The sequence below is a fragment of the Prionailurus bengalensis genome, chromosome D1 (assembly GCF_016509475.1).
Source record: "Prionailurus bengalensis isolate Pbe53 chromosome D1, Fcat_Pben_1.1_paternal_pri, whole genome shotgun sequence".
Taxonomy (NCBI): domain Eukaryota; kingdom Metazoa; phylum Chordata; class Mammalia; order Carnivora; family Felidae; genus Prionailurus; species Prionailurus bengalensis.
The window spans coordinates 26,837,994-26,982,172 of record NC_057346.1 but is presented as its reverse complement, the minus strand read 5'-3'; the positions used below and the strand labels follow the sequence as shown (position 1 = coordinate 26,982,172).

Below are 144,179 nucleotides of genomic sequence, written 5' to 3'. Positions count from 1 at the left end.
CTGTAGTACTGTTATAACTGATTTTTCTCAATATAACAATTACCAACTCAGGGCCTTCGGATGGAGGCAGAAGGACAGAGGAGGCCAGGCTCCTGCAACAGGACCTGACACGGGCACAGCTAGCTTGCCTCTACAGCACACAGGACTCCCCCCACAGTGCTCTTACATTCACTGAGCACCATCTTGGAAGGTGTTTTATCTTCATTTTACAGGTGAAGAAACAGGCTCAGTTTAAGCAACTGCCAAGGTCACTCAGATAGTTTAGAGGCACCTCCAGGCCTCTGAGCCAGAGCCGAGTCTCCACTTCACCTTGGGATAACCTCCCACTGCCAGACAGAGGCAGGTGGGCAGCCCACCCGTGGCCAGCCCAGCCAGCTCACCTCCCTCCTGGGTGTGGCCCCAGCCGGTGACCCAGATGGCCTTGCCGGTGGGGAAGGTGTGTGAGGCTTCCGGCAGGCAGATGGGCCGCACGGTGCTGCTGTACTCGGCCGGCTGTTCCAGCTCCAACAGTGCGATGTCATAGTCGAAGGTGAAGTCGTTGAAGTAAGGGTGGCTGATGATGCGCTTGAGCCCGAGCTCCTGCACCCCACTGGCGCTGCGCTTGCTCTGGTCATGCAGGCCCAGGAAGGCAGTCCACAGGGTATGGTCGGAGTACCTGGGAGAGGAGCGGGGACAGCGACCCTGAGCAGAGCACTGACCTAGGGAAAGCCACTGCCACCACCCAGATGTTGAGGGGACTGTGGCTTCTGCATGGCTGCAGCCCTCAGCCGAAACCGCTGGTGTCTCCTGCCATGGCACTCAGCCCCCATAACCCCCTTGTTTCCCTCTTTTAAGACATTTTTAATCTGATTACCAACAATGCATTTCTCATCAATCTGATCTTTCACAGAAGGAATAACACAGAACTCAACAGAAATACTTTTTTTAACACAGTGGTTCAGTAGACTGTTCAGTAGGCTGAACTTCATTTACTAGGTCTACTGTTGGTCGTGGGACAGGTGTAGCAATTCTGAACTCTATCATGCATACTGGCCATCTGAACAATTCAGGAGGACACACTGATGTTGCTGGGAGCCTCAACTTCCAGTGTGGGAAAAGGGAGATACAAAAGGAGTTGGGGAGGAGGGAGCGCAATCAGAAGTAGCAATAAGAGCTCAGAATTTTTCCTAAAAAAGACTCCAAAGCAATGACATTCCCAGCACACCCAGGACTTGGTTTCTAAATATCCTTCTCCATTAAAAGGAACCAAGTCTCCTTGGAGAAATGGTCGATTTCAAGTCTGAAGCAAGCAAGGCATCAAGTGACCTTGGAACATTTTGTTTCACCAGAAGTAAGTGTTTACACAATCATGGAGCCAGTATTAGGATCATCCAAACATCAAAGTAAACCACAGGATTCAAGTACTGTATGTGCTGAATAATATAAAAGGGGGAGGGGAATCCAGGAGTCAATCCTGAATCTAAAAAATAATTTTGAAATTTTATAAGGACAGAGGAAAGCTACTCTTTACACAAAGACACCAGCTAACGAATACAGAAGAAGCAATACAATAAGACATCACATTTTGCATCTACCATAGCAACAACCAACACCAGCAAGAATCATCGACGGATGATAAAGGCAGAGAGTAGGAGATTGCTGGGGAACAAGACATTCACACGGATTCAAAGTGTCGTCCAAGATTACTCACTCATAACCAAGTGGGGGAGGCACATTTATAACGGAGAAAGCCATGACCACCACCTTAACCAGCTGATCAGTGTTCTCCCAGCCATTCCCGCCAATGGGCTAGGACACAACATCACTTGTGTAATGCTTTCGGCGGGGGGGGGGGGGGTAAGCTTAACCTAATTCTCACCATGAAGAAACAATCAAAATATCCAAATTAAGAGACATTCTACAGAAAAACTGGCCTGGACTTTTCAAACATAAAATGCCATAAAAAAATAATAAAAAATAAAGGCTTGGGGAAACTGTTCTAGAATTGAGAGACTAAAGAAAACTAAGGACTAATACAAAGCATGACCTTAGACTAGATTTTAAATTAAAAAAAAAACCACAAAAGACAATATTGGGGGACACTGGGGGACACCTAGAACATGGAGGACGTGCTCACCACTTGTACCATGTCAACACTGTCATTTCTGGAGGTGATCCCTGTATTGTGGGTATATGGGAGCCTCTCCCTGTTCTTGGGAGACACGAGCTGAGGCACTTAGGGGAGAGGTGTCATCATGGTTAGGCTGCACGTAACTCAGAGAGAGTTCAGAAAAGCATGTGCACATGTAAAGAGAGAGAAATAAAACAATTGCAGATGAAGGGTATGAGAGTGTTCACTGTCATTTTTTTCTTTCATTGTAGTTGCAACTTTTTTGTAGGTCTGAGAAATTTTCAAAATAAAAAATTGGGGAAATATCTCTTTTTTTAAAGTTTATTTATTTTGAGAAAGACAGAGGACACGCAAGAGAACAAGGAGGAGGGGCAGAGAGAGAGGGAGAGAGAGAGAGAGAGAGAGAGAGAGAAGCCCAAGCAGGCTCCACACCATCGGCACAGAGCCCGACACAGGGCTTGAACTCACGAACCGTGAGATCATGACCTGAGCTGAAATCAAGAGTCCGATGCTTCACCAACTGAGCCACCCAGGCACCCCAGAAAAATATATCTTTAAAATAGAAAATCTGCATGAGGGGGGAAAGCATGAAGACCTGCCTCATCTTCTCTAACCTCTCAGGAAAGTCAAGAGGCTACTGAAGCAGTCAGTCCTAAAACGTCCAGGCAAGGCACCTTCTCTCCGGCCGGCACGGAACGTTACAGTCCTCCTTGACCGTCTCTCTCCCCCATCCCTGCCTGAAGCCCAGCTCCCCTGCTCTCTGCTGACCTGGGCATCCTTCCCTTCTCTCCATTCCTGCCACCACTTCCCTACAGAACCTCACACCCGGACGGAAGCACTGGCCTCCAAACCGGTCTTTTTGCTCCTGGTCTCTCTTTAATTTGCCAGATGAGAACTTCCTGAGAACTGCTTTTGTGAGATCCTTTCCAACAGCCAAAGATGATTCCAAGACCTGCTGAATCAGCCCTCACCTCCCCAACCAGGAATTAATTCTGCCTTTCTAACTTTTTCTCCCAACCATCTGTGGTGTTCCAGATTGCATGAGATCCAGTCTTCAAGAGGATCTCTTGAATCCACTGTGTACTTGGGGAGGGAGCCATGAAAACCACGCATGACAGCACAGCATGGGTGACCTCCAGAGGAACAGGTAGCAGGCTGTGGAAGAGCATGGGGTGGGAAGAGGTGAGTCAGGAGAGGAAGCAGGTCATGAAGAAGGCCTTGGAGATCATATAGGACTTGGCTAGTGAAGGCCTCCGGGTGGGGGAGAAAGCAGCACGATCACCGAGAGCCAATGTTTGCAGTGCTCAGGAGCCCCCCAAATCGAATATATGGAAGGTGTAAGGGCAGGACAGAGACTGAGGTTGGAGAGATGGCAGGGGTCAGAGAATGCAGCCATGGTGATCATGCTACGCCGTTTCCACTTTATCCCGCGAGTTATCGCAAGCATGTAAGCAAGGGGGTGATGTGATCAGATCAGCTCTTTGGAAAGACCACCTTCACATTGCAGAGACAGACAGGCGTGCCAAGAAGGAAGAAGGTGATGAGGTAGAGGGGGCTGTAGTCACCGAGGCTGGGGAGCCAAGGGAGCAGCCATGTGAGGGGGAAAGAGTAGAGAAGGCCTGGGATGTCTAGCAGGCAAGGGCCAGGGGTTGAATGGACAGGACAGGTAAGGGGAGGGGACAGAGTGGGAGGGTCATCCTCCTCCCCTCTGGTGCCATCTCACCTGATAGACATCCCTTGTCACCCCTGTGTGCATGCTAAGCCCCAACTAAAGCCACACTGGTCTTTTCTCTCCAGTCCACATTCCTCCATCTAGGACAGCCTTCAATTATACGAGCAGACTCAGTCTCCAGCTGTTGAAGGTCCACACACGTACCAGCCATCAAGAGACAAGGTGTGAAGGGCAGCCACTGAGCTGCCCCAGTGACGGCTGTGTGGTTGGGAGGGCACTGGTGGGGGCCAAGCCAAGTACTCTTCTCGGTGCCAACGCATCAAGTCATTTCGTTCCCCCAGTCAGCCCTTCAATGTAGGGCTGCCTATTTTAAGCTTAGGACTCGGGCACAGAGAGACTAAGTTACTTGCCCAAGATCACACAGCTAAGAAGTCATGGAACGGACTGAACCAGGTAGCCTCCTCTCAACCATGGTACGGCTCAGCGAGCACTTGCCAACTCAGAAATGCGTCCAGAGTGACTGCACTCCACACTGCAGATCCTTGCACACTTCACACTCACCTGCCTCTGCTCACGCCTGTCCTTTGTCTGGAAGGTCTGCGTCACCTTGTCCAGTTGCAAACACCCTCACGTTTCAACACTCACATCAGATGCTCCTGCTCATAAAGGCACTCCTAAGTCTCCCTCCCCAGCCCTGGGGCAGAATTCTCAACTCCCACCCGCACGGCCTACGTAACCTGTGCCTGGTTGCTGCATAGCACTTACCATGTACACGTGCATGTACATGCATGTGTGCACAAGCACACGTACCATATGTCATCTCCCTCGCCTGGGAAGTGCAGGGAGAAAACCTTATTCATTGTTGTCTCCCAGTGCTAATAACAATGGGTGTTGAATGCATTAAGTGCACTATTAACTGGCAGACTGATAATCAAGAGAAGATGAAGGACAAGGAAATGAGAAATTCGGTGAGGAAGCAAGAGAAAGAGGGAGAAGTAACAGAGGGCACAGGGTGAGCTCTTCAACGAAGACCGTACATGAGTATCTTAGCTCGCCCTGCTGAGGGTCTAGAAACAGTGGGACTGTGGTATCACTAAGGACACCAAGCACCCTGGTCTCACTTTTTAAATACTATTCCCTGCTAACATTTCTTGAGGGAATGGCTAATTCCGGGGCTGGACCCGGACAAGCACCTGGTAGGACCAGAAAGCAAGGAAGTGTCTCAAAAGAACAAAAGAACAAGGGCAGATCAAAAGGACACAGGAGCCAACCTCAAAGAAAGCGCAATGGTCACATTTGGAACAATTTGAGCAACAAAGTAGTATCATTGGATTACAACCCAAAATGTAAATATACATGCATCCATACGAATATAAGTAGATGAAGAAATAAATGAAAAAGAAGGGACAAATCTTCCTTACAGAAGACTTCCAAATTGGCTCACTTCCTAATAATAAAGGGGGAAATACTTTATGGTGAGGAACCCCGGCAAGTGCTATCTCAATCAAATGAGAAAGATCAACATTACCATCGGTAAGTCATGTTGATATCATGTGCCTGCTGACAAAATGCGATATCCTTTCCAAACACTCAGAAGCCCAGTGTAATCATGACAACAGCAGACAAACCCAGATGGGGGCATTCCATAGGATGCCTGGCCTCCAGATCATCAAGATCACAAAAACAAAGACAGACTGAGCCACTGTCCTAGATCGGAGATTGGGGGCATGGGACAACAGAATGCAAAGTGGGAGCCTGGACTACCTCCTGCCCCAGAAAGGATATAAAACCCCTGGGATACCAGGAAAGCCCACACTGGTGTTAGCGGAAGGGACCAGTGTGGGACAGACGCACCACATTAACAACAAGGGCAACTGCGTTAGGGTGTGCGGGAACTCCATTCTGTCTTTGCAACCTGTCTGTATCCCACGACAAAAAGCTTATTTTACAATATTTGTAAGTAAGCTTCCATCACTCCAAAAAGAAACAAAATCTCTTCTGCCCAGGGTGGAGGAAAGTGTGGTAAAATAAGAGAGGACAGGTGGGACGAGGCTGCCCTCTGACAGCTCAGCAAGGCCCTGGGGACAGCCACACTGACCCTGCCCCCTGCGGACCATGTCATCACCCATGCCTACGTGCACCTGCCTGACGTTGCTCAACGTCTGTGCCTTGGGCCTACTTGGTGCCCTAGCGCTGTCTCTCCAGAAAGTGCACAGTGGTTCTTCTCTCCGCCCCGCAGAAGGGTGACTAGGGCAGTCCGGTCACCCTCTCACACAGCTGCCTCTGTCCAAAGGGCATGCACCCAGCAGGAAGGCCCTGAGGGTGGGGATTCCCTGCAAGGTCTGCTTCCCTGTGCCTGCTTCTCCAGGAGGAAGCCATCCCACTAGACTCCCTACGGCCAGTGGCCAGAGGCCCGGGGCAGACCACCTGTTCCTGCCGACCCTCTGGTCTGCAAACTGTGGCTCTGCTTACCCCGTTCTGAGATGCCAGCCTGACCCTTCCCTTAGAGGCTTTCCTGGGTCAGGCTGGAGTCTGCCCAGGGACCTGAGGCTCCAATGTGTGGAGCACAGTGTGTACCAGGTTTCAGGAATACGAGCATGTTATTCTCAGAACTCCAAGGATAAGAACTCATGCTGTCACCAAAGCTGCCAAAGCACCTGAGGCCCAGCAGGCGTGGATAACTTGCCCAAGGTCACTGGGCAAACAAAGCTGGAATGTGAATGTGAGGCTTGTCCTAGCCGGTCCCAAGGAGTCCCTGTGTGCGGACTAACCGCACAAGCCTTGGAATCCACACTCGGGCTCTCGTCTGACTGTGCCACTTCATAACGGCACAACCTCAAGCAAATGTTCTTACCTCTCTGAACCTCTGTTTCTGTAAAATGGGGACATAACCAGACCTGCCCAACTGGGTTGGTAGGAGAAGCACTTAGATACTGCTTGATGGAAAGGGAGTACCCAACAAGTGTTAGTTTTATTATTACCACTATGACATCCCGGGGTGTCTCCCACCCCCCCCAGTCCTGGCCCTGCCCCCGTGCCATCCACTCTGCCATGACTTACACACACAGGGGGCTTCCAAGCCCAGAAAACAGAGGAGAACCTCTTAGGGTCTAAGAGGAAGCCTCCCTGCTCCTGCTCAGTGGCTCCCGCCCAGGGCTTACTTGAATCCTTTGTCGTCGATGAAGCAGTGAGCTGCTGACACCATCCATTTGGGAGAGATGATCGAAGCCCCGCACACGTGGCCCTGGCCCAGGGCGTGGAGGCTCACCTGCCAGGGCCACTCACCTTCATCTGCATTCTTGCCCCCGACGACCCTAGACTGCCTGGTGAACGACCGCAGCCCACAGTCTGGGAGGGGCAGAAAACCCAAAGGTCAGAAAGTCACGGCGGGGCACCAGCCCCTGGGGCCACACGCCAGCCTCAACGGGAGGTCATGTGGGGTGGTGGCCTTTTGGTGGGACCCTCTACAAATATCTTCCAGCCTCAGAGACCCACTGACTTCCTCCTGGCCCCCCTCCCCACTCCCAAACTCAAAACCCTCACGCTCCTACCTCCTTAGTCCTGCCCAAATGCATTTAGAGGCCTTCAGAGAGACCTGCTGGTTTGCTTAGATTTAATTTGAGTGTCATTTGCCTAGATGTCCTCATTGAATGCTGAAGGACACAGCTCTCAGAGGGAAGAGTGGAGGGGGGGCGGCGATGCAAAGTCACAGAACAGCTATAGCTGTGCTCAGATTTAACCTATGGCCAGTGACTCTGAAATACACATGAGGCTATAAATTGAAGCATGGTTGGGGTGGGGACTAAACCCTGCCGACTGCTCTGGTAAGCTGTGCCCCCCTCCTCCAGGCAGGATGGGGAAGCCAGGACTTGCCACTGCACTGTGGGCCAGGTCTACAGAGCAGGGGCCAGCCCAACACTTCAGCCAGGATGCGAGCTCTGCCACAGAGGCACTGATGTGCTGGCTGCCCTGGGCCCTGCCTCCAGGATCAGAGCTGGCCCATGGGACAGTGCCTCTGTGCCAGTCAGCAAAGTTATCCTTTCCCCCAGGTAGACAGAGGCAGACATGGGTGACTGAGGCACTGGCATGATTTCTACCTCTGTATGTGCCTTGCACAGTGAACAACCTGCACAACTGTATGCAGCGGCCCTGCTCACCACAATCCTTCTCATCTGAGCCATCACTACAGTCCTTCTTCCCATCACACTCGGGGTTGCTCTTGCTCACACAGAGACCGTTGCGGCAGCGATAGGTGTGTTTCGTGCAGGCAACAGTTGTTACTGCTCAAGGAGGAGTACAAGGGGAAGGGAATCAGTTCCATGGCAGCACCCAACCAGAAGCCTGATGATCCATCCACCTTATGCTCCTTATCAAGCCTGCTGTACCCATCCACACCCATGCCCACATCCTTCCAGGCCCACCAAAGGTTCTCCACCTTCTGGAAGATTCTCTCCCCACTGACATACTTTCTCGTCACACTTCACAGAGAGGGTGGTTTGTGTTTATTAAACTTTGGAAACTTGGAATGTGAGTGTGCTCATGGCAGCTCCCACCAGGAGGAAAGCCCCTAAAGCAAGGTGGGCTGGGCCAGGTCTCACCTCTGTCACACGTGGCCTCATCGGACCCATCTCCACAGTTGTCTGTCCCGTCACACTGCTGGTTCTGTGGGACGCACTTCCCATTGTCACACTGGAAGGTCTGAGCCGGGCAGCCTGGGGACAGGGCCTCACGCTCAGCACCAGTTCGCCGCCCCCCTGCTGAGGTTGCAGGGAGGCCCAACAGGCACTGACACCCCCCCTCCCCCACCCTTCCAAGCACCAAGCACTCACTGCACTGCAGCTCATCACTGTTGTCCCCGCAGTCGTTCACACTGTCACACACCCAGAAGAGGGGCTTGCAGAACTTGTTCTTGCACGTGAACTGGTAGGTGGCATTGCATTCTGAAGGGGGCACAGGGCAGCGGTCAGCTGGGCTCTGAGCCCTCGTTCTGACATCGGTCATTGCTCACAGCTCCCCCGGGCAGGAAGGGTGACCAGACAGCCACCCGGGGACCACCTGCCCTGCTGGAGGGGGCAGCTCCAGAGTGCCTCCACGTTCTTGGCTATGGAAGCGAACCCCACTAGCGCAGAAACACTCCAGTGCCTGCTTGGACAGAAGGCAGGGCTTCCAAACAGCACAGGGAGGGAAGGGGCTTGATGTCTACACGGGGAGCAAAAGATGGGGACGGCTCCCCAGCAGCCGGGCGCGCGAGGGCAGAGGACTCACGGCAGTTGAGCTCATCGCTGTAGTCCGTGCAGTCAGCCCAGCCGTCACAGCGCAGCTCGTTCCGGATACACCTGCCCGTGTTACACATGAACATCCCCGGGCACGCTGCAGGGGAGAGGGCAGGCCTCAAGTCCACGGCCACCAGCCTCGCCTCCCACGCCGGCTGCCCTCCCTCAGGGCCAGCCTCACAGCCACACCGAGGACCAAAGAGAAAACTCTTCCCCGTCTGGCCCTCCACGGAGAGAGGAGCAGGCTGCAGCCGGCACCCCAGGGCCGTGGTCCCCCAGCCCCACCACGCTGCGGCAAGCGCATTTCCTACAGCCGGCACGGGAGGCTAGCCACAGACCACTAGCGGGGCGGCGGGAGGTGGGAGTGGGGCCTTGACTGCCGATGATCAAGCCCCAGGAAGCTGCAGACAAAGCGGAGAGAGACTGGCTGGGTGTGCTCTCAGTTCTACTGCCCCATGTCCTTGGCCACCCACTCCTGCCCAGGTGCCAGGCTCCCCATGCCCAACACGCAGCAACAGTAGCCTGGCAGATGGATGATGTGTACCCCCATCCAAGTGTCCAGTTGCATCTCTGGACTTCCTTAATTCTAAGACATGTCCCATATTCCAGTGTTTCTGAGACCGGAATGTCCAACAACTGATGGCATCGGGAAGCAGACAGAGCTGAGAGGAGACCGTTCTCTGTGCTACACAGGCAGCCCAATCACTTATCAGAGGGGTTTGTTCATCCAATCGCATTTTGGGTGGTGAGCCGTGCAGTTGCATTTTAACTGAAATTTGGGTTCTTGCATATAATTAAAATGTCTGCCGGAAGGTTACTGTGTGATGTAGGGGCTGAAACGAAAAATCACTGTGACTAAGTTAGAACTGCTATGCGCACAGCAGACAGTGAGACTCGAGGCAGCAGAAACTGCCAGATCTCTTAGGTGTAGAACACGGAACTGTCCGAGCTAGGAGCAGGGGGCGTGATGAGTCGTGCCCCAGTATTCTCTCCCGGGTCTTCCTCTCTCTCTATTCCCGAAGGTGTTATAAGGCCACAAAGGCAAGCACAGATGCGCCAAGTCATGGTAATGCTGAACCGGAGGGACAGACGGCTCAAAGGAACTCAGGAGGCCTCGGGCACAGTGTGTGCCAGGGTTCACTGCCCACCTTTTTCAACACGTGCGTTTCCGGCAGCCTTGTAATTTTGTCTCAAAAAGCTACCGGACATGCCCCTTGCATTCTCTGGTACCTCAGAATTAGGAGAGCACAATGCTGGGAAGATACAGAGCAGAGAGCTCATCGTGGGCCAGTCCCTCTAGCCAGGCTCCCCCTTCTGGAGACGTGTACTCACGGTCACTGGAATCATAGGAGAGGTACTCGGCCAAGAAACCCGTGTCAGTGTAGGACTGGTCGGAATGGAAGCGAACAGTGATCTTGCTGCTTCTGCTGGTCACCACAAACTGGCTCCTCTCCCCGCAGTACCTGGAGGGGGCGGTCACCGGTAGGAAGAGGATCCAGAAGTGTTCGGGGCGCCCCCTTTCCCTCCAGCACTGGGTGCCCCGGGGTACTCACTTCTCCCCGTTGACCTCCACGTAGTCCTTGAGGCAGCTGCCCGGGGGCACGTTGGGCTCCAACAGGTAGAAGAGCTTGAAGAGCACTTTCACGTTTTGGTTGTTGGGCACCTAAGGAGAGCGATGCTGCTGGGCCTCTGCCGCTTCCTTCCCCCCTCCTAAACCCAAGGATGCCACGTGCTGCTGGCCACAGGGGCTGGGGGACAGTGGCTGCTGTGTTTTTATCTCCCTGACGGAGGTATGGATGGTATGGACCTCCTTGACGGAGGTATGGACGGAGGTATGATGGGCGGTATGGAACACACAGCAAGAGGGACTCAGGTTGGATGGCTGGAAGAACCTCTAGACTCAGAGGCAAGAGACACTCTTATTCCTAAAGAAAGTTGGTGGTCCTCCTGGCACCATCGAAGAAAGAAAGGAGAGATGGGTCCCTGACTCGGACGGCCTGCGGGCAGCCCTGGAGGCAAGACTTGTCATTTAGCAAGTGCTTTCTCCAAGCTGCACACACAATCGGCAACATTACCTCTGAGAGGCAGACACCACTCCTTCTCCTCTTTCCTAGGAGCAAAGCTGAGGCTCTGGTGTAGAGTGACTGGCCCAAGGTCCCTCAGGGGGCCATTGATCGAGAGCTAAAATGTGAGGGACGCCCTGGTGTCTCAGTCGAATGAGCGTCCGACTCTGGGTTTTGGCTCAGGTCACGGTCTCATGGTTCGTGAGTTTGAGTCCCGCATTGGGCTCTGTGCTGATGGTGTGGAGCCTGCTTGGGATTCTCTCTCTCTCCCTCTCTCTCTGCCCCTCCCCTACACGTGTGTGTGCGTGTGTGAACATGCACATGCACGCACGCCCTCTCTCAAAAATAAATAAATAAACATTGTTAAAAAAGAGCTAGAATTTGAGACCATTTGAATATGGGTCTGCTGGAGGTTACAAGGTTAGGGCTACTCCACCCTGCTCTACTCTGCAAGGCTTTAGATATTCGGCAACTTGGGGCTGCTAAGGGAACCCATCTCCCTCTCCTTGACCTTCCTCACTTGCCATTCTGGAGCATCCCTCTTCTTCCTCCCTCCCTTCTCCTCCCTCTCCCGCTCCCCTGTTCCCTCTCCCTCTTCTTCTCCCTCTCTCCCCCTTTCTGCCCTCACAGGCACCCTACAGCTCCTACCTCAATGTCCCACGTGCAGTTCATGTTGGGCGGGTAGTGGCCAGGATAGTAGGGGCTGCTAAATGTCCCTTGGGTTCCACGTAAGTAGCCTCCACAACCTGAGAGGAAAGGCAGGAGGAAGAGCCTGAGGACCAAGGACCTGCCTGGCCAGGCAGGCAGGCAGGCAGGTAGGTAGGCCGAGGGGCCCTGGCAGAGCCAGCCGGTGACTCTCTCAAGCTGCCTGCCAGGGCCCCCGCACACTCCACAGCCAGTGGCCAGAAAGTCTGAGCACTAGGAGACTGACCACGTTAGGGAGGGCTCCTGACCCACACAAGAGACAAAAGGCCCTGTGGCTTAAGCTTCAAACCTCTGACACCGACCTGAGCCAGTTCACCAGCCCAAGGGATTGGCCTGTGCCTCGTGGGCTCAGGCCAGCCCCTCAGACCTGTCCCTCCTCTGCCCCACCAGGCCCTTCCTTACTGCTCAGCTTAGGCAGCTGGAAGAATGTGGCCTCAAAGCCAGGGTGTCGCCGCTCAGTGTTGGTTATCAGCGTGACGAGCAAGACATTCTGGGAGGAGAGGAAGGTCAGGTTGTAGGAGGGAGGGTAGGTGCCACACAGCCTGTAGGGGTCAGAAGTTGCATGTGTTACAGAGAGCAGACAGAAACCAGGCGTCCCTAACCCCGGTCCCATCCATAAAAGGCCAAGGGTCATTTAAAAGCTCCTCCCCGCACAAATGACCTGAGATAGGATTTATCTTTGTTTAAAACAGCAGAAAACAGGGATGCCTGGGTGGCTCAGTTAGTTAAGCATCTGACTTTGGCTCGGGTCATGATCTCAAGGTTTGTGAGTTCGAGCCCCGCATCAAGCTTACTGCTGACAGCACTGAACCTGTTTTGGATCCTCTGTCCCCCCATCTCTCTTCCCCTCCCTGGCTCATTCTCTCTCTCCCTCCCTCTCTCTTTCTCTCAAAAATAAACATTAAAAAAAAAAAAAACAGCAGAAACTCAGAAGCCTCAAATGCTTGACCACAGAAGATTCATTAAACTATGGGCTAAATAATAACAATACTAGTAACAGTAACAGCACCGACAACACTTAAGAACATGTTAAGAACTCAGGAGTCTTCATAACAACTCCACTAAGTAAATACTATTATCCCCATTTCACAGATATGGATACTGAGGCACTGAAATAACTTGCCCAAGGTTCCACAGTTAATAAGTGGCTGGGCATCCAGGCTCCGGAGCCCACACAGCTAATGACTGTGTCACGTTGCCTCTTTGTGCTCATTGTACATTACACAATGCCATGTTATGCAACCATTAAAATCACAGAAGCAAGCTTACTGATTTGGAAGGATCATCATGATATACTTCAGTTTTCAAACCAGACAGCAAAACCAAACGTGCCGTAAAATTCTATTTTTAAATCTATACACAAACATACACACACATAGCAGAAAGCGTGGAAGAACACCTCACAAATTTAACAGTGATTACTTCCAGATCATGATGGAGGTCTGTGCTCTCTGTGCATGTCTATTTCCCACTTTCTCCTTTCGGAGCCATGTGTTTATTTCGTTGTACAATTCATGAATTACAGAGAAGGGAAGAAACCTTGCACAAAAAGGGTGTTCAGGCTGGAGTCCTAGCTGCTGAGCTACGGCAGCAGATGGTTCTATCTTGTTTTGGAGCCTGAATTCTAGCCCATTATTTATCACAAAACGTCTGCCTGGCTCATTTCCACAGACAGCAAGAGAAGGCTCTGGCCCACTGAGTCAGGGAGAGCTCGGGAGAGGGCAGCTCATGCCCACCCATGGTGCTCTGAGAAGCACGCTCGAGCCCCACAGCGCGGGGCGGGGGGCAATCATCTCAGCACCCCCCAGTTCCTCAGCAGGTGTATGATGCCTTTTTATTTCCTGTAAGCCTGATGCTTTGGGCAGTTGGGGGCTCGCCGCCTCTGGAGAGACTGCCCTTCCCAGGACTCGCCAATTCCTAGAGATAGTCAACTCACCCTCATGGAAGCCTTTCACATACAGACCAATCAATCCAGAGCCCACACCCCAACCACCTCCTCCATGGGGCTCTTCTCTCCAGGCCACCATCCACCCGTCCTAATCACCCCACGACCAAATACCTGACAACTAGACATAGATTTGTGCCCCAGAACCCACTGGAATTATTCAAACCAGTCACTCCTAAACCTGCATACACTGCCCTGCCTGGCCCTTCTGGCAGAAATCACAACAAAGGCTCCTGCCTGTGTTCTCCTCCGGCCCCCTCTGCCTCCTGACTGACCCTGGGGCTTCCCCATGTGGCCTTGCATGCCCCCTTCTCTGGGAACTATAAGTAACAAACTATCTTTTCAATGGCAGCCACCTCCTGGTCCACTGGCCTCAACATAAGCGAGTCATGATAAAGTGGGCATTTTACAACAGCAGTCTGCACCTCCGCTCTGGCAAGGAAAGGAAGTGCGCCGTGCTCACTGGCATCTAGGGACCAGTGAGCCTTCCTCACCCTTGCCAGGGCTGAAATCACCCCTGAGACGCTCTGGGAGCTCACACTGAGGATCACACACACCTGCTCTCGACTGCCTGAAAGTCATAGGCTGTATCTCCAACCCACGCTACACTTCCCTCTGGAGGCAGCTGCCGAGCTCCCGCAGCCCGCCTCTGCTTCCCCGGGACACTCACTGCACCACGGCACGGGGTTCCACGGGGCTCAGGGTGTCATACACCATGACCAGGTCACTGCCACGGTCGTCACAGGGCGCGACATCAAAGCTTCGGAAGGTGAGGCTCAGCACGGAGTCGGCGTCCCCCCGCAGGGTCCACTGGCAGCGGGCCCGAGCCGGGTATGGGCTGTCAGGGAAGCCAGGCGTGGTGAAGCGGGTCACCTCCCCGCTGCGGGCGTGCAGGGCAAAGCTGCAGCTGTCTGTGTGGGAGACGGAGAGGGCAGAGCCGGTAGGGGCGAAAGCAACCCAGAGCCTCCCTGGGGGGTGCACCCAGGGAGATGTGCCAGGCTGCCCTGGACCCAGAAGAGACAGAAGAGGGGGCTTCTCACAGCCTGGGACAGGTGGGGGATGTGTATGACTTCGGGGGACCCCCTTGACTGAAAGGGCGTCTGGCCACATCCATCTTCTCTGGGAGGAGGGCATACTTACTGTCCTGGGTGGTCTGCACTGTTCTGGGGTCAGTGGCTGAAGAACAAGAGGGAAAACACAGTATTTACCACTGTGGTCAATTTCCTTCATCCTGCTTCCTTATTCCCCTAAAGGGAGGTACCCGGCCAGCAGACCGTCTTCCCTTCTATGCACTGGCTCGGGAGTGCTGCCCTCCTGCAACGGTCCAGGGCCTGGCCCTGCTGCAGGGAAGCCTGGCCCAGCAAATGCCCATGCCCAGCGTCCCTGTACTCACGGAAGGCCACCACCGAGGTCAGCACGAAGGAGTTGAGGGCGCGGGCACGGGGTGGCATTGTGACCACACGCTCCTTTGCCATGGCGCTCTCGGCCTCCTCCACCAGGTACTTGGGGATGCTGAACTCGGACCAGAAGTAGGCAATGACACTGCCCTCGCTGTGGGGAGAGGGGTGAGCCTGAGGCACAGGCGGGCGCCAGGCACCCCACCTGTCCCCACACTCTCCCAGATGCTGGATATAGATGCGATGGCTCAGGCTCCCCAAGAGACCTTCCTCCAGGCAGGGCCCACCTCAGATTCTTTTATGCTTGCCCACCTTTCGATCCTTTAAGCAAGAGATCTTGCCTCTGTACCCTCTACTCTCACAGTCTCTCGCCAACCAGACGTGTTCTGGGGCCAGCTCAGGTTTGGGAGTGGGAAAGCAGCCTGGATTGTGAGCTGTCAATGCTACCACTAGCTTGGGCACGTTGAATATCAAACTCTCGAGTCTGTGTCCTCATCTCTGAAAGAGGACGAGAATGCCACCTGCCAGCCAGCACTCATAAAGATTAAACTGGGGCACCTGGGTGGCTCAGTTGGTTAAAGTTCAAGTCTTCATTTCGGCTCAGGTCGTGATCTTATAGTTCGTGGAATCAAGCTCTGAATCGGCATTGGACTCTGTGCTAATGGCACACAGCCTGCTTGGGATTCTCTTCCTCAACTGTCTTTCTGCCCCTCCCCACTCCCGCTGGCCCACTCACTCTCTCTATCTCAAAAAAATAAACATTAAAAAAAAATTTTTTTTTAAGCGCACATGACTCTTGATCTCGGGGTTGTGTGTTTGAGCCCCACATTGGGCATAAAGATTACCTAAATAAATAAGCTTTTAAATAAATACGTAAAGATTAAACTAACTAAATCAAAAGTACTTTTGAGATAAAGTCTATTTTTAAAAAAGTATGTTGAAGGCTGCCTAAGCAAGGAAAATATGAAGACTCACCGAAGCCTTCCAAACCCAAATTTAGAAACATAACAAACGATCATCACCATTACTGAGTGGTTTACATGGAGGACACACCACACCTGTCTTTACCCGTGGCACCTGGGGACACTCCTACGGATGGCTACCCCTGCCCTGGAGACAGCAGAACTTGTGGGCTAAAGTACACACACCTAGGGAAGAACAAGGATGGCACCTTGCTCCCCATGCCAGACCTTGAAGCTGCATCACCCTGCAGGCTGCGAGCTCTCTGCCCACCTACCACACAGCACTGATCCCACCCAGCCTTCTCCCCGGCACCCACCTGAAGGCAGTCACAGACGACTTCTTGTAGTAGGGGCCCAGGGTCGGCACCCCACTGTACAACAGCTTCAGCTGAGGGCGAGAGGGAATGCTCACGGCATGCCAGAGAACAGCAATAGCCCACTGCCCAAGCCCATGCCTCTCCCTCCCTCCTGGGACCCACCGGCCAGCCTAGGGATCCGGGAGTGAAGGGAGCAGTGTTCTTTCAGCCTGGGTGAGGCTGGGAGTGCCAGGGCAGACCCCAGGGACAGGGCTCCCTGCCCAGGGACTGGACTCACCGCTTCCTTCACCTTGCTGGCCAGGTTTGCGAACTCCGTGGAGTTGGAGTTCTCATAGGCATCCAGAAAGTTCTCATTTGTGATCCTCAGGTAGCCATTGAAGACCTTCTGAACCCGCGCATTCTGGTCTATGGGAGACCAGAGAAGGAGGGTGGTCAGAGGAAGTGACACCGTCATGCTACCCTGGTCGCCCCACTGTCCTCAAGCTGCCCTCAGCAACCCTGGAGGAGTGAATGCCAGGAGAAGCCAGTGGATGCATGAGCCTATGGGCCAACACTCCTCCCTTATGGCTTGGAAGAGCCAGGGGAGCCAGGGCCCTGGATCCTTCCTTACCTACCCCCAGCTGCACCCTCCGGTCTCTCCCTCATGCCCACAACCGGTGGCCTCTATGTCTGTCCACTGAGAGAGGACATACAGCCACCATCCTCCCCCTCCCCATCACTCTCCCCAGAGCCAACCCCTGGCTCTACTCACACTGGAAGTGCCACACCATGAAACAAGTCATGAGAGAAAGCAAGAAGATGCCAACCAGCACGGCCACCAGCACCACCCAGCGCTTCGGGCCCCGCTTCTCAACCTTCTTGGTGTTGTTGACTGGCAAGAACTCCACGCCTTCCTCAATGCCCTTCATGCTCTGAACAGAGAAATGAAACACAGCTCAGAAACTTTCTCTCACCTTAACAGCCTCCCAGCCCTGCTCCAGGAAGAATGTTTACACTTTGTAAGGTCCAGCTTGGAGCAAAAAGCGAGGAGAAATGAGAAGTGGCCTTCCCATCCACGCATCCCAGTGTCAAGGCAGCGCCACACATGTACTGCTTAAGAATTGATAGTTTTTTTTTTTATTAAATTTTTTTTTTAACGTTTATTTTTTTGAGACAGACAGAGACAGAGCATGAACAGGGGAGAAGCAGAGAGAGAGGGAGACACAGAATCTGAAGCAGGCTCCAGGCTCTGAGCTGTCAGCACAGAGCCCGACACGGGGCTCGAACTCACGGACCGCGAGATCATGACCTGAGCCGAAGTCAGACGACTTAACCGACCAAGCCACCCAGGCGCCCCAAGAATTGATAGTTTAAATAAAAATGAAACAAACAGGCTGTCTAAACCCAGTCATGGAGACTCTCCACTTAAATGAATCATCTCTGACGCAAGTACATGCCCGCATGTGGGGAGAGCAGGCCCAGCCCAGGGCCGTGATTGGCCGCCATGGGGTCTCTGTGTGAGCTTCTAGAGGCAGCCCCTCCTCCGGCTAAGGCAGCCCTGGGGCCTTGGTGCAGGGAGACCCTGCCAGATCTCGGGGAGGCAGGAGGGGGTGGGCAGGAGCCTATGGGCAGCACGGAAACCGTACAGCCAACCTACCCGGTGCCCTTGCTCTGCCAATGTTTAACCAGCCCCAAGTAAAAAGGCAGTAAACCGGGGCAGCCCTGCCGTGCCACCGTGGAACAAGCCACTGTTTCTCGCCTTGGTGTCCCACGCCAGAATCTCAAGGTGACATGAGGCCAAGGTTCTACGGGAATCCACACCCAAGCTCATCCCAGAGCCGGAAAAGCAAACAAAACACCCAACAAACAGGATGGCAGCTTACCCAGGTTCCTCCCAGTCGGGGCTATCCAGGAAGAGAGGGGACATGAATAAGACGACAGGCGGGGTGTCCGTCGATGACAGGTGGGGTGTCTATGGGCGCCTGCTGACAGAGAGGCAAACTCTTCTGCCCTATAACATACACTCTGTCTGCCCTAAATCCCGGAGAGGAGCTCTGCCCTTTCAGGTTTAACTACCTCAGACCCACTCCAAAAAGGGTTTGTAATAAACGCAATAGCCCCCAAATTCCACAGATGTGGCCATTTCAACAGTTTCCAGATGTGGTTCTGCTGGTGTTTACCTCACACTCTTGATGTGCTTGAACTAACATTTCTTGATTTGTTACATTTGAACATCACCTGTTAATTTCACCATTATAAAAGAGTCTCCCGACTCCTGACATGTTTGGATACTGAAATTTCTATTTTAGATCCTTAACTGGTTACTTCTGTGACGTTAATACTGCATACAGAAACACACCTCATAGCTAGCCCTGCCTTGGTAATTATATTGCAATATATAAATGAATCAAATCAACATGTTCTATACCTTAAACTTACACAATGTTCTTATATCTCAATAAAATAAATTTCTAAGAAGGAAAGAAACACACTTCAGAGACAACTGCTTAAAATGCTTTCACAAGCTGCTTATTCTGGGATTTATCTACATATTTCTAAACAATATGCAAATACCACTATCTCTTGATTCATCTATTTAAAATATAATCATCTGACTTCCTATTTTGATAATGTGAATTTTAATATACTTCCTTCTCTTTTTCTCACCCATCCTCCCAATAGCTATAGGGCTAAAGTTGTTTGTTTTTTTTTTAATTATATCCACATTCTATATCTAAATTACTATATTTTCATGACACTTGAACAACATGGGAGATGAGGGGTACCCACCCCACACATAGTCAAAAGTCCACATGTAATTTTTGACTCCCCAAAACTACACTACTCACAGCCTACTGCTGACCAGAAGGCTTACTGTTCAGCACATATTCTGCATGTTATATGCATTATATACTGTATTCTTACAAAAAGTAAGCTAGAAGAAAATGTTAAGAAAATCACAAGATAAAATACATTTACAGTACTATACTGTACTTATTTTTTAAAAAAACACACATATAAGTGGAACCACACAATTCAAACCCGAGGTGTTCAGAGGTCAACTGTATTAGTCTTTGAAAACATTGTTCATTATTGTTTCCCTCCCAGTACAATAATTTGTTTCTCCTGCTGCCAAATTTCATTTACCTGGGTGTCTTTTTAACATATACTGAAGTCTTTCTATACAATCTAAAGCTACATAATACTCTTCCAACCTTCTACATATAAAGTCTGTCAAATACCCTCTCACTTCATTTTTTTTCCTGGAAGCTTCCTTTCTAGAGCCCTCTGTCCTTTCCCATAGCTAATGTCTGGAACTTCCTTCAACATCACCCTGGGAATTTCCTTCCTCTCCTTCTTGTGTTAAAACCCCTATTTCCTGGATTCCATATCTTCATCTTTCTTGGCTTACTTCATTTTAGTAGAACACATAGTTCAGTAGCTTCCCAAGAGGGAAATTTTTTAAGACTGCATTTTTCTGGAAGTATCTTCACTCTGTACGTGCATCTGTTGATAGTTTAGCTGGGTATAGAACTATATGTTTCAAATCATTTTCACTTAAAATTTTGAAAGCTCATTGTTTTTTACCTTTTAATTTTGCCTTTGAGAAATAAGATAACAGTACAAATTCATTATTTCTTATTCATAATTTGTCACCTTTCTCTGAAAGCTTTGAGGATTGCTTTGAATTGGGTCTTTAGATTTCATTATGCTAAGCTTTCCACCTGCTCTTTGAATTTGGAAGTTCCTCTCTTTCAGTCTGGGAAACTTCCTTGTACAGGCATACCTTGTTGTCCTTTGCTTTATTGCACTTCACAGACAAAGCATTTTTTACAAACTGAAGGTTTGTGGCAACCCTGTGTTGAGCAAGTCTTATCTGCACCATTTTTCCAAAAGCATTTGCTAACTTCATGTCTCTGTATCACATTTTGCTAATTCTCAAAATATTTCAAACTTTTTCATTATTATTGTATCTGTTATGGTGATCTGTGATCAGTGATTACGACTGAAATCTCAGATGAAATTTGACAATTGTTAGTAATAAAGTTTTTTTTTTTAAGCTTATTTATTTATTTTGAGAGAGAGAGAAAAACACTGAATGCACGAGCAGAGGAGGGGCAGAGAGGAGGAGAGAGAGAATTCCAATCAGGCTCCGCACTGTCAGCACAGAGCTTCACATGAGGCTCGAACCCACGAATTGTGGGACCATGAACTGAGCTGAAATCAAGAGTCAAATGCTTAACTGAGTCAGATGCTTAATCGCCCCACTAATAAAGTAGTTTTAAATTAAGGTATTTACATTGGTTTTTTTTTAATTTTTAATGTTTATTTATTTTTTGAGAGAGAGAAAGGCACAGCATGAGTTGGGGAAGAACAGAGAGAGAGGAGAGAGAGAATGTCAGATAGGCTCCACACTTGTCAACACAGAGCCCTATGTAGGGCTCAAACCCACGAAACCATGAGATCATGATCTGAGCCAAGATCAAGAGTTGGATGCTTAACTGACTGAACCACCCAGGTGACCTTTTACATTGTTATTTAGACATAATGCTATTGCACACTTAGTAGTGTGCCTCCTTCATTTTCTCTGGTCTATCTTTCTCCAATTCCTATTACATTGATTCTCTACTTATTGTTTTCCTGCTATTATCCAGCTGTTTGTTTGTTTGAAGTAATCTCTATGCCCAACATCGGCTCAAACTCATAACCCTGAGATCGAGAGTCACATGCTCTACCAACTGAGCCACCCAGATACCCCCATCTCATTGTTTTTCAACTTCTCTAACTGAAATTTTCATTTCTGCTGTTAGCTAATTTCCAAGAGTTCTTTCTTGATCTCTGAATTTTGGATGCAAAATCTTCCCATCTTTATACTGCTATTGAGTACCTTTTCTCTGTTTTTTGGCTTTCTCAACATGAATGTTGAAGGCTTTTCTCAAATGCTTCAAGATGATTGGTTATTCGTTTATATTTAAGATTGAGGTCCTAAAGGTGGTTTGGAAGCATCATTTACCACAAATGGGTTCACTGTAGGCTATAATTAAGTGGCTATCCAGATTTTTTTTACTGGGCACTCCCAACTGTCAGGCTATGTTTATCTTTTCTATGGGATGGTTTAGTTGCTCCAGAGAATCATTTTCTAATTTCCCGGATACACTGATTTAAACCCAGACACTAGCATTCTGGAACATGTGAAAGAATAGATCTTTGGCTATTTTTCATTCCTCACTACAGCCTTCCTCTGCACGTAGTGTCCTCAAGTCTAGAGAAATCAATTTCCCATCCCTTATGGAGGACTGGTGGGGTAGGGGTATCTTTGTTTGGGACTGAGGTGGGGTTCTAGGGATTTCTAACAATGCCCCTCCCTAGTTCTCCTCTATCTCATAGCCTGAACCAAATTCTTACACCTGGTAGAGGACATTATCAAAGACTGTAAGAATATTTCCAAGAGCTAAAGAGAGGCACATATCTTTAAATGCAAAGGGTTTACTGAATGGTAAGAGAAATAAAAAAACACAACTAAATATATCACGATAAAATTCAAGATAAAGTAGATCCTTTACATCTTTACCTGGCATTTTTTCCCCTCTCTCATATTTTACATTTCTTTGTCATTTGGTTCTATTCTGGGATTTTTTTAAACTTATTCTTGTGAACCTTTAATGGAATTTTTAAAATAATTTCACTGACATAAAATTGACATAAAATAAACTACATATTTAAAGTACACAATTTTTGGCATATATATACACCCATGAAACCATCACCACAATCAAGATAATGAATATATCTGTCACCTTCCAAAGTTTCCTCGGGCTCTTGCCTCCCTCCCATTCCTCCCTGATTGCCTTTCTAGTCCCAAAGCAACGACTACCTGCTTCCTATCAGTAAAGACTAGTATGCTTTTTCTAGAACTTTTTATAAATAGAATTATACAACATGTACTCTTTATTGTCTGGCTTCTTTTACTCAGCACAATATTTTGAGACTCATCCATGATATTAAGTTTTTAATGTATTTTTTTTAATTTTTAAAATGTTTTATTTATTTTTGAGAGAGAAAGAGAGACAGAGTGAACAGGGGAGGGGCAGAGAGAGAGAGGGAGACACAGAATCCGAAGCAGGATCCAGGCTCTGAGCTGTAATCACAGAGCCCGACATGGGGCTCAAACTCACAAACGGTGAGATTATGACCTGAGCAAAAGTCGGACACATAACCAACTGAGCCACCCAGGCACACCAAGTTTTTAATGTTAATAGTGCATTCCTTTCTATTTTTGAGTAGTATTCCATTATATGGATACACAACAATTTGCTTACTTACTCACCTGTTGATGAACATTTGGGTTATTTCCAATTTGAGACTGTTACAAATAAAGCTGCTATAAACATTCCTGTACAAATCCTTATATTGGCATATGCTTTCACTTCCCTTGGATAGATACCTATGAGTGGAACAGCAAGTTTGTATGACAGGTGTATTTTTAACTTTTTGAGAAGCTGCCAAACTGTTTTCCAAAGGGACTGTATCATTTTACATTCCCATCAACAGTGTATGAGGACTTCCATTGTCCACATCTTATCCAACATTTGGTATGGTCAATCTTTTTTATTTTAGCCATTCTAACAGATGTATAGTGGGGTCTCATATGGTCTTAAGTTGCTTTTCCCTAATGACTAATGATGTCTAACATCTTTTCATGTGCTTAACTGCCATTTGTTTATCTTCTTTGGTGAAGTGTCTTTTCAAATTTTTTCCCTAGTTTTTTAAATTGGTTTGCTTATCTTCATATTACTGAGTTTTGAGAGTTCTTTCTATATATTCTAGATACAAGTCTTTTAACAAATACAGAATTTGCAAAGATTTTCTCCTAATTTGTGGCTTGTATTTTCACTCTCTTAACAGGGTCTTTTGAAGAACAGAAGTTTTTCATTTTGGTGAAGTTCAATTTGTCAAGCTTTTCTTTTATGGACTGTGATTTTGGTGTTGGATTGAAGAAATCTTTGCCTGATCCAAAACAACAAAGATTTTCTCCTATGTTTCTTCCAATAGTTTTACAGTTTTAGGTTTTATTTGGGCCTATGATCCATTTTGAGTTAATTTTTTTTTTTTTTTTAATTTATATGGTGGCACCTGGGTGGCTCAGTCAGTTAAGCATCCAACTCTTTTTTTTTTTTTTTAATTTTTTTCAACGTTTTTTATTTATTTTTGGGACAGAGAGAGACAGAGCATGAACGGGGAAGGGGCAGAGAGAGAGGGAGACACAGAATCGGGAACAGGCTCCAGGCTCCGAGCCATCAGCCCAGAGCCTGACTCGGGGCTCGAACTCCCGGACCGCGAGATCGTGACCTGGCTGAAGTCGGACGATTAACCGACTGCACCACCCAGGCGCCCCAAGCATCCAACTCTTGATTTCATCTCATGTCATAACCTCATGGTTTGTGAGTTCAAGCCCTGTTCAGGTTGACACTGCAGAGACTGTTTAGGATTCTGTCTCCCTGTTTCTCTGCTCCTTTCTCTCTCTCTCTCTGTCTCTCTCAAAAATAAATAAACACTGGGGCACCTGGGTGGCTCAGTGGTTGGGCAACTGACTTCAGCTCAGGTCATGATCTCACAATTTGTGAGTTCGAGGCCCACATCGGGCTCTGTGCTGACAGCTCGGAGCCTGGAGCCTGCTTCAGATTCTGTGTCTCCCTCTCTGTCTCTGCCTCTCCCCCACTCGCACTCTGTCTGTCTCTCAAAAATGAATAAATGGTAAAAAAAAATTTTTAAATAAATAAATAAACACTTTTAAAAATTCTTTTATATGATGCAAGGTATAGATGAAAGTTCTCTTTTTCTTTTCCTTTCTTTGTTTCTTTTTTTTATATGGATATCCAATTGTTCCGCTATTGGGACCGTATTTGTTGCACAGACCATCCTTTTTCTACTGAATTGCCTTTTCACCTTTATCAAAATCAGTTGTCCAAGAGGTGCCTGGCTGGCTCATTTGGTGGAACATATAACTCTTAATCTCAGCGTCGTGAGTTCAGGCCCCATGCTGGGGATGGAGTTTACTTAAAAAATATTTTTTTTCGGGGCGCCTGGGTGGCGCAGTCGGTTAAGCGTCCGACTTCAGCCAGGTCACGATCTCGCGGTCTGTGAGTTCGAGCCCCGCATTGGGCTCTGGGCTGATGGCTCAGAGCCTGGAGCCTGTTTCCGATTCTGTGTCTCCCTCTCTCTCTGCCCCTCCCCTGTTCATGCTCTGTCTCTCTCTGTCCCAAAAATTAAAAAAAAAATAAAAATAAAAATAAATATTTTTTTTCAATCATTTATCCATATATCTGTGGGTCTTTTTCCAGACTCCACTCTGTTTCATTGGTCTCTTTGTCCATCTTTATGCAAATATCATACTGTCTTCATTACTGTAGCTTTGTAAGTCAAAAAAGCTATTGAAATACTGAGTTTAGCCAGGTTGCAGGATACAAGGTTAATACACAAAAATCAATTATATTTCTATGTATTATCAATGACCAATTGGAAATTTAAAAAAATTTTTAAATAGCATTTACAATAACATCAACAATATGAAATACTTAGGGGGCAAATCTGACAAGAGATATACAAGACCTGTACGGTAAAAAATACAAAACACTGCTGAGAAAAATTTTAAAAGACTTAAATAAATCAAGTAATATCCCATGTTCATGGATTGGAAGACTCAATATACCTGTCTATTCTCCTCAGATTTGTCTAGAGATTCAGCATGATCTTGATCAAAATCTCAGCAGGCTTTTTGGAGAAACTGATGAATTGTTTCTGAAATTCATGTTGAAATGCAAAAGATTCTGAATAAAAAGAACAAAACCGGAGGGCCAATGTCACTGGATCTCAAGCCTTATTACAAAGGCAGTGAATCTTTTATTTCAAAAATCATATACAGTATTTCATTTCCAAGAGTGATGTTTTATTCTTTGATGGTTACTTTTTTTTTTTTTTTTTAGAGAGAGCGTGCAAGCAGGGGAGAGGGGCAGAGAGAGAAAGAGAAAGAGAGAGAAAGAATCCCCAGCAGGCACCACACCCAGCAAAGAACCCCATGCAGTGCTCAATCCCACAGTCCTGGGATCATGACCAGAGCCAAAATCAAGAGTCAGACATTCAGCCAACTGAGCCACTCAGGAGCCTCCTGATGGTTGCTTTTTACAGCCACCTTTTCTTATTTTATGAATTCACTACCTTCTTGCTTTTTCTTAGGAAACTAGATTTTTTTACATTCAGAACTTTGTCTTTGCCTTTCTCTTTCAAGATGTAGATTAAATGTCCAATGGTCCTTGGCTGTTTAATAATCATGTTTAAAAAAAAACAGTAAAGTTTTGGCTATATTCTCAGAATAGAGTGTGTGTACGTTTACATGTGTTAGATGAAATGTAACAAGATAATAGCTTATTTCGTTTATTTTCAGGGCACAGAGTGGCTCAGTTGGTTGAGCGCCCAACTCTCAATTTTGGCTCAGGTCATGATCCCAGGGTTATAGGCCTGAGCCCCAAGTCAGGCTCCTTGCTAAGCATGGAACCTGCTTGGGATGTTCTGTCTCTCTATCTCTCTGTCTTTCTCCCTTCACTCTTCTCCCCTGCTTGCTCTCTCTCTCTTTCAAAAAAAAAAAAAAAAAAAGTTTATTTTTAAATTCCAGAGTAATTTCACAACTATTTTGGAATCATTCATGGCTTGTGCCATCACTCCCGCTCTATAGATAAGGCAAGGAGAGATGATGACTGCAAGGTCACATAGCTACTTGGTGGCAGACCCAGATTAGATCCTGGTTTTCTGCGTCCCAATGTGATCAGCTCCAGGAACTCAGGAAGCAGGTATTAAGGGAAATAGAAAGCAAGTTCCTTGGGAAGGGGAAAGTAGCTGACAGCATGGACAGCGGACTCCAGGGGCCACCCCCAGGCTTACTATGGAGCAAGGCTGTCAGCATGAGGACTGGCTCAATGGCAGGGTTTGGGTTATCCCTGCACGTGAATTCTGGGGCTCCCTTCAGCCCAGAAATGTTGTCTAATCAGTAACTAGACTGCTTCCTTTAATAACCCTACCCTCAACTCCATTTTTAGGCATATTAGAGATCATACTTGCCTAACCCAGTCACTTTACTGATAAGGAAACTGAGGCTGACAGAGAGGGAGTGACCTGTCCAAAGTCACAAAGGCAGTGAAGTCAATAAAGCAGCAAAGCTGAGACGAGAGCCACACCCTTCCAAGCCTACCTGGGGTTTCAGGCAAGCATATGGTCCATCAGCCTCCACAGGAGAAGGTGGCAGGGAGCTCCCTCCACCCCCACCCAGGTCCTAACTGCTTACATAACCATCTCTCTACACATAACCATCTCTCTGCAGGACCATAAAGCCAATGGAAGACAAAATATGCCAGGGCCTGCTTCTGCCTCTCCTTTCTCTCTTTCATAAAAGTAAACACATGAGCAGGTGCACATAAAAACTCAGGGCTGTGAAGCCAGGTGCTTGATTATCACGAACAGAGATAGAGGCCACATAACTCTTGAAGCCAATTCCCACCAGCCAGCTCAAGTTAGACCACGACCAGAGTCCCCAGAAACACAGCATGGCTCAAGGCCAGCTCAGACAAGGGAGCAAGGAATGGTTTCCCCAAGGACAGATGCACATAAAGGGCTTGGAGCACACAGACACACACAATGAAAACCCTGGAGGGCTGAAGGGGGAGAACCCAGGTGATAGGCTACAGGGACAAGATCAGATTATCACCATTCCCATCCACTTCCTGGAGGGAGATAGAGAGTACAGTCCAGAAATCCATGAGGGGAGATGTATAAGCCCTGGAGAATATCTACTTTCTGTTGTTTTAAGCACACAAATCCAAATGATACATATCCTCCCCAAGGCCACTGACTGTCCAAAAACAATGACTTCTAGAAGGTATCTGATGATATAGGAAAGATTTTTGCAGTCACCTGACTACCATCAAGTAAAAAATTCACCAGAACTGGAAGTGAAATGCTAAGCAGACAAAACTTGGTGTCCAAGTCAACCAAAAAAATCCTTCCATTTGGAAGGCAACTTCTCCTGGGTCTCCTGTCACCAGCTCCAACTCTCCAGGGCCACCCTTCCATGGGCTCCAAGGACCAGCAAATCCAAAGCCAGAATTTGTCATTGGTAGCTCAGAACGTGGTCTTCGCTAGAGAAAAGCAACTGGTAAATGTTTACATTTATAAACAGCAAAACTAATACTGACTATCCAAACATCTACACAAGATTTCAATCAGAGCAGATAAGGAAAAAGTTAATCTTCATGCCAGACATTTTTTTTTTAATTGTTCCTCATTTGGCCACGGTGGGGTGTGACCTGATGAGAAGGCAGGGGATGAAACTGAACACTGAAGAAGTCACTCAGAGTCCTGGGATGACATCACACAACAACTGGTAATCTGCTTCTGCTGTTGAAGATCAAGATCAAGGGGCAGAGGTGACATCAGTGGCTGGAGACACAGGTGTTTTGCTTAAACCTGAGATAAGGACAATGGTGGTTGGCTTCATGTGCCACTGTCAGCTTTGTCGTTGACTTGTGGCAGGGTGCCCTTCACTTATAGCTTTGGTGGCTCAGTATACCCACCATCAGCTGAGACGGACCCCAATTCCGTGATGTCATCACTGCCACCACAGTCATGAGAACCAAAACACACCCCTTAGATGATTCAAGCAAGAAAGGACACTCTGGCCATCTGCAATGGTTTTCCAAGGTGAGGAGGGATGCTATAGCCCTCATACATGCCCTCTTTTGCAAGGACAAAGACAAAGCCAGCATAACTCTCAAGGCCACCCCCTGATACCAGTTGGAGTTAGATCCTGGCCAGGGTCCCCAGGAATACAGCATGGCTCAAAGCCACTTCAGACGACAGAGCAAGGAATGACTTCCAAACACTAGAACTGTACTTGTCATCCTGGGTGATGCTGAGCACAGATGTGCACAGAATTGAGATGCCAGAGGTGACACAGGAGAAGGGTCTCTACTTAGATGGGCTCTCTCCAAACTCAGCAGCTGTGGACAGAGAGCAGCCAGCCCATGTACAGGCTCCGGGGGCAAGGACTTCACAGTGGCCAGCACAGAGAGGACACCTGATTTGTTCATCACAAGATGACTAAAGGGACAACGAGAAGGGAAAGAAAGCCCACATTGGAATCCTCCACCCACTCACCAACCTGGGGCAATTGATCTTGCAGAAGCGGGAGTCTCAAGAAACCCACAAGGAGTTACAGTTCCCATGATCATACCACCCCAATATTTCCCAGACTTGTCAGGTCACGAAAAATTATAAAAGAATAAAATAAAACAAACACAGGGCTTGCTCAGCATCTAGATTCCCAAGCCTCTCCCCTTGGAGATTCTGATAGTGTACATCAGGGGCAGGGCCCTGAGATCTGGAAGTTTAACAAGACCCCCAGGTTATTCTTAGGAACCTGACGGTTGGAGAACCACCACCTACCATTTCCCAGAGGCCACCTGCCTGGCTCACCCACTTCCCATTGCTGTGAGAGGAACCAGCTAGGTTCGAGTTCCACCCGCCCTATTTTAAGCAACCACATGGATGCAAGGAACCTGCCATATGGGGCTGCACTTTGCTTCTTGCCCTGGGACCCTCCCACGATTAGGGTACAAGCATCGCCCCAAAGTCCCCGAGACTGCCACCAGAGCTCCTCGGGGACACACACTCCCAGCCGAGGCCTAGTCAGCTGGCGGTGGACTCCCTAAACCCTTCTTCCTTTTTGGTGCCCAACCCTCTCACCCTTGCCCTTTGACTCTGTCCCTGTCTTCAGCTGCCCCACCAGAAGCAGCTGCTGGGAAATGGGTGAGGCTTCGGAGCCCTAAAGTGGGTCCGGAGCTACCTGTGGATCTGTGACCCCCAAGCCATCTAGGGGAGCAGAAAGCTGACCCACAGCCAACAATTTGTACTGGAGGAAGTAAATCGCAACTTGGCACACCTGGTCAGAGCAGAAAGGAAAGTCCCCAGGGGGCTGACTCAGCCACCGTGGGCGCTCTGTCAGCACAGAAACTCAGTAGGTCTGTAACAGCCAGTATCTGGCTACTGCAGGTTTCATGCTGTGTCCCCTTCCCGACTCCCTGCAATGCCTGGGCCCTGCCCCAACGGCTGTGGGCCTGGGAGCACACACATCTGCTACAAGATCCCGTGAGGGCCCAGAAAACAGACTGGGGGCAGGACCACCAGATAAAAATCCCTTCTTTCCTTTCTCAGGGCATGGGGTGGGTATCACCTAGGTTGGTGATCAGGCCTGAGAACCCTGAACCACTGGAGCAAATGTTTCTCACTGTGCCTCAGTTTTCCCCTCTAGAAAGTGGGTTAATAACCCCTTACAGCCTTCTAAGTAGAGGTGTCGTAAAACATAATTAGCTGATTCCTGCTAATGACAGAGGCCTACCTACGATTTTCATTTCTCCACCCACCATCCATTCACCTGCCTAAAGCGACCAAGGCCCATTCCTCCCTCTGGGATGGTGGAACAGCTGAGTTCAAGTTCAAACATTAAAATGAATCAAAAAACCCTGGACAGTACAAGTCTACCGTGCAGCCTCAAAGGTAACCCAGGTGCTCTGCCCTCTTGGCACTCTCCTCTAACAGCACTAGGAAGGCCTACTGCTCTTGACCAGGGGGACAGAAGAAACCCCTCCCAGGGACCTCTGCACCTGCTCACAGCCCAGAGGCAACTCACCTACCAAAGCCATGGAGTCTGCCATCTACTTACATTCTAGGCCTCATCTGTATTCCATGTTTCTGGTCGTTTCCAAAACATTTTTTTAAATGTTAAAATCCATTTCAAATGCAATTTTTTGCAGAGCCTCAAAATAATAAAACAATAAATGGACTGGCTGAAGTAGCCTCAGGACCCAGGGGGTGTCCAGAATACTCCTTGAAACACTGTCCTCAAGGACTGTGACAGGTTTCCAAACCACAGGGTCTCCCTGGGCGGCTGTCAGAAAGGGGCCAAAGCCTGCAGAGGCTCTGGGGATGACCTGACAGTTCCCAGGGCTCTCACCCCCATCGCCTCCATGCCTCACAGCTCAGGGAGGGACAAGGGAGGCCACCACAAACATATTCATGATTTTTGTGCATCTTTGTGCATTTTTAATATAGGTTATCTCTAATGCCTACAACTAAGTTTAATTTCCAGATGAGGAAATGCATAAAGGAGGGTCACCCAAAAACCTAGACAGCTATAAAGTGGCAGGCACAATTCCAGACTCCAAAGCCAGTGTTCTCAGGACCCTCTGCTGCTTCTCAGGGGGTCAGCGATCACCCCTTCTCCCACAGAGGTACAGATGTGCACACCGAAGTTCAGAGAGTAACTGCCTTAAAGAACACTCTACAAAACTCTACCTGTGACACAACGTGTGTCTAGGGCCTGAGAGGCAAGAAGACTTGACCAACATTGCATATGGATTCCTACCCCTACAATGCTGGTCTAGGGGTGCTGACTCCCCCCACTTTGACCTTGCCCCCAGCCAGGAAGCCTCCAAATCTGTAAGGAGCCAGGAAGCTGCTCGTATCCTGCCCACTCAGAATGGCTCAGCTCTCCTTTACCACCTACCAAACTCACCTGCCCTTGAAAATGCAGCTCAAGGCTATGCCCCTCCAGGAAACTTTCATAAACCACCTTAATCCACAGCACCTCCTTATGACCTGCACCACCCACTTGGCATCAATGATACCCCACTGCCACGCTAAGCAGAACAGGCAGTCTTAGGGAGTCAGGGTAGCCCAGTTTCTTCTTCATACTGCTTCTCTCCCCAGCCCCCTCTATGACGCTGCCCAGAGGTAGCACTTGATTGGTGGGTTGGCTGACTGAGGGACTTCTCTTTCCATAGCCACACTTGGGTAGCCTACCCAGGGCAAGCTGGGCTAATCTCCCAGGTGCCAGGGCTCAGGAAAGTTTCCAGATTTGTATCCCAAGGTACCTCCATCCACCCCTGGAAGGGGAGAGAATGCGCTCAGTCCACATCCCAGGATTTTGCTGACAGCACCCCCGCACCTCCTCACCCCTCCCTCACCAAGCACTCTGGTGTCAGCCCTGGCCTGGCCACCTGCTACAGGCAGCCCCACCTAAGTTTGGACTCTCCCAGGCTCTTCCTCTCCTAGTTTTCAAGTACATGTTCCCCCCCAGGACTCAACACTTTTGTGATTCCAACCTGAGAATTCCATCTCTGCTTCCAGATCACACCGTGGGAGAGAACACCAACAGCAGCCCCCACTCCTCCCCTGGCTCTTTGATCCTCCCGAATCTGCCTGGGCCCCATCCTTATTCTCCTGAGATCCTTTTCTGGCCCCCACCACTGTCACGGGATTCAGGGAGCAGACACATCTGCCAGCAGCAGCACAAGCAGAGATTACACCCGGAACTAAACAAGAGGAAAAAGCCGATTTCACAGGCTGATTTCACAGGCTGGTGCTTTTTCATTGACCGCATTTTTTTATGGAAATAACTATGTTCACGTGCAGTTGTAAGAAGTAACGTGGAGAGATCCCTTGTACGTACGCTTTGCTCGGTGTCCCCCAACGGTAACATCTTGTGAAACTCCGGTATAATACTACAACTGACCTAGGTTTCTCATTTCACTTGTACTCGTTCATGTGCGTATTACGTTCCACATAACTGATCACCAGCGTAGGGACCTATATCCACCTGCACAGTCAACATAATGGCCGGTTCTGTTTCCCACACAAAGATCCCTCCCTCTGCCCTTTTGTAACCGTGCCCACCTCCTCCCTGCCCCCTCCCCAACTGATCTATCCCCATTCTAAAATTGTCCTTTCAAAAATGTTATATAAATGAATCATCCAGGACATAATCTTTTAAGACTGCTGGCTTCTTTCACTCATTAAGATTCCCTGGAGAATCATTTGAGTCACTGCATGCACCGAGAGCATGTGCTTATTACTGCTGAGTAGTATTCCACGGCACGCAGGCACAACAGTCTGTTTGACTGCTTCTCCATTCACCTTGCGAGGACCCGCAGGAGTGAGTGGAAAAGCCCAAGTCCACCTGCTTCCTGGAGCTGACTAGATCCCAAAGCCTCTGCTCAGGCATGGTAACAGAGCCATAAACCTAAGGGTCAGTGTGGATGAAAGGCCTGGATAAGCAAATGGGAAAGCACAGCCTGATGGTAAGGCACTTGGAGACCCAAGTCCACATTCAGGAACCAGAATCCCAGTGGCATAAGCAGAAGAACAGGAAAGAGGTGAAAACTTGGGAGACAGTGTCCTTGGAATCACATTCCTAGAGCTGGGCCAAATTGTAGATGTCATCCTGCCTCCCATCTTCGCAGGGCCATCATTTCAGGGGCAGAATAGCACTTTCCTTTAGTGCCAACCTCAGCATCACAATAACCCCTACACGTTAGCATTGCAATAGAGCCGGCCTAATTTCTCCAGCTGGGGGCAGCTCCCCAAATACTCGAAAATACTAGAAATAATCCAAATCGGCAATCAGCAATGGTGCTCTTGGAATCTGCTCCTAATCTGGGGAAACGTGTTCCACTCAATTATTCAAACAATGTGTTTTCTAAACCTCTGGCTATCTCATTCAACCTCACAGCAATATCCCCATTAAGACACGGTGCCCAGAATTCAACACCATACTCCAAATGCAGACCAGTGTGGTCTCCACAGGGGCTATTCGTCAATGACATACCTTATCCTGACAGCTCTATTTCCGTTAATGCATTCAATTTGCACATACAAATAATAATAAACACATGATGATACATCCACTTGATGAAAGCTTATGCAGCAATCAAAAACGGGTTTTCAAAGAGTAGGAAGTATCATGAAAAAACTCTAATATGCAATGTTAAATGAAAAAAAAAAAAAGTAAAAAAGTTCATATGTACTTTCCATCCCTCTAAACTCAACTCAGGTGTCTCCCTGAGAGATTCCCAAGGAGGGGTTCTCCCCGTGGGTTTTAGTCAGGTGACTAAACTCAGTCCCAAGGGTTCGCCAGCACCCTGTGCACCCCCCAGTCCCAGCCTTGTCTCAAGGTCAACCAACTGCTCCTTAAGGATGGAGAAATGGGGCTGTCTTGTTCCACAATCCCAGCATGGGTTAATAAATTTTGATGCATTAACTGATTACAACCATGGCTTTAGCTACAGAATTGGAATTACATTATGATTCTATTCTGGGGAAAATACATGTCACATATATTAACATCCACATAAATATTAGTCTATGCATCAAAGACTGTGAGAGAATATAAGCCAAACTATTCAGAGGAGTTATAAAACCCAGAGGAAAGAATTTCAGAGGAATTTCACTTTCTACTTTGCATATTTTGCTATTGCTTGATTTAAAACAAAACAAAACAAAAAAAACACCTTCCTTGTATTTAGAAGAGCAACTTAGAAAAAAAAGCAACTTTTGTATTTAGAAAAAAAGCAACTTTTTTTTTTTTTAGAAAGATGCATAGGCAATACCAAATTATTAAAATGCCTCTCTAGGGTACTTTCCCTCATTTTTTAATTCTTGAAATATGCATATATTAGCTTTTTAAATAATAATTTTAAAAGGTATAACCAAACAAAAATATGAAGGAGGAATTTACTGTACATTTTAGGGAACCACAGAACATGCCTGGGTTTTACTGAGCTTGCCACTGACTCAAAATATTGGATTTATTTTGGTGCCCTGCTTCTTCCTTCTCACTCTCCTCACGTCTCAACTGCGGGAGGGAGGTGGTTTTTGTTTCCACTGTTAGGGTGGTCACTAAGCACAGCACTTAACTCCTAACACAGATCAACATAATTCTGTTCCTGCCACCCCATCACGTTGGCTGTCCAGCTCCTTCTGACTCAGAATTAAGTCATTCAAGGTATCGGCCTTCCCCTCCCAGAAGAGTGTCATTTACAAAACTGATAAGCAAATGCTCCAAGACCTCAACAGAGTTGTTAGTAAACAAGAAATGGCACAGAACCGAGGAGGGAGTTAGGAAGAGACCCCAGGCCCCTGCACAGTGACATGGATCCATGCATGGACCCTCTTAGGCACAGTCAACCAACCTACTGGGACCCCACTGCCCACCAGCCCCCAGGCCTCCGCCACGCCAAGCAGATAAAAGGCTGATACAGCAATTCCCCAGGACACAAACTGTGTGTGCACAAGGAACTAGATAAAACATATGCGTAAGGTAAGGCGTAGAAAAAAGCGTGAAGAATGTAAACAACCCTATTTGTGGGCTTAGGTAGGTGAATCTTTCCTTTTTTCATTTTAAAATTGCCTTTATGATTTTTAATCATGTGTATAATAAATAAAGCTACATTTTGTTCAAAGCCTTGTTGAAATCACATCTCCAGCCAGTCTCCTGGTCTACCAGATGAGTAACCTCATCAAAAGGGGAAACCAGACGAGTTTGGTGTGAGAGGTTTCCGTGGATCTGTGTCGGCGCCTGGTGCTCACCACTCTGGTTAATGATGTGTTCCAGTACTTTGCTGGGGATATGCATCAATGACCGTCATCTTTGGAATACAACTGTATAATGGCTTGGCGGTTAAGATGTAGGCTTTGAAGTCACATAGATCTAGGTTTGAACCCTTGTTCTATCTCTAATTGGCTTTGGGTCATTATGCATACCTTTTGAGCCTCAGTATTCTCAGCTTTAAACTGGGCGGTTTTATTCACAGAGTTGCTGTGTGGATAGAGAAAGATACTGAATTGAAATACACATATTTAGTGAGGGTATAAACAGTTGTGATCATATTCTTTACCTTTTCACGATCCTCACTATCTCAGAGACACCAGGGATGCAAGATTTTGACCAGTTTGCCACCTATCACAAGAATTCTAAAGATTTTGTTGCCAAGCCTGGACAGAATAAGCAAACTCAGAAAATATGAGATTCCAAGTCAGCAATTTTAGTAGACACCTGTGTCTAGAAAACTTCTTACAAAGAAAAAGAGGCAATTACTATCCATGAACTCTGAACAAACCCCAAATACGTTTCTGAACAAACCCCAAGTACCTTCTCACCACTGCCAGCCAGAGTGAAAGTTCTTGGAGAAGCCCAGAAGTTCCCATTCCTGTCTACTAATCAGCCATTATAATTTTGGTAAGTCCCCAGCACCTCAGAAACATCCTAACAAGCAAAACCCAGTTTCTTTTTTTTTTTTTTTTTTTTTTAATTTTTTTTTTTCAACGTTTATTTATTTTTGGGACAGAGAGAGACAGAGCATGAACGGGGGAGGGACAGAGAGAGAGGGAGACACAGAATCAGAAACAGGCTCCGGGCTCTGAGCCATCAGCCCAGAGCCTGACGCGGGGCTCGAACTCACGGACCGCGAGATCGTGACCTGGCTGAAGTCGGACGCTTAACCGACTGCGCCACCCAGGCGCCCCGCAAAACCCAGTTTCTTATCCAAACCAAACTCCTTCTCACCCTTAGTAATCCATCCCACCTTGAGCACACTGGACTGACAGCCATCCTACACTCTGGAGGCCCAAAGAGAATAGAGCAGAGCCAGACTACCTGGCTTCAAATTCCAGTCCCACTACTGTTTCACTCTGTGACCTTGGGCAAGTTGCTTAGCCTCTCTGTGCTTCATTTTCCTCACCTATAAAAGGGTAATAATAACACTGAGAGGTATAATACACGGTATATGATCAACAAATGCTAGCAATGATCTCAACACTCCAGTAGCATATGCACAATGTCAGAAGCAACATCTTTGGGCCCTGGGCCCAGTGGCTCTGTCACACTGTCTTCTTCTAAGAACAGACTCTCTCTCTTAGGAGAGACATGAGCCAACCATCTGGTCAGAACCAGAAGCCCAAGAAGGAAGTGACACCAGGGGAACTCCAGCATCACAGTGGCCACCAGCCACCAGCCACAGGGCAGGCAGCCACACCCCCCAGGGTACAGCGTGACAGGCCCAGGTCAGGGAGGCCCAGGTACAGCGTGACAGGCCCATGAATAGACACTTCTCCAAAGAAGACATCCAGATGGCCAACCAACACATGAGAAAATGCTCCACATCACTCATCATCAGGGAAATACAAATGAAAATCACAATGAGATACCACCTCACACCTGTCAGAATGGCTAACATTAACAACTCAGGCAACAACAGATGTTGGTGAGGATGCAGAGAAAGAGATCTCTTTTGCATTGTTGGTGGGAATGCAAGCTGGTGCAGCCACTCTAGAAAACAGTATGGAGGGTCCTCAAAAAACTAAAAATAGAACTACCCTACGACCCAGCAATTGCACTACTAGGCATTTATCCAAGGGATACAGGTGTGCTGTTTTGAAGGGACACATGCACCCCCATGTTTATAGCAGTACTACCAACAATAGCCCAAGTATGGAAAGAGCCCAAATGTCCATTGATGGATGAATGGATAAAGAAGATTTAGGGGCGCCTGGGTGGTGCAGTCGGCTAAGCGTCTGACTTCAGCCAGGTCACGATCTCGAGGTCCATGAGTTCGAGCCCCGCGTCAGGCTCTGGGCTGATGGCTCAGAGCCTGGAGCCTGTTTCCGATTCTGTGTCTCCCTCTCTCTCTGCCCCTCCCCCGTTCATGCTCTGTCTCTCTCTGTTCCAAAAATAAAAATTAAAAAAAGTTGAAAAAAAAATAAAAAAAAGAAGATTTGGTATATATATATATATATATATATATATATATATACATACACACACACACACACACACACACACACAATGGAGTATTACTCGGCAATCAAAAAGAATGAAATCTTGCCATTTGCAACTACGTGGATGGAACTGGAGGGTATTATGCTAAGTGAAATTAGTCAGAGAAAGACAAATATCATATGACTTCACTCATATGAGCACTTTAGACAGAGAACAGATGAACACAAGGGAAGGGAAGCAAAAATAATATAAAAATAGGGAGGGGGAACAAAACATAAGAGACTCATAAATATGGAGAACAAACTGAGGGTGGCTGGAGGGGTTGTGGGAGGGGGATGGGCTAAATGGGTAAGGGGCATTAAGGAATCTACTCCTTAAATCATTGTTGCACTATGTGCTAACTAACGTGGATGTAAATTTAAAAAATAAAATAAAATAAAATACTAAATAAAAAAAAGAAAGAAATCAAAACTGTGTGATCTGTACACCAGGCTGCAACTTACAAAGGGCTTTCATGTAAAGTATCCCTGTTAATTCTTGCAACAAACCTGTAACACATATGTCATCCCCATTTTATAGCCACAGAAACTGAGGCTCAGATTAGGTAACATCTGAGATCACCCACCAGAAAAGCAGAGACACCAGGTCTTAGCTCCATGGTGGACACTCCAGAACTCACAGATGGCCTCAGGTCCCAATTCCCCTACCCTGACACTTCAAGCCCGGATTAGCTGTTTCCTAGGTGCCCACCCTGGGTTTCTCTGGAATCTAGTACTTATCATACACACAGAACTTAACCCCCCCCCCCGCCATATTCCACACTATACTGGGTATTCCTTGAAGGCAGGGGCTATAGGACTAGGATCTCTCTCAAGTGTCATTGTCCAGTACCTGGCACATGCTCAGTAGGTAAGTATGTAATAAATATTTGTTACATGGATGAGTGAATGTTTGACCAGTTACCAAAGAGATGACTCTGAATAGCCCCCACACCTGATTTCCCAATCCTGGTCTCCATATGCCTGGGGGATACTGACTCCTACCCAGGGCAATCTTGACTTGAGAAGGAACCAATGGAGCTCAAAGCACTTTTATAGCTCCATCAAATAGGGCCCAGACACTCAAGGGCCCAGACACTCACAACAAGGGCCCAGACACTCAGTGAGGTGGGCTTCCCAGTTCTCACTGGTGGCCATAATAATTGGCATCTGTACACCTGCTCTCATGGAGGGAGGGCTCACACAATCCCCAAACACCATGTGCACATCAGGACCCTGGAGACAGTAGGGAACACTGAGGTGGCCACTTCCTACTGGGAACAGGGTTGGGTAGGGCAGGGGCCAGAGTCATCAGTCTTGGGAAGGATGCAGTCACATACAAGAATTTTAAGACCAACCCTTCTCCATCCGTGCAGGAATGGGAATGCCAGAATATGGAACTCGGAAACAATAGTCCCCAGGTGGGGCTCAGCATGACCCAGCCAGGCAAATCCTGGGGCAGAAGCTGCACCTCCTGGTCAGGGAACAGGTCAAGGCAGAGTCTGCAGACCCTGACTGCAAACACTGCAGGGTGATCCAGAGAGTGAGCTTTCTGCTAAGGCATGGAATGGGAAGGAATATTCAATGACTTCCTGGAGAAACAGAAATGAGCTTTGGGCACAGCAAGCTACTTTCTTCAGGGCACACTGCACCACATCTGACTTTTGCACAACTCTCTTAGCATGGCTTTCAAGACTGTAATTTCCTTAGGGAAACAATCATATCTTATTTTGTCTTTGAGAACCTTCCATCCCTCCTAGTGCCCAGCCCGGGACTAGGTACAGAGGTGGTTCAATGGAGCTCAGCGGGAGAAAAGACAGAGAGGGTGACCCGCAGGAAGAAAAGTCACAGAATCAGAGGTGGAAGGAAGAACCCAATGGAATAGAGAATGTGTGAGCTTCACAGAAGATGAGAAAATGAGGAAGGGCTTGCATGGGACAAGAGAAAGCCGGCTGACAGGAATGTGGGGATGGGCCCCAGGCCCAGCCCCCGGTAGGGGAGGGGGTGTGGGCAGAGAGGCAGCACAGAGGAAGACTGCGGAATCCCACAAAGGGAAGTTGAGGGGGGGAAAAAAAAACAAGCCAGCCCTGAAATAACAAATACCAAACAGCAGGCCCTCTGCTGAGGAGGCAGGAGTCTAGAGCCCCAACGGGCAATTATCAACAATTCGTAATTATCAAGGATTCGTAAACATGGCAGTTACAGAAAGGAAAACAGAAGGCTTACATCTGGGGAACCCGCCTCGAGCAGGGAGCCTCCGCAGGAACACAGGCCCGGGGCTCCAGGCTGGCTGCCCTATCCATGCTTCCTTCCACGTAGGAAGTGAAAAATGGAGAAAACAAGAGTGTCCAAGCCCAGCTGCTTTCTGTGGTCCAGCTAGCCACAGCAGCCCCAGAATCTGGTCTTAAGTCAAGATGCTGCTTAGAGAAAAGGAACTGATTTTCAGAGAGCTACAAAATCTGGCCTATGTGAAGCAATGGTGCAACCTGGGGCAGCAGATGTTACAGGACCAGGAGAGTAGAAAGAGTGCGGGCCATGCAGAGCCACCCCTCACCTGCAGAGAAAGCTCCCTCACAAAACGCACCCCCCCCCCCAGCACCCACCCAGCGCCAGCCATGACCTGGGCTTCTCTGGCATTTCAGGGAAACCCAGGGTCCCAGCTGGACAAAGGCAGAGGTCTGGTTGCTAGTCCTGCCTGGGCGCTGCCACTAGGTGTGTCCATCAATAAAGCACCAACCCATCCCCAACTCTTACATCAAGGTTTAAGGTCTCTGGCGATTTTGTCTGCCAAACAAGAGCTTCCTGCTTGGGCATCTTCCAAAAGGCTCAAGACACATGTTCTTACATCCCTTCTCACAAAATCACCTTCCCAAAGGGCTTCATACCCTCTTAGAGAAGGCCAGACAAGTCCAACCCTGGGGTCCTGAACACCAGGCTCTACGGCACTCAGAGCTCTGGTCTCCCAGTAGCCCTCTGCAAAGGTCGCAAAATGCCCTCTGACCAGGAAGGAAAACAACGAACTCCCGCAGCGACCAAGGATGGCTATGACCCCAAGGCGCCCTGGAAACCATCCTTACTCAGCCCAAATCACCACACTCCGGGCCTCTGCCCATGGTCCTTTCCAGATGTGCACTAAGAGTGCAGAGTTAATGGAGGGACCGAGATGTAGCCCTTTTCTCGGGTCAGGGAAAGGACCGAGTGGGCAGGAAGGCTGGAGGAGAGACTCGGAGTCTCCAAGGACCCGAGGGTTGCCGCCTCCACCTGGGCCGGCTGGCGCGCGGCAGGGCTGGTACCAAAGGTCCGCCAGGCACCCGCCAAACAGGAAATTCCACCTGTCGGGCCGGCCAGCGCCCGGGCCACAAATGGGCAATGGAGCGGTTCCCTTTGCCAAGACAAAGCGCCCGGGCCCTCGGCGCCCGCTCCCGTCGCCCCGCTCCCGGCCACACTGGTGGCTTCCCGGGCCCCGACGATGCCCGCAATGCCCGCCGCGCCCCTCGCCAACCTGAGGCCGCGAGCTGTACTTGAGTCCTGCGCCGAGGTCCTTGGAACCCCCTCCGCCCTTGCGTGCCCGATTGCTCTTCATGGTACCAGCGGTCGGTCGCGGGTCTCAGAGGCGTGGTCCCCGCGGGCGGCTGGCTCCCATAGCCGTCGGGGCGCTAGGGGCGCGAAGGGCGCGGGGCGCACAGGGGCGCACCGGGGCGCTAGGAGCGCGGGGGACACGGGGGGCGCGGGGAGTGCCGAGTTCCGGTAGCAACCCCGCGTGCTGGCCGCCGGCGGTCGCTCTCGCCCTCACTCTTCCTGTCCCAGGCAGGTAGTTTCAGGGTGTGGCCTCCCCGGGGCCCGCCCCGCCGTCCGTCCGCCTCGCCGGCGCACCTTTCCCAGGCCCCGCCGCCCCCTCGCCGGTTCCCGCCCCGCGCAGAGCCCCGCTCTGCCTCCTCCCCTCCGGGCCTGCCTCCTCCCCTCGGGGCGAAGGGAAACACAAGGCCACGGGCGGGGAGGTGAGGGACAAGTAAGACCCGGAGACCTGCGCGGTGGTGGCCATGAGCATTAACTGTGCCCCGCGCTTACTGGGCCCTCGGTGAGTACCTAACAGCAATAAAAGTGAGTCCACCCCGCTCTCTCCCTCTCCTAGAGGTGGCCCTTTGCGCTGGGGGATGACCCTTCCATCCGCCTCCTGGATGCCACCCATGGTTTCTTTCCCTCCCTCTTGCGTCTTCAATCCCTCTCCACCTTGCTAAATGACCAGGTCTCAATTATAACCCTTCCAAACCAGACAAACACCGGAACCGCCCCTTGACCCAGCCTCCCCTCCAGCCACTGCCCTCCTGCCCCGTGGCTTGTTGCTACCTGTCCCCCACTGCTAGGTGGCCCTTGCTGTCGTTCGTGTCCACCTTTCCCTGGGTGGGTGACCAAAGAGTCTAGCTGCTCCACCAAACGCCATCTTACCTGTCCCCAGCATCCTGCACCTGTTTGCAGCAGCCAGTACTGATTGATTCCATCCTCAAATGTTCACCTTCCCTGGACTCTGGTCCTACTTTCTGGCCTCTAAATGTCAAGGTTCCCAAAGTAATCTCTTCAGCCTCCCCCCTTTTTTCTCTACACTTTCTTGACGACTCATCTCATCTTATGGCTTCAAATAGGTAAATCTGCCTTCCTCTTACTGACATCACGAAGGAGTCCCAATTCTGCATTAATAATTGCTGGGCGGGGGGTGGGGGAGTGGGCGCCTGGGCACCTCAGTCCGTTAAGCATCTGACTTCAGCTCAGGTCATGATCTCACAGAGAGTTCAGAGCCCTACATCCGCCTCTGTGCTGATAGCCCAGAGCCTGCAGCCTGCTTTGCATTCTGTGTCTCCCCCGCCCCCTCTCTTTGCCCCTCCCCTGCTTGTTCTCTCTCTCTCTCTCTCTCTCTCTCTCTCTCTCTGGAATAATAAATGAATAAACTTTTAAAAAAAGACTTTAAACAGTAATAATTGCTTGGGAACTTCTCCATTTGTGCTCTACTGGTATTACATAATCAACAAATATTATTGAGCACATATTATATGCTAAGTACTGTTATAGGTGCTGGGAAACAAAAGTAAAATAAAAATTCCCACTTTGCAAACAACAAGCCCCAAACTTCCTTTCCAGACTTGACCATCTTCCATTCTTTCTCTAGCTGTAACAGTGGTCTCCTAGGCTCAAAATCTTGGACTTATCTTTCACTGTCCACCCTCTTATACCTTGTATCTAATTAGTTCCAAATCCGGTCAAGTCTTTCTCTCAAGTTGCTTATATGTATAGCTCTTTTCTTTCCTCCCCCTTTAGAAGACCCCTTGAAAGCAAACCTTTATCACCCTTTTCCTGGATTTACATAAGAGCAAATGGATCTCCTGTCTCCAGTTTGCCATCCTCTGATCCCTCCTGTAAGTTACTCTTCCTTTTTTAAGTGTAATTTATTTATTTTAAGAGAGAGAGAGAGAGAGCTGGGGAGAGGCAGAGAGAGAGAGAGAAAGAGAGAGTCCCAAGCAGGCTCCACATTGCCAGCACAGAGCCCAGTGCAGCACTTGAACCCATGAACCGTGAGATCATGACCTGAGCCAAAATCTAGAGTTGGACGCTTAACTGACTGAGCCACCCAGGAGCCCCTCAAGTTACTCTTCCGAAGCCACAGCTTCTGTAGAACGCTCAGTGTCTCCTGGATCAACTCCAGCCTCCTTAGCATGGCTGTCACAGTGTGACCTGTCTTCCTTTGCAAGCTTGCTTCCCAGCATTCCTGTTTGGACCCTGTCCCTGAAACCAGACTTTCCGACATGTGCACCTTTCCTAAAGGCCCGTGTGCACTGACAAGCCCTCCTCCTTCACACTCGTCTCTGCACATTGGGACTGTCTCCCACGGTAGTCATGAGTGTGTTGTCGTTATTCACTGAGGGCTTTTAGCGTTCTGCCTTCTGGGCACAGGCGAGGATTGCACTGCTTCCACTCCGAAGTTAGGTGTGGTCATGTGGCTAGCTGTGGACAAGGAAATGGTAAACAATAAACACCACTTCCAGGTAGGGGCCTAAGGAAGGAATACGCACTCCCCAGCCCTCTTCCCCAGTGAGGTACTTGTACAGACAAAACCTCCATCACCCTGCGATCCTAAGGGGCTGCAGTGGGCGGAGACTCTTGCAGATGCGATGAGCACTGGCTATGGAGCGTGAGTGAGAAGTCAGCTTCCGGGACGTGAAGCCACTGAGAGTTCACGGTCATTCAACATTGCGGCAAACCTAGCCCATCCTGATATACTACCTCCTCCATGAGATCTTCTTTCCCTCTAAACCAGAACTAGATCTGCTTGTACCTTTATCATGGGATTTGTCACCTATTTTTTTTTTTTTTTTTTTTTTTTTGCATTTCTGCCAGTGCCTCACTCAACTTTGAGTCCTCAGAGCATAGAACACTAGCAAAATAATTCGTGTCAATTTAATAAAGGAAAATAAGTCTGCCATTGCCTATAGAAAGCATTCCAAAGCTAAAGAGAAGCTATCAAAAATAATTTTCTGCACAGCAGGACAAAGTCACTGACAGTACATTGTAGGCACTACCATTACCAATGACATGATACCCTTCAGTTAGTGTGGGTGATTGAAAGTAAGCCAGATCCAAGGTAACAACAACGAGATAGGGCTCGTGGCACTAAAACATGCTGTTCTGCTGAAAAAGGAGTGTCTCCTATCGTCTTCTAGGTTCCTAGAGCATCATCTCTTATCCCACAGAGCTAATAAATGCCTTGCACACAGAAGGCACTTAGTGCTATTGGACGCAATACGTATGCAGGGCATTTACTGTGATTCCAGATTAAGAGGAAAGGATTCAGACGGAGACCCTTCTCTACGATCACTGTGTCAGGCCCATTTACATTAAACCGATTTGGTTTAATCCTCATAAAAATTGTATTATGTGAGATAAGTACTTTTATTCCTAAATTGTAACTGAAGAAAGCCATGGGCATGTAGCCTAAAGGATGTAGCCAGGTTCTCACACTCTTAAGGGGTAAACCCAGACTCAAACCCACACTTCAGTGTGAGGCCCGTGTCATTTCTTTGTGGCAAAGACCGACTCATGCAGCCTCCATCGTCCCCTGCTTGCTCCAAACACCCCCACTCCAAAGCTGTCAGCCATCTGAGGATAAGCCTTTCTCACCCTGACCCCAGGACTCTGTCTGCTGGGGAAGCCAGGGCTGTGTCACTGGGACCCCCTCCAAAGGCCTCCCCAATTAGCCCAATGCCCTTGGGGCCAGAGCCATGCAGAGCTTGTACAAGTATGGACCTGACTACAGGCCATAAAACAGGCTTCAGCTGATGATAACATGGGAGAGAGGGGGGTCACTTTGGGTAGACCCAGCCCCGGTTTAAAATCCCAGAGCTCTGTCACTGTCCAAGATGGCGAGAACAGGGGGATGGGTGGCAAACCCAGCTGAAGCAGATTGTGCCAGGCCAGCAGGCTCGTCTCACTTCTGCCAGGAGAAGTCTGACAAGAGGTGTGGGGTGTGGGGGAGGATTGGAATGAAGGGGTGGAGCAGAGTGAACGACTTACGGATACAGATGGATACATCTGTGAATGTATCCACACCTTCTCGAACAAAGGGGTTTATGGTGCTGGCACGTAGCCCCACTTTTGCTTTTGTGCTGCTGCTGCTCTACCACTTCCCTGTCAAGGTAAAAATGCAAGGTATAAATATGAGTTGTTTGGTAGCCCCAAGGTGATTCAGCCTTCTCCATGCCTGATTACTTCACCCTGCCCCACCTTTTCCCCTTGTCCTGCAGAAATCCAAATTAAGCTAAAATATCACTCAGTGGAACTTTCTCCAGGCATATTAATCTCTCTTCCTCAGTGCTCCCAGAAATTGGTACGCTCCTCAATCAGAGCTTACGTTACAGGGCATTTGATTGTACTGATCCACATAAGAGCTGTTTAATGTTGTTGCAAGAGGGGCGCCTGGGTGGCTCAGCTGGTTAAGCATCTGACTCTTGATCTCATGGTTCATGAGACTGAGCCCCATGTCAGGCTCTGCACAGACAGCATGAAGTCTGCTTGGGATTCTCTCTTTCCCTCTCTCTGTCTCTCCCCTCCCCTGCTCACTCACTCTCTCCCTCTCAAAACAAATAAATAAACTTTTAAAAAAGAAAAAAATGTTGCAAGAAACAAGTGAGGACAGCCCATGAAGCTGATGAGAATATCAGTATATCATCCCCTGCTCAGGCTTCTGCTCTTGTGTTTCTCCATTTATAGTGTAGAAATAAAAGTAGCTTATATATCCTAATTTTATGAGAAGGAAACCAAATGGGTTTAATGTAATGATGTATAGTTAATTTGCTCCTCTGTCACATTCAGCACTCAGGAAGTTGACCTGACACAGTGATTGATCGTAGAGAAGGGTCTTGGCCCACGTTACTTCCTCTTGATCTGGAATTACATTAAATGCACTTCAGGTGTATTGCATTCAGAGAATAGCACTGAGTGCCTCTGTGTGCAAGGCATTTCTTAGCTCCATAAGACCAGCAGTGATGCTCTAGGAACCCTTCTTTCCTAGCGGGACAGCAGGTTTTATTTTATTTTTGTAGGTGAGCTCTAGGCCCAGCATGGGGCTTGAACTCATGACCCTGAGATCAGGAGTCACATGCTCTACTGACTGAGCCAGGCACCTCCACCAGGCTTGAATACCATGAGTCCCATCTCAGGTTACTATGGATCCAGCCATCTTAGCAAGTGGCTTCATCATCCACTTGGTCAAAACAGTTCAAAAGACTTCACTGACTTCTTTTCCCTTATCCTACTCACAAACAACAAGGAACAAACAAATCCCGTCTGGTACAGTCCACTCCAGCTGGGTTTGCCCCCTGTTCTCAAGGTCTTGGACAGTTCTACCTCCAAAGTATATTTGAAATCTATCTATTCCTCTTTTCCAGTGCTGTGTCCTTCTTCCAAGCCACCATCATCTCTCATCTCCTCCCTGGACCGCACCCCAACCACCTCCTGAAGCCCTGCCTTCTTCCGCTTCGCTCCTCTCTGATCCGATCTGCTGTGATTACAGTGCAGGATCCCGGGCGCTACATCACTGCCCTCTCAGAACACAAACTCCTGAAGGCAAGGAGCAGTGTCTGTTGATTTCTTCACGTCACAAAAAGTGTTTGTTAAAATATTTAAAACCTAAATGAATAAGTGAAAATGTAAGTAAATGTTTCTGGTTTTCTGTTAGCACTCAAACAGCATAAAACAAGTACACAGTTTACTGGATTATTCTACAGCAACACCCTAGTCATCGCCACCCGTGAGAGGAACCGGAACCTGTCAACACCAGCCCGCCCCCGGGCCCTCTGTGTGCCTGTCCCAGAAATAACCCCTGTGCCCCAACCCCCCACTAGGAGCGGCCACAATGTTAACATCTGAGGTGACTATTTTCTGATTTTTCTTTCTATGGCTTTATCATCCAGGCCTGAATCACTACACACTTCAGTTTAGCGTTGGCCTGTTCCTTGTCTCTTTTATTTATTTTTTTAAGTTTATTTATTTATTTTGAGTGAGAGAGGGAGAGAGAGTGCGCATGTGTAGGAGTGGTGGGCGGGGGGGGGGGGGGGAGGGCGGGGACAGAGGGAGAGGGAGACAGAGAATCCCAAGCAGGCTCCGCACTGTCAGCATAGAGCTCAACTCAGGGCTCAATCCCATGAACCTCGAGATCATGACCTGAGCCGAAATCAAGAGTCACGTAACCTACTAAGCCACCAGGCACCCCGTCTCTTTTGTTTTAAATGTCTTTTAGGTCCCTTAATCTAGAGCTTCCCACTTGTTGTTTTCTCCCTTTACAATTTGTTTACTGAAGAAATCATATCATTTGTTCTGCAGACTTCCCACACCCGGGATTTTGCTGATTGTCGTCTCAAAGTGTTGTCTAGTTAGTGAGTTCCCTTGCCCTTTGTATATTCTGGGAATTGTAGTAGCTAGAGGCTTAATCAGATAAGAGTTTGATTTTTTTTTTTTTCTTTCGTTAGGTAGGCTCCACACCCAACTTAGGGCTTGAACTCACGACCTCAAAATCAAGAGTCAAGAGTCGAATGCTCTATTGAATGAGCCAGTCAGGCAACCCTAAACATTGTCTTCTTTTTCTTTAAGTGTGATTTTTTGTGGAGGGGAGGGAAGGTAACTTCACATGTGGTGGTGTCTTCTTCAATATGAGGCACTGTCTGGCCATCTCTTCTATTTCCAGCTTCATGCTTAGGTTCTAAATTCAGGAAATGTGAACAGTAACTTTTCAGTTTATCATTCCTTGTTTATTTACTGGCTGAAATATCTCTATAAAGCAAAATTTCCCATCTATATCGTCAACCACTGGTAATGTTTGTATTGGAAAAGAAGGGTAAAGGCCTGAGTCTTTCCCTTTTTTACCAGTTTCAAAATAGTTAAATCTCTAACATCTTCCAAAAGAACCAATTGGAGCGTGTTTGCTTGTTTTTGTATTATTATGAATTCTTGGATTTTTAAACATATTTGCTATGTTTTGGTTCCTTGTCATTTTTATGCTTAGTGATGCTGAAATTGTCCCCTCTTTGACAGGTGGGAGCCTCTTCTAATTGGCTCTTACTTTTGGTCCAGTTCTAATCATCTTTGATCATTGATTTGCTTTCTGGTAAGATGTTCCAGGTTCTTCTTATACATTTATTCCCTGCCCAGACATGCAACCAGCCATTTCTTGAGGACATCCTGTGTCTTTTTTAGTGAGAGATGGCATTTCAAGACAATCTCCTGGGTACCAGGGATGTTTATTACTACTTAGTTGATCATTGCTTCTGGGACGTTTGGTGGACAAAGCTAGGAATTTTTTAAAGAAATAAAATACCCAAAAAATTTATATTGATGTTTCCGATTCAAATTAAGGACCACAGGGAATTGACAGAACTTTATCTTGTATCTGTTTTTTTTTCCCCACACTGAGAGTCCTTGCTCTCATGTCACTTTTTTTTTCCTAGCTCCTTTGTTAAATGAAGGTCACAGGTACAGTTTTCTCATTAGAGTTCAGTGACTTTGATTTTAATGGAGTTTTTATTAACATGCCAGTTTACAAATAACAGAATTCTCTAGTTAATTTGAGGGGGGAAGAAGTTAAAAAGAAATTATTAAAAGATTCTTAGGAAGTTCATAGAATCTTTAGGAGGGCCAGAGAGGCAAGAGGGGAGGAAACACAGCCAGGAACACGGCCAGCCACAGTACAGGGCTGCTCAAGAAGTCCCTGCTGCTCCTGTCCAGCGCATCCCTGTGAGACTGACCCTGTTCCTCAAAGCTGCCTGCCTCTACTGTTACTCTAGCCAGAGACTGACCTGTGTCCTTTCTTTGTTCCCTCCTGAATGAGTCTCCTGTGAGTTCATCTCATTGGCAATCCTGAGTTAGGTCTGTGCCCTACCTACAAGCCAGTTGAGAAGTCGAGTTCTGTTTCCTGCCTTGGGTAGGCAGGACCCTTAATATGGAAATCTTCCAGATATAGGAGCGCTGCTCAAAAGGTACCCTCGTGTCTGTGAACTAGGCAACTGCAGGTGCTGAGCTGGTAGTCCGGAGGTGCTCTCAGAGCCTTTCTAGGAAGAATTTAATTTTCTTAACGTTTATTTTTTAGAGAGAGAGAGAGAGCATGAGCAGGGGAGGGGCAGAGAGGGAGACAGAGACACAGAATCTGAAGCAGGCTCCAGGCTCTGAGCTGTCAGCCCAGAGCTCAACGCAGGGCTCAAACTCTTGAACCACGAGATCGTGACCTGAGCTGACTGAGCCACCAGGCATCCCCAAAAGGCATTTTATTTACCCCAAGCTACTACTTATTTGATGCTCTGTCTAGACAGCAGCACTGAGCACTTCCTTTTGTGAGACTTCCCCTCCCCTAACCCTATCACCCACACATCCAATGTCACCCCTTTTTCCATCTGATATGTGTATGCCTCAGCCTACTCCCAGTCCCACAGTGCTACATGGGGCCTACGTAGGCTTTCTAAATAATCAGAGTACCCTGGAGCGCCTGGTTGCCTCAGTCAGTTAAGCATCTGACTTCAGATCAGGCCATGATCTCGTGGTTTGTGAGCCTGAGTCCCACATGGGGCTCTGCACTATTAGTGGGATTTTCTGTCTCCCTCTCTGCCCCTCTTCCTCTCTCAATCTCTCTCTCTTTCCAAATAAGTAAATAAACTTAAAAAAAAAAAAAAAGTCCAAGTACCCTGACTCATTTGCTTACATTCTAAGTTCAGTGCTCATGTGCCTAGTTAAAAGAACTTAAGTTTTAATCAAATAACGTAATATACGTCTGTGTGGTTTTACAAGATTGTTGCAAAATATTATCTTCACTGCAATTAAGTAGATAATACCAGTACTTCAAGCACAGAACAAGAAAATGTCCACAATGACATTTATTTATTTATTTATTTGAGTATAGAGTTGGAATTCAAACTCAGGTTTGCTTCAAAGCTTTGTTTTTTTTTAATTTTTTAATGTTTATTCATTTTTTGAGAAAGAGACATAGCACAAGCAGGAGAGGGGCAGAGAGAAAGGGAGACCAGAACCCAAAGCAGGCTCTAGGCTCTGAGCTGTCAGCACAGAGCCTGATGAGGAACTCAAACCCATGAACCACAAGATCATAACCTCAAAGTTGGCTGCTCAACCAGCTGAGCCACCCAGGAACCCTCCCCCCTTTTTTAAATGTTTATTTTTGAGAGAGAGAGAGAGAGAGAGTGTGTGTGTGTGTGTGTGTAAGCAGGGGAGGGGCAGGGAGAGAGGGAGACAGAGGATCCAAAGCAGGCTCTGTGCTGACAGCCCCAATGAGGGGCTCAAACTCCTGATCCGTGAGATCATGACTTGAGCCAAAGTGGATGTTTAACTACTGAGCCATCCAGGTGCCCCCATAATGACATTTCTACTCCTAGTACAAGCCTTCAATGGCCACAATATCAGGTTACAATAATTATCATCTGATCAAGAAGTTGGTTAAAAAATTCTAAATCATTGGGGTGCCTGGGTGGCTCAGTTGATTAAGTGTCCAACTCTTGATCTCAGGGTCAGGAGTTTGAGCCCTGCATTGGGCCCCACATTGGGCATACAGCCTATTTTAAAAAACAAAAAAAACAAAAAAAACAAAAACCTTATAAATCATCAAGACCAAGTACTGTACCTTTAGCAAGCCCTGTGTACTGGAAAAGATATGTTTTCAATAGTTTAAAATAATAAACTATTTTATTTTAAAATAAAATATATAAAATAAAATAAAATATATAAATAAATAAATTAATTAATTAATAAAATAAATAAATAAATAAAATAAAAATAAAATATATAAAATAAAATAAAATAAAAGATATGTTTTCAATAGTTTAAAATAATAAACTATTTATGGGGCACCTGGCTGGCTCAGTCAAAAGAGCATGTGACTCTTGATCTTGGGGTCATGAGTTTGAGCCCCTACCTAGTAGGTAGCCAAATTAGGAAGAGCCAGCCAAGTTGGCTTCAAATTCCCACTTGTAACATTATAGCTGGCTCTTACATTTTATCTTATTTTATGGAAAAGAACGTATTGTGAAAAATTTCAGAAAACGTAATGTCATCAGATTGGCTGCTTTGGTAGAATAAGGAAATATTTCCAGATAAAGTTCTGGTGCTAGCCCACGTGGAAAACTTAAATGTACAATATGTTATGAAATGTCTTCAGTGTGGTTATTTTGATAAAAATCAGGAACACTTAAAATATGGTAGAATCTTTGCAATATTTTAAAATAAGATTGGAAGTGACCAAGAAAACATTTTGTTTCATGCAGATTCATATTGCGACAAAGTATTTAAAAAGTTGTTGAACTTAAAAGATGTTGCACTGTTTGTTAAGTTTTTTTTTAAGCTAAAAACACCTGTTATAATTTGCTTTTTCTTTTTTTTAAGTAAGCCCTTGGCCCAACGTGGAGCTTGAACCCACGACCCCGAGACCAAGCCCGTACAAGCTCTTCCGACTGAGCCAGTCAGGAGCCCCTGATTTGCTTCTTCTTCCTCCTTTCCTCCCTCCCTCCCTCTCTCTCTCTTTCAATTTTTTAAATGTTTATTTTTGAGACAGAGAGACAAAGCGCGAGCACAGGATAGGCAGAGAGTGGGAGACACAAGATCTTAAGCAGGCTCCAGGCTCCAAGCTCTCAGCACAGAGCCTGATGTGGGGCTTGAACCCACAAACTATGAGATCATGACCTGGGCCAAAGCTGGACGCCCAACTGAGACACCCAGGCACCCCCTGATTTGTTTTTTCCGAAGAAGCTTATGCAATGGAGAAATTGGAAAACAAATGTGTGGAATGGTGTCCATTACTAGGTTATTTTGCTGTTGAAAGTGATGTCTCCCCTAAAAGCCCTGTTTGTGTACTTAAACTCAGAAACAGAATTGACTGATAGGATTGTGCTGGAACAGGCAGAGCCAATAACCCACTTCTCTCATCCAACCTGTTTGTGCAAGGTGTCCCTCCCAGCTCTTTTTTTAATTTCTATTTTTTTTACATTTATTTATTTTTGAGAGACAGAGAGAAACAGAGCATGAATGGGGGAGGGGCAGAGAGAGAGGGCGACACAGAATCGGAAGCAGGCTCCAGGCTCTGAGCTGTCAGCACAGAGCCTGACGCGGGGCTCGAACCCACAGACCGAGAGATCATGACCTGAGCCGAAGTCGGACGCTTAACGGACTGAGCCACCCAGGCGCCCCCCTCCCAGCCTTTTGTTTGTTTAACAACTTTGCGGTGTAATTGATACACAGTCAACCACACATACTAACAGTGTACAAGTTTAAATATACCCATCAAACCATCACTACAATCAAAACCTCGGCTTTGCTAAGCCATTAAGTAATGAAACAAATAGATCTTGGGCCAGACTTTTAATTGCTCTAAGCCTTCAAACACAATTTAAAAATAATAAAATATGGAAGAGCATAGCATAACACTCCACTCCTTCAGTGTGGAGGAGGGAGGAGGACTTGGTGAGAATATCTTCCCAGGACAGACACTGCCAGACCCCACCTCAGCCAGGTGAGCAATGCCAGCAACAGAGATTAAGTCACAGTGACTTGGTATGGTGTGATGAGCATGGCACTGTAGTCTTCCTCCCGAGTAACACAAAACCCCAGGGTCTTAGGAGACAAACATCAGACACATCCCAATAGAGGGGCATCCTACAAAATACCTGACCAGCAGTCCCCAGAACTGCCAAAATCATCAAAAACAAGGGAAGTCAGAGAAACAGTCATGGTCAGGAGGAGCTTACAAAGACACAACCAAGCGGTGCCCGGGTGGCTCAGTCGGTTGAACATCCAACTTCAGCTCAGGTCATGGTCTCACAGTTCGTGGGTTCGAGCCCCGCGTCAGGCTCTGTGCTAACAAACAGCTCAGAGCCTGGAGCCTGCTTCAGATTCTGTGTCTCCCTCTCTCTCTCCCCCTCCCCTGCTCATGCTCTGCCTCTGTCTCTCAAAAATACATAAATTAAAAAAAAAAAAGACACAACTAAATACAAGGTGATATCCTGAGACAGAAAACGACGTCCAATAAAAACTAAGGAAACCTGAATCAGCTCTGGAATTGGTTGCGACAGAATGAAAGCAATCACTTTGCTTGCACTAAAGCTAGTAATATTTTACCGGACCCAAAAAGGCTCTATTGGTTAACATTCAAAAAAGTAATTTCATCTTTTTTATACTTTCCAAGTCTCTGTTTATTATATACATATACATATATATGTGTGTGTGTGTGTGTGTATATATATATATAATTTTCAAATAATTATACATATAGGGCACATATTAAAGATGTTTCTTTTTTTTAATATTTATTTTTGAGAGAGCATGAGAGGGGGAGGGGCAGAGAGAGGGAGATACAGAATCCAAAGCAGGCTCCAGGCTCTGAGCTGTCAGCACAGAGCCCAACGTAGGGCTCAAACCCACAGACCTCAAGATCATGATGCCCAACTGACAGAACCACCCAGGCGCCCCTAAAAATGTTTTATTGATGGAGGTTGCTACTCTAATCAGAGCCACTGACTTCAGTATCTGAAGTTTGATCAGAGATAGTTAGGCTAACTTGGCCATGGAACTATTGAAGACTCCCAAGTAATGCCCCATCCATTTCAAGAATACAGAAATAAGTATCTGTGAATTCTGTCTCTTGTCCCGTCCTCTGGACACCTAGGCTTCTCTACAGTGGTTTCATACTAACAGCCTGCAGTTAAGGAGTGATAAGACAGAATACCCCCAGACGGAAGTACCCAATTTCACAGTAGGTAACAAAGGCAAGATAATCTTATTTTAGAAGAACCACTTTACCGTTTGTCCCAGAAAAAAAAAAAAGAACCTATTGCACATACCACAGACTTTGGCTCTGCACTGATTGGCATGTGACCTTGTGGGCATGTTTCAACTGTGAAATGAGAGAAGCCATGAGGGCCCTTCTACTTCCTTCTCTTCATTTTCTGCATGCCCATCACTTCTAATAAGGTAAGACTGTACGTTCCTTTAGAGCGAACCCTTGGGATTCCTGCAAATCTGAGGGACTCGTGTCTCCTAGGGTAAGAGTATCAGTGTGACAGCAAGTGAAACCAGAGGAGATTGCCAGGACACCTGGGCTGGCTCAGACCTCAGCTGCTGGGCTCTGATTTGTAACAGAGCAGACAGGGAGGTAGGAGGGCCTCGCACCAAAGTCAGCTCGGAACTGCTGGCCCCTGCTGCTGATGACAAGGTGGGCAGGGCCACATTCCCCAGGAGGCAAAGCTGAGTCACCAAGGCAGAAACCAGGAGATGAGTAAGTTTCTCTCAGTCCCCAAAGAGGGGATGGTGCCACCAGGGAGCAGAGTGGAGCTGGTCTAGGGTGAGGCCTGCTGGGAAGTCCTTGCTGGACACACACTCATCGCTGTGGGCGTTTCCTTTCAAAATGAAAAAACATACTCTTTATAGGTATCATATCTGCGTATCTAGATCAATCCAGGGTGAGGGAGGCCTGTGAGCCTAGTTGTCAGCACATTCGAGTCTAATCCCAGCTGCTTCTGTACTGACCATGTATGGGTAACGGATGTGTAACTGAAAACACTGCAATTTCACCAGCCCCAAACTCCTCCGGGGCCCATCGACTGGAATGTTGGTAATGGATAAAAGTCCTAATAGCCAACCAGTTGGATGGGTCCTAGTTGACAGGCACCAGCTGTGGGATGACCCGCAGGACCTACTGTCCTCCAGGACAGAGGTACAGCGAACAAGACAATTACTGGAACAGCTCTGAGCCTGGATCTCTGCTCCATCCCTTACCAATCGAAAGGCCTCCGCTTTCTCTAAGATAAGAACACCCATGCTGTAAAGGTTAAGACAATTAAATGAGACACTGCATGTAAAGCAGCTAGCAGATGGCAAGCACTAAAATAAATGAAGCTGGGCTGTTAGATTTGGAACCAGATAAGGAATGCTCAAACTACACTTCCCAGCCGATATTGCAGAAGGTCAAGTGACAACGCTTTTGAGACCACTCTGGCAGAAACTGCCTTTAAAAATTAAGTGTTTTTGTTTTTTTTCCCCCCATGGCTTTCCTGATAGCCATATAAGTGGCCAGGAGGAAGAGGCAGATGGGGAAGTGCTGATGGTTATAAAGAACCAGCCTGTTCAACTGGTTTGTTCCATGGTGCTTCCTGGCCACAGGTTCGTAACATGCACATTCATTCTATTCTAGAACCGTAAGCAAGATACATGCATTGTATGTGTACACATGTACATTTACAGACGCATATGCGATGTGACCTTGACTGCACCACGTATGTAAACTGGCATTACACTCAGCTGGGGTAAGAATGCTAAGATTAGCCCCTGAATTTACTCTTCTACATGGAGCTGGACATTAAAAAACACTTAAATCACCAGTGAAAACCACCCCCAGGGACAAAGAGCCGTAAGCAGACGGCAGGTAAACAAACCTCCTTCAATGAGAAAATAGCACCTCCTAGTGGTACATCGTTAAACAGAAATCAGGGCTGGAAATACTCTGCAAATCCAGACACAGGCCCCACTCATTGTTTCCAGTTCCAAAAAGAAAAGACTCGTATTAATAAATATCAGTAGCTCAAATTAAATTTTGCTGGACAAAACTCTCAGCTAACTTTCCCTCTTGTTACTTTTTTTACTACTACAAAGAGAGTGTGTACACACGCAACCGGGGGGAGAGAAGCAAAGGGACAGAGAATCTCAAGCAGGCTTCACACACAGTGCAGAGCACAACACAGGGCTCGATCCCACGACACCGGGATCATGATCTGAACCAAAATCAAGAGTCAGACGCTCAACTGACTGAGCCACACAGGTGCCCCACCCTTTCTTTTAACTGACCATTGATCAAATAAATGATTGCTACACATTTACAGGAAATGAATAGCTCAAAAGGAAAGATGTAACTTAAAGAAAACTTAAAATTCTGACATATAAAAACTCAGATTTGTCATCATGAAGAGGGATGTCAAAAGAAATAGTAAAGCAGCTCCTATGAAATTTTAAACTTACAAGTTCACAAGAAAAGGCTACAAGATAAAACAATCACCTAGATTATAGACTAAAACTACATAAATAGAATTTTTTTTTTTTTTAAAGAAGAAACAATCGGGGCACCTGGGTGGCTCAGCTGGTTGAACATCAGACTCTTGATTTTGGCTCAGGTCACAATCCCAGGGTCTTGGGATAAAGCCCCGAATTGGCCTCCGTGCTGTGTGGAGCCTGCTTACGACTCTCTCTCCCTCTGCCCCTCCCCCATCCTGTTCTCTTAAAAAATATAAACAAACAGGAAGTAATCAAGAAGTCCAAGGTTTAACCAAATTAGCATTTAGAAAACATAAAATATGGTGGAGGAAATCAAAGATACCTACCTTCAGATTGAAGGCATTTCCCCTTAGTTTTTTTTTAAAGATTTTATTTTTTGGGGCGCCTGGGTGGCGCAGTCGGTTAAGCGTCCGACTTCAGCCAGGTCACAATCTCGCGGTCCGTGAGTTCGAGCCCCGCGTCACGCTCTGGGCTGATGGCTCAGAGCCTGGAGCCTGTTTCCGATTCTGTGTCTCCCTCTCTCTCTGCCCCTCCCCCGTTCATGCTCTGTCTCTCTCTGTCCCAAAAATAAATAAACGTTGAAAAAAAATTAAAAAAAAAAAAAAAGATTTTATTTTTTTTAACTAATCTCTACACCCAATGTAGGGCTCAAAGTTAAAACCCCAAGATCAAGAGCCACATGCTCCACTGACTGAGCCAGCCGGGCTCCCTTAGTTTCTATTTTTTTTTTATTATTTTTTTTCAATATATGAAATTTATTGTCAAATTGGTTTCCATACAACACCCAGTGCTCATCCCAAAAGGTGCCCTCCTCAATACCCATCACCCACCCTCCCGTCCCTCCCACCCCCCATCAACCCTCAGTTCTCAGTTTTTAAGAGTCTCTTATGCTTTGGCTCTCTCCCACTCTAACCTCTTTTTTTTTTCCCTTCCCCTCCCCCATGGGTTTCTGTTAAGTTCCCTTAGTTTTTATTTATTTATTTTTTCAACGTTTATTTATTTTTGGGACAGAGAGAGACAGAGCATGAACGGGGGAGGGGCAGAGAGAGAGGGAGACACAGAATCGGAAACAGGCTCCAGGCTCTGAGCCATCAGCCCAGAGCCTGACACGGGGCTCGAACTCACGGACCGCGAGATCGTGACCTGAGCTGAAGTCGGACGCTTAACCAACTGCGCCACCCAGGCGCCCCAAGTTCCCTTAGTTTTTAAATGAAAAGTGGAATTAAAGCCTAAGAGCCTAACTCACTGGAGCAAACGAACCCCTGCCCCTGCGGTGCGGCTCGGCAGTCCCCTAGGGAAGGACGACACCCAGAGTCTGGAGGGCAGAAAGGTTAAAACTGTCCCACGGATTAACAGCGGGCCAATGACACAAGGAGTCTTGGTGGAAGTTAAAGTATTTATTGATGTGTTTAAACTGTACATTCTCCACAGATCAGATTAAGGAGTTTGTGGGTGAACTTTTATCTGTGCATAGTGGGAAGACACATGGATAAGGTGAAGGGGAGGAAGAAGAAGACAGACAAAAAAAAAAAAAAAAAAGTCACAGGAAAATAGAAAAAAAATACACCACAGGTTACCAGAACCTTCAGAATTTAAAAAAAAAAAAAAAAAAAGAGAGGGGGAGAGGGGAGGAGAAAAAAAAGGAAAGAAACAAAAACAGAAGAAAAAGAAAAAGCTGTGAGCATCATCCACTATACAAGCATCACAAAGACTCAGGTGAAGGAAACAATCTCCAAAATTTTCCACGGTGTCTACAGAGCATTTCGCATAAAACATGGAACATCCTCCTTGCACGTCAAAGCAAGCCCCCCACCTTCCCTCCCAGGCGCACGGCCACCTACCACTGTGGTCTTTGAACAGCAGAGAGGCTGGTGCCGGGCGAGGGTGGGCAGAGAAGTCAAGGTACAGTGGGGAGGGTTGAGGGCCAGTGCCTTCCGGGGGAAAATGTCCAAAGAGGAAAAGACAGCACATATGGACGTTACTTGGAAGGGAAGTGAGCAGTAAAAAGCTACGGTCAGTAACGGCAGACAGTGGAAGAACATCATATACAAACTACAGGCTAATTTCTGTGGAAGAACTGGATTCAGAAGGAAAGCAGTAGTGGATGCCCTAACCTGTATATGTGAGGCTCTCACTAAAAGATGCCGGGGCTCAAATGCTTTTAACCTCCTTGTGACACCAAGGTACCCAGCACTGGGAACACCTGACTTCCAAAGTACTGGTCCTTTAAAATAATTTTGCAAGAGTATCATGATGTGTTTGAATGGTCAATCACGGTTCCCTTTAAACTTAGTTTCTGGGCAACTTTCTGAAAGCTAGCTCATTTAACAAGGGAATACTGCCTTAGGTTTTTTTGTTTTTTTCCTAATAAAAACCAGGACAGTGAATGAGCCTAAAGGAGTGACGCATACAATACAGTTGGAACGGCCTGCATATACAGTCTATCACCAAAAACCAACATTTCCCATTTACAGAGCGCGTATGTGAGACAATACAATGGAAGTGGGATTTCTGATTAATTTAAAAAAGGAAAACTACATCAGTCAAATATCTGCAATAGATCATTTTTTCATTTAAGGTTTATATATCATATATTGTTATATTAACATTTTTCACCCATTTAAAAGAATGGAGATTGTGATTCTACAGTAGTACTTTAGAGTCCTAACAATCCAGAAGGTCTGCACATCAGATGAATCCTCTGGAAGCACTGCTGGTCCAGTAGCTGATCCAAAATGCTGGACCCCTTCTAGCCCACCTGCAGCACCTCTCCCAGCAGGCGCTGCCACTTGCTTTCTCCCACTTAAATCTGCATCTGCTCCAGGTATTTGTAGGTCGGGTTTTCATAACCATGGTTCTGCATCTTGTTCAGGTGACGCTCTTCTGGGGTGAGCATTGGGTCAACCTGGAGGAAGAGAGACGGAATATCACTGCACTGTACCACAAGAGAATTGCACAGGATGTCAGAAGACCTAAGGTGTTTGCTGTGCACTCCCCTGGGAAGTGAGGTCAACCGGGTGTCCCATTTCCACTGGGGACACCACACAAGAGCTGGTGGGGAGGACACAGGAGGAGGAGAAAGAAAAGAAGAGGGTCAGAGAGGCTTCTGAAAGCGCAAGTCCTGAAAGCTTGGTCCGAGTTAGAGAACAGAGCGAATTGAATTTCCTAGCACCACGGTGACGACCACGTCTCGGTACTGCTACTTACTGTTCAGGACAGCACAGGGGAGCGTTCCCTAGAAAATAAGGATTGGGACCCCAAGATCCCTGGGGTCTTTTCCAGCTCTGAAATTCCATAATGAAGTTGGTGTCCAGCAGGAGGTGGACATACATCTGAACCAATTTTCCAGAGTGTATCATATTCCTTTTTTTTTTTAAATTTTTTTTTAATGTTTATTTATTTTTGAGAGAGAGGGAGAGAGAGAGTGAGCAGGGGAGGGGCAGAGAGAGAGGGAGACACAGAATCCGAAACAGGCTCCAGGCTCTGAGCTGTCAGCACAGAGCCTGACGCGGGGCTCGAACTCACAAACCGCGTGGTCATGACCTGAGCCGAAGTTGGACACTCAGCTGCCTGAGCCACCCAGGCGCCCCGTATCATATTCTTTACTGTATTTGTTTTCTGGAACCAAGACACCCCGGCCATTCCCAACCCCCACCACAAAATGAGTGGTAAGCAGTTCTAATTATGAACCAGCAGAAGACGGAACAGAAAACAGCCTGCTCTGGCTCTAAATTTCCTGTTGTTTTTCTCCCCCATTAAAAAAAATATTACTTCTATTTCATATTTTTAAGATTCATGATTGCCAGGGTTGCCTGATTGGTCGTATACCTGGTTTGCTCCTTAAAAAAACAAGTCAATAACAAGAACAAAAATAAAAAAGAGTATCAACAGTCCTCATTCTCAAATATCTAACATACCTAAAAGAAGAAAACACTCAGGAAGTTTTCACCCTCTGCAGCATAAAATGCTCTTATGGTTTCCTCACATTCACCGTCAGAGCTGGCAACAGCCCTTTGTGATAGGACCAACATAATTCGGTTGGGACTGACTTCCAAAACATGATCTAATAATCCAGTGAGTAATTTAATTGAAGTGCAGCACCCACGAAGTTAAGATGTCTGAATTCCATAAGCCTCTCTGACTGCACAGAGCAAACCATCACCACCTCAAGGCCAAGTCACAAGAGAGCCCCTGCTACTCACCTCCACAATCCCATGGCTGATGGTGCCATACTGTCTCTTCCTCAGCATCACCAGGCTGATGACTATGACCGTGGCGATGGCCACTGCAATGACCAACAGCCCGATGAGGGCGCTGCTGCTCAGACTGAAGTCCTCCCGCAGTGGCCCCACGGATTCCTACGATAACAAAGTAGATGTGCGACAAGGTCTCAGTGACTCTTTGCACAATGTGAAAGATGGCGAGCGGGAGACCAGCAGCTCAAGGAGGGCCAGGCCCCTGTAGAGTCGTGACTCTGACACTGAGGGAACTCTGAGATGCTGCTTTCCAAGGGACCATCCTTATGAGGAAAACTCCCACTTTTTCAATCTCCATCGAGATCCTAATTTTAGCTTTCTTACCCAAAAGTATGGAAATTGGGGATGGGGGTCTTTGAGAGTTTGAGACACCAAGCGTCTCTCCGTTTTCCATTTGAAATGAGAAGACAAGAGAGAAGCAGCCGAGACCCATGGGAAACCTGGCATTTAGGTTCCGGAGCTGAACACGTACGTACCGGCTCTGTCTCCAGGCCGCCAACCCTCTCGGCATTGAAAATCATTTCCTTAACATCCAGGGTCTCGTCGATGACCTGAAATGGTACGAAAATGTCAGCAACTGGGTGGAAGGGGACATTAAGCATAAATGGAGCTTCTTTTCTACTCCACATATTATTTGGTGGAGGGAGGTGGATACTGAGGACACCCACTAACCAAGCAGTTCTGTCACATTCTTCTAAATCCACTCACCAAACCCCTAAAGAAGCAAGTGTGGACACAAGTTACTGTATTGCAGCTAGTTCCCTAAGTGCTTCCACTTGCCTTTTCCTTTAGGTAACCATTATGGAGTGACATTACAGGATAAATTACCAACAATTCACGTTTAAATATCAAACTCAGGGGGCACCTGGGTGGCTCATTCAGTTAGGCGGCTGACTTTGGCTCAGGTCATGATCTCGCGATTTGTGGGGTCAAGCCTCCTGTCGGGCTCTCTGCTGACAGCTCAGAGCCTGGAGCATGCTTCAGGTTCTCTGTCTCCCTCCCTCTCTACCCTTCCCCTGCCCACAATCTATCTCTCTCTCAAAAATAAACAAACATTAAAAACAATTAAAAATAAATATTGGGGCGCCTGGGTGTCTCAGTCAGATAAGTGTCCGATTTTGATTCAGGTCATGATCTCACAGTTCGTGAGTTCGAGCCCCGCGTCACGCTCTGTGCTGACAGCTCAGAGGCTACAGCCTGCTTCAGTTTCTGTGTCTTCCTCTCTCTGCCCCTCCCTGCTCACGTGTGTGCTTGTGCTCTCTCTCTCAAAATTAAAAAAACAAAACGAAACAAAAAAAACCTCAGTTGACAATAATCCAGAAATATCAGTGATAGAAAATGATAAAATAATAATAGTGTGTATAAACCAAAGGCAATATAAGAACCAAACCCGACTCTATTCCATTTACAAGTTATTAAATCTCTATACTCACTTGAAAATGGCCTCTCATATTTTATTCATATCTTTAGTTGCAAATATATTTCCCCCACTGTATCGCAAGAGAGCTACGGCTGAAAAGTAATTCTTTATTCCTTCTCATAGCCAGATGCTAAAGAATACAGCAGATTTGTGGGACCAGTTGGAGCCCACCCATCTTCTACCATATGGAAAGTGAACACAGGGAGGTTCATTTGGAAAGCCTCTAAAACAATGCCACTCATTCTAATTAGTCTCAAAATTAAAACAGGGCAGGGCGGAGGGGAGAAATGGCTCACCATATTTTCGTCCACTTTATTCTTACTGTTAATCACTTTCTCCTCAGCACCGATCAGTCCTCCTTCCTGCTCTCCCACTCCAGATCCTGTGTGGAAAGAGATCACAGCTGAGTGTTTCCCAGGATGGGCTGATCTCATGCCAACCTCACAGAAGCAGGGGCCCTCACTGATCACCTCCCCCGCTGCGACATGATAGGCTACTTTGTTCTCATTTTTGAGGATGCACTGTGCTCTATAAGGATGAATGGTACAGGCATTTTCAGAGGCCCGATGAGTTTAATGGAGGAGGAGAGAGTGCTTACTTAATATCCAACCTGGAAAAACGGAATGACAGCCTTCAGAAGAGAATGTTTATTGTAAGATAAACAGAAGTGGAGTTCAGAGGCATTCTAGCACAGAAAAACATGTAATACCCGTATGTGATATTACCGAGTGCCTATAAGCCCACAACCTGCTCCTTCAACACTCTGTGCTCGCTCCCTTTGGATGGAAGAACCATCACACCAGCAATGAATGTGCACATTTGTCTCAAGCATCTTATTTTATCCCACAGGCAATTCTTTCTGCCTGAAATACCCTCCCTGACCTCCAACCCTTCCTAGTTGTCCTTCAAGCTGCAGCTCCTCTTGGGAGACATTCCCAGCTTACAGCACTCGAAATCACTGTTTATCCTCATTTTCTTCTGTGTCTCCCTCTAGCCTGCAACCCTCTGAGGGCCTGGATCACAGATGTCACATTTTCAGTGGTCATTCAAGAATGAGCAGGAAGGAAGCATTTCACAGACAGGGAGAATTCAAACACAAGGGTGGAAGGTTCCTTTCTGTAAAGGGAGCAAGACTAGCCACACTCCTCTTGTCAAGGTCAGACATCGCCAGAGCCGACATCACTTGTGTGTGGCACTCCAAATGACAGCATCCAAAGATGCGGTTCAACTGAACCCAGCACGAACCCAGGCAGAGGAAAAGTGAGGAGCGATCCTCCTTATTTAAGCTTCAGAAAGCATGTGATTTCTACCTACTCTATGAGTTTTTCATTAATAAGATACACAGTTCAATATAAATGTCCACAATTTGAACCTCTTATAAACAGATCAACTGGATGGCACACTCCTCATTCTAAGGTGATCACCTGCATGTGAGTAGGACTCAAACATGAGTAAATGCCAAGCACTGCTGTCCCCGGGCTTGCCAGAGCCGATGACACTAGGCCCGGCCACAGCAAGGCCTTCCGGCTCACAACCAGGCTCGTTGTTGACACGGAACCACCAGTAACAGCTGCTGCAGGTGTGGAATGTGCGGGCTAGCTAATGCGTTCACCCATCAGAAGGCAGGCCAAAATAACACTGTTTTTTCCTAAAGTTTTCACCTTAAAGAGCAATTTCCCAACTTGATTCTAGGGTAAGTTAAATCAGGCCTGGCTTTTATAGTCTCAAAATGCCACTGAAACAGCAATAGTGCACTTCGACTGAGAAAGAAGAATCTAGAAAGGTGCTGTCTCAGCAAGGTTGTGGATGAACAAGCCTAGTAAATTCTAAACCTTCCATCACTTTCTCTCTCCTCCTCCAGATTTTAAAGGTCAGAGGGCAGAATCCTACATGAGAAATAACACGGCACTGAACCAACTAATTTAAAGTCCTATGACTAGTCTAGACTGTTCCGATATTCCTTTGGTGGTGAAACTCACGTGTTCTCTTAAACACTGACCCAAACCACCTTGCTTTTATAAAAGGCATAATCAAGTGATGTTAAGAAAACAAAAGTTAATGTTTAAATTATTCCAACTAACAACAACTGAAGTATGTGGGTGAAAGCCAGGTAAGCTTCCAGGAAATTCATCTTTATCTGTAAATATCTAGGATGCATGGTTCAGAGTCACCTCTAAGAAGAGGCATATCCAGGTAGAATAAAACCAAGCATTTAACACAGAAGTGATCCTTACAAGATTGAAATTGCACTCTTCTGAAAAAAAGCCGTGGCACAAACCACAACATCAAATTCTTAGAGAACACGGTGTGGTGCATCCACAGCTGGTCAAAGTCAGCAGGCTCATAAAACACACACTGAGAACATGAAGCATATGCACTTATTCACAATGACCCTGGGACTGTGGACCACCCAACAAGCTGGGGAAATGCAGCGGCCTTTTATGTGACAGAAACTGCATAGGCTCTGAAGACAAAGCAACTGGGTTTGAGTTCGGATTCCTCCATTTCTTACAGTTAGGACTCTGAGCGAATCATGCAGTCTGAGGCTTCTCCAACCACCTAATCTGTCAGAGAGAGCTAAAGCCCCGGCCAGTAGGTGTGCTCAGTGCATGAAGTGAGGCCACATACGCGAGGCACTCGGCGTGGCGCTTACACAGTCCCAGCCTGTTCTGAAGCTTGGACACTCACTACCACACAGCCAGAGTCCACTTGTCACAACCCGTTCCATCCATCAGCTTCTAAGTGTTTGAGTAATGCTAAAGTCAAGACGGAGACTAGTGGCGACAGACAGGTGGGCACAGACACAGGGCTGGGTACAGCTGAAAGGAAAGGGCAAGATGTAGTGGAGCAGTGGGGGGGATGGGCAGGGGGGAAGAGGTAAAAGGAACCAACTTCCACCTGCCCCTAAATTAAGCATATTTTCAAATATACTAGCAATTCCACCCAACCTGTTTAAGTTGAATATACATTTAAAAATCTATCCAGATGAGGGGCGCCTGGGTGGTTCAGTCAGTTAAGTGTCTGACTCGTGGTTTCAGCTCAGGTCAAGATCTCTTGGTTTGCGAGATGGGCGCAAAGCCTCCTTCATTCAGATTCTCGCTCTCTGCCCCTCCCCCACTCACGCTCTCTTGCTCTCTCAAAATAAATGAACTTAAAAAAAAAAAAATCTACCCAGAAGAAATGTCTCATAAAAATATCTGTTTTGATTACTCTGTATTCTCTGGATATCCAGAAGGAAAGTTTAAGATGGGCACCTTGTAACCAGTACCACTGACACCAGATTCTAAGTGCTGGACCCAAGGCCACTCTGGCTCCCCTCACAGCCATCTGGAGAAATGAGGTGGAAAAATCTCAGGTGATGGTATGAAACAGAAAATGAGCCTCCCGACACATGGGGGAAGTGCAAAGGAATGGAGGTCTTAAAGGGAACATCTTTGACAGACCAACCTTTTTTCATTGGATGGTACAACTCCGGCTGAGTGTCTAGCAGAAAGGAAAACAATAAAAAAAAAAAATAGCACAAAAAAGGAGATTAAGAAAGAAAATGGCTTCTTTCAAAATTGCTATCTTAGAATTTCTCTATAACGTAAATAAAAAGTATTCTTCCTTAAAAACACACCTGACACATCCCATAAACAAACCAGCAGTTAAGAGCTACAACATATGACTGGAAGGTAGGAGAGAAAGAAGTAGGTCTGTCTTGGGGGGAAATCTGGGGAGATTCCCAAATTATTTAGCTTAGCCTACAAAGTTATTTTTCTTAGAAAATAACAAAAATACAGTCAGTATCGATTGTGGTTTTCTAACAAGGAGACAAGGTCCTAGTTCAGATCTGTCCGAGATGCCCTCACCCCCAAATGGGATACGTAAGCACGTCCACCCTACAAGCCCATGCAGGTATGGGATTTGTAAGTGCAGGTTTTAGGAACAAAGTGGGATCTCTTTACTTCTCTGGCTCCTTTCTCACATTCCGTTTTACTATCGCAGGGTCAACCGTATGAGTTGGTACCTTTGGGGTAACTTGTTCAGAAGGCATTCTGTTTAAGTCTGAAGGCTGAGTTGGATGTACCCCATCCTCCCCATTCAGTATCTTCTTCAGGCCTCTGTCCCAGCACTGCTACATCTGGTCTGAGGTAGGCGACAGTACCCAGGACTGCAGGACCACATCAGCTTGGGTTCAAATCCTTACTCTCCACCCACAGGCTACGTGAGCCTGGACAGACACTTAACCTCTTTAAATCTTGGAATCCCCAAATGAGGACACTCACAGTACCTACCTAAGAGGGCTATTTTGAGGATTAAATGAGAGCATCCGTGCACAGCGCTTAGCTAAAGCTGGCATATGATAAGGGCTCTATAGCTGTGGCCACTATTTTTATCACCACCACCATCAGCAGCAATAGCAGCAGACAAATAAATAGAAACTGATTCCACAGCCTGGTCTCAGGGCACCGAGCTGAGCAGCTTGTTTATTTCTGGTGCAGACCCACAGCTTTTAAAGATCCTTTTAAACATCAAGACCCAGCAAAGGAATAGAAGAAAGTGTGCCAGACAGAGTCAGAGGGACATGGCTTCTTATCACCCCCAACACCAGAGGTATCACCTTGAAAAGTCACCTCTGTCGTCTCTCCACTGCCTGCTCCCCAGCTTGTTATGAAAAGCTAATGACCTAATATAACGTGAAAGTGCTCTTTAAGAAGCAGAGTGACTTCCACATGCAAGGTGTCATACACTCTGAAGGCAGCTGACAGGACCAGAAAAAAAAGAGGATTTCAGCAAACCATCTCTCTAAAGTGGGAGAAATGTGACTAACCTCATGGTGATACTGAAGCCAAGGATTTGAAGGCACCCGGCATGGTGCCTGCACACAGTAGGTGCTCAATGAATCCAGTCTCCATTTCCCTGCCCAACTGTCACCAGGAAAATAGCCCCCCTAACACAACCCAGGTTCAAAATTCTACCTTCAACTTTCCAACCGCAGGCCCATCCCCGCCCCCAGCGCCACTGAGAAGCTGCGCTGTCAATCATACACACCTTCGTTCTCAGGTAAGGACGGGAAGGGATGGAAGGGGTGGAATGGTGGGATCTCATCACTCTCCTCGGAGCTCACCCGGACGTCCACGGGGGTTTCTGAGATAGAGGCCGTGAACTGGTCCATGTCTGCACGCTGTTCTTGAAGCAGCTCATCTGACAAAGAGAGGCATGGCAGGGAACCGGCATTCAGAGGGACCACCAGTGTGAACAAGGCTAACTCATGGCATTACAGAACTTGGGATCTACTGAGGGGAGCATCTCGCCAGCTCGCAGTAGACAACTCCCTCCTGCCTGCACCCCCGATCCTGTAGCACCGCAGAACCCCAGTGCCCCAGAACTCCTCTTCTTTACCAACGCACTCTGGTTCAGTGGTTTCATCCAATGGCACAGTTTTAAATGCCATCCACAGGCCACGATCTGAAAATCTGTACCTCATATTTACTGCCCGACCTCCAGCTCACTGAACAGCCCCCTTTACACCCCTACTTAATGTCCAACTTCTATTTTATCATGTATAAAGAGAACGCTTTTCCTCAGTCAAGTGCGGCATCACCATCCACTCAGCTGCTGACAATGGAAGGCTGGGCATTACCCTCGATGTCTTCCTGTCCCTCACCTCCGGCATCCAACCCAGCAGCACACTGTTCACCCTTCCTCTGCAACGTGCCCGAAAGCCCCCACATCTGTTTATTTCCTCCATTACCATCTTAGTGCCCACGATCAGCATTTGTCGCCTGGATTTTTACAATTGCTTCCTGGCAGGTTTCTAATTTTAATAGCACATAGCAGCCAAGTAATTTTTTCTTTAGTTCATGTTCTTTTTTAAAGCATAATTCAGATCTGGTCACTCCCTAGTTTAAAGCTCTCTAACAGCTTTCCATTTATCCTAGAATAAAACCCAGACTCCTTGATTTTGCTAAAATCTCTGAACAAATTGGTCTCTGCCAACTTCTTTGGCCCCATTTCTCCCTCACTATGTTCTAGTCACACTGATCTACTCAAATGTGTCCACACTTGACTTAAACTTCAGGCCTCTGCAGTAGTCATTTCCTCTGCTAACAGTGTTTTTCCCCTTGTGGTCTTGGCGTGGATGGCTCCTCTTGTCATGTGGGTCCCAGGTGACTGCACCCAAGACAAACCCCTTGACCACCCAGCCACTCTCCGCCATTCCACCCTATTTGATGCCCCCACATGGCACTCCTTTTCTTGTTTTCCTGTCTGTCTCATACTATAACATGACCTCCAGGATATACGGTCTACAGCATTTTCCCTCTGTGACACACAGTAGACACAATAAATATTTGCCAAACAAAAAAAAAAAAGAAGACCAGAAGAGAGAGAGGAAATGAGAATGTGTGTAAAATAGGTGCCTTGAAATGCATCAGCAATTAAGGGGGAAAGGGCAACAGGAAACTCCCCGGTCCCTTGCAATTTCACACCCTCAATTTTTCTTCCGGTAACAGAGTAAAGGTTAAGAAACTCAAGGCTCTGTGGCTCACCACCAGTACATCTGTCCCCAGGTTACTCCTTGACCTTGCTTGCCACGTAAGCCCTAGTGAATTCCAGACCTAAACCCTGGAGTGCTAATGCCTGGCTTCCTGGCCCTTGTACCACTGCCACCCTTGAGTCTTGGCCAAAGTCCCTCACAGACCTCAGTACAAACGCAGCACCCACCGATTTCCTCTTGGATTTCTTGGGCTACATAAGGTACTTTGTAGAGCAGTGAGAGGCTTTGGTTCCTTCTTTCTTCAATCACATGGAGATGTGTCATCACCTGGAAGTATAGTATGGTGGAGAGACCTCGTTACCAACAGAACCAGGCCAGGACAAAGCTTGCAGACAGGACACATGCACACACTTCCGCAAAGATCAGCGGAAAAAGTATATTCTCTGCAGAGTCCAGCAAAGCAGCCAGGCAGAGGAAATCCATTAATCCCCATCCTTATTTACTGACCACTGAAGTCTAACAGTTCCCCCTTATCTGTGGGTGGTACATTCCAAGACCTCCAATGGACGCCTGAAACTGCAGACCGTGCTGAGCCCCCTGTATACTGGGGTTTTTTTCCCTGTATGACAAAGCTCGACTTATAAATTAGGCATAGGTAAGAGATTAACCATAACATAATAAAGTGGAACAATTATAATAAAGGTTATTTAATGGGGTCTCTGTTTCTCAAAATACCTTCTTATACTGTATTCACCCTTCTTCTTGTGATAATGTGAGATGATAAAATGCCCACACGAAGCAAGATGAGTGACGTAGCACTGTGACATAAAGGTAGGCTACTACTGACCTCCTGATGATACATCAGGAGGATCATTCACTTCCGGGCCACGGCGGACTGCAGAGAGCAAAGCCTCCGATCATGGGGGACTGCTGTATAGGAGTATGTGCAGACTGTGTGTAATACCCCTTGGCAATCTGAGAATTTATCCAGAGAGTGTTCTGAGTTAAAAACAAAATTTGAAACCTTTCACTAGGCAGTTATTCATTTGATTTTTATATGAGGCACTTACTAACTGTAGTAATTGAGCTTAAAAGAAACCTAATTTTTTATTTTTTTAACGTTTACTCATTTTAGGGGTGCCTGGGTGGCTCAGCCGGTTGAGTGTCTGACTTCAGCTCAGGTCATGATCTCGCGGCTCGTGAGTTCAAGCCCCGCATCAGGCTGTGCTGATGGCTCAGAGCCTGGAGCCTGCTTCGGATACTGTGTCCCTCTCTCTCTCTCTCTAAAATGAACAAACGTTAAAATTTCTTTATAAAAAAAATTTTTTTTAATGTTTATTTATTATTGAGAGACAGATGCTCAACCGACTGAGCCACCCAGGTGCCCCAAAAGAACCTAATTTGTACAATGCAAGATACTCGGTAAGGTTTTGCTGAGTGAAAGAGGGAAAGAGTCCATTTTTACCACCAGTCAGATTAGACGGGGTAAAAAAAGGAATGAAATCACTGGCTAAAAGCAGACTGGCACGGAGAGGGGGCCATTCACGGATTTTGCTTAGTGAAGTAACTGCTTGAAATGATTATCATGGTGAATAACAGAACTAGTTCATTCATATTTAACTAGATTAGTTATTCCTTCAAAACTTTACATTGAGGTATAAATAAACCTGACTTTAAGGAGTGATAAAGACTTATCTACCATCCCTGTTCCACGGTTCACTACCTTTTCTGAATGCAACAATTCTGGATTGTTCATACTTTTTAAAAAGGGAAAAAAAGCCATCAAAACTGGTCATTTGCTTGTGAAGGTTTTGGGGTGGAAATGAAAGGTGATGTGGGCTAACGTCCACCCCAAGGCCACAGTGAGTGAGGCATGTCAGGACGGGTATGCCTGTCTGGTTACACTGGCACTTACCATGCTCGTCCTATAGAGGGTGCTCTAAGCCAATGGATTAATTATGTGGGCTTGAAGCCATGTAACTTGGCCAAACGGAAAAAAAAATTAAATGGAAAGATGCTTTTATTGTAGATTGATGTCTCTCTGACCTTTAAAAGCAGGGATGAAAGTAATTTAATTTTATATTTGCCATTCTTTCAATCAAGTAAATTGACGGGAAAGCACCAGAGTAATAAGTGCCTGAGAGAAAAAATGCAAATGGAAACTGAAAATGCACCACCCACAGTCTTGGCGTGTGTGGACACTGTCATATTTCAGATGAATTAAGGAGCCATTTGACTGAGGACGGTTCCTATGCCCACAGGAGAACAAGAACCACAGGCGGGCAGGGTACTGGACGTCAGTGTCCTCACGGTGAGCTGTTGAGCTCACATAAGGGGTAAGAACACCACCACACTCACATCCCAGACCAAATGCGCACATTACAATAGGCTGAACATATTCAGCACTTCCCAGAGTGTAGATAACACAAAAGGGAACATGCAGAAGTTCATGTAATTCAGCAGCCAAGCTTCACTGGAACTAAGGGCTTAGAGCACACAGCGAATATCACACAGGACAGCTGGGGTTTCCCCCCGAGGTCTGCAAGGGAGAGAGTTCCACTTCCTGGGCCATCTGGTGTGGCACTATGATCTTGCTGGCACACAACTCATTCCCTAGTTGTTAATTTAATACACTGATCAAGGTCTCTCCTTTCCTTCTAGTCTCACTATATAAAAATGGCTGTTTTTCTGTAAAATACTACATGATAGTCTAGTTTTTCCACTAAACTTTCAGAAACTCTTTAAGGAGAAAGGACTTAATAGAACAAAGTATGGAAAAGAGATCTTAGAAACTGTATTTTTGCAAAAACCACCTCTTGTAATCTAATAATGTCTTCGGAAACCATTTATCACTTTCCAAGCACAGCTATCAGTGTTGCCCAACCAACCGTTGAAGCGGCTTCTCCCCGCTAGACACTCTCCTGCAGCAATTTCGACTGTGTCTAGTGTACCTGGGATTTCATCTGGGCTGCCTTCTCTGGGTCAACAGCCAACACATGCTGGTAGTGACGGATGGTATGCAGACGGTCTTTGTTCTCAGCACGGACGTAACGCCGCAAGGCCTGGAGGACGCGATGAGGCTGCAAGAGAGAACAGCAGTTTGAATACCCAGGCACTACAGAACTGAAAACAGGCAGGAAAGGCTTAAAAAACTCACCTAAGAATGTAAAAGCCAGCCGGGCACCAAGAAGGAAAGCTGTGCTTTTTAAAGCTTTTAAGCTTCTCAAGTAAGAAGAAACTACCTTTCTACACAATGTACCAAAAACTAAGTTCCAAAGTTATGTTGGCTCCTTAAGGAACAGTATTTTCCAGAATCTCTAGCCCTCTCAATCTGTCCTCTTTCCTAAGCTCAGTGTCCGGACACCTTAAATTGCAAGGTAGGCAGTCCCTGTGTCACCCAGAAAAGACTCTGCTTGCTCACCTAAGAAGGATACCAATACCATTCTTTCCAGTATTTCCGTCCCCCAAAAGCAAGGTAGGTTAGAGCGAAGGGATAAAGAAGCACGAGACCACCAGCACCAGGGGCTTTGATAGAAGTCCCTTTACCCTTTTCTTCATAATCTTATTACAACAGCGTGTTCAAAAGGCAAGTTTTTATTCTTTGAAAGTAAAGCTACTATAAGGGGCGCCTGGGTGGTTCAGTCGGTTAAGCGTCCGACTTTGGCTCAGGTCATGATCTCGTGGTTTGGGTTTGAGCCCCACGTCGGGCTCTGTGCTGACAGCTCAGAGCCTGGAGCCTACTTCGGATTCTGTGTCTCCCTCTCTCTCTGCCCGTCCCCCACTCACAATCTTTCTCTTTCTCTCTCAAAAATAAACATTAAAAAAGCTACTATAAAAACTCAATAATTGAGTAACTACCAACCCATATCCTCAGATTATGCTTTTCCAGGGTAAGACACTTCCGTATCACTGGTGGCATATGCAAGCATAAAGTGTAATGCTAAGGTGACGTAAGAACATACTAGAAGATGACACCTTTTCTCCCCTCTTCTCTCCTTACCTGTCTTCCCTTGCCAGAACTCGTCAAAAAAATGTAATTTTTTTGCTGACCCGTGTCAGGTCATCATACATGTTCTACACATATGCTGCTTTAGAGGAGGTGACCTCGAGGATACCGTTCTCTGGGCTCTGCACACCACTCACCCGTGGTGGGTCGGACTGCAAGGCAGCCAGGTAATTCTCCAGAGCCATGCGGCGGCGGTCATTCAGCATAGCTTCCACCCGAGCCAGGTGGGTTTCTACCAGCTGCTGCTTCTCGCTGGCTGCTTCCTTCTCTAGGGCTTTAACCATAGCTTGGAAGTGCTAAACCAAGAAGGCAGGAACAACATGAAATTCATGGTACCTGGAGGAAGTCTAAGCAAACAGCGATACCCCAGGACTATGCCTCCTCGCCTAGAGCCTGTGTAAGCCGGTAACAGGTCCAGAAGAGTTAAGCAAGGGTAAGACAGACGTAAATATACTCTGATTGTTGTCAGGAAAATTACTTCCTAATCTAATGAGAGCATGTTAAATCTGAGGGGCAGTGGACTTCTTAGCACTTTTGCTCCTGAAATCACTAGTGTGGCAAGCCCCTATGCAGGGTTTCTCAACGTGCCCTGTGCAAGAAGGAATGCTGCCCTTTCCACATTGTGGCAAAGGCACCCCAGATCCGAATCCTGAGACACAGACCAACAGGAACTATATTTTGAAATATATCCCAGTAATGTGGTAGGTTATGCTGAGTCATTCACACTGATGTCCTGAAGGGCAAGTTGTCTGGGGAAAACCTGGCCAGGCTGAAAGGTAAAGTTTAAGGCTGTGGAACTAAATTTTAAATTTCCCTGCACAGGATGCATTGGCTGCATAGAAATTAATTCTTAGATTTTCTAGATGATTGCTAAGAAAGAAAAGGTGTTCCAACAGAGTGTTAACCTCCTGAGAAGATTTCAGTTCATCATAAACACAAACTGATTTAAATGCAATCAGCTTTATGAAACCCAAAGCAGTCTTATAAATTGCAATCCCTGTTCCTAGCAACACACTGTTCTATTGGGGGGGTGGGGTGGGTGCTGCTGCTGATTCTAATGTTACATTCTTGCAAAGCCCGAGATGAACTGGCATCACTGTTTTATTGTCTGACTTTGACTTTTCAAGAAGTCTGTAAATAAATAAATAAATAAATAAATAAATAAATAAATAAATAAAATTCAATACTGCTGAAAAACAAATCACAGCCTAAGAATGAAGATGAATTGAGGATTTTTGCCAGGAGAGCAGAATTAACAAACACAGCCAGCTACGGTTTGCTTCCTGGCATGAATTAGGTACACTGGTTGGTCTGCTTTCCTTCTACCATTGGTGATCAATTCTAAAGAAAGCTAGTTGGGGGGTGGGGGTGGGGAGGGGGAAGGCAGTTAAAACTTCCTGTAAGATAAGCTCTCAACTAAGCGAAAGGTGTCAAACGGTAATTTCCTGGGAATGTGGCTCTGACTGGACTTCAGAGGTTACGTCCCTGGAAAACACATCTTACCTGAATGAGAGTCTGCCTCTCTGCTTTCGGGAGGTTCTTGGCCTGAAGCTCAGCCTCTTCCCATTCTTTCTTTACCTAGAAAAAGGTCAAAGCCAGTATCACCAGAGAGTCATCTCTAAAACAATCCCCCCATTTTCTAACAATACTGTCAGGCCCTGAAATCTAATATAGGAAACTGTGCAAAAGGAAATCGCCTCATGTGACCCCTCACAAGCTCATGGCAGTTTTAGCTCCTTCACAGAATTACTGTCTCAGAAGGTCCTGCACTCCAACCATCAGCAAACAGCCTCAATTCCATGACCTCCCCATTCTATAACCCCAGGCAAGTTATTTAAAAGTCTCTGTGCCTTGGGGCGCCTGGGTGGCTCAGTCAGCTGGGCTTCCGACTTTGGCCCAGGTCATGATCTTGCTGGCCCCAAGTTCTAGCCCCACATCAGGCTCTGTGCTGCCAGCTCACAGCCTGGACCCTGTTTCAGATTCTGTGTCTCCCTTTCTCTCTCTGCTCCTCTCACACTCTGTCTCTCTCTCTCTCAAAAATAAACGTTAAAAAGATTTTTTAAAAAAAGTCTCTGTGCCTTAGTCTCCTCACACACATAAAAAAGGGGGTTGGGGGGGGGGCGCATTTAAATGCCTACTTCTCAGAACTGTTTGGATAAAATAGAGTCAACAAACATTTCCAAAAGTACAAGCCTGGAACATGGTAATGTATGAGATTTTAGGTGGTATTCAGACCTAAGAAATTCTTTTCAATTTTCTTTCAGTCTTTCTCAGTAACTAGGAGAAAGCTGCACTGTGGTGCTCATGTTGCCCTAACACTTGTAACTTTTTTAAGAAAGCATCCCGAGGGGTGCCTGGCTGGCTCAGTCAGTGGAGCGTGTGACTCTTGATCTCGAGGTTGTAAATTCAAGCCCCACACCGGGTGTAGAGGTTACTTAAAAATAAAATCTTAAAAAAAAAAGAAAGAAAAAAGAAAGCATCTCGAGACTCAGAGCCTTCAGCAGACAACAGTATCTAAGCTAGAATATACTAATACAGGTTTGCTTTCATCTAATATATTTTTACATTTACCTAGTTCTAAATGGCAAATGATACTAGCTTTCTGTTTACAACAATGATATAAATTTTCCCTCCATAGAAGAAAAATTTTTTTAAAGCCAGTTAATAGCAAAGAAAAATAACAAGAACATAATGGTTACAGGAAGTACTCCACAGTCTGAACCCAATAAGCACTCAGAGGCTAATTATATTATCATGGAGATGGAGGTGGGGCAGAGGGGAGGGGCTAGTCACACCCAGAAGGGAGACCTGCTTATACTCTCACACTTCACCTGTCCTAACACAGAGTGACAATCTAGGAGGGCGGTGACCCTTCTCTTCCACTATGAAAACCCTACTACCCAGTGCCGAACACCTGTAACAGAAGGGGAGTGCCAAGGTTTACCCTGTCCATTCGGTTGCGGTGCCGTATTTCCAGCTGCTCCTTAGCCTTCTGGAAGCGGGCATGTTCGTTATCGTCTGCAGAGGTCTCGAAATACACATCAACATCATTGGTTGGCAGAGGAGTTGGGGGAACTGGAACAAAACAAGAGGGGGTTCCCTTTGGGGGCCAGGCCCAACATTGAAAGTGCACTGTGCCCTAGGAAAGAAATCAAACCCAGGACCTGCAGAACAGACTAGTTTATCTCGCACCACGCTCACGGTACATACAAGGTGCTCCTGTCTGCCAAGACTCCACTTGGTTAGAGCGCACTGCTCCCCTTTCCTTCTGTGACATTCAGCCACCAGGCCAGTCCGTGCCCCCTTGGTGTCCTTGGCATCTACTTAAGGCTTCAGGGGAAGAAAAGGAAATCACTTCTACATCTTCCCTCAGTTCCTGAAATCTTAGAACCTAAAAACGAATTACTTATTGCTGTCACTGATCGCTTCTGGCCAGAGACAAGGGCAGACATCAGGCCTGCAAAGGCAACTTCCACAAAAGCTCCATTTTGAAAGAAACTTTAGTGCTGCATGCTCTTTGCATGTAGACTGGGTAGGCAAAGTCCAAACTGCTCTAGCTCTAATTTTTTTAGTTTTCAATATGACTGAACAAGTCTTAGCCCTTCATATCAAGGATGAGGGACAACATTAAGTTGCTGTATTTGACAAGGATTCACCACAGAGTGTGAAGACACGCTGGGCTTGCTGGCCTTCCCAGGCCTTCACCCACTAGAGGGGAAACCCATTAGAATACCCTTTCCTCACTGCTCCTCAAGCAGAAGGTCTTACTGACCCCAGGCAAGTGGTTATCTGCACAGGGAGCTTAACCCCACAAAGGAAAGGTTTGAGAGGACAAGTTTACCTGCTCAACCCCTAAAGAAATCCCTATGAAAAACTCTTATTAGCCCAGTTCACTCCCAATTTCCCAAGCCAGGGAGGACGGATAGAAAACTTACTTGTACAATTTGCTGTATCATAATATTAGAGCTCATGGACAGCAAATACCAAACCCAACAAATTTCAGTTCAGAGAGAAAGAAGTTCACCTAATTTCCAGAACTGCATAACTGTAATATGACACTAAAACAACTAAGACAACTGTAGACCTGTCACTACAAATCAGCCAGCCACTCCAAAGTTCTTCCGTCAAGGCATTTTTACTTAGCTCTAAACCTAAAAGCTATAACTAAAATCTTGTCAAGAATATTTGGCTCTTACATAAGCTAAAGAGGATCACCACAGCCAATTTTCAGATTAACTAAATTAGAATATACAGCTTCACAAACCACATTCCTCAATACTCAAAAGTTCAGCTGAGAGAATTTCAAAGCACTGAAGTCCATCAAGTGCCAATGAGCACGTTGCCATCAGCAACGCACATCTGCAGCTTAAAGGCTTGTGTGTTGGAGACAGTCTTTGGTTCGTATCACTGGGCTAGGTAAAGATTATACAAAACCCAAGCTGCCTCCACCCCCGGGAAGAAAAAGGTAAAGGCATTGCAGCCCAAGAGGTCTGGCTCTGAAGATGCGAGGGCACCCACCCTTCTGTCCCTATGAAAACTGGCTCACAAAACCAGCACATCCGCCCACCTCAGACCTCTTCAGAGGGGAGCACAAACTTGGCCGATGGCACAGTGATACTTCTGGGCTCTCAGAACACTCAAGCCGGGGACCCCACAAGTACATGACACAATTTCTCTGTGGCAAGTCCTCCCAACTACACGCATCAGGAAACTACAATTTTGCAGACTGGAAAACCACTAACGCTCTGGAGAAGTGCCACCCCACAGCACCTTACGGCACTATCTATCTGACCCTTTACGGGAACAACTACCTCCCATATTCAGTGAGATCTTTAATGACCCCTGGTTCCTCAGGCTTCACCCCCAAATAATGTCTTGTTGCCCCTAATTTTAAGTAATTTTATAAAATAGGAAATACCACAATAATTTCTGTCTCCACATCTTTCCTGAATAAAAGTTTCTGCCATCAAAGTTCCCTCAGGACTCATTCTGTTTCCACATTTTCAATGATTTCTAATAAAAACAGTCTCTCCACAGAGCAGCAGCTGGAGTGGAGGTGCTTAAGCACACCATATAATATTAAGATTTAAAAATCTTTTGGGCAGGGGAGGAAAAAGGAACAGGGAGGTATTTGAATGAAAATCCACCAGAACCGACAGCCAAAAATCGTAAGAGCAAATACCAGGAACGACCAGCAATTCATTATTCTAACGAGTTCCAGAATCAGAACCAAGAAATGAGTGTCCAGCCTGAGGATCTTCCAAACCCATGGGCTAGCACTGCAAGATAAGAGAAAGAGGGCCTTAGAAAGGAAGGGGGGGTAACCACGGAGAAAAGCAAAGCTTCCCCTACCCATGTCTAAGTAAACCCAACTCAGCTGAACCACTGAATTTCCTCCGTGACCAAAGGACACACGAACTAAAATTCTTTCACTTCCTAAAGCTCTGCATGATCCAACATTGCCAAACTATCGGAAAAACAGTTACCACCACTCAGCTGCAGAACTCTCCCCACAGAACGCAGACAGCAAGAGATTTCAGGACTCCGGACTCCCAGGAGTATTCCTGGTGTCCCTCGTGTGAAGAGCAGTGTCCCCCTCAGCCAACATGCACCATGGGGGTGGGCGACAGGGTAGCTCAAGGACAAGAATGGGAGGAAAGAACGGAAACAAGAATGTGCAGAACTCATGGCTGATCTGCTAACCCCTGTGCCTTTCAACTAGACACAGCCAAGGGTAAGGCTGCTGTCCCAAGCAACACAGAAGCCCTCCAGGGGCCCACAGACACAAGGAAGGAAAAGAAAGAACAGGCCCCTGGGCTCTCTGCTGTGCCAGGGAGGGGACACGCCGCCACCACCACCACCAGACCCACGGTGAGCACGGACGTACAAAACTGGGCTCACGACTGCCAACAGGAAAGCAGAGCCTAGGTCTAGAAAGCACAGAGATGAGGGGAAAATGACTGACAGCCAACACCTGAGTCGGCAAGGGAGCACGACACAGACGCGGTCACAGGGACGGCCGGGAGAGACAGAACGCCGGACAGGACAGAGCCGCTGCACGAAGCCAGCGTGCCGGGACTTACTCATCGCTTTACACACAGCCATACAATAATCCTCAGACTCAAAATTGTTCCTGTTGCCTCCGCAGCCGCCATATATAAAGCGCACGCACTTTCCCTTGGAGAGGTCGAAGTACCAACGAGGCATCACGGCCCGGCAGGGCCCCGTCATCGCCTCCTGGGAGCAGACAGCTGTGTGAAAACGGTCAGAGCGTCAGCGGGACAGAGGCAGCAGCTTTGATCACACTGCTACGGGTTGGAGGAGGACAGGACAGGCCAGGCCACATGCTCAATGACCCGCTGAATGTCAGCGGAGGCCAAGACTGGGCGGACCCCAAGCGCCCTGGTGGACCATCTCACCGACTCAAGCCCGGCCTTCCTGAGGACGTAGTCGTTTTTCTGTCCTGACTGTAGTAAAGACACTTAGGAACTGAAAATAGTGTTTTTCACACTGTCTTGAGTCTAGACTGACAGAGAGGAATTCTGTGTCTCACAGCTCTGTGAGCCTCCCACTTCTGAGATATTTGCCTGATTTGTTGTATCAAGGATCAAAGGAGACCAATGGGGGTGAAGAGGCTGTTTTACTGGTGATAACTATAGGAAATGCTACGTAAGTGCCTGGATTGCACACATGTACATTTTCACTTTCTTCAGGATGACTCAGAAACTTCTAGACTGTCGGGGTGCCTGGGTGGCTCAGTTGTTTAAGCATCCAACTTCAGCTTAGGTCATGATCTCGCGGTCCGTGAGTTCGAGCCCCACGTCGGGCTCTGTGTTGACAGCTCAGAGCCTAGAGCCTGCAGCCTGCTTTGGATTGTGTGTCTCCCTCTCTCTCTGTCCCTCCTCCACTCATGCTTTGTCTCTCTCTCTCTCTCTCAAAAATAAATAAATGTTAAAAACAAACAAACAAACAAACATCTAGACTGTTAAGTATTTCCCCTATAGGGAGTCCCAAATAATTCTTCAGATCTTAAATGGCATCAGATAGACACTCTCCAGGAGGCTGCATGTAAATGGCTCTAGATGGTCTTTTTTTTTTTTTTTTTTTTGAAATGACAGGATGAAAAAAACTGCTGGGTCTGATTCCTCACCAGTAGGTCATTAAAGGCCACCCTCCCAGTCACAGGCATCTTTCTGGTGGACCAACAGGGCAGCATACGGATGGGAACACACACTCAAGAAAAGAACCAAGGAAGTTAATTTCATTGTAGAAGGTCAGGGCTTTAGAAGTACTGAGGAGGGGGCTCCCCTTGGGGAGAGAATGTTGCAGGCTCCATGTGGAAGAATCCTGCCCAAGTGTAAACCATGTATCTTCTCCCTTATCCTCTGGGTCCCTGTTCTCTAGTTCAGTCCTTATAATGCCAAAAACAGTTTCTGATTCAATCCTGGGTCCCCCCCGAACGTGTCAGCAGCCTGGCCACCGAGCACTAAGATGGCACCACCAGCGGGCTGGAGAGCAGATTTCACGCCAGCGTCCAGGAGTGCCGCCTCTCCCTCTGTGACTTACCTGTGATGAATGCAGTCCAAAATTGTAAGCAAATAATTACCAGATGGATTTTAATACATCAGGTTACCTTTAACGTCGTGAGTAATCTCCTTTTCTGAAACCGTCCCGTCACTGCTGGGTTCGGTAGGGTTCTCTTCGTTGTAGTCATCGCCTTTAAAGGTGTCGTAGTAGTAATCACGGTCTTCCACCACCTCCTCCCCTTCTTCCTCATCCCCGTCATCCTCATCCACAGCTGCTTCTGTGAAGTCCTCCAAATCTGCTTCGGTAGGAAATTCACTAAAGGTCACAACAGAAAAGGAAGGTTAAGACCAATTCCTGTGTGCAAAGCACAACAATGATTCTCTTCCCTATGCTGAAACACAAAAACAGAGACAGGAAATAAGCTCAACTCACGTTTAGCTGTGCCACTACAGCCCTCAGCCCAGCTACAGCTGGGGAGGAGGAGGGGAGGAGTAAGTGGGCAGGCACTGCATTAGCCTGCAGAAAATACCGTGGCCACAGAATAGGAAGCCGAGAGCCACCAGGAGTCCTTCAATCAGCTAGGGCGACAATGAAAGGCCAGCTGGCTCAATGCCAACACGAACAAGGGAATGCCCACTTTATCCAGAAGGGAGGGACCGGCAGCCCACCACCACCAGCAAAACAATCGCACAGGTGTAGAAGAAGAATTTACCTTTTGTAAATATCATAGTCTTCCTCTTCATCCTCTTCCTCTTCTTCCTCCTCATCCTCCTCCTCTTCTTTTGACACAGTTGATTCAATAGTCTTTGTCTGAGGGCAGCACACATATTCAGTGCCATGAAACTGGTCTACCCCACACGGCAGCAGCATGCCATAGCGATATAAGGTCATCCCCTCAGTCAGACAGGCCTAAAAGAAACCCACAGATCCAACATCAGAACATTAATAAATTTGGTCAAATAGTCCCCCATCACTAGCTTCATCCAAAAGAAACCTCTATCGGTGCCTGGGTGGCTCAGTTGGTTGAGTGTCCAGCTTCAGCTCAGGTCATGATCTTGCTGTCCGTGGGCTCAAGCCCCGCGTCAGGCTCTGTGCTGACAGCTCGGAGCCCGGAGCCTGCTTCAGATTCTGTGTCTCCCTCTGTCTCTGACCCTCCCCTGTTCATGTTCTGTCTCGGTCTCAAAAATAAAAATATTATAAAAAATAATAATAAACAAAAGAAACCCCTATCAAATCACTATGTAAAGCATTCTCTCACAGACACACAAATTTTCTGTCAACAAGTTGTGATGCTATTATTTTAAGAAGATTTACAAATTTTGCTTAACTTGCAATGGAGAACCATCATCTGGGCCAGAAACAACAAAAGCCCACAGTTAGAAAAAAATTAAGGAAAAGGGAGCTCTTCTAGTACTTATCAATGCTGGCTAAAGGCGGTCAGTGATAATTTACATTCCTCACTGTGAGGGCATTGTGTCAGAATCTGACCAAAGAAACTGACTAAAGATCCAACTTAACCACAGAAGACAAGTATAAGAAAGGGTACTTTTCCTCACTGGAAAAATGAAATGGCATCCAATCCTATGAGGATACATGTCAAGACATAGATTTTCTAGAATTGGCTATTTCTACCCTAAGGCCCTAAGGCTTGGGATGGCCTCCTTGGAAATCCCACGGACAGCATCCTTGCTTAACAATCTTTTCAACATCCTTAACTTTAGGAGCTGGATTGTCAACACTGTATTTCTCAATAAAAATATCCTCCCAAATATTTTTATTTAAAAAAAATTTTTTTTAATTTTAATGCTTATTTATTTTTGAGAGATAGAGACAGAGTGTGAGTGGGGGAGGTGCAGAGACAGAGGGAGACACAGAATCCAAAGCAGGCTCCAGGCTCTGAGCTGTCAGCAGGGGCTTGAACTCATGAACCACGAGATCATGACCTGAGCCACAGTCAGACGCTTAACCGACTGAGCCACCCAGGCACCCCTAAAAAAAATTTTTTTAAGTCTGAGAGAGAGAGAGAGAGAGTATGTGTGAGTGGGGGAGGGGCAGAGAGAGGGGGGAGAGAGAATCCCAAGCTGGCTCCACACTGTCCACGTAGAGCCTGAAGCGGGGCTTGAACTCATGAACCATGAGATCATGATCTGAGCCAAAACCAAAAGTCAAAGGCTTAACCATCTGAGCCACCCAGGCGCCCCCAAATATTTTTAACTTAGAAGATACAATAATTGCAAACTTTGAAGAGGGAAAATAAAAGCGATTTGAAATCATGAGGAGGTTTGGAAGAAAATGTTTCTTTCTTTCTCTCTTAACAAGGAAAACAACACATGATCCATTCTTTTACCTCTTTAACTACAGTGTGCCAATGCTGGTGATTCTCGCACACCTCCATCCGCTCTTTGTGGAAAAACTGGCACTTTTCTGGAACGAGTAGAACATCACTTACGAATTCACCCACTGGAAAAGAGAAAGCATTGTTATAAGCAAATCTGATCATGATTTGAGGTAGAAAGGACCCTCGCTGCAGATCAGGGCAGCTACACAGTCAGGTGTGCACAGGAGCAGTCTCTAATTTATGTAAGTTGATGTGCCTCTCTCATCTTCAAAGGTCAGCTGGATGTTACAGCTCCAGGTAAAGCAGCTACAAGAGCTCAACATCCTGTTCAGGTCATGATGCCTGGGACTTTCCTCACTCTTCCTGGACTCCAATCCCTTACAGTCCAGTTGCAGGGCTATCAGAATACAGGAGGGGTGGAACAGGAATAGGAATTCCCCCCCACCCCCCGATTCCATGATCTCAAATGCACACAGATACTCCCCACCACCTTTGAGTTCACATTAATTAATATTCCTAGCCTCCTACATCCCTATTTCTGCCCACATTATTTCTAACAACAATATCCCCAAGAAACTAAGACCAGGTGTTCCTTTGAAGTACAGACGAATCTTACTTTGGTCCTTTTGTGTACCTAAAAACATGTAGCTCTAAGACAAAGCACCACTGATTCAGGGAAGACTCATCGATAGAAGGGAATGGGTGCCTTTGCAATCCAAAACTCTGGCAGACACTACTTTAAGCGGGTGACCAGCTTAACATCACCAACAGTGACAAGCTGATATATGTGATGTCCTAAGAAGAAAATCTCACTGGGGCACCTGGGTGGCTCAGTCGGTGGAGTGTCCAACTCTTGACTTTGGCTCAGGTCGTTGTCTCACCGTCCTTGTGTTTGAGCCCCACATCAGGTCTGCACTGACAGCGCATACATACCCTGCTTGGGATTCTCGGTCTCCCCCCCTTCTCTGCCCTTCCCCTGCTCACGTTCTCTCTCTCTCTCTCTCAAAAATAAACAAACATTAAAAAAAGAAGAAAATATCACTACACAGTCTTTCTGCCAAAAATATGTTATTTGAATCTAATCATGATGAAACAGTAAGACAAATTCAAATTCAGGGATATATTTAAACAAATGGCCTAAACTAAAAAAATACCATTGTTGTGAAAGATTTAAAAAAAAAAGTTGATTGGGGAACTGTTGCAGACCAAATGTAATAGTTCAATCCTTTTTAAAGGAAAGCTATAAAGGACACTATTTGGATAGTTAGAGAGAAATTGCCCAAAATGTGATTACTGTATCGTAGTTATGTTAGAGAATGTCCTTGCTCTTAGGAGAAACAAGCTGAATATTTAGAAGTAAATTTTCACAATGTCCCAACTTACTTTCAAAGGGTGTAATAACAACAATAAAAGATACGTAAGATGCACACACACACACACACAGAGAAGACAAAATCAGAGAACCCAGGTAAAGAGTACAGAAGTATTCACAGTTACATTTTTTTTCTATAGGTCTAAAACTTTTCAAAAGTAAAAAGCTGTGAGGAAAATATACATAGTTGTTTAAAAAAACAGATGATCTTTTAGAAAGACACACTGAAATATTTACAGGAAAAAAAAATATTATCTGTGATGTGTTTCCAATAATCAAGAGTAGGTGGGTGGGATTGTCCACAGACAATGTAAAAGTGGCTCATGAACTAATGATTGCTGCATAGCTGGCCAATGGGTACATAAGGGTTAACAGTATTATTTTTCTCTTTTGGACATGTTTGTACATTCCATAATAAAAAGTTAAAAATTCATGTATTTCTGGGGCGCCTGGCTGGCTTAGTCAGTAGAGCATGTGATGACTCTTGATTTCAAGGTCGTGAGTTCAAGCCCCACGTGGGGAATAGAGCTAAAATTAAAAAAAAAAAAAAATTCATATATCACGGAAGCATCACCCAGAGATTCTGATTCAGTAGGTCTAAGGTAGGATTCAGTAATTTTCATTGAATAAGCATTCCAGGAGATTCTGATGCATCACCAATATGCTCCATACAGGGTCTAAGTAGAGGAAAACAAAGAGAGGGAGAGAGGTGTGTGCTTAGTTCAGGAAGAGATGTAGTAAGTGGGGGCAAGGGAAAGGAAGCAGGCAGGCTAACCTCTGAGATTCTCTTTTCTTTTTTCTTTTTTTAAAGAAGGAAGCATAGAATATGAAAGTAATCTGGCCTGAGAAAGGTCGTAGGGCTTTGACCTTAATGCAAAGTCTGTGTAGACCCCCCACCCCCACCCCAAGCTCATCATCATGGCCTGGTCCTCCAGGACCCCTCAGCCTCGGGCCTCAGTCTGTGGGCACTATACAAGTCAATCCTTCCGTGACCCATGTGACAAGCGAAAGGAGTCCTTAATCTACTTTAAGGGGGAAGATGTGCTGTGACATTACGCTGGGGCAGTAAAAACAGCCTCCCCACTTCAGAACTTTACACAGGGTAGTGATGTTTCACACCACTATTAGTACAGGGAATTTGGAAGCCAATTTCCTCATGCAGGAACACAAAGTAAGTTAGACATAGTGTTGCCTTGAGGCCCTAAAGGCTCTAGGGAGGTAGAACATGTACACTTTTTCAATCAACTAGACACAATGCTTAAAAAATCCAAAATCCTCATGATAAATGAGGATGTGCCTCTACTAGAAGAAACAATCCTGATATTCAACCAAGTAGAAATTACTTAAACCCTGACACCCAACCACCAACTCATATTGTATTAATGTGATTATGCTGTATTGACTAGGCAATTTTATACTTAGTTTATGACAAAAAGCAACAAAAGAGTGTATTAACGAACAGTGTGTATAGGGTTAAATGTCAGGGTTCTATTTCAGCACCATCATTATCAGCAGAATGGTTTTAGGCATAAAGAAGGTTAACTTACTTATTAACCTTTCTGTGCCTTGATTTCCTTATCCTGTGTGATGATAAATGACATAATAGAATACAACATCTGAAAAGCTTAGAGCTGATTCTGGTACACAGTAAACACTAAGCAGTATGTAAGTGTGCTATTTCTAATTATTGATGGTAATGTTGGTAAGACTTGAGCTGAGTAACTAGTTTTATACAAAGCAAACTATATATACAACCACAGTTATCATACAGAAATCTACAATTTGTTAAAACATCAATTTTATGTTTACAATTGCAACATCAGAAAAACATTTAAAACAGCAATTTTAGAGGCACCTAGGTGGCTCAGTCAATTAAGGGCCCAACTCTTGATTTGGCTCAGGGCATGATCTCACAGTTCATGGGTTCAAGCCCCATGTCCGGCTCTGTGCTGAGAGCGTGCAGTCTGCCTGGGACTCTCTCTCGCTCTCTCTTCTCTCTTTCCCCCTGCCCCTTATCCTCAGCTCGTGCTCTTTCTCTCTCTCAAAATAAGTATTTTTTTTTTTAAACCCAGCAATTTTATTACTATATATCTAGTCTACAGAGGTAATAAACAAACCGGGTTTTTAAAAAATACAGTGGGGGGGCACCCAGGTGGCTCAGTAGGTTGAGCATCAACCTTTGTCATGATCTCATGGTTCGTAGGCCTGAGCCCCACATCAGGCCCACTGCTGTTGGCCTGTCAGCACAAAGCCCACTTTGGATCCTCTGTCCCTCTCTCTCTGCCCCTCCCCCGCTGGCACTCCCCTAAAAATAAATAAATATTTTAAAACTCAATAAAAAAACAGTGGAAAAAATACTAACAGAAATAAACATACAGTGGAATACTATATATTGAATTAAAATGAATGAAATCTACTTGTATCACACATTAGATACACCCCAAAATGATGTAAAGTAAAAAGCAAGTTGTAAAAGTGATGTCAGGTACAGAATGCTACCATTTATGTAAGCTTAAAAACACAAAAACAAATGGTTTATAGAAACATCTGTATACAGCAAAAGTATAAAAACATGCGTGAGACAGAGGGAAGCCGGGGATGGGTGGGTGGGTGAAACAGGGGATGGGGATTAACAGCACACTCATCATGATGAGCACTGAGTCAGGTACAGAAGTCCTGAGTCACTACACTGTACACCTGAAACCAATATAACATTGCATGTTAACTACACTGGAATTAAAATTTAAAAATTAATGAGAAAGAGAAGTAGCTACTGAAACTTGGGTTCTTTCCCCCAAAAACAAAAAACATGCGTGAGAATAATACATGCCAACAAGTGGGTAGTGGCTACCTTGAGAACAAGGGAGGGAGTGAGGGAGGGCAAGAGGGAGGAAAAGGGAAGAAAGGATGGGGCTTTGAAACATTTACTCCCTCTATGACAAAATAAGGTGCGGATGAAGCAGACCTGGCAAGCTGTTGAAGAACTTAAATCAGGATGATGAGTACTGAGTCACCATCATATTTTACTTTTTCAGTATCCTTCAAACGCTGTATTTCAGAAAGAAGTTTAAAATCAAAACTTTTAAAATGTCAGTAATTCAATAATTAACTCCATGCTATACAGTAAAATTAAATGCTACCAACCCTTAGCTATCCCATGATTGACTCGATCTCTCTGACCTCTGAAAACCAGAAGAGAATTAACACCACTGAAATTGGACCAGGAACTAAAATGTAAAAATAAAACAAAACAAAACAAAAGAATACTCTTTAACAACTGCAATTCCAACAACACACTCCAAGGAAATAATTAAGCAAGTAAAACAAAGATATTCATTGCTGTGTTGCTAATATCAAACACTGAAACCAACCTAGATGCCCATCAATCAGGAATTAAATGATGGTAGTTACATACAATGGAATACCATCAGGTCACAGGAAATATGGTTTACGTTTATATTTAACATGGGAAAACTTCCATAGTGGTTAAATCATTTTAAAAAGAAAGAAAGAAAGAAACATACTCCATATCCCTAATCTTCCTCCTTCACCCTGGTTAACTCCTTAAGGCTAAGTCTATACAAATATAGGCAAAGAACCATACAGATATGTTGATATATCTCCCTAAGAACAGCACATAATAGATGTTTAAATCTAAATATTAAAAAAAAAAATTCAAAAACAAGGCAGCATATGTAGTATGACCTCTTTTAGGAAGAAAAAATGCATTTAAAAATATATAGATTTCTGTATGTGTCCAAAGAAAAAAGTCTTGTCTATATACACCAAAATGTTAATCATGGTGTAGAAACTGGAAATTATTTTTGCTTCCCCCATGGTCTTTTATTGAAAAATAAACTTATTAAGCATGTAAACTAAAGAGGAACACATTTCAATCCCAACATTTGTTTTCTGGCATTTTCACTATTACTTTTTTTTTTGCCTTTGCTACATTTATCAGAAGCTTCTACGGAAAAAAAAAAAACTGACTTAGGCAGATCAATATTACTGTTGTATAGACAAACACTGAAAATGGTTTGGTCTCAGTTTAGAATTTTACCAAAGTTTGTTAACAATCTTCAATTTAGTCAGTTAGGTTGTAATAGATAATGGCCACAATTTCGCAAGTCACGGGACACAGAAGGTTATAGAGTTTTCGCTATTTAAAAAGCTGAGGAATGAATATGGCAATTTAACAAAACCTAAACCTACAGGATTTCGCTTAAGCTGCATTTATGATCTATCTCCAACCCCCATCCATTCCCTAGGATTCTGTTTCTTTTCCATATCACGCCCATCCATCAAGGCCATGATAGCCATCAGGTTTTGGAGCTCTTCCAGAGTTACTGAAATTCCTTTTAAAAATAACAAAGGTTGTTATTCCCCACTTGGGGAAGCCCTCAGCAGCACCAACACTCACACACAGTTTTTAAAAACCTACTGCAAAAGTACTCTACAGCTGCGAACAGCTGGAAGACCGTTTCAGTTATGGGGCTCACCAGGTGGGAGAAGATAGCCTTCTGTCATGAGAGGGAGCCCAGAGAATCAACCTGACCACCCATTGCAATTTCCCGTGAGGTATAGCAGCCATCCCTAGATGTCCCTGAGGTCAATAGGGCTCTGATATTAAAGACCCAAGATAATTCTCGCAAACGAAAATACACAAGGGTCCATGCTGGGAACAGGGCAAACGTGAATTCAAAGGTAGAAGCTGCCTTGCAAACAGACACCTGCAATGGGCAAGTGAGAGACCACGGTGCACCATTGCTGAAGACGGCCCCAAAGCCTCTGAGAATGAGAACTGTCTTTGGCAGTGCTCACATCACAGTAACGCTCTGTCCAGATCTCCATCCAAAAATAACCCAAAACAAAAACAGTCACGGGCTTACAAAGCCCTCTTCTTTTGGTGTAGAAGCCAGCCTACAGATAAATGTCAGAGATGACTAACGCCTTCCCCCAAAATACCAGCAGTTTCACTTCTTCACACATCACCAACTCTGTCCTACTTGGAACATCCTACCTACGTACCTACCTACCTACCCACCCACCTAAAATGTTAGAGATAAACAGGAGTCGATTAGTAGTAACCTATGATATAAGGTCATTTTGAAGAGAGAGAAGACTGAACTGACACAGCAGGTTCAAAGTCACACTGATGGGTGGTTAAGCATCAGAAGAGGGCAGAGCTGAGTGACACGAACACAGACGTGGGTGGGCAGTGCGACACCAGGTGATACAACCACTACTTAGCAACCTGAATTCATTCTCAAACTGCTTGCCAAGCATGGTAATCAGGACACATCCCTCTTCCCTCAACCGAGCAAACACAATGACAGACAAAACTGGTGCCTGAGGACACAGGTAAGGACGCTGGAATATTCAAGCCAATTCACACAGGCAACCCAACCACTATAGACAAATCCTGTTCCCAGTTTCCATTTCCACACCTTCTGGTCTATCTACCTACGATTTAGGTTTACTAGGCAGTACTATGTTGTTTTTCTTTTCTTAAGTAAGCTCTGTGCCCAATGTGGGGCTTGAGCCCACAACTCTGAGGTCAACAGTTGCATGCTCCACTGATGGAGCCGACCAGGCGCCCCATTAGGCAATATTATCTTAAAGGGGGGGTCCTAGGGCTGAGGCTAACCATACTACTACATCACTTTACTCCAACATGTGGTATTCATCTTAACACGTACAAAGGCAGCTACTGTGGTTACTTCTGGTGAGTAAAATGCACAGAACTCTTACTTTTAACTGTGTCCATTTTTAGTACAGTTTGTACATTAAAAGAATTGTGTGTGGTTGTATAACTCACTGAATATACTATAAATCATTAAACTGTATACTTTTAAATGGGTGAATTACACAGAATATGAATTATATCTCAACAAGCTCGTTCAAAAAAAAATAAAAAAGAGTACGGGCACTTGGGTGGCTCAGTCAGTTAAGCATCCAGCTCTTGGTTTCAACTCAGGTTATGCTCTCCCAGTTTGTGTGATAAGCCCCAAGTTGGGCTTCATGCTGACAGTGCACAGCCTGCTTGGGATTCTCTGTCTCTCTCCCTCTCAAATAAACAAACTTTAAAGGCTTAAAAAGTTAAACTTAAATTACAAAAGCAGAGGTTGGGGCACCTGAGTGACACAGTTGCTTGAGCATCTGACTCTTGATTTTGGCTCAGGTCATGATCTTATTAGGGTCAAGGGATCAGGCCCCGTGTTGGGCTCTGCACTCAGCATGAAGCCTGCTTGAGATTTTCTCTCTTCCTCTTCCCATTTGCTCCTCTCTCCCACTCTCTCTTTCTCCCTCTCTAAAATAAAAAAAATTTAGGGGCGCCTGGGTGGCTCAGTCGGTTGAACGTCTGACTCCGTTCAGCTCAGCTCATGATCTCGCGGTGAGTTCGAGCCCCACGTCGGGCTCTGTGCTGACAGCTCAGAGCCTGGAGCCTGCTTCAGATTCTGTGTCTCCCTCTCTCTCTCTCTGCCCCTCCCCCACTCATACTCTGTCTCTCTCTCTCTGTCAAAAATAAATAAACGTTACAAAAATTTAAATAAATTTAAAAAGTGGAGACTGATCATTTACAGAAGATACTGAGTAAGTAAATAAATATAGTGAGGATAATGGAACTGAAGATATCAGTATGAGCTAATGTTTTTAATATACACATGTAGCTATAGAAATATATATTTATGTGTGCATGTACTCATATATACATGCATGTATTTTTTTAAGTTTTATTTATTTGAGAGAGACACAGACAGTGCAAGTGGGAGAAGGACGGGGCGGGCGTGGGGGAGGGAGAAAGAGAATACCAAGAAGACTTTGTGCTCAAACTGTGACCTGAGCCAAAACCAAGAGTCGGATGCTTAACTGACTGAACCACCTAGGCACCCCAACGTGTGTTTCTTGGCTCTGTCCGAGTGGGCCTAGAAGCAACAACATCCCAGACCAGTAAGTACACATAATGCCCAGACTTGGTTTCTAAACACCATTCTCCACTGAAAGAAACCAGGGCTTCCTGGAGAAATGGCAGATTCCAGGGGTAGAGTCAGGAAAACACAGGATCAGCCTAGAGCATCCTTTTGTCAAATGTGGACAAGTGCTTAAGGAAATAAGTGAATGCCAACACCATCTTAGCCAGGGGATAAACGTTATCATGGGTAATGGAACTCACATCGTGCAACTCCTAATGTTATGCTGCAAGAAGAATACATCTACGGTAGTCCCCTCAAAAATGTGTAAATCAAAAGGTCATAAGACAAACCCGAATTGCAAGGCATTTCCACAAAGTAATTTGTACTCTTTAAAAAAGTCAAGGTCATGAAAGACGAGAAGAGACTAAATACAATGTGTGATCTTGAATCAGATCCCGGTATTATTGGAACAAAAGGTGAAACCTGAACAGGGTCTACAGATTAGATTTGGATCAATAATAGTTTCCCAATTTTGATGATGTGATCACGTAGAAGAATGTCCTTGTTTCTAAAAAATCTATATTAAAGTACCAAGGTATAAAAAGATACCAACTTAAATGATTCAAAACACAAAAACTCAGTAATGGGGGGGACAAGGGTTGGGGGTACTGTGGGAGTGAATAAGGTTAATTTTACCATATTAGTCATATGGTACAGGTGGAAAATCTGAACTCTGAGGAAAGAGTGTACAGGAACTCTTTGTACTATTTTTCTAACCATTTTGTAAACTTGAAACTATTTTAAAACTACCTTTTTTTGTTTGTTTATTTTTTTGAGAGAAGGGGGGGAGGGAGGGAGCATGGGTCAAGCAGGGTAGGGGCAGAGGGGGACAGAGGACAGAGGACCCAAAGTGGTCTCTGTGCGGACAGCAGACAGCCCAATGTGGGGCTTGAGCTGTGAGATCATGGCCTGAGCTGAAGTTAGACACTTAACCACCTGAGCGACCCAGGTGCCCCTAAATTATTTTTAATTTTAAAAGGGAAAAGCAACTCTAAAAGACTATCACCAAAATGCTTTCTAAGGAGTCTATGGAAGGGCGCGTGGGTGGCTCAGTTGGTTAAGCATCTGACTCTTGATTTTGGCTCAGGTCATGATTTCACGGTTTTGTGGGTTTGAGCCCCACATTGGGCTCTGTGCTGGCAGCAGGAAGCCTGCTTGGGATTCTCTGTGTCCCTTGCTCTCTACCCCTCCCCCACTCACGCTCTCTTCCTCTCCCTTTCTCTCTCAAAAACAAACTTTTTTTTTTTTTTTAAAGTGTATCCTATGTTCTAGACATTGTCACGGTACTGGAGGACAGAGAAGACTAAATAAAGCAGGGTCCGTGGTTTCACTGTGCTTACAGCGAAGTTGGAGAAAGATACAGAAACAGATTGTCACTGGACAGGGTGATAGATGCAATGGCAACATTGGGAGAATTTCAGAAATCTGCATGTCTGGAGAGAAAACATAACCAGGAGGAAAAGATTTCTTTAAGGGAAGCAGCCCCTGAAATAAGTCTTGAAGGAAGAACTCCCCTAGCAGGGGAAGTAGAGGAAAGGCATTCCAACAATGAGACCTGGACGGTGGGTGGCCAGGAGCTGCAAGATGTCGATGTTGCTGGGTGGCTCACAGAGCAGACAACAGGGAAGGCCAAAGCAAGAGCCACATTATGGAGTTTTTACGCTCCAGGGCAGCTTAATGAAACCTTAGTTTTTATGTGAGGAAGAGCTACTACAGGCCTTGATGTGCGGGAAAGACAACTCGATTTTCATTTTAGGTCAGAGGGCAGCAGACCAGACAACAGAACTGAGAAGCACACGAGGCTGGTGTCCCAGTCCAGGCGGCAAAGGATGAAGGGCTGAACTAACGCAGCAGGAATCAGAAGGAAGAAAAGGATTATAAGCCAGATGTGTCCCGACTTTAAAGTAGCAGCACCCCGAGTGTCTCAGTAATATTTTCACAGCACTTCAAGGCCAAAAGAATACCCAAAGCTAGGTAGCTGGGTCCAACAATATAGTAAGTCCTCGTGTCCTAACCCCTTAGCGCATGCCGGATGCTGAACGACTCTTCCAATGTTACAATCGACTGGACACCATCACCCTTGTCTCTTCCCAGGTTATTCTGCTGTGATGCTGGCTCTTTAACACAGGAACCCCTGAGACAACGCTCTATAAAGACAGGAGGTCACTGAAAGGAATGGACTGACAGGATGTTGATACTGTAAATACCTCCAGTTCATGGGATGTCTGAAAGAGGTCTCCTTTGAAAAACCAAAACTATCCCACAATGCTCCACACTGTGTGAGTCTGCTGCAACGCCCTGGGGTGCCTCAGTGCACAGTTTGGGAACCACAGACTGAAGCTGTATTGAAGGGGTAAGAATGAGGCTTGGAAAACTGACTGGATGTAGGGAGATAAAGGTCTCCCAGGTCTCAACTCAGAGTTCTGGGTGAGGATTGGAGCCAGCAAGTCGTAAAGACACGTAGCAAGGGGAAGACCAGGCTGCAAAGTCTTCAGGGGTAATGGTGCAAAAGGAAGAAACAAATGCAAGTACTGCCTACCTACTGACTACAAATATTCAAACTACACTCTTGCTTCATTTAGTTCCAGGATTTGACAGGCAGTGAATGAAACCTCATACCCAGAGATCTCGGGCCAAATGGATTGGAAGAACATCTCTCAGCTACACCACGCACAAGGCTTCCAGGCCTCACCCCACTGCATGACGCTCCACTGTAAAGTAAATGGTGTCGAGCACCCGCAATGCCCCCCTTTCTCCCTACTGGATACTTGACAACAGTAATTGCTGCATAAACATGGTCACTAAGGTGCCAACTCCTCCTTTGATTGATTTGGATACATGTGAGAATGTATATCAACACCAACACAAGGTCAGAAACACCTGTACCAGTCACGGGCCCTTCAGAAAGGCAGGGGTGCATAGACAGCTAGGGGTCCCGTCTCTCGGAGATTACCACAAGTCCGGCCTGCCTAGCAATACAGGATCTTAGGACCTTGCAAAATATGTACAGGATGAAGTGAGAGGAACAGAAGACTCCATCCCTTGGGCTGTTCAGTACCACTCCTGCTATGATTATACAGCAGGAGTTTCAAGCACTCACTGCAAGGCAAAGCTGGGAGGCCCTGAGGGCAGCACTCTCAGTGCCATGCAAAAGGCTCATCCTTAAAAGACTGAGGGTGCCCCTGGTGGGGGAGGTAATAACCATCAAAGACAAGTCAACCATCAACACTAGAAGGCAATAAATATTCAAAAAAGAAGTCCCCCAATACATTCCTGTAGCCCTCAGCTTCTTAACAGATGTAGCTATTTCACTGTGAGGCAAGAGAAAATCAAATTTAAAAATGAGCAACCTCTACTTCCCAAGAAGCAACCACGATCATCTAAAGGACACTCACCAAGACACTTGAAAGGTATCACGATGTGACTCTTGCACTGCTTTTTGTCCCTCCGGCACCAATTGTCAACACTGACCGGCTCATTTGCTTCCATCACATTTGTGATCTGTAGCTCTGGATACATCTGCAAGGGAAAAGAAAACACACACAATAAATTGACTTTATCCATAATAAATGGACATTCATTTGCAAGTAAGGGTGTCTGCTACTCAGCGTCATCATTATCCTGTATAAATCTAAGCCTCCACTCGTGCTGCCCCTGGTTCTAACTGAAGAACTCAGCAAGTCAAAAGATACTGTAACTATTAGTTTTCTTTTGACAGGTAGATTTCTGATCACTTCTAATGCATTCTCTTTAAAAAAAAAAAAAAGTCATCTTTATTTAAGGACATACAAAAGCAGCAAGCTTTCAAGCCCAAAATAAATCGATGAGGTATCAAGCCCACTTGTAGGATGCATGTAAAGAGCTGAGAAGAAAAACATTTAAAGGGCAAGTCCATGAAAGGTCTGTTGATGAGACTATAGAGTAATACTTCAATGCTGGCCCTCTGTGCTAGTCCTGGTAAGAAGTTAAAGCATCTCATAGCCCCTTCTAGGTCAAGTTCTGACTCAAGTCAGACCTGAGATTATCATTTACAATACTGGTGGCTTTCTATGAGCAAGTGGAGAGCACAAGATACACACATTTGACTTCACGCCCTCCCACACTGCAAGTGAGAAGCAAGAGAGCCGGGCCTTTACTTGTACGGGACCTGCCCAGCTTCTGCACCGTTCCCTCCTCAAGGAACCAAGAGCTCACAGCACACACAGGCAGAGCCTCTGACAAGCCTCAGTCGTGTCGTATATATTCAGAAAGAAAACGCCTGGTGTTCTGTCATTGGCAATGCGATCTTAGGTCAAAAAGCAGAATGACAGAGTATCTATTTCTAAGGTAAGCAGTTTCAAGCATGACCCAGAAGAGAGCAGTTTTCACATTCTGGCACCACTCTTACCTCCTGACAGTACTGAAGAACTTCTTCTTTTGTTCCAAAGCAGCTCTTGGTGCCTGTTGGGTCAGGTTCCCATTTCCCAGTCTGAATGTTCACATGCATATTTAACTTTCCACAAAACATTGCAATTTGAGGCTCGGCGACAGCAAATCCTGTTCCGGCGTTGGCTGCAAGAGCCTGCCAAAGGGGAAAACATCCAGGTTTACTCCAAAACAGCTGACACAAAGGTAGAGTCATCCCATGGTTTGTGACAGTAGAACTGATCTTTTAAAACTTCATTATTTACTATTTTTATCTTCATAAACAAAGCCTTTCCCCATGAGTTAGGCCAGAAAAAACAATCATTGTTGAACTTACATGATCAAAGAAAAATGTCAATGGGAAAAAAAATCTAACCCTCACTCCCCATCTGAGTACTTCGGAACTTGGGAACCTATAACCCAGCTGAAGACTGCTCTAATAGAAGCACACATCTCACTTTTCATCCCTTAACAGATTAAACCACTATAGTAAAGGCTAAAGTTCCAGTAATTCACTCACACAACAAAATTTTGTTGAGCAGCTACTATCTTGCAAAGCAACATGCTAAACGCCTAGGACACAAGAGTGAGCAAAAACTTATGGTCCCTGCTCTCATAGGGCTTACAGTTTAGTGCAAGAGTCCATACTCACACATACAAAAGTGTGATCACACTCCTAGATGTCGCACCAAGGGAAAGAACACAGTGCCAAACAGCGTACAGAAAGGGAATTTAACTGAGGCTTGGGTATGGAGGTGGTCAGGGAAGTCTCCTGAAGACAGCAGCACTTGAGAGCATCACGTGGCGGGAACATAGACTGAGAGGCAGACAGCAGTGAAAGAAAGGAGGAGAGGCATGCAGGGGCAAGGCTAGACAGTGTGCACACCAAGAAAGGACTTCCATCTTTATCCTGAGGTGCTGAGAGTTTTTGTTTTGGGTTTTTTTTTTTGCTTTCTTTATTTTTCTATTTTGTTTTTAATTTTTTAGCATTTATTTACAATTGAGAGACAGAGCATGAGCATGGGAGAGACCGAGAGACAGGGAGACACAGAATCTGAAGCAGCTCCAGGCTCTGAGTTGTCAACACAGAGCCCAATGCGGGGCTCAAACTCACAAACCGAGAGATCATGACCTGAGCTGAAGTTGGACACTTATCCAACTGAGCCAACCATGTGCCCCTGCTTTCTTTATTTTGAGAGAGAGAGAGAGCAGGAGTGAGTGACCATGAGCAGGGATTAGACACAGAGAGAGGGGAGACAGAGAATCCCAAGCGGGCTCTGCGCTGTTAGCACAGAGCTTGATGTGAGGCTCTAAATCATGAGATGGTGACCCGAGTCAAAACCCGAGAGTTGGATGCTTAACCGACTGAGCCATCCAGGTGCCCCGAGATGCTGAGAGGTTTCAAGCACAAAGTTAATACCGTCAGAATGCAGCTGTGATACTTTTTCTGGCTGCAGGATGGCAAAGAAATTTGGAGAAAGAGAGAGGGAGGGAGACTGGTACCTTGGGCTAAGGCAGTGCAGTGGAGAAACAGATTCAAGGTATCAGACAGCCCGACTGGCAAGCCTTGGTGACAGATTAGCCAGGGAGTCGAGGAAGAAGATGTCAAGCATGACTTCATTACTCAATGAGGGAATGGCATCATTCACAGAAACAGAACACTAAAAGGGATTTCATGAACAATTTTATCTTGTATTAGATAAAACAATCAATGACTCTACAGTCTTCCTTTGTCTTGTATCCTCTTTGTGAAAACATCAGAGCCATTACCAGCTCACAAATTACAGGTGAGAAATAACTTTAGGCATGATGACAGTTAAGGCTTCTACTAAGTCTCCTGGTGCAGGAAACCCCAGGGATCCTAGCATCTAGAAATATGCTAATATTGATGGTTGTATCCACAATGGAGTTTTGTGGTCTCCCCTAATGTAAAAGTACTTTCAAAATTTAAAAAAAAAAATTTTTTTTTTAAGTGTTAAAACTTGGCGGATAGGGTTAAGATTGTATGGTCTATCATGTTGCTCTTTTTAAAAAGAGCAATTAAGGGCACCTGGGTGGCACAGTCGGTTGAGCGTCCGACTTCAGCCAGGTCACGATCTCGCGGTCCGTGACTTGGAGCCCCGCGTCAGGCTCTGGGCTGATGGCTCGGAGCCTGGAGCCTGTTTCCGATTCTGTGTCTCCCTCTCTCTCTGCCCCTCCCCTGTTCATGCTCTGTCTCTCTGCCAAAAATAAATAAAAAACGTTGAAAAATAAATAAATAAATAAATAAATAAATAAATAAATAAATAAATAAAAAGAGCAATTAACATAAAATGGTTTTCCTATTAACAGAAAGGGTAGCTTTGCCTTTCATAATATATGGAAAATGTGTGCTTTCTAAGCAACTCTCATTTATTTGTGCTGATGGACTACAAAGACATTAATGGCCCTTCCAATCAGGAGACTACATTTGATTTTCAAATACATCATGACCTTTCTCCAGGAAAAGTTTACCATCCTCCATATATTTTGCTTACAAGCTTATTAAAATAAGCCCACTTTCTACCAGTACAGGAGAATGAAACACAAACACTTGTTGGATAGCTAGGAGAACACTAATTTGGGATGAAAATATTGCCAACATCAATCAGAGTTGAAAAAAACACCTCAATTAAATCCAATGAAGAGAACAATTAGCAACTTTATTAAACAGAATTGATTATAGCCCTACTGTGACAAATAATCATTTATTAAAGTACAAGGCAGATCTATATATACCTGCCACATAACTGCATATGAAACTACAGGCTAAGAAGAAGAAAGAATATTTCAGGATAGCTGTGGAAAGGAACACACACTTATTTATAGACAATACTCTAATGGTATTTTAATTCAAACCAATCACTAAAAGGTGTAAGGATGTATAAGATGTGTTTATGTCTCACAGTGAGTTCAATATGTGTACCAAAATGCCTCTTCTATGGGCCATTCTGCTTTTGAGAGCCAAATCTAAGGATTAAGGCTAGAATTTCCTTATGATCACGATATGGAAGAAAATGGGTATGTACACATATAAAAGGGTTAATACAGAGACAAAGGCAAAGAAACCCCAGACACATTTATCTCCCCAAACCAGAGTTTCCCTAAGTTCTTTCCTTCCTACTTCAAAGCCCAGACAGAAAGAAAATTGAGGAAGAATGATAAATATATAAGCAAGAAAGCCAAATCAATAGGTCAAAAGGAAAGTGTTTCCTAAACCTGCTATAATTGAACCACCACAGCTAAATCTAAAAAATGTTGAGCAAGAATTCATAAATTCTCTTTGGCTTTGCATAGTTTTTTTTTTAAGATTTTATTTTTAAGTAATCTCTGCACCCAGCATGGGGCTCGAACCCACAACCCCAAGGATCAAGCGTCTCCCGCACCACTGTCTGACCCCGCCAGGAGCCCCTGGCCTTGTATATTTTAACATTAAAAGCAGCTATTAAACAAACAGGACTTCGGGTGCCATAGAAGTACTGGGGGCAGAGGGCGGGGCATTAACCTCTTAAATTCCACACATTAATTCAGGTAAGAAAGTGTCGATTAGTTACGTGAACTCACCCAAGCCACAGACATGGATTGGTCAAAACTGTGCAGGCAGCCATTTATCAGCACCAAAGATTATGTTCCACATGTTACTCATTATGGTTGTTGGCTAAAAGACCACAAGAGTTCCAACTGTATAAATGTTCAGTTTATGGGTCAACCACTAAGGTCAATACATCAGTGATGAGTGCATTTGATCTTTGTGCTGAGATGGTCAGCACTGCCTTCCCTAAAGAGAATCTAAAATACCAGAGGTTAAAGCAACAGGAAGAGGCCTAAGCAGCAGCAGCCCCTCACATCAGTTACCACCAAGAAAAAGGAGAGTAACTGGAATCATTCCAGACAACTAATATGCTGCAGTGATTCACTTTTGAGTTCAGAAAGATTAATCCTTGTGGTCATAAGAGACTCTCAAGAAGGTATCATCTGAAATATAAAAAGCCTCTGTGGACCATGTCTAGGAATCAACTAATCAAACATACCCCAACCTTACCTAGGGCATAATAGGATCGGGGTTTTTTCTGTGATGTTTCTACTTCTTTCCTTTGAAAATGCTCTTATTTAATGCACTTCCATTTTCTTAAGCACACACTGTGCCTGGATCCATTACATCAATGTATAAATCAATCTGTTTCCTAATCTAACATGTTACAAATGGGATTTCACTGCCAAGTCAGCACTTCTGATATCCTGTGAACCTGGAATCTTTGACGAAAGAAAATTAATGCCCCACACTCTGGCACTTAAGCCGGTCTTTGTGATCGGTGCACATTGCAGCACTTTTAAGGCTTTGAAAACAAATTGCATCAAATGTTTCCCTAGCCCAGCGCTTCCATTTTACTTAATAATTCATTCTTAATAAGAAATTCCATTTTATTAATTTGGCTCAGGGAAAAGAGTTTAGCTATCCAAGGACAGAAATTCAACTTGGTAAAAAGTGCTTCTAGTAACTTGGTTGAAAATCTGAAATGGCTTAAAGCAATAATATAAGTACATCTAAATCTGAGCCTAACTTCACTGAGGGCCTTTAATCATCATCTCAAAGATACAACTCCTGGGCCCACCTAAGCCCCACCTCCCTTCAACAAAGGGGCTCAGGACCAATGCAGCACCCAGTCCAAAGTGAAATCTAAACCCATTATTTCCTTCCTCACTGAAACTCTTGCCCCAGAATCTAATTTGGCTCTAGGGTTTGGGAAAGCGCCTGCTGTGGAGGGAGCATCGTCTAAAGAGGACAGTTTTATCCTCTTACTGAGTGAATCATGTTTCCTTGGATAGGAAGGTGCTGCGTTACAGCCAGGCAAGCGTTACAGCCAGGCAAGCGTTCCAGCCCCACCCCAGGAAGGCAAGGTAACCCAGTTCTACCCTAGTGCTCACCAATACTCAACAGAGCACACCTTCGTAGCATCCAGTTACCACCTGCATGTTACAGACATCAAAAGGCACATCACTCAAAATCAAAGACATTCCATTTGTAAAGAGAGAGTCAGTAAAATGACAATCTCTTCATGGATGCCAAGATCCTATATAACATATTCATTCTTGTCCAAGTCTGCATGGCATTTCATGATTCATAAATTAAAATGACAAATCTGGGGGCATCTGGGTGGCCTCAATCAGTTAAGCCTCCAACTTCAGCTCAGGTCATGATCTCACAGTTCGTGGGTTCGAGCCCCATGTCGGGCTCTGGCTGACAGCTCAGAGTCTGCTTTGGATTCTGTGTCTCCCTCTCTCTGCCCCTCCCCTGCTCATGCTCTGTCTCTGCCTCTCTCTCAAAATAAATATACATTAAAAAAAATTTTAGGGGCGCCTGGGTGGCGGTCGGTTAAGCGTCCGACTTCAGCCAGGTCACGATCTCGCGGTCTGTGAGTTCGAGCCCTGCATCAGGCTCTGGGCTGATGGCTCGGAGCCTGGAGCCTGTTTCGGATTCTGTGTCTCCCTCTCTCTCTGCCCCTCCCCCGTTCATGCTCTGTCTCTCTCTGTCCCAAAAATAAATAAACGTTGGAAAAAAAAAAATTTTTTTTTTAAATTATAAATGACAAGTCTGTGTCCACAAATCTGCACCTAAGATTTACTTAACTGAACAAAGTATAAAAAATACATAGTTTCAGGTACCTCTCCAATGTAGTTATTAACTATGAAAGGAAAGACAAATTACTGCACAGTGGACACACTGACACTACCCTCACCAGCAGTAAGCCACGTAAGAGAAGCCACAAGGAAAGGTAAGTAAGGCTGAGGGACTCTTACATTTTAAAAGACTAAGGAGAAATGACAAGTAAATGCAGCATAGGAGCCAAGACAGAATCCTGGGGCAGGAAAAGAATATTAGTGAGAAAAGTGGAGCAAATATTTGAATAAGGTCTGAGTCAGTTAATAATTGTGTACCAACGTTAATCTCCCAGTTTTCACAACTGCACCACGGTTATGTCAGATGTTAAGATTAAAGGAAGTCCAGAAAGGGTATAGGGGAACTCTGTAGTATTTTTGCAACTTTTTATTTTATTAAAAAAAAATTTTTTTTTTAATTTTTGAGAGAGGCAGAGTGAGTGGGGGAGGGGCAGAGAAAGGAGGAGACACAGAATCAGAAGCAGGCTCCAGGCTGTCAGCACAGAGCCCAACACAGGGCTCGAACTCACGAACTGCAAGAGCATGACATGAGCCTAAATCAGACACTTAGCCGACTGAGCCACCCAGGCACCCCCACAACTTTTTAAAAGCCACTAAAGTAGGTTGAAAATAAACTGAGCCTGGGTGGCTCAGTCGGTTAAGCATCTGACTCTTGATTTTGGTTCAGGTCGTGATCTCACAGTCATGACATGGAGCCCCCGCCCCACTGCTTAAGATTCTCTCTCTCTCTCTCTCTCTCTCTCTCTCTCTCTCTCTCTCTCCTTCTCCCTCTGCCCTTCCCCTGCTCGCACATACACATGCACTCTCTCCCAATCAATCAATCAATCAATCAATAAAGGGGTTTGGGTTTTTAAAATCCTGTTCACCACTAGCCTGAATTTTGATTGTGATTGTATGGTTTCAATTGGTCACAAAGAGAAGACACACTTTTAGGTAGGGTTACTAGTAAGTATAATCAGAGCAGGCCCAATACCTGAAAAACAAACCATTCTGAATACACAAGTAGAAAATGTAGAAAACACTAATGTAGAAAAACACTATGTGTACAGACACTAAATTCTCTCCGATGGGAGGACTACTACGATTCTGCCCAGAGCCTAACAAGTAAAAGAGTCCACTTTTGTTACTGTCAAAAGGGTGGCTGGAGTTTGAAGCCTTTAAGGTACCTTTATCAGCAGTAAAAAAGTGAAGGTTTCAATTTAAAAAATGCCAAGCTTCAAACATTTCAACCCACTATTTAATAAAATAGCAGGAAAAAATATAGCAGGATTCTTGTTAAGCATTTTCCAGTTTTAGCAGCAAACTGAGAAAACCTGTTCTTAAAAGTGACAGTTTGTATTACACCAACTGAAAATCCTTGGCCTTTTTTTTTTTTAACATTTGAACTTAATTCTGATTAGAAACTGGTGAATTAGGTTTAGGGGGAAAACGCCAAATGCAAAAAGCCATTATTCCTCCACTGTCATATGCCAACTGTTAGGTATTACTTCCATAGGCAGTAATTTATACAAATAATCTCTGCTTTATTAGAGCTCTAAATATTAAAGTATAAATGAAGTATCATTTCCAAGATTAAAAATGGTTTAGACTGTCTCCAAGGCTTTTTATAGGAACACAGTAATTTGTTCATCTGGATTACACTGGTAAGGATCCAAGTCCCAAGATTTAAGAGAGGTCTATCTGTTATTTGTCTCCAAGATGAGAGCCAAGAGTCTTCTATAAAGGAAGTTATTGAAAAATACATAAATACATAATAATTTTATGTAAATGAAAAAAAAAGCGGAATGGTGTTTTTGGATCTAAAATTCTCAAGTGGACAGGTTCTTTACTGGTTCCTGTGTTTCTTTTCAATTGCCCGTAAGAGCAACTCCAAGAAACTGACTTTAGCAGGTATGGAGACCTGCCGTGATCAACCATTAGTCCTCTGCTCATTCCACTCCTGACCTCAGAGGAAGTGTGAGATGGTGGCCAAGAAGCAAGGACTCTAAGACAACCGATCGTGACAGAGTTCCAGTCCCATCACTGACTAGCTATGCTGCCTTTGGCAAGTCAACTAACCTCTCTGGACCTCAGTTTCCTCATCTATAAAATGATGATAATAGTAACTACACTACCATAGTGTTGTCTTGAGGTTCAAAGGAGTTAACCTGTGTAAAGTGCTTTGAAATAGGCTTGTTCTATAGAAAAGAGTTCCTCAAATGCTGATGGTCATTGTTATCAGGCTTTAAATTTCTTTTTTGTAAAACAGAGCTCCTAACATACCTCTGCCTCCGGGGCCTGTTGTGGGGATTCACACGGAAGCACAAAGCACAGCACCTGCTACAGAGCAGCACTCACATGTTAGCAGCACTGTCACTGGCAGATTCATTTCTCTCTGGCTGCAATCACAGAACTGGGGCCTAAATTATGAGTGCACAGGGAAGAACCCATGAAGTCTCCATGGGACTAGTCATCCTCCCAAATCCAGGATGGCAGGAAATGGGCTTAAAAGACCACATGTTCCTTCTTTACCTATTAAATCCGGACATACTTCAAGTCGGCTGCGTTAATACTCCACATTTTCTTTTGTGGGAATTCAGTCACCACAGGCTTACATGAACAATTTAATACCGCCCTACCATGTAAAAGAAAATCACCGGGAGTTGCTGGCTTCCTGGCCCCAGGCCAGCTTCCGGCTGGCACGGAAGCTAGGTCAAGATGAATCTGCAGTTACTACTCTGTCACTACTGCAGTGATCAAAAGCACTATGTAAGTCATTTCTCTAGATGTGTTTTCTGAAGGGAAGGATATTCCCTCAACTTACTAGCTATGCAACATTATGGAATAACCTCTCTTGACATTCGTTTTCGCTTTTGTGCAACATAAATATGGCACTACCCAAATTTTAGGTATTCTAATAAACGACACCCACAATATTAACTTTGGACTTTGGTTTACAGTTCACACTACAACAGGCAGAACTCTACTTTCTGCCAACTCCTGATGCCTAAGGAACAAGGCTTCAAAACAAAGACTGCTTCCTCACTGAATTGGAATCTGCAGGATTCGGAAGCCAGGCAGCAATCTGTCATACTCTGAAGGCATGCTAACTGCAGAGGCCAGAAAGCCAGGAGGCTTGAGTATTAATGTAAGATGATCTAAATGGTGTGAACTTGAGCTTAACCTTTGAACTCACTGGCCAGTACTACTTAGTTATTTATTGAGTGTGCTACATAAATAGTGGATGCAGGGTTAGGGGGAATGTATAGCAATGTATTTCCTAAACCTAAAGAGTGAAATGATTTCAAGTAACAGATGCCCAAAGTAATGCTGATTAAATATTAATAATTAATATGTGCAAGGGGAACCTGGGTGACTCAGTCGGTTAAGCGTCCAACTTCGGCTCAGGTCATGATCTTGCGGTTTGTGACTTTCAGCCCTACGTCAGGCTGTGTGCTAACAGCTCAGAGCCTGGAGCCTGCTTTGGATTCTGTGTTTCTCTCTCTCTCTGCCCCTCCCCAGCTCTCACTCTGTCTCTCTCAAAAAATAAACATTAAAAAAATAATAATAATATGGGGTGACTGGGTGGCTCAGTTAGTTAAGTGGCTGACTTCAGTCATCAGGTCATGATCTCGAGGTTTGTGGGTTCGAGACCCACGTCAGGTTCTGTGCTGACGGCTTGGAGCCTGGAGCCTGCTTCTCTCTCTCTCTCTCTCTCTCAAAAATAAACATTAACAATAATATGTTCATGCTAAATCATTCTTACTGATTCACAGATGACAGAAATAATACAAAAATAAAGAAAAAATACAAATGATTGGAGTAAGGAGTATTCTGTGGGGTATCTAAGCACAAAGCTGACAATTTTCTCAGAAACAATAAGCATGCTCTTTGCTTCTGGCTGATCAGATAATATTCTGGCTCTATAATATTTTATTTCAAGTGAATCAGGTCATAATCATTAAAAATTAGGCACTATTTCAACATTTTTTCAAATGTCTCATGTCCTTAATGTAATAAACTGAATGTAATAAACTGAATATTGTATTATTCAGATAGGTTCTATTTCACTAAAATATATACACAACTTAATGATTTTACCAAGGTAAAGTTGGGAAACTATCCACATGCCAGCTTTAGCGAAACACTGACTTTCACATGTTACAACTGCAAACATGAATAGCTAATGCAGAGATCTGAAACTGATTCCATCATCTCTTTTCCTTTTGTATACCCAGGAAAAGAAAAGAAAATAAATCCATGCAGCTGAAAACATTCATGTTCTAATACACAGAATGGTTTTTACTAGCGTTTTTAAAATAGGGGTTCCCTAACACTCATTCGGGGAGGCTAATGAGGTCTAATGCAGGTTTTCAGTGGTCTGAAAAATAACACGGGTCTGGTGTGTGTGCACATGAATGTATAAAGGTATGGAATTGCTAACTATGCTCTCTTGACGAAAGAGTGCTCTGAATTCTCAGATTATCTTTTTATCTTTTGCTTTAAAATGTTTTTCATAAAATGATACCAATAGTAAATTTATAGTCTGGTTTTTTAAATATTCATTCTGTAATATTAAGAATTGATGGCCTTATCTAAAAATGTCTTAGTTTTTTTTGTTTGTTTGTTTGTTTTTTTACTTTTCAATGAAAATCAAAGGCTTGGTTCTTTATTTCTGAGATTGTGATGTTCAAAGTCAAGAAAACGCAGAAATTCTTAGGTGAATAACTCATACCTGTTTATAACTAGAAAACTGGACAATATGCCATAATGACTTTTACAGGGCAGAGAGAGAGGAAATTCACATTTCAAAATACAAACAGCAGTTTCTATATGCTATTCTGCTAAACATTTTACTATGTTTACTAGGTGCAAGCAATATTCAGATACCAATCGTGATCTAGCAAATTAATTTCTAATGTTCATTAAAACAACTCTGAAAATAACAAAAATATGGAAAATCTCCACCCTCCCCAAGTTCAAAGCAAGTCAAAAAGACATCTTTCCTATGATTTATGTAGCATTTAAATTTAAAAGTAAATACAGACTGTATTATCAGCTCACACCAGATCTGCTTGCAGACAATGATTCTTCCTGTCTGGGACCCGTGCCCATGCGCATTATTGTAATTATCAGCAATTTGAAAAAAATAAAGTAATAAAGCTAGTATGAGCTGTTAGTCGGTATGTTTGCTGCTTGCTGCCTCAACCATTAATTAGCCTTCCTGGGTTCGAGCCACGGAACTACTAAATAAATGCATAAAGGAGAAAGGAAATGCTACACGCAACTAAAAAGAATGAATAAAAAGGATGTAAATGTGGACGTGAACACACATGAGCACGAACGCACCCCTACAATGGAAGTATGACATCACTTTGTGCTGTGGTGGGCCTCTGGGGAGCTGTGTCCATGCTTGCCCTCCCTGGTCCGCTTTCCCCACAGCATTCTGAATCATCTCAGGTCAGAACACACCAATCACTCTTCTGTTCCAGGAGACTCCAACTCTCCCATACAACCTCTACCTCACTCCATCGCCCAGCCTCAGGCTCAGCACCACCCTTCCCGTCTGTGTGTCTGTACACAAGCCAGGGTCTTTCCAGCCTCAGTCCTCCACCTAGTACTCCCTCCCCGTTCTTCCCTGAGCAGGAGCATTCTCAACGGTCAAGACCCCCCTCACATGTGCATCTTCTGTGGGTCCTTCCTGAGGACAATCCCCAACTGGTGTTTTATTTCCCCTCAAGCAATCTGAAGCTACTTTGCTGGTTCACCTGCATGGTCCACCTCTCTCTGTTACAACAGGAGTTTCTCAAAAGGAGAGGCTTCTCACATGGCTTTCTAACCACTGACCTGGAAGCAGGACCTGGAAGGCAGTAAGTAGTCATTTACAGCCAAGTGAGTGAATGTCTGACTCTAAAGTCTGTACTTTTGGTTTTTTCTAAGACATTTAAACTAATATTAATTAGCAGATATCATTCAGCAATTCCTAAATGATTAACACTGTACAAGTCTCAAGGCACCTGGGTGGCTCAGTCAGCTGAGCATCAGGATTTCAGCTCAGGCCATGATTTCACAGTTCGTGAGTTCGAGCCCCATATCGGGCTCACTGCTGTCAGCACAGAGCCCACTTCAGATCCTCTGCTCCCCACCTCTCTCTGTCTCTCCCCCACTCGTGCTCACATGTCTCTCTCAAAAAGAGAAATGAGGGGCGCCTGGGTGGTGCAGTCGGTTAAGCGTCCGACTTCAGCCGGGTCACGATCTCGCGATCCATGAGTTTGAGCCCCGCGTCGGGCTCTGGGCTGATGGCTCAGAGCCTGGAGCCTGTTTCCGATTCTGTGTCTCCCTCTCTCTCTGCCCCTCCCCCGTTCATGCTCTGTCTCTCTCTGTCCCAAAAATAAATAAAAAACGTTGAAAAAAAAATTTTTTTTAAAAAAAGAGAAATGAAACATTTTTAAAAAAACACTGTACAGGGGCGCCTGGGTGGCTCAGTCGGTTAAACGTCCGACTTCAGCTCAGGTCACGATCTCACGGTCTGTGAGTTCAAGCCCCGCCTCAGGCTCTGGGTTAATGGCTCAGAGCCTGGAGCCTGCTTCTGATTCTATGTCTCCCTCTCTCTCTCTGCCCCTCCCCCGTTCATGCTCTGTCTCTCTCTGTGTCAAAAATAAATAAACGTTAAAAAAAAAAAAAATTAAAAAAAAAAAATGTACAGGGGCGCCTGGGTGGCTCAGTCAGTTAAGCGTCTGACTTCGACTCAGGTCACGATCTTGTGGTCCATGAGTTCGAGCCCCGCGTCGGGCTCTGGGCTGACGGCTCGGAGCCTGGAGCCTGCTTCCGATTCTGTGTCTCCCTCTCTCTCTGCCCCTCCCCCATTCATGCTCTGTCTCTGTCTCTGTCTCAAAAATAAACGTTAAAAAAAATTAAAAAAACAAAACACTGTACAAGTTTCAATGAAGCAGATCTATAACGAATGACAAATTAAATGAAAAAAAAAAAAAAAAAGAAACTTATGGAGTGTAACAAGTTTCATTTTTTTTCCCCCCAAAGTAAGTTCTATGTGCAATATGGGGCTTGAATTTATAACCCTGAGATCAGGATTCCTATGCTCTACTGACTAAGCCAGCCAGGCACCCCAACAACTTTCCATTTTTAAAAAAATGTTTACCAAGTGCGAGCGCGTCCATGTACACAGTGTAACAAGCCACACAACACAGGCTTGTACTAGAACAGCAGTGCCTCCGCCCTGACGAGCCCAGGCTGCTGAGAGGCAACGCTTCTAGCCTTTTCTCTGCTATTTACCTCCAGGCTGCTGAACAGCATAGTTTATTTATTTCTGTATCCTTTTCAGTCCAGACATGATCTAGTAACTCCCTAGGAGAAAACAGTTTCACTCAGAAACCACCATACCCTATGTTCATCCACTCACTTCCCTTGCCCTGTTGGTCAAACCAATACTCCCATTTACATCATTATACTGTTAAAATGTACTCTGATTACAACTTCTTTGTTAAGCATCTATTTTCCCCCTTAGAGTTAGGGACTGCATCTTTCCTTTTACTGGTGTGGTTTCACATGTACTGACCACTCACTCTCCGAGATTGTCAAAAAGTTCTGCAAAGCTCCCTCAGTACAGCCTGATGCACGAGGTAATCCAATAGTTTCGATTTCTTTTTTTTTTTTTTAATTTTAAAAGTTTATTTGTTTTTGACAGAGAGAGTGAACCTGCACACACACAAGTAGGAGAGGGGCAGAGAGGGAGAGGGAGAGAGAATACCAAGCAGGCTCTGCATGACCAGTGCAGAGCCTGATGCAGGGCTTGAACCAACGAACCATGAGATCATGACTTAAGCCAAAGTAAGTCATTTGATGGACCTAGCCACCCAGGCTCCCCTCGATTCTTTCTTTTTTCTTTCTTCCTTCCTTCCTTTTATTTCTTTCTTTTAGTGTCTGATTTTGAGAGAGAGAGAGACAGAGAAAGAGAGACAGAGCATGGGTGGGAGATGGGCAGAGAGAGAGACACACACAGAATGCAAAGCAGGCTCCAGGCTACACAACAGAGCCCAGCACAGGGCTTGAACTCGTGAGTCATGAGATCATGACCTGAGCGGAAATCGGACTCTCAACTGAGCCACCCAGGCACCCCTCAATTCCTTCTTTCTTGAAGACAGGACTCCCTCAGGCCTGCCATTTCTCCCGCTTCATCTACAGGGACTATTCTCTAGACCTGGACACAGCAGACACAGCTGCCATTCCTGGGACTTTGATGACAAATTCCTTCCACCTTCCTCCTATTCCCTGACTCAGTACTTTCCTCTGTCTTGACCTACTGCCTACTTTAGTTTAGACAGCTTCCCAAGAAAGGGTATGCACACACATTATCACTGATTTGGATGAGACCTAAAATGTAAGCTGGACACAATTTTTCCTTAGAATTTAAGGTGTGGAGCTACTGTCTCCTAGCTTCTAGCATTGCTGCTGATAAATATAAGACAAATTTGATTCCTAATCTTTTGTGCAGGTCTGCTTCTTTCTATATGAAAGTAAGTTCTAAGACTCCTCCCAATTTTTGGTATTGTGACATTTAAACATAATGTGCCTTGGTGTGGGTTTCTGTCCCTGAACTAAGGTTTTGATGGGCCAGGTCAACCTGGACACACTGAGTCCTACATGTCTCCTCATTCGCTTTCTGAAATTCTTATTACTTGCATCTTTGACCTTCTATATTAATCCCCTGCTTTCCCTATTTGTTTCCTTTCCAGTTTCTTATTCTTCCTCTGAAAGATTCCTATTCAATTTTTTTTAGTGTTTACTTTTGAGAGAGAAACAGTGTGAGCAGGGGAAGGGCAGAAAGAGAAGAAGACAGAAAATCCAAAGAAGGCTCAGCTGTCAGCGCAAAGCCTGATGTGGGGCTCAAACCCATGAACTGTGAGCTTGTGACCTGAGCTGAAGTTGGACACTCAACTGCACAGCCACCCAGGCACACCATGATTAGATTTCTGGTATCACACTTCTCATCTTCGAGAACTCTCCCTTGTTCTCTGCCTTATTTTACTGAAAACTATTTTGTCATAGATGCAATACCCTCCCCTCTTTGAAGTAAATATCAAGAACTTACCTATCTGAAGTTATTTGTTCCCTGCAATGTCTTCAAGTTCTTTTCCCTCATCTCTTTTCCTTCTTGATCATGTTCAAGGCATTCCTGAAATCTTTGGTGTTTCTCAGCCATCTAATTCAATATTTGAGAAGGGGGCACTACAGGGGAGGAGTTAAGATGGCAGAGGAGCACAGAAACCCTGAGCTTGTCTTCTATCTGATATGCAGTCAGATCAGCCCCAAACCATTTTGAACACCTAGGAAATTGATCTGAGAATTAACACAACAATCTGCATAACCTGAGTCACAGAGTTGGGCAGAAAGAGAAAATTTTATTTTTATTTTTATATATTTTTACTTAAATTTTTTTATTCTATTTCACTTTATTTCATTTTATTCTATTCTATTATATAAAATTTTTTTCAATTTTTAAATTTTTCCTTACCTTTTTTCTCTTCTTTCCCTATTTTGTCTATTCTATCAAGCTTCTTTCAACAAGCAGACCAAAACACACCTAATATATAGCTTCCTTTATTTGATTTTTTGGTTTGCTTTTAATTTTTAATTTCTTACTGTATTTTTTTCCTCCAAAATGACAAAACAAAGGAATTCACCCCAAAAGAAAGAAAAGGAAAAACAACAGTCAGGGGCTTAATCAACACAGATATAAGCAAGATGTCTGAACTAGAATTTAGAAACAAGATAATAAGAATATCAGATGGGGTTAAAAAAAAAAAAGCACAGAATTCCTTTCTGAGGAGATAAAAGAAGTAAAATCTAGTCAAGACGGAAGTAAAAGTGCTATAATCAAGATCCAATGTCAAATGGATGCCACAGCAGCAAGGATGGATTAAGCAGAGCAGCAAATCAGCAATTTGGAACGTAAATATGTGGAGAATAATGAAGCAGAAAAAAAAGAGAGAAACAAAGGCAAAATATCATGATTGAAGACTTAGAGAACTCAGTTACTTATTAAAAAGGAATAATATCCAAAACATAGAAGTCACACAAGATGAAGAGAGAGAAAAAGGGGCAGAAGGTTTATGTGAGCAAATTATCGGAGAAAACTAATCTAGGGAAGGACACAGACATCAAAATCCAAGAAGCACAGAGAACTCCCATTAGATTCAACAAAAACCAACCATCACCAAGGCATAGCATAGTCTAATTCGCAAACTACACAGGCAAGGAAAGAATTATGAAAGCAGCAAGGGAAAAAAAGTCCTTAACCTGTAAGAAAAGACAGAGCAGGTTCACAGCAGACCTATCCACAGAAACTTGGCAGGCCAGAAAGGAGTGGCAAGATATATTCAATGTGCTTAATCACAAAAATATGCAGCCAAGAATTCTTTATGCAGCATAGCTGTTATTCAAAATAGGAGAGATAAAGAGTCTCCCAAAAAACCAAAGGAGTTCATGACCACTAAGCAGCTCTGCAAGAAATTTTAAGGAAGACCTTTGAGTGATGAAAAGACAAAACAAAAAACATCCAAAACAACAAAGACGAGAAAGTGCCAGAGAACATAACCAGAAACACCAACTCAAAAGGCAATGCAATGGCGCTAAATTCTTATCTTTCAGTATCACTCTAAATGTCAATGGACTAACTGCTCCAATCAAAAGACAGGGTATCAGGGGCACCTGGGTGACTCAGTCAGTTAAGTGTCCCACTTCAGCTCAGGTCATGATCTCACAGTCCATGGGTTCCAGCCCCATATCAGGCTCTGTGCTGACAGCTCAGAGCCTAGAGCCTGCTTCAAATTCTGTGTCTCCCTCTCTCTCTGCCCCTCCCCTGGTCATACTCTGTCTCTCTCTCAAAAATAAACAAACATTAAAAATATTCTTTAAAAAAAGGCATAGGGTAGCAGAACAGATAAGAAAACAAGACCCATCTATATGTTGCTTACAAGACTCATTTTAGACCTAAAGACACCTGCAGATTGAAAGTAAGGGGATGGAGAATGATCTATCATGCTAATGGCCATCAAAAGAAAACTGGAATAACCATACTTTATCAGACATACTAGATTTTAAAATAAAGACTGTAATAAGAAATGAAGAAAGGCATTCTATTATAATTAAGGGGTCTACCCACCAAGGAGATCTAACAATTGTAATATTTATACCCCCAATATGGAAGAACCCAAATATGTAAATCAATTAATCACAAACATAAAGAAATTCATTGATAATAATACCATAATAGTAGGGGACTTTAATACCCCTACAACGATGGACAGATCATCTCAGCAGAAAATCAACAGGAAACGATGACTGAATGACACACTGGAAAGAATGGACTTAACAGATATATTCAGAACATTTCATCCTAAAGCAGCAGAATACACGTTCCTCAAGTGCACATGGAACATTCTTCAGAATAGATCACATACTGGGTCACAAATCAACCCTCAACAAGTACAAAAGGATTGAGATCATACCTTACATATTTTCAGACCACAACACTATGAAACTCGAAATCAACCACAGGGAAAAATTTGGAAAAACCACGAATACCTGGAGATTTAAAAACATCCTACTAAAGAATGAATGGGCTCACCAAGAAATTAAAGAGAAAAATAAAAAGTACATGAAAGCCAATGAGAAAACACAACATCCCAAAACCTCTGGGATGCAGCAAAGGTGGTCATAAGAGGGAAATATATAGCAATCCAGGCCTTCCTAAAAAAGAAAGAAAGGTCTCAAATACACAACCTAACCTTACACCTTAAAAAGCTGGAAAAAAACAGCAAATAAAGCCCCAAACCAGCAGAAGAAGGGAAATAATAAAGATTAGAGCAGAAATCAATGATATCAAAATCAAAAAAACAGTAGAACAGATCAATGAAACCAAGAGCTGGTTCTTTGAAAGAATTAACAAAACTAATAAAACCCTAACCAGATTGATCAAAAATAAAAATGAAAGGTCCCAAATAAATAAAATCACAAATGAAAGAGGAGAAATCAAAACCAACACCACAGAAATACAAACAACAATAAGAGAATATTAGGAGCAATCATATGCCAATAAATTGGGCAACCTGGAAGAAATGGACAAATTCCTAGAAACAAACTACCAAAACAGAAACAGGAAGAAATAGAAAATTTGAACAGACCCATAACCAGTAAAGAAATTGAATCAGCAATCAAAAATTTCCAACAAATATTTGGCTTTCCAAGGGGACCTGATGGCTTTCCAGGGGAATTCTACCAAACATTTAAAGAAGAGTTAACACCTATTCTTTTGAAGCTGTTCCAAAAAACAGAAATGGAGGAAAACCCAAACTCATTCTACAAGGGCAGCATTACCTGGATTCCAAAACCAAAGATCCCACTAAAAAGGAGAACTACAGACCAATTTCCCTGATGAACATGGTGGCAAAAATTCTCTTGGGGTGCCTGGGTGGCTCAGTTGGTTAAGTGTCCAACTTTGGCTCAGGTCATGATCTCATGGCTTGTGAGTTTGAGCCCCACACAGAGCCTGGAGGCTGTTTCAGATTCTGTCTCCCTCTTTCTCTGTCCTCTCCCTTGCTTGCGCTCAGTCTCTCTCTCTCTCAAATATAAACATTAAAAAATTTTTTTTTTTAGTTCTGAACAAGATACTAGCAAACCGGATCCAACAACACATTAAAAGAATTATTCACCATGATCAAGTGGGATTTATTCCTGGGATGCAGGGCTGGTTCAATATCTGCAAATCAATGTGATATATCACATTAATAAAAGAAAGGCTTTAAGAACCACAGGATCCTCTCAATAGATGTCGAAAAAGCACCTGACAAAATACAGCATACTTTCTTGTTAAACCCTCCAGAAAGTAGGGAAAGAAGGATCATACCTCAAGATCATAAAGGCCATATACAAAAGACCCATCACAAATATCATCCTCAATGGGGAAAAACTGAGAGCTTTCTCCCTAAGGTCAGGAACACAAGGATGTCCACTCTCACAACTGTTACATTCAACATAGTGTTGGAAGTCCTAGCCTTAGCAATCAGACAGCAAAAAGAAATAAAAGGCATCCAAATTGGCAAAGAGGAAGTCAAACTTTCACTCTTGGCAGACATGATATTCTCTGTGGAAAACCCAAAAGACTCCACCAAAAAAGCTGCTAGAACTGATCCATGAATTCAGCAAAGTCACAGGATACAAAAATCAATGTAGAGAAATCGGTTGCATTTCTACACACCAATAATGAAGCAGCAGAACGATAAAGCAAGGGATCGATCCCATTTACAACTGCATCAAAAACCATAAAATACCTAGGAATAAAACTAACCAAAGGGGTGAAAAATCTATACACTGAAAATCTACAGAAAGTTTATGAAAAAAATTGAAACACACAAACACACACACACACACACACACACACACACACACACACACACACACACTGGAGTATTACTCGGTGATCAAAAAGAATGAAATCTTGCCATTTGCAATAATGTGGATAGAACTACAGGGTATGATGTAAGTGAAATAAGTCAGCCAGAGAAAGACAAATATATGATTTCACTCACATGTGGAATTTAAGACATAAAACAGATAAACATAAGGCAAGGGAAGCAAAAATAATATAAAGGAGACAAACCATAAGAGACTCTTAAATACAGAAAACAAACTGAGGGTTGATGGTGGGATGTTGGGTGGGGGGAAAGGCTAAGTGGGGAAGGGGAATTAAGGAGGACACTTGTTGGGATGTAAGTGAGGAATCACTAAAGCCTATTCCTAAAACTGTTATTACAGTACATACATGTTAACTAACTTGGATTTAAGTTGATGATGATGATGATGATGATGATCATCATCATCATCATAGAAAAAGAAGGGAGCACTACAGAGCTGGTTAGTTTTCTGCATGTGGATCATCATCATCATCATCATAGAAAAAGAAGGGAGCACTACAGAGCTGGTTAGTTTTCTGCATGTGGATAGAACCAGTCAATAAGTGACCTCTCTGGAGAGGAATGCCACAAGTCCCCTGTCTGGGGCCCACCAGCTTGGCTGTGTTAAGGAAACTGCCACCTCTTAGCCCCTCATCTATTGCTGAGCCTGCCGCCCCCAGCTAAACCAGGAAAACTCTTTTCCTGGGGTGTACAGTTCTCATTCCTCAGTCAAATCCTGCTCTGCAAATCAGTTTGCTTTTAGCTGGCCTCTCCCCTTGCATTTAGGTTTCAGTTTCCTCTGGCCTGGTAATAACTCAGCTACTCAGGCCCATCTGCTTTCCATTTTCAAGATTCTGTGGACATCTCTCCTTCTCTCCAGTCCTTTGTCCCTGTTGGCCTATTCATGTATTAAATATATCAAAAGATTAGCTGCATTCTCTTATCAGGACAGAGTCAGAGTCAGAATAGCTAGAATCACCAACCTGAATCTTCTGAGATGCAACAATTCAAAAGCTACTAAATATAGTTGAAAAGAAGAGATAGGAAAGTATTAACAAGATCATAAGCTTTTGTTTTTGATTATTTAAACATAATGCACATTGATGGGGTGCCTGCGTAGCTCCGCTGGTTGGGTGTCCAACTTGGGCTCAGGTCTTGATCTCATGGTTTGTTAGTTCGATTCCCGTGTCGGGCTCTGTGCTGACAGCTCAGAGCCTGGAGCCTGCTTTGGATTCTGTGTTTCATTCTGTCTCTGCCCCTCCCCAACTTGTGCTATGTCTCTCAAAAATAGATAAATGTAAAAGAAAAAAACTTAAATATAATGCCCATTGAGAAAATAAAAGTCTGATTCTTTACTCACATTATTTCATTTGATCACTTTACAAGTATGTTACAGTCAACCTACTATTGGTTGAACTACATCCCCACCAACTCAATATGTGCAGTCTTAACCCCACTACCTTCAAATGTGATGTTACTTGGAAATAAGGTCACTGCAGATGTAATTAAGATGAGGTCATGCTGGATTAGGGTGGGCCCCTAATCCAATATGCCTGATGCCTTTATAAGAAAGGAAATATACAGGCTCCAGCCTGGGTGGCTCAGTCAGTTAAGCGTCCAACTCTTGATTCCGGCTCAGGTCACGATCTTATGGTTTGTGGGATCCAGCCCCGCATCAGGTTCAGTGTCGACAGCACAGAGCCTGCTTGGGATTCTTTGTCTCCCTCTTTCTCTCTCTCTCTCTCTCTCTGCCCCATGCCCCCTCCCCCAATCTCTCTCTAAATAAACAGACTTTTAAAAAGGGGAATGCAGGGGCACTTGGGTGGCTCAGCTGGTTAAGTGTCTGACTTCAGCTCAGGTCATGATCTCACAGTTCGTGCGTTCAAGCCCCATGTCGTGCTCTATGCTGACAGCTCAGAGTCTAAAGCCCGATTCAGATTCTATGTCTCCCTCTCTCTGTGCCCCTCCTCTGCTCACGCTCTCCCTCTCTCGCTCAAAAATAAACATTAAAAAAATAAATAAAAAGGGGAATGTAAAGAAAGACACACACACGCACACGGAGAATGCCATGGAGCCTAAGCTGCCAAAAGCCAAGACCTGCCAGAAACTAGGAGAGGGGTCTGGATCAGATCCTGCTAATAGCACTTTCAGAGGGAGCATAGCCCTACCCTACTGACAACTTGGGTCTTGGACTTCTACCCTCCAGAACAGTCCAACAATACATTTCTCTTCCTTAAGCCACTCAGTTCATGGTACTTTGTTAGAGCAGTCCTAGCAAATGAACACACTAGATAAACTCGTAAGACTCAGTGTATGTATTCGGGGAGCTAACAGTCTTAGCAACCGGATCCAGGCAGAGAGAAAGCCAGAACTACAGTAGAACACGTACATTATGAATGAGAGGTGAGGAAGAGGAAACTTGAATGCAGTGTCACCTGAGAAGAGCCACAATAGAGACAGGCACAGGGCTGAGCACAGAAGAGGAACAGCTGGAGGGGCGGGCAAGTCTTCAGAACCTCTCCCCCAGAAAAACTGGGCTTGGGCTCTCTTCCAGCTTGAGTAGGACTTGCTAGGCATACTTTAGAAGGTGGAAGGGTATGATTTGGGAAGATTAGATGGAGAAAGGAGGCCAGGTAGGAAGCCACTGCATTCATCCAGGAAAAAGGGTGATGAACAAACACTGGAGTGGCATTAAGCAGAAAGGGACAGCCTGGAGAAGTGTGGATAGAATTTGCACAAAAGATACAAAAGAAGTGTGAACAATTCCAACCTTCTAATTCTGGCAACTAGGGGAGCAATGGCGCTAATAAGCAAAGGAACTGCAGGGGGTGGAAGGAGGGGACTAGAGATGGACAAACATCAAATTGGGATGCACTATCTTCAACATACTCCAAAGTCACCCACGCGGCAAAGCTGTATTTACCAGACAAAAAATACAGGTCAGGACCTCCAGAGGGTAACGTGGGCTGGAATTGTGAATTTGCTATTTAACAACAGGCAGAAAGAATTTTAAGCCCAGAGAACAGGTAGGATCATCTAGGGAGACTGCATTTGAAAAGGACGGAACCGTAAGAAATACCAACATTTAATGGGCACACACAGAAGGAAAGTCTGTGACGGAGGTGGAAGAACCAGGAAAGAATGTCAACGAAGCCATATCTCGAGAGATGAAGCAGCAGATTCAAATGTTCACGTGAGAAATGGGTGGTTATGAGACCACCAGTCATTTCAATGTGGTGGTAACGCTAGAAACAAGGTCACATGAATCCCCATGACAAATGAGAGGTGAGCAAACAGCCTATGTGCACAGACTCAGGAGCTCCAAGGTGGGTGTGCCAGGTCACCCCCCTAGAGAAACACTACGATCTGTGTCAACCTCATACTGCACACTGGAAGACCTCGAGAAGGTACAAAGTTTACACTACTTGGAAGTTGGAGGAGGAATAACCATGGAAATGTATTGTACTACCCAGAAGTTCATCTCTTGCTCACCTTATGGTGAAGTACTTATGAGAGTCATCAACTGAAAAATAATATTTTTCCTTAATAAATGTTCTAAACTTGCGATGGCAAGTGTATAACAGTACCAGACAGAGAATTTGGAAAAATATCTTAATTTCTGTTTTCAAAGTAAATACAACATTCTAAACAGTAAGTCATAAAGGGATTGCTTCTTTTGTTTTTTAGGAATTGCTTTTTAAAAGTTAACTCATGGCTATGGAGAAAGCATTTTGAAAATTGGTATTTTCACGGAAAATTGTCTCTTGTTATTTTACTCTCTAAATGGTAAGTGGGTCACCTATAGACCTACCACCTAGGTACACCTGAACTGAAATCAATTTTCCAAACTCATTTTAAATCTTCCAAAATGAAGATTTTACTGTGTTGTGGCTGTGTATCCATTTGTTAAAAATATCAAAGTGGGGCGACCGGGTGGCTCGGTCGGTTAAGCATCTAACTTCGGCTAAGGTCACATCTCACCATTTCATGGGTTCAAGCCCCATGTCAGGCTCTGTGCTGACAGCTCAGAGCCGGGAACCTGCTTCAGATTCTGTTGTCTCCCTCTCTTTCTGCCCCTCCCCCCCTCCTCCCCCTCCCCTGCCCCGAGCACATGTGCACGCTTTCTCTCTCGCTCTCTCTCAAAAATAAACATTAAAAAAATTGTTTTGTGGGGGCGCCTGGGTGGCTCAGTCTGTTACATGTCTGACTTCAGCTCAGGTCATGATCTCACTGTTCTGGAGTTTGAGCCCCACGTCGGGCTCTGCACTGACAGCTCAGAGCCTGGAGGCTACTTCAGTTTCTGTGTCTTGCTCCCTCTCTGCCCTTTCCCCACTCTCACTCTCTCTCTGGCTCTCACTCTCAAAAATAAACATTAAATTTTTTTTTTTTTTTTTAGTATAAAATGCAACATTTTCAACTGGCTTGTAAGGACACTGATGAGTAACAAGGAAGAGGAAGTTTACTAGTGAAATTTCAACCATATTTCTGTAATTAATGGTAAGACTGAAAAATGAATGTGATAACTGCAGCAAAATGCTACCACCTTAGATCTTCTTTAGATGTATGCATCTATGTAAGGTTTCCCCTTTAAAAGGCATTAACACTAAGAATCAAAGTACACTGAACTTAGATTTAGATCTTGAAATAGCTATTTCACAAAACTTAAGGTGTGGGTTTTAAAAGAATAAGAAAGTATCTCATCACTGACTGCCAACCCCATTCTTATGTTGAAGCCCTACCCCCAATGTGACTGTATTAGGAGACAGTAGGTCTCCTTCAGGAGGTAAATAAGGTTACATGAAGTCATAAGGGAGGGGCCCTAATCCAACAGGACTGGTGTTCTTATAAGAGGAAGAGACATCAGAGATCCATCTCTCTCTCTCTCTCTCTCCCTCCCTCCCTCCCTCCTGCACAAAGGGGAAAGCCCAGGTGAGGATGCAGCCAAGAAGGCAGCCACCCACCAGACAAGGAGGGAGGACCCACCAGAAACCAACCCCACTGGCACCTTGATCTTGGACTTCCAGCCTCTAGATGTGTGAGAAAATACATTTCTGTTGTTTAAGCCACCCAGTCTGTGGTATTTTGTTACAGTAGCCCTAGCAAACCTAATACAGTCACATCACTATCACCCTGCATATGAATACAATGTTCAAAGGAAAGTTTGTGCCTTTGCTATATAACCACAAAAAATTATGTCGAAATTAAAACTTTTTATACAAATTAATAATTTACTCATTTTATAATATGAATATACAGAAGATTTTAATTAAAAGCATAGTGTGATGTGCACTGGTTACAAAAACTACAAGAGAAATCTGAAGAATGCCTGCTGACACTGATTAATTTCGGGGTGCTTTCAACTTATGCGATGCTCCTTTGAATTGATATGAATAGTACTGAGTTCATACAAGAGTTAGTGGATTTACTAAATGACAGTTTTGAGTGTACATACTTTTGTTTCAAGGTGAAATTGATTCTAAAAAAACATGAGCCAGTTATGTCAACATGCATGCAAATATCAAAGGAACATGATTTTTTTTTTACTTCATTCAGTTATTAGAAAATGTTTTGTTTGGAGCTTGAGAACGTTAGTCTACTTTGCCACCTGTAAACTTCATGCAATCTAAATAAAGATCAAATATTTCCAATGAAGATTACCATCCAAGTTGAGATGTGGCTATAAATGTAAAATATATGCAGAACTTCAAAGACTTAATATATAAATTTTAAAATGCAAAATATCTCAACTTTACTACATGTTGACTTCATAACACGGTTATACATATTGAAATGACTATATCTCAAATATATTGGGTTAAATAAAATATAAAGTTCAAACTAATTTCACCTATTTTTTGCAAGCAGGCTCCACATCCAACATGGGGCTTGAACTCATGACCCCCAAGATCAAGACTCACATCCTCTATGGACTGAGCCAACCAAAGCTATTTTTTGCTTTTTAAAAAAATGTCAACTAGAAAAATTTTAATTACATGTGTGTGGCTTGCATTTATTTCTGTGGGACAGTGCTGTGTTCAATGTTCAGTCAATACTGTGCTAGGAAGGCATGACCCGAATGCCTTTTTTTCATTCACCTTTATATTCCAGATGTATATTTATATATATATATATATATCATATATATTATATACTATATATTATATATTATATATTTATATATTTTTATTTATATTTATATAAATAATATTATATATAAAATATATATTTATATATTATATTTATATATATTCCATATATATTCTATATATATTATACATATATTCCATATATATTATTTATATATATATATAATATATATATATGCATTTTCCCTTCTTTCATCATGAAGACTAAAGCTAGCAGGAGTTTCTAGTGATTGGAAGAATGGGGTAGGAACTCAGATTGTTCCTTGATAAATCTTCCAGTTGCCAAGAGTTAAATGGGTTAAAAGCCATAAAACTTCAGTGAAGAGGCTAGGCTAGTTCAAGAGAGACAAGTGAAGTAAAATAATGAACAGGAATTAGACAGGAAAAAGGACCTTGAGACATTTCTTCTTACAAGAGATTCAGTACTGAGGTGCCTGGGGGCTCAGTCAGTTAAGCCTTTTGACTTGATTTTGGCTCAGGTCATGATCTCACAGTTCATGGGATCAAGCCCTGCGTGAGGCTCTGCAGAGACAGCTTGAAGCCTGCTTGGGATTCTCTCTTCCTCTCTCTGCTCCTCCCCGGAGCGCGCACAGGCGCACATACTCTCTCTCAAAACAAACACACATTAAAAAAAGAGAGATTCAGTATTTAAAAAGGGGTGGGGAGAGAGGATTCAGTATGGGTTATGGAAGTGGGTTAAGTGCCAAGAGCCAAAGTTCTTATTTTATCCAACTGCTGGGAGGTGGGGCGGGGGTGGGGGGGGGGGGGTGGACAGTCTCCCTCCATTCCTCAAACTTCTCAGATCCACATATATGAAAGGAACCATCACTGAGACATAACAAAACAACAAACAAACAAACAAACAAAAAAACCCTCTTCTTCCAGGCTTCTGACAACCACATAACAAAATCCAAGGGTCATCCAAAAACAATAAAAATAACCAGAACAGATAGGGCATATATGATATGATGTTCACATCACATAGAAATTGTTGATTCAATCATTTTTAAGTCAGTAAACATTTTAAGACCTTACAAGAGTAGGCTCTAAAGACAACAAAATGAATGAGTCACAAGTCCTCATGTGCATGAAGGCTTGGCCTGGTAGAAGAGACAAAATAATCCTAATTAAGAAGGAAAGATTCTAAGGGAGCCTGGGTGACTCAGTTGGTTGACTGTCCAACTTCAGCTCAGGTCATGGACTCATGGTTCATGGGTTCGAACCCCACGTCAGGCTCTGTGCTGACAGCTCAGAGCCTGGGGCCTGCTTCAGATTCTGTGTCTCCCTCTCTCTCTGCCCCTCCCCTGCTTGCACTCTTTCTCTCTCTCAAAAATAAATGAAGATTAAAAAAAAATAAAAAAAAAATAAAGGAAAGATTCTTTTTTTTTTTTTTTTTTTTTTAATTTTGTTTTCCAACGTTTATTTATTTTTGGGACAGAGAGAGACAGAGCATGAACGGGGGAGGGGCAGAGAGAGAGGGAGACACAGAATCGGAAACAGGCTCCAGGCTCTGAGCCATCAGCCCAGAGCCCGACGCGGGGCTCGAACTCCCGGACCGCGAGATCGTGACCTGGCTGAAGTCGGACGCTTAACCGACTGCGCCACCCAGGCGCCCCAAGGAAAGATTCTTAAACTCTGCCATAGAGGACGGCCCAACTTCTATCTGGTTCCTAAACAATAGCTAAAAGCTAAGCCAAAATAAAAGGTGCAGTGATGGTACCCCTGGTTTCTATGTGTGTAATATAAAAATTAGGACTCTATTCCTGAATATGAAAATCAGGAGAAAAAAGAATACACATAAATGTTGTTATAAACTTAAGTATCTCCACCATAAAAGTTCTTTTAGACTGTTTCCTTCACGAGCGGCTAAGCCTTCTTAAAATATTTAAATCTAATGAAGTATAGGGAGATAACATCATCTTTTCCTGGAAAACTCCTCTGGAGCAAGTGTGAATACCCTTTGTGGCTCTAAGACCCTTATTATCTCCTTCAAATTTACATGCCTGGATGAGTCCATTGCCAATTCATTATACACGAATACATCAATCACATCAAGGAAGGAGTCAGGCATTTTTCCAAAGATATGTAGTGATCTCTTACTCCCAAATTCAGCTAACTTTTCTGGAAAACTCTGTGGTGTTTCCATTCCAGTATTTGTAGCTTTCCCCTGAATGCTGGTTTCCTAAAAATCCACCTAATCATTTTTTTTTTTTCCTGGAGCAATCAAACCATCCTTTCCTTGGGCTAAAAACTTCCTTCCTTTGAGGCAAACCACAAGAGACTCTTAAATACTGAGAATAAATTGAGGGTTGATGGGGGGTGGGGGGGAGGGGAAAGTGGGTGACAGGCATTGAGGAGGGTACTTGTTGGGATGAGCACTGGGTGTTGTATGGAAACCAATTTGACAATAAATTTCATATTAAAAAAAAAAAAGAAAAACCTCCTTCCTTTGAAGATTTACAGACAATGCTCAGACCAAGTTGAATCACTTACTCTTGATAATCACATGCCATTTTTAAAGCACTTTTTTTTAATGTTTATTTATTTTTGAGAAGGAGAAAGAGAGACAACACACACGAGCAGGGGAGGGGCAGAGAGAGGAGACAGAGGATCTGAATCAGGCTCTGCACTATCAACAGAGAGCCTGATATGGGGCTCAGACTCACAAACCTCGAGATCATGACCTGAGCCACAAGTCGGATGCTTAACTAAGACACACAGGTGCCCCCTTATTTTAATTTGAATTCAAACACGTCATAAAAGCAAATCAGTAAAAGGCAGACGACAGCCTGGCAACCATCAGCAAATTCCAAACTACTGTATTTTGGATGAAAAACTGACAACCACCTTGCTGACCTGGTGTTATATATTCCCAAATTGTTAAAAAGTCCCAGACAGTTAAAAGCCTTTATTCTTTAAAATATCACTACAACCCACAACCATACATGTATGCATGTTTTACACACACACACACATATTATATATGTATGTAGACACAAATTCAACTCTTAAAAATTCACCCCATGAAAACTGAGTATGGTTTGAGAGCACCAACAATCACACCAGTTTATGAAACAGTAACTCTACTACAAACAGTGTTTATATGTCCTTAGTAGTAGTTAGTTACATTACCCTCTAAATGATGTCAACGGCAAACACTGCAAGAAATTATTTCTGCCTACACAGTATCCTTCCTGCCCCTCCCCCCAAAAAAGGCTCCTCAGCATTTAGGCATAGAGGTCATCTTCAGCACATATGAGAACTTGTGTAGCAAACATGCTTTTCTATAGAAATCTCTTGTTTTTCTTCTAAATATCTTACAAAGTCATCAGAGCTAGTTCACCTTAAATCCTTTAAAGACTGGGAGGTCAAATAGCTACTTAGGCATAGTACTTACTATCTGGTAACTTAGTACCTCAGCCAAATTTGAGCGATCCAGGTTGGCCTGTATTAGAATGACTCTCCTTCACCCTCCACATCTCTTGGGAACAACTAGTAAGTAGCTCAATGGAAGAATTTTTGCAACTCATTTCTAATACTTAATGCCGGCCTGTACACGAGTGTCCATATTATGTTAAAGTGGCTTCTTCAGCCTTATGAAAAAACTGGTTTCAAACACCTCCAGAAGTATATAAGACCAATAGTTGCCTACAGATCATCACAGAAGCCCTAAGTTAATCTCAGTAATACTTAACATAGTATTTTATTTGGCCAACAATGAATTCTACCTGTGGTCGTATGAAATAATGTAACCTTACCTGTATTTACATAGGACACTCTTGACCTGATCACTTGTCTCTTTGCTTTCCTCTAAACCACTGGCCCCATAAAACCCCAAATGTCCCAAATACCAGCATGGCACTGACGGGATATCCAAAAGAAATGTATCTTCACAAATTATGAAGTAAAAAGAGTGCTAAAAATAGACTTCTAACACTTTCTTCTTAATAATGTGTACTGAAGCTACTATCATTACCTCCAACCCGACTTCAAGTTTATGTTCTCTTCTATTTCCCATAGCTTCTTGAAGACAAATATAGTATCATAATATCAGATCACCATAGGGATAGTTTAATGAAGATTTATTCATCCAGTGGAAACTGGCACCAGATCTACAATATGCCTTCACTTCCATTATTCTGTGACAAGTTCAACTTCTTCACTCACTCTACATACACACATAAAACCACACGTAATGGCTCAGCTTGGCTGGGAGCTTATCAGGTTTTGCATTTAATCTTTTAAAATCAATACTTAAAACATTTTAATCTGATTTTAATCTCCCCTGATTACTATTTCCATTGTTTAAAAAACAACATTAACCAATCTTCAGTCTCAATGACTTGTATCAGTTCGCAAGATTAATCTTTCATAATACAGCCCAGCAGGATATTTTATTAATGTAGATTCTGAGGAATCTAATCAAGCCTCATTTTTTTTAAGAGCTGCTACGAGGAGGAGTGCCTAGCTGGCTCCATTAGTGGAGTGACTCTTGATTTCAGGGTTGTGACTCTGACCCCCAGGTTGTGTGCAGAGATTACTTAAAAAAAAAAAAAAAAAGTTGGGGCACCTGGGTGGCTCAGTCCCTTAAGTGTCTGACTTTGGCTCATGTCATGATCTTGTGGGGTTCAGGTTATAATCTGGCAGTTTGTGACTTCAAGTCCCACATCGGGCCCTGTGCTGACAGCTCAGAGCCTGGAGTTTGCTTCACATTCTGTGTCTCCCTCTCCTTCTGCCCCTCTCCTGCTCACACTCTGTCTCTCTCATTCAAAAATAAATAAACATTAAAAAAATTTTTTTTCAATTAAAAAAAGGGGGGAGGGAGCAGGGCAGAGGCCAACCAGTCAAAGAAGACTCTGTTATGAAAGGTGGTTTTTAGTTCACTTGAAATATGCCATGAGTAATAAACATTTATTGCAAGAGATAACTCAATCCAACTTTCTCTCTTTTCAACAGGGTTGAAAACTTTCTGCCTGTGGATATCAGAGAGGTAACAGAAGCAGACAGGAGTATAAGACAAAAATGGCAACCCACATTCAACTCCCTCATGGTAATCAGAGTCCCCCTCTCATCTAAAGTGAGCCCAGTTCTAACTGAGCATTGCTGCCAGGACTTCCAATTGTTTTTAAACTGGAAAGGAATTTTCACATAAAATATCCACATTATTTGGAAATGGCAATGCTTGTTTTTATTTTATTTTTTTTGAGAGAGAGAGAAAGTGCAAGTGGGGGAGGGGGCGGGGGGGGGGGCAGAAACTTAAGCAGGTTTCCATGCTCAGTGTAGAGCCTGAGGCAGGGCTCAATCCCATGACCAGGGAATCATAACCTGAGCTGAAATCAAGAGTCGCATGCCCAATCGACTGAGCCAGCCAGGTGCCCCTTTATTTAATTTTAAGATTTTATTAAATGCAATCTTTTTATTACTTGCAAAATTTTTATTATGCAATCTCTGCATCCAACACGGGGCTCAAACTCATAACCCTGAGATCAAGACCTGCACAATCTTCCATCTGAGCCTGCCCTACATTCTGGAAATGGTGATGTTTAATTTGAATTTAAAAATACAATGAAGCCTGGGGTGCCTGGGTGGCTCAGTCAGTTAAGCATCTGACTCTGGATTTCAGCTCAGGTCATGATCTCACACACAGTTCATGGGTTTGAGCCTTTGCATCGGGCTCCATGCTCTCAGCTTGGGGTGCTCTCTCAAAATAAATAGATAAATTTAAAAAAAGAGAGAAAGAGAAAATACAATGAAGCCCAACATGGTGAAGAGTCAAATAAAAGAGAAGAACAGGCCACATTCTGTGTGCAGGCGGCAAGTTTCCCATCTCTACTCTCAGGTAATGCACCAGGAATCAGTTAGTAGGGATGGCAGTTAATTTTAAAAGCATAAATTTCATCAACATCTAACACCCAGAAGTCATAGTATAAACTAAAATTAATCATATTATGTGAATTAAAAAAAATTTTATTACAAAAATTTATGTTGAAGACCTAAAGATTTAAGATTAAGATTAACAATTACTCAAAGCAATCTACTAATTCAGTGCAATCCCCATCAAAATCCCAAGTGTTTTCTGCATAAATTTCTTTAGAAATCTTAAAAATTCATATGGAAATATGCTCTTGAAAAAGAACAAAGTTCAAAGACTTATACTTCCTGACTTCAAAACTTACCACAAAGCTACCTATGGTGATCAAAACAATGTGGTACTGGCATAAAGACAAATATATAGAATAGAGACCTCAAAAATAAACTCTCGCATATATAATCAAAGGATTTTTGACAAGGGTGCCAAGAGTATTCAATAGGGAAAGAACAGGTTTTTCAACAAATATTGCTGGGACAATTGGACAGTCACCTGCAAAAGAATGAAGTTGGCCACTTAGCTTAAACCACAAACAAACATTAACTCAAAATGGATCAAAGACTTAAACACAAGAGCTAAAAAGATAAAACTTTTAAAAGAAAACAGAAGGGCAAATCTTCACATTTTATTTGGCAACGATTTCTTAGATAATGACACCAAAAGATATACACACAAAATAGCTAAATTGGACTTCATCAAAATTAAAAACTTCTGCACAAAGGGCACTCAAGACAATGAAGACAACCCAAAGAATGGGAGAAAATATCTGCAAGTCACGTATTTGGTAAGAGATGAATATTTAGAATATATAAGGATCTCCTACATCTCAACAACAAAAAACCCAATTCAAAAATGGGCAAAAGACATGAATAGACATTTCTCCAAAAAAGGTATATATGTGGCCAACATGAAAAGATGCTCTACATCACTAATCATTAGGGAAATCAAATGAAAACTACAATGAGATACCGTTTCACACCCATTAGGATGGCTCTTATCAAAAAATAATAGAAACAACTGTTGGGGAGGATGTGGAGAAATTAGAACCCTTGTGTGCTGATGGTGGGAATGTAAAATGGTACAGCCACTATGCAGAACAGTTTGGCAGTTCCCAAAAAGTTACATGAAGAATTACCATATGGGGGCGCCTGGGTGGCTCAGTCAGGAAGTGTTGGAATCTTGATTTTGAGTCAGGATCTCACAGATGTAAGGTCAAAACCCGCATCCGGTTCTGTGCTGATGGGCAGAGCCTGCTTGGGATTCTCTCTCTCTGCCCCTCCCCTGCTCATGTGCTCTCTCTCAAAATAAACTTTAGATAAATAAATAAACAAATAAGAATGACATTCTGATACATTTACTTTGAAAACATTATAATGTTTTATTAGAACATTTGTAAGAACAGACAAATTCATAAGAGAGGTTTCCAGGAGCTTGGGGTGGGGGAGAGACAGGGAGTTTATGTGTAATGGGTACAGAGTCTCTGTTTGAATGATGAAAAGCTCTGGAAACAGTGCTGGTGGTTTCAGAATACTCTGAATGTACTTAATGCTGCTGAACTATAAACTTCAAATTGACCATTTTAACCATTTTTATGTTACATATATTTCACCAAAAAAAATTTATCAGATTTCATTTGTACAATTTAGAGAAAATTTTATATCTTTAGGCTGACATATGTAAAATATCTGGAAGTAAACCCAAGAAATATGTTTTAAAAAAAAATATATATATATATACACTCTATTAAAATAATCTATTTTAAAATACTGGAAACATGTTGACTATCATTTCTCCAACAACATAAAGATTTCTTTCATCTGTCATCTTAGTAACTACATGCTGCCTTTAGCTGTGGTGTTCTCTGTACTGTTACAGTGCCCTGCACATAGCAATTTAATAAATATGGGCTAATAATGACAACTATGAAGGTCTTCAAATTAACCAATTACCATGAAAAGTCTTCAACTTAAGAACAAGTTATATCCAAAGCTTCTTTTAAATGTTAATTTGAGATACAGCTAAAGTGGTTTAAAAAAAAAAAGAGCAATATCTATTGCATATTGTTTAGAGAAAAATTAGAAAGATAAATATCCAATTATAAAGGAATGAATTAAATACATCACAGAATAGAGATATCCTTGTTTTGTATCTAATATATTCTCTCTTTTTTTTTTTTAATGTTTATTTATTTATTTTTGAGAGACAGAGCGCAAGCAGGGCAGGGGTAGAGAGAGAGGAAACAGAGAATCCAAAGCAGGCTCCATCCGGGCTCTGAACTGTCAATGCAGAGCCCGACATTGGGCTCAAACCCATGAACTGGGAGATCATGACCTGAGCCAAAGCCAAAGCTTAACCAACTGAGCCACCCAGGCACCCCAATGGGCAAGTTCAAAGACATGCATGTTATTTTGCGGTTCTGCTAAGGGAACTATTTATACAAATGTCAATTACTCCCAGTGTTTCAGGGAAAAAAATACCCTTGGAAACTTAACTCCAGCATCTAAAAAACATTCCCTCATAGGAAGGCCTCTCTGGCTCAGTCAGTAGAGCATGTGACTCCCAATCTCAGGGTCATGAGTTCAAGTGCCATGTTGGGCCTGGAGCCTACTTAAAATAAAAAAGGAGTAATAATAAAATAAATAAAAACATTCCTTCTCTTTTCCTACATAATTGTAGGAACACTGAGTATTCACCTAAGTTCACAGACTCTCCAGAAAGCACCAAGTACCAACACATCAATACAATAAACACTTTGTTTCCCATTTCCTCATTCTTATAAAATAAGGGCAAAATGCAATCAAATATTCAAATTACAATTCCAATACTGCTGCAAATACCCAACCTCTGGCTGGTAAACAGCCTTTTTCTGGGGTAACTGGAAACGTCTGTGCATCAACTTAAGTACTCCATATTCAGGGTATGGAAAGGCAACTAAGGGGGCAAATGTTACACATTTTAAAAAGCAGGGAGGGTCACTCCCGGATCGCTCCCCCCTGGGTTTCACCTGCCTGCAAGCACACGACGGCCAGGCCCCTGTCCACCACGCTGCTCCTGCTGGGCTCTCCGGCCCTGGCCTGGAGCCCCAGGACCAGCAGGAGACACACCAAGTCTCCAATAATGGGTGCTCGGTGGGACTCTTCACCCTCAGGGAGGACGAGGCCAGCAACGACAGGTGCCACGGCTGCACACTGCCCGTGCTGCTCACCCGCAAGCAGGTTGTGGCTGGGATGAGCTACTTCTTGGACAGGGAGACTGGGCCGAACCAGATTACCAAGTCCCAACCCAACCTGGACAGCTACAAGTGATGAGGAGAACAGTCTGCTCTTGCAGGTATACACTGGCCCCTGGCTGGGCAAGACCTCCATGGTGAATTATCAGACACAAACAAATGATATTTACCACGTTCAGAGACACAGACGACAAAACTTGAGAATTGCAACGTGATCGAGAAACAATTTCTAAAAAATTTTAACTACAAAACTGAAACTACAATAACTGAAATTAAGAACTCAATTGATGAACTTCGCAGATCAGATATAGCTGAAAAAATGTTAGTAGACAGAAAGATGGGTCAAAAGAAAATTTATCAAATGAGGCACAGCGAGAGACACAGGATACAGTGACAACATCTAGGATGTTTGTTTTTGGAGTCCCATAGGAGAGGAGAGAATTACGCAGAAGCAGCATTTAAATATTTAGAAAGAAAATGGCTGGGAATTTTCTAAAACTGATGAAAGGCATCAAATCACGGATTCAAGAAGCTCTGCAAGGAGAATACATTTAAAAAAAAAAACGAAAACAAAACAAAAAAAAAAAGAAACCTATACCTAAGTATGTAATAGCAAAATTGCTGAAAACCAGATTCAAAGGGAAAAGCTTAAAGGCAGACAGAGACTTAGGGACATATTACCTTCAAAAAAGGGTAATTATGCTGACAGCAAATTCCAGTAAGTTGTTGATAACATTCAACATCAGGATACTGGTAACATAAAATATCAGGAATGGAGTAACAGCTTTAAGATGATGAGAAAAATTCTATTCCCAATGAAACTCTCTTTCAAGAAAGACAGTGAAAAAGATATTCAGTGAAAGAATATGTCACCAGCCAACCTATCCTTAAGAAAATTCTAAAATGTTTTGGAAGACAAAAAATTATCCCGGAAAAGTCAGAAATGAAAGAGGCATAATAAATATCAAAGAAAGGGGTGTCTGTGTGGCTGCGTGGCTCAGTTGGTTAAGCGTTTGTGGCTCAGGCCATGATCTCATGGTTTGTGAGTTCCAGCCCCGTATCGGGCTCTCCGCTGTCAGCACAGAACCCACTTCGGATCCTTGGTCTCCCTCTCTTTCTGCCCCTCCCCAGCACGCATACATGCACTCTCTCAAAAATAAACATTTTAAAAAATGAAAATAATGAAGAGAATAAATATGTGCATCTAAATTAGAGCCTCTCAATCTTACCACAAACTTTAATTACCTGAGGAGTTTTTAGAAAATATTAATGCATGACCCCCTCTGTCAAGAGATCCTGATGTAATTTGGCAGAATTGGAGCCAGGCACCACTGTGCCTCCAGAGTCAGTAACTACTGACCTAAATTTATTTGGCTATATAGAACACGGTTTGTATAACCTCTTCTCGGGTTTAAAATCAAATTAACATAGGGGCGCCTGGGTAGCTCAGTCAGTTAAGTGTCCGACTTCAGCTCAGGGCACGATCTCGCCGTTTGTGAGTTCGAGCCCTGCATCGGGCTCTGTGCTGACAGCATGGAGCCTGAAGCCTGCTTTGGATTCTGTGTCTCCCTCTCTCTCTGCCCTTACCCCACTCATGGTCGGTCTGTCTGTCTCTCTCTCAAATATAAATAAACATTAAAATAAAATTAAAAATAAAATAAATTAACATACATAACAACAATGGCAAAAAAGACAAGAAAGGGTTAAATGGAGTTGAAGTATTCTAAGGTCCTTCTATAGTCCAGGAAGAGGATAAAAGTACCAATTAATGTAAGGCACTAATATGAATATGTGAAAGATGAAATTTCTAAAGTAATCACTAAAGCAGTAATAAACGACTGCATGTTCCAAAGTAATAAGAGGGAGAAGTAAAACAGTAACAAATTCCAAAGAAGTAAGGAAAAAAAAGAAACACCGAACCGGCAGAACAAAAAGCACCCAATAAGAAGGTAGATGAGAACCCAAGCATTTCAGCAGCCCCATTAAATGTATATGTACTAAATATTCCAGTAAAAGGCAAGTACCAGGTTAACAGATAATAACAACAACAACCATAACACATCTAAAACACATAAAAATATTAGACAAAGTATTAGTACAGGTAAAAAACATTACTGGAGATAAAAAGGCAAACCATAACTATGAGAGACTCTTTAGGAAGGGATAAGAATCCTAAACCTGTATGCACCTAAGAACAGCCTCAAAATAATCAGAGCAAAATTTGTCAAAACTATGAGGAGAAAAAAAAATTATTCAAAATCACAGTTGGAGATTTTTAACATACTTTTCTCACTAACAGGAAAAAAAAAGATTACAAAAATCATTAAGGATAAAAATCTGGACAACATGGAAACAACATGATCAGCACATACAATAAAACACCAGAAGTAACAAGTGAAGAATACATAGTCTCTTCACCCACACAATGAAAATTTTACCATAAACCAATCACAAAACAAATCTCAACAAATTTCAAAGGGCTGAAATCATACAGACTGGTTCTCTGACCACAGTGCAATTAAGCTAGAAATAAATAACAAAAGACAACCAGAAAAATCCCCATATATTTAGAAATTAACAAATGTACTTCTAAATAGAAAAAAATTGAATTACAAAGGAAAACAAATTTTTTTACTGAATGATAATGAAAATATTATTATCAAAACTTATATGCTGTTTAAGGGTACAAACTTGCAACTAGTAGATAAATAAGTTTTAGATGTAACACACAACATAGTGATTACCATCAACAATACTATATTATAGGGGTGCCTGGGTGGCTCAAGTCAGTTAAGTATGTGACTCTTGGCTTAGGTCATGATCTCACAATTCTTGAGATTGAGCCCCACATTGGATTCTCTCTCTCCGCTCTCTTCCCCTCCCCCACTCTCTCTCTCTCAAAATAAGTAAACTTAAAAAAAAAATACCATATTATAAACTTCAATGTTGCTAACAGACTAGGTCTTAATTGTTCTCACTACAAAAAAGACATTACGTGAATTACATACAATATGGTGGTATTAGCTAACATGATAGTGGTAATCATACTGCAATACATAAACCAACACACTGCACACCTCAAACTTATACATTATAGGTCAATTACACCTCAACTTTTAAAAATGTATTAAATAGGGACACCTCACAGTTCATAAGATCAAGCTCTGGGTTGACAGCATGGAGCCTGATTGGGATTCTCTCTCTCCCTTTCTCTCTGCCCCTCCCCTGCTCACTCGTGCGCTCTCCCTCTCTCTCAAATTAAATAAACTTAAACATATACACACACATACGTGTGTGTGTGTGTATAATAGAAAACTAAAACTAAAACAAACCCTTGTGAGGTGCAGCTAAAGCCCTTTCCAGAGGAAAATTTATAGCTTTAAATTAATAGAAAAGCAGAAAGTCTGGAAAAAAATTTTAAGTAGTCACATCAAATTGTTAGAAAAAGAATAAATTAAATCCCTGGAAGTAAAAAAAAGAAAATAATAATGAGCAGAAATAAATCAAATGGAGGCTGGCCAGTCAATACAGCATGCAACTCTTGATCTCAGGGTTGTGTGGTCAAGCCCCGCATTGGGTATAGCAATTACTTAAAAGTAAAATCTTAGGAAGGAGGAAAGGGAAGGGAAGGGAGAAAGAAAGAAAAGCAAAATAAACATACAACAGAGAGGATCAACAAAAATCTACCAAAGTAGATTATTTAAAAAGACTTATTAACACCTGGCAAGACTGACTTAAAAAAAAAAAAAAAAAAGACAAAAATACCCAAAGTCAGGAATGAAAAAAGGGGACATCACTGCAGATTCTATTCATATTACAAAGACCATTAAGAATATATTATAAACAACTTCAATCAAATAATATCAATTTAAAGGTCCAATGTTAATAGATTACCAGAGAAGCATAACCAAACTCACACAAGGTATGACTAACCCTACAATTAGTAAATAAATTGGATCCATAATTGGAAATGTTACCACAAAGAAAAGTCCAGATGGCTTCACTGGTAAATTTTTTCCAAACGCTTAAAGAAAAAATAATGTCAATCTTAAGTAAAATACTCCAGAGAATAGAAAAAGAGGAAATAGCCTCTCTAAGTCATTTTGAAGCCATAAAACTTTGACACTGAAATCTGAGAAATACATTATAAAAGAGTAAAATTACAGGTCCAACATACTTTTGAGCACAAAGGCAAAAATCCTGAATAAAACTTTACCAACCAAATCCAGAAAATAAGTTTGGCTCATTTCAGGAATGCAAAAGTTGCTTACGTATTTTAAAAAGTCAATTAATATACTTCACACTATCAAAACTAAAGAGAAAAATCACATGACCATCTTACTAACTGAAAAAAAAAAGTGAAAAACATTCAATGTTCATTCATGACAGCAATCTTTAGGAAATTTAGAATGAAAGAGCTCTTCCTTAATCTAATAATGGGCATGGTATTTACAAAGAAACCTACAAGTATTATATAAATGGTGAAATAGTTTCCCTCTTGAGATCAGGAGTTGGGACAGAGATATCAGTTATTACCACTTCTCTTAAGCATTTTACTAGAGTCTTAGCCAGTGCAATAAAGCAAGAAAAAGAAAGACAAGCTATGGGGCACCTGGGTGGCTCAGTCAGTTAAGCGTCCGACTTCAGCTCAGGTCATGATCTCACGGCTTGTGAGTTCAAACTCCTCGTCGGGCTCTGTGAGGACAGCTCAGAGCCTGGAGCCTGCTTCAGATTCTGTGTGTGTGTGTGTGTGTGTGTGTGTGTGTGTGTGTGTGTGTCTGCCCCTCCCCACTCATGCTCTGTCTCTCAAAAATAAACAAACATTAAAAAAAATTTTTTTAAAGAAAAGCTGTACGAATAGGAAGGAAAGAAATAAAACTGTCATAATTCACAGAATATATTCAGAAATTTTCAAAATCACAAATTATTAGAATTAGTACACTAGTTTAGCAAGTCTCCTGGATACATGGTCAATTTGGAAGTATCAACTGCATTTCCACGATGCAGGACAACAAAAAGGACAAAAAAAATTACAACACCATTAAAAATAATCAAATACCTATGAATAAATCCAACACAAGATGGTACAACATTTCTATGCAGAAACATATACAAAAGACTGAGAGTAATGAGAGAAGACCTAAATAAAGGTATATGCCATGTTTCTAGATTGTAAGATTATTTATAAAAGTCAATTTTCCCCAATTAACCACAGACTCCATGCAATCCCAATCAAAATTCTACCCAGTGTTTGATTTTGATGAAATGTATATGGAAAGAAAAGAACTGTGAAATAGTCAAAACACTAGTAAAGACAACCAAGGTAAAAGGGCATGCTCTGGTAGATATAAGTATAGGTATCCAGAGACACAGGCTTGGTACAAGGATACACATGGACATCAGTGATTAAGGGAGTCGAGAAACAGACTCACCCACACAGAGATACTAATTAGCAATGAAAGCACCATGGCAGAACAGAAGGGAAAGGATGACCTTGACAATAAATGGTGCAAGCTGGATAGCCATATGGTATGGGCCACATACCCATATGGAAAAGATAAAAATAAAAAGACCCATACTTCTTATTACACAAAAAAAATCAGTCCCAGGTAAATTGTAGCTCTAAATGTGCCAGGCAAAATAAAAAGCTCCTAATCTAGGAGAATAACTTTGCCCTCACAGTACAAAAAGACCTCTCAAATAGTACACAAAAAGCACCTATAATCATAATAATAAACAGATAAAGTATACATCAAAATTAAGAACTTCTCCCAGGGGCGCCTGGGTGGTGCAGTTGGTTAAGCGTCCGACTTCAGCCAGGTCACGATCTCACGGTCTGCGAGTTCGAGCCCCGCGTCAGGCTCTGGGCTGATGGCTCAGAGCCTGGAGCCTGTTTCTGATTCTGTGTCTCCCTCTCTCTCTGCCCCTCCCCCATTCATGCTCTGTCTCTCTCTGTCCCCAAAATAAATAAACGTTGGAAAAAAAAAAATTTAAGAACTTCTCCCAAAGACATCATTAAGACAAATAAAAATGTAAGCCACAGAGAACAGCAGTATCCCAACAACCTCAAACTGGAAACATCCCAAATGTCCATCAGCAGAACTATACAGCTACACTCAACAATACAAATGACAAAAACATGGTTGGTAAGGGGCACCTTGATGGCTCAGTCGGTTGAGTGTCTGAATCCTGACCTCAGGGTTGTGAGTTCAAGCCCTGTGTTGGGCTCTGCACTAGGCGTGAAGCAAAAGCAAAAACAAAACAAAACACCACATGGTTAGTGAAAGAAGGGTGCCTGGCTGGCTCAGTCAGAAGAGCATGTGGCTCTTGATCTCGGGGTTGTCAATCTGAGCCCTTGTATTGGGTGCAGACATTACTCAAAACAAAACAAAACAAAACAAAACAAAACAAAACAAAACAAAACAAAACATGGCTTCTGAAAGAGCCCAGGTACTTAAGAATACATACAGAAGGAAGGGCTCCATTTATATAAATCTAGAAAACAGGATAAACTACAGTGCTTTAGGATAAAGCTTGGATGGGGGCGCCTGGGTGGCGCAGTCGGTTAACCGTCCGACTTCAGCCAGGTCACGAGATCGCGGTCCGGGAGTTCGAGCCCCGCGTCAGGCTGATGGCTCGGAGCCTGGAGCCTGTTTCCGATTCTGTGTCTCCCTCTCTCTCTGCCCCTCCCCCGTTCATGCTCTGTCTCTCTCTGTCCCCAAAATAAATAAACGTTGAAAAAAAAAATTAAAAAAAAAAAAAAAGGATAAAGCTTGGATGGTAAAACTATAAAGAGTAAGTAATGACCCTAAAGGTCAGGATAATAATACCTGGGGAGGTAAAGGGGGTTGGGGTGGGAATGTTCTATTTTTTGACCTTGGCAGTGGTTACACAAGTACGTGTTTTATGAAAACACATACTGAACTATAAATTTTTAAAAGCTCAAAAATACTCAGGGGCTTTTGATGGAGGGAGGGTTGCAATGGTGCCACGCATGCTTGGCACCTTTGAGTACGGGGTTAGCTTTACTTTCCATCCAAGTATCTCAGCTTTTAAATCATAGTATGTTCAAACAATGAATACTTCCACACTGATAACAAACATTTATTACAACTCTAAGAGGCTGAGCAAACTTCTGTGGAATCCAGAAAGAAAGGGGTGTCTGTCAACATGAAAACATGAAGGGGAATGCTAAATTCCCAACTCAAGATAAAACTTACTTCTGGAAAGGTAGGTTAATGGGATTAGAATACGTTCAAAGGAGGCCTTTCTATTGCAATGTTTTCTTTCCGTATCAATAATGTTTTAGTACTGGGGGGGAAAAAGGCTAAAGCAAATATGGGAAGTGTTAACATTTGACAAAACTGGGTGGTGTATCTAGGAGTATCTTGTATTTTTGCTGTACTATGTTGGAAATAGTCCTAATTAAAGGGAGTAAAACAAAAGAATATCCTACACTCTTCTCAGCCCGTTTCTCCACATAAAAACTCTGCTTCAGTATTTGCAACTCATCTGTTTAGCCTTCCAGAGACAAACTACAAAATATTCTAAAATACTTAACGTTCTTCACCACCACCACTAACCCACATTTTCTTCTTCTCCAGGCTCAATAGCTCCCTTACAGTTCATCCCCATTCCAGGTCTTCACCACTCTAGCCGTTCTGTCCTAGATGGCAACATCCCTCAAAATGAAGTGCCAAGATCCTAATCAACGCACTGTGTGAGGTTCCTCCAATTTCTCCAATTTGCCAGCAAATGTTTAATTCACAGATCATTTAGATAAGAATAAATTCGTTCTTTTTCCCTCCAGCCAGCCCAGCTATTATATAAGCTCCCAAATGGAGCATGCCCTTGTAGCAGGCATCAGGTTATCTACCCAACATCCACAGCCCTCTCTTCCAACAGAACCCAGCTGGCAGCACCATTCCCGCCAGTTTGAGAACTGGTTTGGCCAGAAGCATCTGATGTAATTCTGTCCGGTAAGACTTGCGGATACTGTGCTGGTGGGCTTTGAGAAAGACTTCTTCACCCTAAGGGGAGATACACAAGAAGAGACAGCCTCTTCCTCCCCTGGACCTTATACCAGAGCACGTCCTCTTGGAACTACAACACCCAATCTGCAACCACAAGAGGCATTCGGCTGAGAAAGGGCCAGTGGACAGGTTGGGCTGAGCTGCTCAAGTAACCAATCTCACAGGTGCCCCACTTCAAATGCTGATTAACTTTTCTCTGGACCAGTCTTATTCCAGTCATTGTGGTTATAGTGTCACCCTCTTCTTTTTTTTTGAAAAAAATTTTTTTTCAACGTTTATTTATTTTTGGGACAGAGAGAGACAGAGCATGAACGGGGGAGGGGCAGAGAGAGAGGAAGACACAGAATCGGAAACAGGCTCCAGGCTCTGAGCCATCAGCCCAGAGCCTGACGCGGGGCTCGAACTCCCGGACCGCGAGATCGTGACCTGGCTGAAGTCGGACGCTTAACCGACTGCACCACCCAGGCGCCCCTGTGTCACCCTCTTCTTATGGTTTGTCTATCCAGTAGGCTAGTGACGGTAAATCTGGTGAGGATAGTCTTTTCTCTTCCAAATAATCCCATACCCTGATTTTGAGAAGATCCCCCCCTCCACAGGCGGTCTTTTAAATTTCCTTTCCTTAAATTTTACAGAACACAAAGATGAAACAAGCTTACTATTTAAAGAGAGAGGGAGGGAACTGGCACATTATGTTAAAAGGCATTAGAAGTGTTTAAAAATCCATGGAAAATGTGAAAAGGCAAAGTCCCCTGTAATTACATCCTTCAAAGATAACCACTATTATACTTCGGTATATATTGATTCATGATATATTGGAACTTCTGGGAAATCAGGGTTTTTTTTAATGTTTATTTTTGAGACAGACAGAAAGCGAGTGGGGGAGGGGCAGAGAGTGCCAGGAGACAGAATCTGAAGCAGGCTCCAGGCTCTGAGCTGTCAGCCAGAGCCCGATGAGGGGCTCAAACTCACAAGCAGTGAGATCATGACCTGAGCCGAAGTAGGAACGCTTATCTGACTGAGCCACCCAGGCGCCCCTAAATTAGTTTCTCTTAAAGCAAATATTTAGGTGGTGGGGAAAAGAGAAGAAGAAATCTACAACGACACAAGAAATATTAGGAAACACCATGACACAGAGAAAAGAAAAGTGCAACAGATTTAGAAGACGATGGATAGATTGATACCATGGCCCTGCTGCATGGCCTTAAACCTTCAGCCTCTACCGACTCCCTTTTTAGGTGCGGATAACAATACCTACACTTCAGCAGACTGTTTGGAGACAGCAGATAAGGTACCCAAATGAGTTCTGTTAGGGTTTTTTATTTCCTGGAGTTTTGTTTTTCTCGGCTTGCACTCAAGAATCACCTGGGGAGCATTTAAAACTGAGAATCCCAGATGCACTCAATGAGAACCTCTGAGGATGGGGCCTACAAATCACATGCATGTGCACTTTGTAGAGTAAAAAAGCGCTATGTGTATTTGTTTTCACTATGTAGCATTTAGCATCTAACACAGAACCTCACAACAGTGATTCAATAAACACTAGCAGGAGACATAATAAACGAAAAGTCTTATTTTAAAAGCATATTTTAGTTATGTTTCAAGAAATTTCATTTAAAAAAACCTTCAAGATGATTATGTAAGAAAAATTCTCTTAGCAAAAGTAATGAATTGTAGTTGATACAAAGGATGGGAATCCATTTCTATTTGAATGGGCCTACATGGTTCACTTTCCATCTTAGGCCATAGAACAAGGTACACGACACTAAATTTAATTAAGCATCAAGGTAATCTATTTTATGTCACTAAAACACAACTCATGAAAACTGAATTATAGACGATTTCAAATTCTCCCCCTAATGGCCCCCTCCATAGAAGCTACTATTACTGGACAAAGATTTATCCCTACCTTTTGTCACACAGAAAACTTGATTTTCTTTCAGTAGTTTGTTTTAGGACAATTCAAAATAGTAAGTGTTAGGTACCAGCTCCAATATGCACTATAAACCAGTTTTATAAGATATATGTACTTGATATATCTCCAAAAATATATATCCCCAAAATGTTTACAGTGACGTTTTCCTGGATAATATGAGATTATTTTTTCAGCTTTTTATTTATCTGTAGTTTTTTAGTTTTTACAATGAATGTGCACAACCTATATAACCTTTCTTCTGTTATTTTAAAAAGAAAATGCAGAATAGGGTGCCTGGCTGGCTCAGTCAGTAGAGCATACTACTCTTGATCTCAGGGTTATACATATGAGCCCCACACGTTCGGTGTACAGATTACTTAAAAATAAAATCTCTAAAAAAAAAAAATGCATAAGCCCAAGATTTCATTAAGCGTGAACAATATAATTCAAGAATCTTGAACAGTGTTTAAGTTTTGGTCTTCCAAAGTCAAAGCAACATCAGAGAAGTTAAAAATCTGCTTTTTATATTTGGAAAACATTAATAGCCCTTCACATGTTACTGCCAAGACTTTTAAAACTCTTTAGCTTTAAAAATAACTATGCTTTCGAATGCTATAAAAAACATTATTGGATCAACTGACAAACTGGAAAACAGGAGACTTGATCAAAGTATTTTATCAATGTTAAATTTCCTTAAATTGATAACTGTACTAAGGTATGTTTTAAGAGTTACATGTTACCACAATGTCCTTGGTTCTTAGGAAATATACAATGAAGGGGTTAAGAGGCACGACTATGCAACTCACAAACTATTCAGCAAAAAATGCATAATAATAGAATGAAAGATAAAGCAAATGCTGAATAGGGAAACATTAACAACTGGTCAATCTGGATATGAGAGCCATTTCTACAATTTTCGCTATTTTTGTAAGCTTAAATTATCTCCAAATAACATTTTTAATTGAAAAAAGTAACCAAAAAGTAACATTTAAAATTGTCCTAAAAAACAAGATCATGCTGGACCGACTGCAAGCAAGACATTAAATTAGCACCCTCCAGAAGAAATATAAGCTCTATGGGTTGTATTTTCAGGTGGTCACATTAAAATTAAAAGAAACAGGTGAAACTAATTTTAACATATTTTACTTAGCCAATGATTAAAGTATCATTTCAATGTAATCAATATAAAAATTATTAGTGAGATATTTTACAATTTTTTTCACATTAAGTCTTCAAAATCTGGTGTGCATTTTAGAGTACATCTCAATTCAGATGCTAAATTTTCATAGGAAATTCCTGATGCGTTTAGATTTCATTAAGTATACAGGTGAAAAAGTAGACCCACATAACCAAGTTGTTTGAAATACAGTTAAAAGTTTTCCAATCACTGAACTTTCAGCTTTAAATGCCCACTTAAGTTAATTAAAATTAAATAAAGTGGAAAACTCATTTCTTAATCATACTAGCCACACTGCATGCTCAGGAGCCACATGTGGCTACACTGTAAAAGAGCCCAGATTTAGATGATGAAACCAATACCCTCTATGAAAGGAGGACCTGATTGCTAAGCCTTAGTTTATCATATTCACCAAAAGATTTTTAGCAGTTATCATAAAATGACTGATAATCCTGCCAGAAGCCGTAACATCTCCCCAAGTCACAATCAGACATTCCCTAAACCACCACTCAGAAATACCAACACAAAGCCTTCTTTATCTTCTAAATCAATTGTCATACCTTGTATTTGAGCTTCCTGAAAACTGCCTATCAAATAAATGCCCCTCTTTTAAATGTTAGCAGAATGAACCAGAGTTCTGGCTCTCAGAAGCGTCCATGTCCATTGTTAAAGAGTGCAGAGTTTCAGCATAAATACGGTCTGAGAATCCCAAATGGGAGGGAGCATGCACACAAGAGAACATATCCTGGATTTAAAACCAATGACCTGAGTACCGAGGTGGGTTTTTCTTTTTAAACAGGTGTAAGAGATTAATTCCGTCAACAGCAAGCAACCCTAACGATTTGCCAATCAATAATTCTGCGCCAAGCAACTTGATCAGGGATTTGGCTAGAATCCCTTTGGTTAATCTCAATAAAGACCTTCCCAAAGACATCCTGATTTAGGCCATTCTCATCTAAATCAAGATTTAGGCAGTCCTTTGCCTGAAAGCAAATAAATGAAATGAAATGAAATTATATATATATATATATACACACACACACACACACACACACACAAATAACATTTTGCCTGCTTGGCAAAAGGAAAAACGATCTGAAAGATAATTTAGTGTGTGCAAAAACATAGTTTCAAAGACGGAAATTAGCATAAAACAGCATTTAAAAACCATTTTAGGGAAATGTCTAATTAATACCTTGTATCTAGCCAGACTTTTCAATTGAACAATGTTGTGGGTAACAACTGAATTTAATCCACGACAACTAATTCTGACACTGCTAGTTTTTCTTTCTCTGCAGGCATCCATACAGGTGTTAATATTCTGCTTAAACTTAAAAGAAGATGTTCTTTAAAACCAATAACTCCTTTAGGATGAATCTACGAGTGCCTAAAACTACCCATTCCCCTGGCAAGTGAGGTAAAAGAGGGTGCAAAACCGTTTTTGACACCCTGACCTAAAAGTTCTATGTTCCACGCAAAATTCTTTTTTTCCCCTTCCTCTGCCATCCACTGATCTACCTCTCCCAACATCGGGATCACAGATACAAATCTTACCACTGTGTGGAAACTAAAATAATCCTCATCTGAAAGCACGGATGTAGAAACATTAACTATTCCTACTTAAAACATAACTTCCTTCCCCCACCTTCCTCCAAAGAATCATAAAGCGTTAAGCAGGATGAACACAAATATTTTAAGCCGTTCCATGGGAGGGGTGTTCTTGATTAGATTTACTTGACCCTGGAAATGTTTAAACATTCTGCAGAAGACCACATTCTAACTTGAGGGTTTTGCTAGAAACTTCGCAGTCAATGCCTATGTAATCCAATCCAGTCTCACTTCTCTCTGAAATTAGCTAAATACGCAGAAATCTATTGTAATTTTAAAAACAGTGAAGAGGGAAAAGACATAAACTACACCCGAAGCACATTCCAATCCGACAGTTCAAGCACTATATCCAGAAGGCAAGTAAAAATAAAGTCCCCTGTCTCCCTCAGGAACAGAAAGGTTTTCACCAACGGCAAGGGCCAGACCACGCTGCTCGAACCCTCACCGACCCCAGCAACCCTGCCCGTTCCCGCGGCCTGAACTCCAGCCAATCACCCGAGAACCCAGGCTACTTAACCACCTCGCCGCACAAAGATGTTGATGGGGTCGTCAGGTGCAGAACAGCTACTTAAATTCTGACGCCAAAAAAAGTAGGATTAAACAAGTTTCTGCACCGTCTTCATCGGTACCTTTCCTCCTCGCTGGAACCCACTGAAAAGGGGAGCAGCGCAAACACCAAAGAGGGGTTTCCCGTTGTTTACTAGACTTAGACAAACAGCTATATTTAACGATTCCTCCCAAAGGCCTGATGCCAGAGCGGTGGATCTTTTGAGAGGAAGGCACACAGGAAGCCGAAGGCACACCCGCTGCTTGGTGCAGGAGCATTCTCCCGGTGCAGCCAAAGCGGCGCTCGCCCCAGCACCTCGACACTTTCCAAGGGCCAGCCCAGGAAGCCTGCATCCCCACAGGCAAAGCCCACGCTGCCAACAAAGGCTGCATCTCCTGCTTCCAGGGGGGATGCCCCACCATCGGACGCGGGGAGCGCGCTGCCCGCCGCAGCCCGGGAGCTGGGGTCTGTGCGGAGCCGCCCCCGGAGGGAGCCGCGCCGCACCGAGGTCCGGAGCGGAGGACCGCCGGCCGCGGCCTCGGGGCGCAGAGGCTCGCGGAATCCCGAGGGAGAACGGGTTGAGCGGCTGAGCCGCGCAGGGTCCCCAGAGGATGTGGCGGCGCCGCGGGCGGTATGGGGGCTGGGGCGGCCGAGGCGGCCCGCCGCCCCCCGCAGCCCCGATGCCTTTCATTTGGCCTCTGCGGCGGCGGAGGCAGCTCGACCTCCAGCGCTAAGCACTGCGCCAAGCAGGGGCGGGCGGGGGAGGCGCCGCCAGACCCGCCGCAGCGCCGGACCACCCCCACTCCCCGCTCTCCACGCCGCGCCCCCAGCCCGGCCCGGACCCCGCGGCCCGCCGGTCCGCTGGCAGGCCGCGCTCCCACGGCGGCCGAAGGAGACTGCGCTCGGGCGCTCGCGCGGTCCCCACCTCGATGTAGCCAGCCAGTGCCGCGGCAGGCGCCGTGAGCCCGAGCAGCAGCAGGACCAGGAGCTTGCCGGTGGCCGTGGCGACCGCGGTCCCGGTGGCCGCCATCCCTCGCCGGGTCGCTCTAAGCGCTCGACTAATGCAGCTCACACACAAGAACTTGGGAGCTCTCCCCACCGCGACCCAGAAGCATCTGAAGCCCGTTCGCCGCCGCCCCGGGGGTTTTACACCAACCGGAACTGACTTCACAAAACCACGCCCTCCTTCTCCGACGCCCAATGCCGCCCCGTAGAGCCGCCCCAAGGCACCGCCCTCTGTTCGGCCCAGACCCAATCAGAGAACAAAAGATCCCGCACCTCCCTCCCGCCCCAGCCGCGAGCCCCGGCAGGCCCCGCCTCCTGCCTGTGACGGCCCCGCCCCCGCTTGGGACCCTAGCTGCGGCCGCGTAGCTAGGGGGTGTGCGCGGGGTGCGTTGGAGGCCGCGGCTCCGCTGCGGGTGGGGGATTGCTCTGGCCTCCTGCACCGTGAAAGGTTATCTGGCCGCGCAGCGCTTGTGCGACCGCCTGCAACCTCCTGATTCGGGGCACGCCCCGCTCCCCTAGCCTTGCGGGGTATTTTTCAGATTCCTTTGGGTACCGCCCTCTTTGAGGTTCTGAAAAACGTTTTATTAAAAACAGAATTTTTAAAAATGTTTGTTAAACACCAGAATTGTTCCGCGCCCAGCAGGTTTACTGAAGGCCCTCCCCCCGACGCTGGGGACGGCCTAAAACCAGGGAGCTTCCCCCACTCTGCCTACCCCTGCGCTAGGCGTGCCGGTCTCCAGCGAGCTGCTTGCCCAGAGCAGGGTTTGCCCTTTCCCCGTGACTTTGCTGGGCGGTGTTTCCACGCTTTTGACCTCCGTTCCTCAGGCCTCATCCTTAATCCTCATTCCCAGCGGCCGCTCGAGCCAGGGATACCTGCCTCCCACTGGAAACCAGTGGTGCAAAGACTACGTTGACCTTAAAGCCCAGGTCCCCGTGTGTGTTTTAGGAAAAGATCGTTTTTTTCTTCCTTCTTCAGTTTAAGATCACTGCCAAGAAACCAGCTTCTCTGCTTTCTTGCATTTCCACTGCATTTC

At 44.4% G+C, this 144,179-nt stretch overlaps 2 protein-coding genes and 1 long non-coding RNA gene across 6 annotated transcripts in view; 1 reads left to right on the top strand and 2 right to left on the bottom strand.

Moving 5' to 3' along the window:
* The window catches only part of ST14 (ST14 transmembrane serine protease matriptase), a 45,184-nt gene extending 4,363 nt beyond the window's left edge, over positions 1–40,821 (bottom strand). Inside the window, exons 1-17 of the mRNA XM_043579829.1 lie at positions 40,623–40,821; positions 17,196–17,355; positions 16,722–16,849; positions 16,445–16,515; positions 15,162–15,319; positions 14,909–14,944; positions 14,439–14,679; positions 12,226–12,365; positions 11,767–11,864; positions 10,609–10,718; positions 10,388–10,518; positions 9,048–9,152; positions 8,612–8,722; positions 8,381–8,494; positions 7,940–8,062; positions 6,944–7,130; positions 381–655 (exon numbers count right to left, since the gene is read on the bottom strand). Of these exons, the coding sequence (XP_043435764.1) occupies positions 381–655; positions 6,944–7,130; positions 7,940–8,062; positions 8,381–8,494; positions 8,612–8,722; positions 9,048–9,152; positions 10,388–10,518; positions 10,609–10,718; positions 11,767–11,864; positions 12,226–12,365; positions 14,439–14,679; positions 14,909–14,944; positions 15,162–15,319; positions 16,445–16,515; positions 16,722–16,849; positions 17,196–17,355; positions 40,623–40,703 (2,269 nt within the window). The 5' untranslated portion in view covers positions 40,704–40,821. The remainder of the gene's footprint in view (positions 1–380; positions 656–6,943; positions 7,131–7,939; positions 8,063–8,380; positions 8,495–8,611; positions 8,723–9,047; positions 9,153–10,387; positions 10,519–10,608; positions 10,719–11,766; positions 11,865–12,225; positions 12,366–14,438; positions 14,680–14,908; positions 14,945–15,161; positions 15,320–16,444; positions 16,516–16,721; positions 16,850–17,195; positions 17,356–40,622) is intronic.
* A 147-nt stretch (positions 40,822–40,968) lies between these two features.
* Positions 40,969–46,318, top strand: LOC122483153. Its single transcript, XR_006297317.1, has 2 exons — positions 40,969–41,198; positions 46,054–46,318. It is a non-coding gene; the product is annotated as an uncharacterized LOC122483153 (long non-coding RNA).
* Positions 46,319–57,075: 10,757 nt separating this feature from the next.
* On the bottom strand, positions 57,076–143,321 carry APLP2 (amyloid beta precursor like protein 2). 4 transcript variants are annotated; one of them, XM_043579825.1, is made up of 18 exons: positions 143,066–143,273; positions 94,455–94,628; positions 93,463–93,586; positions 81,731–81,843; positions 80,096–80,292; positions 79,490–79,698; positions 77,940–78,107; positions 74,801–74,931; positions 73,360–73,434; positions 71,994–72,152; positions 70,802–70,930; positions 68,078–68,177; positions 66,404–66,556; positions 64,817–64,852; positions 61,666–61,751; positions 60,426–60,500; positions 59,896–60,051; positions 57,076–58,598 (listed from the first exon to the last, which is right to left on the bottom strand). In XM_043579825.1, the coding sequence occupies exons 1-18, from the start codon at positions 143,168–143,170 to the stop codon at positions 58,497–58,499; spliced, it is 2,292 nt and encodes a 763-aa protein (XP_043435760.1). In that variant the 5' UTR covers positions 143,171–143,273; the 3' UTR covers positions 57,076–58,496. The 4 variants fall into 4 exon arrangements, with proteins under 4 accessions (XP_043435760.1, XP_043435761.1, XP_043435762.1 ...); XM_043579826.1 differs by lacking the exon at positions 64,817–64,852 and having other exon boundaries at positions 143,066–143,318; XM_043579827.1 differs by lacking the exon at positions 77,940–78,107 and having other exon boundaries at positions 143,066–143,268.
* Between the last annotated feature and the right edge of the window lie 858 nt (positions 143,322–144,179).

Bases quoted from the DNA above. Each gene is read 5' to 3' on its own strand.
- APLP2 (XM_043579825.1), bottom strand. From the start codon at position 143,170: ATGGCGGCCACCGGGACCGCGGTCGCCACGGCCACCGGCAAGCTCCTG. The intron at 60,052-60,425 runs GTACGTACGTGT...TTGTTATCGTAG, and splicing joins GCGGCCTGGAGACAGAGCCG to GAATCCGTGGGGCCACTGCG. The intron at 58,599-59,895 runs GTGAGTAGCAGG...CTCTTCCTCCAG, and splicing joins TCAGCCATGGGATTGTGGAG to GTTGACCCAATGCTCACCCC.